This window comes from Magnolia sinica, chromosome 11 (assembly GCF_029962835.1).
Source record: "Magnolia sinica isolate HGM2019 chromosome 11, MsV1, whole genome shotgun sequence".
Taxonomy (NCBI): domain Eukaryota; kingdom Viridiplantae; phylum Streptophyta; class Magnoliopsida; order Magnoliales; family Magnoliaceae; genus Magnolia; species Magnolia sinica.
Window position 1 is genome coordinate 60047285 of NC_080583.1, and position 144179 is coordinate 60191463.

The 144179-nt window shown below is 39.6% G+C and overlaps 1 protein-coding gene across 5 annotated transcripts; it reads left to right on the top strand.

Annotated features, from left to right (window-relative positions):
• Positions 1-2344: 2344 nt before the first annotated feature.
• Positions 2345-116553, top strand: LOC131219212 (uncharacterized). 5 transcript variants are annotated; one of them, XR_009158052.1, is made up of 14 exons: positions 2345-2891; positions 11812-11880; positions 12242-12349; positions 25914-25979; positions 35307-35432; positions 36140-36193; positions 64911-65017; positions 65138-65209; positions 74580-74631; positions 75131-75747; positions 104831-105037; positions 105178-105298; positions 115786-115906; positions 116109-116553. XR_009158052.1 is itself a non-coding variant. In XM_058214227.1 (13 exons), the coding sequence occupies exons 1-13, from the start codon at positions 2454-2456 to the stop codon at positions 115852-115854; spliced, it is 2106 nt and encodes a 701-aa protein (XP_058070210.1). In that variant the 5' UTR covers positions 2345-2453; the 3' UTR covers positions 115855-115942. The 5 variants fall into 5 exon arrangements, 3 of the variants coding, with proteins under 3 accessions (XP_058070210.1, XP_058070211.1, XP_058070212.1); XR_009158053.1 differs by having other exon boundaries at positions 116141-116553; XM_058214227.1 differs by lacking the exon at positions 116109-116553 and having other exon boundaries at positions 115786-115942.
• The last annotated feature ends 27626 nt before the right edge of the window (positions 116554-144179 follow it).

Here is a 144179-nt window from a genome sequence, read left to right on the forward strand (position 1 = left end):
TTGTACAGCATGAACTAATTCTTTGTGCTCATCACCGAGACCATCGAGGATTTTGTCCGTGATTTCTTCTTCATCAAGGGAGGCACCAAGAAGAGCAAGATCATCTGCTCGAGTTTTGATAGTCTGCATAAACTCAGTGATGCTAAGGGAGCCTTTGGTGGTGTTTTTGAGTTGGTTTTTGATTTGTTTGATGCGGCCACGAGAGGGTTTTGCATAGGTATTGGCTAGATTTGTCCAGGCTTGTCTAGAGGTGGTGGCTTGAGCTATGAAAGGAATAATGGTGGGTGAAATGGAGCCAATGACAGCATTAAGAATCAGTTGGTCCTGTCGGATCCATAGAATGTAATCGGGATTTGGTCTGGTGGTATTATCTTGGATCAAGGTAGCTGGTGGACGTGGTTTGGAGCCATCAATATAGCCAAGAAGGTCATAGCCAATGAATAAGGTTTGGAACTGTAGTTTCCAAGAAAGGTAATTGGTAGAGTTGAGTTTGAGAGGGGCTTGAGCAGCAACATTGAAGCTGATGAGAGAATGGTGTGCGTCATTGGTGTTGCGAATGGTTGCAGTGTCAGACGCGGTAGCCATGAGTGCTGATGTACAAAAAAGAAAAAATGAAAGATGGATCGGTTTAGAGCTCTGATACCATAACAGATTAATGGAATTAAATTTTTTATTTCCATATACAGTTTACATCAGTTAAATACACATACGGATAACAAACATTTGTTTTGAAATCCTGAAGTATAGAGCAGTTCTAAACTGCTTCCTAACTCTAAGGAGCAATTAGTTTGAATGACTTAAAAATAGCGAGACTGAGAGTTTGTTACAATCTGTACAGCTATTTGAATAAATTCAAAATTACAATCTGTTGCAATCCGTTGAGTGATGATACCGATTAGATTATATTGGAATTTAGTTCTAGTTGAGTTCTCAATTTGAGAAGACAAATTAAGTTCAACTTCTATTAATTGGGGATAATAGGATCATTAATGATTTTTATTAATTATTTTAAAGCCTTTCCACTTCGCTAGATTAAAAATCCGGACAACTCAATTTGTTCCAAGTGTGTTCTCACTAATTTCCTCGTGGATTAACCTTAGTCTCTCCAAGTTATTACTGCATCGCAGCCTTGCACTTGAGGTTGTCATCTTTTTGGATCGAGCATCTCTTAAAAGAAACAACATATATGGATGCTCTACCTTGATTACTCTAAAAAGAATATGAATGACTATTGCATATTAATTCACCATTTCGTAAACTCACAACTGTCAAATATCATCCTGTACAAAACTTCTGTCACCTGCAAGTGCTCAATCCCCATTGTTTCATGTGATATGGCTCACTTGAGTTTTGGATATGCCTGATTTTGGAATCCTATTCTATCATTGTCTTTAAAAACAAATGGACATGGTGGATTTATTGTGGAGATCTGTGTCCCCAAACAGCCTCAGGCACAAGTTTATCTCTTCTTGGGGAAACATGCAAGCTGCTCTCTAGAATAATGGTGTCTACAGTTAAAATCTTCCTAAGGGCCATGGTCACCGAATCTGTTCATAAGGTCACAGGGACATGGATGAAGCGAAAAGAGAAACATCTGCTTGATCCAAAACTTTCGTGGCCTAGAGAAGTTTTCAACTTTAATTCTCACTATTTCCTTTGGTGTGGCCGACTTGGGCTTCGGATATGCTTCAGTTTCGGGATCATAACTAAAATAAGCTGGAAAAACGGATGGACGGAGTGGATAAAAAATACAATACGGTGGGCCCCACAGAGTATCCGAGCTCAGAAAGCGGATTGCGTGGTAACTCACTACGCTTTGCGTACTGAGTAAACTCTGTGGGGTCCACCATGATTTTTGTATTTTATCCTCTCCATCCATCCATTTTACCATATAAATTTAAGTCTTGATCCCAAAAATTAAGAATATACAATGTTCAAATGGACCACACTACAGGAAACAGTTGAATTCAACATCTACAGTTGAAAAATTCTTGTGGGCCACAGAAGTTTTGGATCAAGCTTATATTTGTGTTTTCTATTCATCCATGTCTGTATGATCTTATGAACAGGAATAAACATCACTGTGGGGCCTAGAAAGGTTTCAACAGTGGAAATCATTATCCCCATTGTTTCCCGCGGTATGATCCAATTGATCTTTGGATATGCTTCAATTTTGGGCTAAACCCCTTAAATTAAATGGAAAAACGGATGGACGGTGTGGATAGACCACGTACATTCAAGGTGGGCCCAACTGAGTTTACTAACTCAGTACGCAATCCGATCCCCCGAGCTCGCTCAGTCCCATGTTACGGGCTCACGTAACAGGTTTGTTACACGCACCCCACGGCCCCTGTTTTCGGCTTTTTAGGGCGGGAGAGTTGTGAGTACGAAAGCAACCGATTGAAAGGGGGGAGAAGAGGAAGAAGGAAAGAGTAGGCGAAGTGGTTGCGGCGATGGGTAAAAGCGACGAATCCACCAATTCTTTAAGCGCCTTGGACATCGACATCGACATGGGCTTAGATGATCCTGCACCCGCCCCAAAGCCATCCAGATTCCAGCCCAAGTTCAAACCCAAGCTCAAACCCAAAGGAGAATCCACACCGGCACCACTTCATTCTCTCACTCCCAAGAAGGAGGATGTCGATTTTCCTCCCCTCAATGTCCCCAAACAGGTCAAAGAGGAGGACGTTGACGAGAAGAAAGCAATGGACGTTGGTGTCAAAGCAGAAGTTGAAGAGAAACCAATGATGGTGGTTGACGCGAAAGAGGAACAAGATGAGGAAAACGCAATGGATGTCGATATCAATGTTGACACTGATGACGGTGATGAAGATACAGTTGTAAGAGAAATCGATGTTTTCTTCACTCCTCTACTCGATACCAGCACTCAGGTATATCCTAGTGCAACCAGATCAAGGAAGAAACTAATTTCAATAAGATTCAACGAACCAGATTGAAGTTCTAATCATGAAAGAGAAAAGAATGCAGTGACTGTAAACGGCCCATCAGTCCTCTAGTCTTATACTAGAGATCACTTTCCCCTTCAACAACTACCGTAAAGAAATAAGATCTGCTCAAAGAGAATACCATTCAACTGTATCTTATTCCATAGGCCTAAGCCTTATGTTTATACTGTATAATGAGTGCTTACGATCTTCAGCATAATCTATGAAATTTAAGAATATGATTTCTAGCTAGCCAAGTTCTCTAAAATAGGAAAAATCTTTAAATAAGAAAATCTAATAATGGATATTTCTTGACATGGAATCTTTAAAATAAGAAAGCACTTAAGTAAGAAAAATCTAAGATTACTTATTTCCTAATATAAATATATGAAAGATAAGGAAATTAGAGGTAGGCTAAAAAGGAAAGTGTACCTTTTCTTCCACACCCCCCTTGGGCAATGTACTTCTCATAGAGCTCCGGGTTGATGCGCTTGATATCATTTGCTAAGATCCACGTGTTGTCGGATCTCGGTCAGCCCTTCCACTTGACGAGAAACTTCTAATACCCTCCCTGGCATGTAGAAACTATTAGATCATCCAACACATCTTCAATGATTTCTTCAAGTTGCCGTGGCACCTTGGGTATTGGGGTAGCCTGTTCTTCTATGCTCTCCTTGACCTGATGTCCAAGATAAACTATAAGGTCTTCCACATAAAAATAGGACTGATCTTCACTTTAGGTGGAAGCTCGATTAGATATGCATTATCACTTAGCTTCTTCAAAATACGGTAAGGACCCGCCTTTTGGAGTGGAGCTTTGTATAAGAGCCTGCTGCCTTGAGTCGTATCATGACCCTATCTCCTTCTTGAAATTGTGCAAAACGTTGCGAACATGTGCATGCCCCTTGTAATTTTCATTACTAACGGCGATCTTTCGCATGACTTCCTCATGTATCTCTTTAATATGTTGTGCAAAAGCTTCAGCGTTTTGGCTCAAGCAAGCCACGATAGCAAGTGGGACTAAATCAATAGGTTCTCGAGGTCGCATACCCATTGCATTTTTGAAAGGAGAGTCCCGTCCTGGCAGTTCACAGAACTGTTATTAGTAAACTCAGCTTGTGGTAGGATGATGTCCTATGAATTGATGTGATCACCAACCTGACATCAAAGCAGATTCCTAAGATTGCTGTTGACGGCTTCAGTCCGTCCATCTGTTTGCCAATGATAACCGCTTGAGAACTTTAATTTAGTTGTTATCTTAGACCATAAGTTGTGCCAGAAGTAGCTCATAAACTTAACATCACAATCAGATACAATTGTTTTGGGAGTACCATGTAGACGAATCACCTTTTTGAAGAAAACATTGGCTATATGTAGGGCGTTTGATGCATTCTTATAAGGGCTGAAATGGCCATCTTCGAGAACCTGTCAACTACAACGTAAGTAGAGCCACATTGAGTCTTAGGCAATACCAGGATGAAATCCATTTTAATGTCTTCCCATGGAGCATTTGGCAGTTGGCACATGCAGTGGAGTATAAAGACCAGTATAGGCATATGCAGTAGAGCATATAGCTTTACATACTTAGCATAGGCAGTAGATCGATCCACATTCTATTTCCTTAAGAGGAAGTTAAATTTGTTTTTGTCAGAGTCCAATGCGACAAACTTTGTGAGGTAACTGCTTAAAGTTATGGATCAAGGACCAATGCTTCTTTATGGACGACGAAATCAAACAGTTGGCATCCTTGACTGTTTGTTTTGACAGGAAGAAGATTCCGGAAGAAGACAACTTGAATGTGTGTTTTGATGAAGACAACTGCTGAAGAAGAATCTATTAGGTAGATTGGCAACCCTAAGGAACTATCAATATGTTTAGCAGATTTTGTGGATGGTGGAGAGAATGCTTCCTTGGAGGTTGTGGTTTTGGAAATCTTTGACGTTCCTCAACCAAATTCTGTTGTGAATTCAATTCCAGGAAAATGGATAGTAATAAATGGTAAAATCTCCCTTGAGGAAGAAGCTCCATGGGTTTCAATAGTTTGCAGATCACTAGCAGGATGAAGCTCCTAGTGAGCTACGTGCAAACTGTCACTAGAGAAAAAAAAAAGGTCATGTTACAATTATCTGTCTGGATTCTTTTTCAAAATTTAATTTGGACAATGCTCCTCTGAAGGACACGTGTTTGCTGTGTTGGCAACCTTGTTAGATCTATCCTCACATGATCAATACCAGGTGGCAGGCTGATCTGGTGAACTCATTCTCCAGTCCTGTAATGACAAGATACATCATGCTTTGTTGCACGTGTCCAGAAATCTCGTGAGTCTCTCCCTTTATGTGAAGGGACCCCATTCAAATTAGTTGACATGTGGCACCCTTCTTTATATCAGGCAGAACCTCCAAAATTTCTTTTCCCTCTCAGCCCAGTCAATAGGATTCTGCCATTGAAGATCCTTGCTTGCTCCCCTAATGCAGAGGATTTGACGAGTTCCACTTGCACACTTACTTGCAGCCCCAAGCAAGCGTATCCCCTTGTATGGAAGATTACGATGCTCAACAGAAACGAGTTAGAGGACAGGTAATTCAGGCAACCATATGCAGGTTATGGAGCACCAGTCAAGGCCAACAATATGGATGAAATTGAAATTAGTTCCACTTCTCGCTAATGTATAGACAATAGACTAAATAGTTGCAGGCTTCAGATTTCTTTCTTTCAGATCCTTAATAGTCATGTTTAAAGCTCAGATTTTGGGAGGTATTTTCTTGGAGTGACCAAGTTGTGGCAAGTCTCTAGTAGCATGACATGTTCCTTGGACCTTAATGGCCAAAATTTAAATTCTGTTGAGATTTAAGAAAGATGTTAGTGGGATAGGGACATGTTAATAAACATAGGGAAAGGGTAGCGGTGTCGTTTTTGGAAGCAGAGGAAGGCTTCTATGAGTTGGTTAATTTTGTGGAAGCTAGACATGCCCATAGTTAGTAGGCAATGAATCCGTCTCTAATTGGTAAAAAAAGCAAAAGGTATGCACAGGCAGCTGAGTCTAGATTCGTCATGATTATGATCAAGGTGAGGCAAAGAAACCTAGGGGACCGTTTTGGGTTCTGGCATTTGTAGGGTTTGGCTTCTTTTCAGTTCTCTATGAAAATATTAATATTGAACTTTCGTGGGCATTGATGCTTGGATAAATAATGCAGGGGCATTTTCACACTGGCTGCGAGCGGGGTGGCCCGTGGGATGCAGGGGCACACTCGGGGTGGGCGGCTTGCAGAACCCATGTGATTTGGGACCTGTGTGAGGCGGAATCCATGTGATTTGGGGCCCACGAGGGGGGTTTGGCTGATGACCTAACCCATGGATGCGGGGCCTGGGCTATGAGATAAGGGGATTGATTCGCCACGCTCTATTAGTTTGAGCTTTTAGAGCAAGTGTTAGTTGTCCTGCATCAATAAAAGGTTATAAATCAAACGTGTCAGGCCCCTGAAGTGCAAATGATTGCATTTCAGGAATGAAGATTCACTAGCAGAACATTTTAGTTATTCCAGTCCATTTTGGGAGGAACTAGTTTGGAATGGGTGGGTGGTGTTTTAGTTAGTTGGTGCTTCTGGAGGCATAACTATGGGGGAAAATGGATTTTTTATTTTTTAATTATTTTTTTAAAACATGGATGTTTGTTTCGACCATTGCTTTGTTTTAGTTCTCTTTCACAATTAGAATGAAAAGTTATCTACGTTTCTTGTCAGTTCATGGCTCATGTGACTATAGCTTGAGTAAGGATTTCTGGTGAGAGTGTGATAGTTTTAAGCTGAAATAGAATGCCCCCTGTTGTGTTGGTCAATTGATTTTCACGAGTTGATTGACCTCCCCATGGGAGGTTGGCGCTTCACCTAGTCTCATAGTCAAGTGGATTTGATCATGTACCACCTCTATAGATTCTTGGAGTTTGCGAATTGGGAAGATTACTTCTTAGGTGCACTCCAATACGGTTTCCTAAAACCTGCTTCTAGTTATTGCTTGCTAATGTTGGAAACTGACAACAAGTTATGGGAGCCATTGCCTTTTTGGTTTGAATTAATTGGCCAGAGGAAGGATTTGCTGAAAAAATTAAAGATAGTTGGATGTCCATTGAACGGATAGTTTGGCAACAGGCTGATGCTAAGGATAAGAAATATCAAAAGCTTAATGAAAGATTGTAAGAAAGAACACTTAGTGCATCGGAGGAGGTTAAAGATGCAATCTTCAGGAGATCTACGAGCTGGACAGCGAAGAAGAATCTAGCCTCCTAATAGTGGAAGAAAGAATTATAAAAAAGATACTCTGAAGTTAGATTTACAGAGAAGTGTGTGGAAGAGAAATTAAATAGCATTGAAGATAGAGAGTGGTTTGGCTGAAGGAGGGGATAAAAGCACCTTGTTTTTCCATGGGATTGCAAATGCAACGAGGCTAAGTGAACTCTTTAACATTATGGTGGACGACAGAAGGTTGTATGATAAACAAGAAATCTGTAATGAAACAATGTCATTCCACTCTAATCTTTTACTGAATGAAAATTGGAATCAGACTTTGCTTTATATTCTCCAATTTGATTAGATTGGACGATGGAAGCCAATTTGGTCCGAACATCCTTTTGATGAGGATGTCAAGTAGGGAGAACCGAGTTTGGGGAGAGAGAGAGCTACTGAGCCTGATGGCTTTCTTCCAGATCTTTTTGGATATTGTGAAATATGATCTGATGGGTTTTCTTTATGAATTTTACTCCTGTGAGGAGCATTCAAGGAATTGGGCACATCTTTCATAGCTCTTATTTGGAGAAAAGAAGGGATATAAGAGTTAAGCGACTTTTGGCCGATCAATCTTCTGGCAAAGATTATTGCTAAAAGTCTTAGACAGGTCCTGATAGGTTTTATATCTAATTCTCATGGGGCCTTGTTTGGGCTGTAGATCATGGATGGTGCCCAAATTGCACATGAATGCATCTACTCTAAGTAAAAAGATCTTTGGCCATCATATGCAAGTTTGAGTTGGAAAGTGTTATGCATATGTTGATTGCAACTTCTTGAGCTACACATTTCAAAGAATGGGCTTTTGGGTTAGGTGGAGGCAATGGATGGCTGAGTGCAAAATGTTGTTGCAGTATTCAGTTATGGAGAATGGAACTTCTTTAGTTACACATTTCAACGAATGGGCTTTTGGGTTAGGCGGAGGCAATGGATGGCTGAGTGCAAAGCGTTGGTGCACTATTCAGTTATGGTGAATGGCTCCCTAAAAGGCCTTAATTGGGGTCTAGAGGCATTTGACAAGGTGAACCTTTATCTTCTTATTTGCTTTTCATGATTGTAGAGGCTCTTGGTAAGCTGATCAAAGAGGTAGTGGAAAGAGGTTTTAGTGGTTTCATTGTCAGTCAGAGTCTTCATGTGGCTCATCTCCAATACACTAATTATACTCCTGTTTTGTGAAGCTACAAATGAGCAGGTGGCAAATTTGAAAAAAAGGGTACTTTCTTTGAAGTTGTCTTGGGCCAGAGAATGAATTCGCTCAAAAGGAAAATGCCTGGGGTTTGGTTAAGGGAGGAAGGCTTCAGGTCTCTGGCTAACACTTTTGGATGTTAGGAAGGTTGTCGTCATTGTATGTCAGTCTTTCATTATATATGGACTAGCTAAGCAGTTATATGATCTGGTGGTAGAAGGGGTGGAGTGCAAACTCTCGACCTGGAAAGAAGCGTCTACCTCCAAGGGGATGTTTAACTCTGATCAAAACGTTTATTTCCAATTTACGTATTTACTTTATCCCCATTTTGAATATCTGAATGAGTTATCAACTGTATTGAGAAGCTCCAATGAGATTTTCTTTGGCAAGGCAGTGAAGAAGATTTTTTTTTTTAGAACCTGGGGGTTGCAAGTAGGTTTGTCTATATCAGCAGTGAGGAGGTTTGGGGATAAGGGACCTCAGTTCCATGAATAGGCTTCACCTGGCAAGTGTCTATAGAATTTTGGCTAAGAAGATAACAATTGCTGGAAGAAGTATCTACTCTCCCATCTTCGCAGTAAAGGGTGTCTGGAATTTGGAAGATAGTGAACAGTGGTCATGATGACTTGTTGAGAGGGGTGAGCTTTGAGGTTGGAGATGGTGCCAGAATAAGATTCTGGGAAGATCCGTGGAGTGGGAATTCTTTTGTTTGCTTAGGATTTCCCATTTTCCCTAGATTATAGTCTCCTTTGCTAGTTGGTTGATGTTCGGGCAATGCTTTAGCATGCCTACTGGAGGGGTTTGTTTGCTCTAACAAGCAATTAACAGGAATTCGAGGGAAGATGAGAAGATGGAATTTGTTTTTTCGTTCAATCTAATTGGAAGCATAGCTCCCTCTCTTTTAAGCAATTGGCAATGGAAATAATCCTCGTCATTTCTTTTCTAGATTCGATTTTTCGATAATTTGCTGGGGAGACTCAGATTCTGACTCCCCTTAGTTCTTGCAGAGTCTGGTTAGGTGTCCCCTAGGATGATTATGTTTGGATGTCTTGTGGTTAAAAATAAGATCCTGAACATTGATGGTTTGAGGAAAAGAAAGATGATGATCACCTTTGTGTGTATTCTTTGCCTTGATGTGGAAATTAGTTGATCACTTCTCATTTTGCTGATCAGAAGCTAACCTTGCTCTGTTACCAAGTGGAAAGAAGGAAGAAGATAAAAGATGGAGAGGAAGGAAGAAGAGAAGTGGTGCGCATAAAACAGATCACCTATATTTAAAAAAAAAAAAAAAAAAAAACAGTACATATACTACCGTAATGACATTGCAAGTGTTATTGTTCAGGGATGATAAATTGTCTATTGACAATATTACTTTTCAATAACTTTTCTTCTTGAAGTAACGAGTAAACAATCCCAAACGATGGAATGGGTTGTTGAATGAGTATTTTTCATAACCTGGATTAAGGCTGTCTAATAGATCAAATATTTATTGTTCTCCAATCTCAGCTCTATGTTTCTTATCACAACACAACTTGATGGGTAGATGGTGACTCAATTTGTTCTTCAATCATAGCTCTATGCTCATCATCACAACACAAATTGATGGCTAGATGGTGTCTCAATTCAAGTGATATTCCATCAAGAGTTGTGTGACAATCGTCCACTCTTATTATCGCCTGCTGAAAATGACCAATCCCTCTGGTCAGCTATTTCTTTTCTGAGAATAAGATGCTCCCAGATTTCATTTGCAATCTTACAATGTATGAACATCTTGTTTCAGGCTTCATTGAATAAATCAGCTATGACATACTCCTGTTGGTAAACATTCTTGCAGTCTTAGACCTCTAAATAATTTTCTCTAACAATTTTCACAGTAGTGATATGTAGACCCAGGTGTTCCACAACCCTAGGTGAGTTCCCTTTGAATTGAATATAGTACTCAATGTAGCACTTGTAATTGACAAGATGCCTTTTCTCGAACTGCAGCATTTACCCATTTAAGTAAATCACCGAAAAGAAAAGAAAAGAAAAAACTGCTACAGATACTTGCACAAGTTCAGTAATTCAGTTTTTAGTGCACACTAAATCTCTGAAGATTTCAATTGACTAGCCATAAACACTTTCTACTCACCTTTTTTTTTTTCCTCTGCGGTCACCCTCTCATTACCATATTAAAAGTACTTTCACATCGCCAACAAGTAAACATCGTGGTTGAATTAAACAACCCCAACCTCCCAGCAAACAGCCTGAAACATCAGAAAATAGTAATGAAAATCACAAAATGGTATCCTCCCAAGAAAAAAGGAGAGGTTAAATCACACTCCTGAATATTTGCAAAACCTCTTCACAAAAATGAACAAAACTCCTTCAAAAGTCAACAGATTCAACTGATTCGTTTTTTCTGGAATTCTGAATTTGTCAACTGAGATAGATCAATGCTGCAAACCTCCTCACTCCTCAGAAACCCCCCAAAATAGTACAAGCCAAAATTCCTACCATTAATTTATTTATTTATTTATTTTTTCTTTCTAGATCTAAGTAAACATCACTTGGAACTTACCAATAAATGAATATCTTCTAAAATCATCCTCTACCAGGACGGGAATTTCTTTCCTTCATGGAGACAGCTGTCTGTATTCTTCTGACATCTCCTGTATGAATTGATGACATTAGCAGTAAATAGGATTTTAGCCTCGCTTTTTACTATTGAACTGGGATTTTTATACAAGGCTATCTATAGCCATGCTTATGAATGGTATAGACATGATTAATGTACTTTCAGTTGAGTGAAATTGTTTCAACCTACCGCCCCCACCACCAAATTCTTGAATGGGAAATTGGAACTAGAAGGCACTCTTCTAGGATCCTGTAGGTGCAACTCCTTAGGGCTTTCCTTGGTGGTGAGACTCCACTATTCTGTCATTCCTTCTTTCTCCTTCTCTTTTTTCTTCATTTATTCTTGCAGCAAGGCTATTCTTTCGGGTCATTTGATTGAATTGGAAGAATTAAGGTGAAGAATAGAGCTCTCAAAATTGGTATGTGTAATACTGTACTCTCGTGATAAATTTTCAACTTAATCTACATCGCTGAGAATATCGTACTAAAAAATTCATCTTCCACAAAACCTTAGGTGAGAGTCCTAACTTCTGCTTCATTCTAGTTTTGCTCACAAATGGGAATGTAGAACGATCTTAGTTGAATTCAGTTTTATGCTGCTTCATCATTTATTTGGTGACTGAGCTAAAAGAAATGAAAGCTGAGTGACAAACTTAAAGTAATCTTAATGTCACTTGCCTCTTGATCTAAAATATCCTTGTCTGCTATTAAACTCTGTACATATGTTTTGTAGTACGTAACCCAATTTTACTTTTTGATTAGTTCTAACTGACAATTCTCCATGCAGCTATATCTTATGCAATATCCTTTTAGGCCCTGTTGGCGTCCATATGAAATCAATGAAAGATGTCAAGAGGTGCGTCTCCCATTGTTTTTGTGGTTAATGTGAATCTTCAAAATCTAATCCATTGACTTAGAACTTGGAAGAGTCAGCTAAGTTTGGCGCTACAATAACAGAAATGGCTGATACAGTCAGTAATTTGATAATTGCTTAGCTGGAAGCCTGGAACTTTAAAATATAAATGTGTTTTTAAATTGAATTGGCCAGGTCGCAGATTCTCGAGTTGAGTTTGAGCTTTTTGAATCTTGATTTTTGCATGGAAATGTGAAAAGTGTTTTCTCTATTTTCCCACTCTATGGATATGTCATATATGGATATATTGTTTTCCATGCTCCAGTTTTTAAGCTGTCCCTTGACTTAATTCTTGCTGGTCCAGGTTAGGGTACAGCCTAAACAATCAAAACTTGAAGTTGATTTGGAGATGAACGTTGATCCAGACATATATAATGAGGAGGTTCCAGAGCCTTTGAGGATGCAAAAGCAGGTTCATTTTAACTCTCTTCTCTTTTTTAACCATTGATACATGTAGTTGATGTGAATGGACCATTCCTTTTTGTGGATTTTACCCTATTGTATTTCTTCAACAAGATGTATCCAGCATTTTTCTGGTTTTGTGTGCGCTCTGAAGGCTAGGAATCTTCTTTTCTTCCATATTTTATCAACCATTAGTCATCTTTTAATTGTTTGATGAAATGACTTTCATGAATTCCAAACTGTGTAGTATACTAATGTGCAAAGATGATACTCACTAACTAGTTTATTGACTTTATATTTGTATATGTATATGTATATAGGAATTATTTTCTAGTGCAGAGGTTTTAGATGAATGATTAAAAACTTTGAAAGAATGAATGAAAAGATAAGAAGAAAAAGAAAATGAAATGGGGAAAAATGAAAAAATGCGAATGCTCTCTAACGTCTCCTCCTTATTTTATTAGAAATGTCTAATCATAAGAAAATGACGTAAATACCCTCACACATATGTACACATACCAACTTAAACAAATACACCCAAAATACCCTTACAACTCAACACTCACCCTCAAGTTGGTGCAAAAATATCTATCACACCCAACTTGCTTAAAGTTTCAAGCAATCCAGCTCTGGAAACTCCTTTAGTAAGAATGTCCACCAATTGAAGTTGTGCAGAAATGTGAGTAGAAATTAGTCCAGCCCGTAGCTTCTCCTTAATGAAATTCCGGTCCACCTCGATGTGCTTATTGCGATCATGCTGGACAGGATTGTGAGCAATACTTATGGTAGCCATATTGTCACAGTATAGACGCATTGGTGGAGTGTTGTATACCAATTTTTGTAACAGAGATCAAAGCCATAATGGCTCACAGATACCATGAGCCATGGATCTGAAATTTGCTTCTGCACTAGATCTTGCCACAATGGACTGTTTCTTACTCCTCTAGGTGACTAAGTTCCTCTTAATTAAGGAGCAATGCCCATAAGTTGATCATCTGCCAGTAACTGAATTGGCCCAATCCGCATCAGTATAGGTGTTGGAGTTCTGATTCTTATCTCACACCACTACAATGTAACCCGAGCCACAACAAACTCAGATCAACCCTAGGTATTAGAAATTCGGATCTACCACCAATGTCAAACTGTGCGCTTTCCGGAAGCACGTTCAACAAAGATAGAACAATTACAATAGACAAAATAACCAAACAATCAAGCAAGCAACCACGAAACACAAGATATTTTACGTGGAAAGCCCTTGCATGAAAAAAACCACGGCACAAAGCGACAAAGATCTACTATAATCAAAACCTTAAGAGTTTACACCCCTCACCTTCTTCGATTATAGACGAAACCAATCTTCCCTTGTGATGCGCACCTAGGAAAACCCTAACCCCTTGAGGAAATCCCTTCCCAAGCCCTTATGAGTGTTTAGAACCCTCTCACCTCGCAAAACCCTTGCCATTAGAGAGAAAACACTCGTATTAAGCAAGCCCTAATCGAAACCGGACTTAAATACCCTGATTTGCGCTAATCTACATAAACCTTCGGTTGGACCGACTGGAACCGACTCACACTCTTTGGTCGAACCAAAAACGTGCAAATCTTCACAACGTGCATGTTGAGAATCCATCCCTAATTCAGTTGGACCGATGATATACTGATCGAACCGAAGCAGGGCATCTATGCACTGGCAGATTGGCAGAATCCAAGGTATCCTACACAACAATCTCCACCTTGACTTGCATTCTGCTAAGTTACCCTGAAGACCTCATGTGCAGCCTCCACCTTGACCGTAGATCGCTCTCTACATTCTCCACCTAGAACGCAGCTCCATCCGCACCCTTGTGCAAGGATGCCCAATCTCATCAATGGTTGGAGAGATTGATCAAGCCCAAGCAATGCTTGAACTTTTCTATGGTCACCAACTTTGTCAACATGTCTGCGACATTCTCGTTCGTGTGAATCATCCGAAACAGAATCTCCTAAAGTAATGAGTTTCCATATCTTATGGAACCTCACGTCAATGTGCTTGGTTCTCTCATGATACACCTGATTCATCACTAAATGGATAGCACTTTGACTATCGCATTGCAATCGAATCGCCTCTTGCTTTGACCTGAGTTCTCTTATTGGACCTTTCAACTATAATGCCTCCTTTGACGCCTCTGTCGTAGCCATATATTCTGCCTCGTTGTAGACAACCCTATCGTAGACTGTACCTTAGATTTCCAACATACCGGGCCGCCTACTAATGTAAAAACATATCCTGTAGTGAACCTCTTGTTGTCCAGATCACTTGCATAATCCGAATCACGTAGCCTACAACTACACCTGAAGCTCCATGTCCCCCAAACATGATCCTCTTTTCTTGGATTTGCCACATATATGCTGACCACACTAACTGTTTGTGAGATATCAGGTCATCGTGTAAACCATTGCATACATGAGACTTTATTGAGAATGCTAGTGTATTGTATTTATTGTGTCCTTTTAGTGTAAGTGCAGTGCACACTTCCCTATTCCCCTGCAGTGTACTATATGCTTTATCATAATAAAATATTATGTGTTAGGGCAAGCAAGCCTAACACATTATCTCTCCCAAACTCTCCTCCTTCTCTCTCAATATTCTCATCTCTTCTTCACATTATCCTCATCAAATCTTTTTCTACTTGGTATTAGAGCAAGTTCTAGGCATTCCGCATCCAACAGGTTGAGAGGCGACACGTCACCTTGGTGACGTTAGCAGCCGTACGGCTGACGTTAGCGTTGTACGGACGCATGGGCTTTGTTTGAGCTAAAAGTTTAGGGTTTTGATAGATCTTGATTTTAGAAGATTTGTCATGATTTTTTCAGAATTTATTGGACCTCATTTCATGGTATTTTGGGCGAAATAGAGAAATTCGAAAATCGGTTCCAGATTCCGTTTTTCTTCGATCTACCTCAAATCGGTAAGCTTTTCTTCGGTTTCTTTGCTCAAGGTGGATCGAAATCTTCCTCCCAAGCTATCCATGGTGGATTCTTTACTTAAGATCAATGTTTGAGAGGTTTTTAACCTCAAATGGGCGTGCGGCTGGGCCGTTTTTCACTCGGTCAGGCCCTATTTGACTGCGTTTCATGGTATTTTGGATGATTGATATTTGTTTGAGGTTTATATCTTGTTATGTTGAAGGATTGAGTGAGATAGAGTTGTTTGAATCAATCTTTCTTGGCATAGGGGGTCTCTTGGCATAGGTTTATTTCTCTTGGACTCTATTATGGCTGACAAAGGGCTCTCATCTCTTGGCATAGGGTCTCTTGAATTCAACCCCTTGCAGATTACCTCCATTAAGTTGAATGGTGACAACTATCTTCAATGGGCACAATCTGTAAAAGTATTTTTAGGAGCCCGTGACAAGTTGTCGTATATTTTGGATGATTCCCCAAGCTCTACAGATGTTACCTACAAGTCTTGGACAAAGGAGAATTATCAAGTTATTGCATGGTTGTTGAATAACATGGATTCCTCGATTAGCTACTCAATGATGTTTTTATCCTCGGCTAAAGGCATTTGGGATACGCTTCATGATATGTTCTCGGAATCTCAGAATTTTTCATGGGTATTCCAGCTTATTCAAGAAATTGGTCGGTTTCAACAAAACTCCAGATCCTTAAAAGACTACTATTCGATGCTTCGGGGTATGTGGGATGAGTTGGATATGTATCAGCCTCTTCCTTCCAAATGTAAAGAGGATCATGAACATGCTCATAAGCAACGGGATGATACTCATATCATGCAGTTCCTCGCTGGGTTGAGTTTTGATTATCTTCACGTTCGCGATCAGGTTGTTATGCAGGATCCTCTTCCCCCATTGACGACAGTCTATGCCATGTGTCAGCGTGCTATGATATCTACTCTTCCTTCTCATTCATTTGTGCCACCCGAGCGTTCGGCACATCTTGTTGGCGATCAGTCCTCCCTTGGTCATCGGGTACCATCCTTGAGCTCAGGGCGCATTTCTGGTTTTGGTGGTCGTGGTAGAGGCCGCGATCTAGATCGCAGTCGCGGCGGCCGTAGTCTTCGTGGTCGTGGTGGACGTGGACGAGGACATGATGGTTCCCCCATTTGTTCACATTGCGGTGGAACTAATCACACTATTGATTATTGCTGGCAACTACATGGTCGTCCTACATATGCCGCTGCTTCTGTTGCTTCCACTGTTGCTTTTGAGACAGTCTTCCACCCCGACAGCTGAGCAGTCTACTTCAGGAGTCTCTTATTATTTCTCGGGCGGCATATGATGCCCTTATGCGGCTTCACATTCGGGATATTCCTGAGCCTTCTTACGCAGCTTCGGCCCAGTGAGGTACCGCCCTTCTTGCGTCATCCTCTCCTACCTCCTGGGTCATCGACTCTGGAGCTTCCTCCCATATGACTGGTAAGTTGCAATTCTTTTCTTCTTATTCTTCTTCTTCTCCCACTTAGTATGTCACCGTCGCAGATGGAACCCAATCTCCCATCTCTGGGATTGGTTTTATCCGTCTCTCTTCTTCCTTGTCTTTGTCCTCCGTATTGCATGTGCCTCGTTTTCCATTAAACTTATTGTCTGTTAGCTCTCTTACTAAATCACTCAATTGTTCCATCACCTTCTTTCCTTCTTATTGTTTGTTTCAGGACCTACAGACGAAGAGAGTGATTGGTGGGGGGCATGAGCGAGGAGGCGTTTATCTTCTCGATGATACACCTGTTGCCGCTTCTAGTACCCTTTCTCTAGATCAAGAGTCCATGACTCGGTGGCATTGCCGCTTAGGTCACCCATCCATTGCTAGATTGAGACTTTTATTTCCCTCCTTACCTATCACTAAACCATTATGCTGTGATATTTGTGAATTGTCTAAACATCGTCGTGCTACGTTTCCTCCTAGCTCTTCTGGGAGGAAATCTCAACCTTTTCTTCTGGTTCACTCGGATGTTTGGGGACCAGCTCCGGTTACCTCGACTTTTGGATTTAGATATTTTGTTACCTTTATTGATGATTATTCCCGCATGACTTGGATTTATCTTTTGAAATCTAAAAGTGAAGTGTTTGATGCATTTAAAGTGTTTTATCATGAAGTGTGCACTCAATTTCATTGTTCCATCAAATCCCTCCATTCTGATAATGGGGGAGAATACATGTCTACTGCCTTTCTGTCCTTCTTGCAGGAACGTGGTATTTTATCTAGGACGTCATGTGCTCGCACTCCTCAACAAAATGGTATTGCAGAACGAAAGAATCGTCATCTTCTTGAATTTGCTCGCACCCTTCTACTTGGTATGCATCTACCCAAACATTTTTGGGGTGATGCTCTTTTAACTGCTACTTTTCTTATTAATCGTATACCCTCACGTATTTTGTCTTATAAATCTTCATTTACTATATTGTATCCTCATGATAATCCATTTCCTCTACTACCTAAAGTTTTTGGTTGTACATGCTTTGTTCAAATTTTGGATGAGAGTAATGATAAACTTAGTCCTAGGGCGATTAAATGTGTGTTTATAGGGTATACTTGGAGTCAGAAAGGTTATAAATGCTTTGACCCATTGACTCGCAAGAAATATGTCTCTGCCGATGTCACCTTCTTTGAGGATCTTTCTTTTTTCTCCTCTCCAGGCCGATCCCTCTGTGATCCTCTTGTGCGTCAGGGGGACTATAACTCTTATCCTCTTTCCACTAGTGATCATGGGAAAACTCCTCTCCCCTCTATTCAGCATCCTGTTGGTGATATGGGTGAGCCTAAGCCTCTGCAGGTGTATCAGCGTCGAGATAAATCTTCACAAGCTCAGTCATCTACCCTTCCGCTTACTTTGGATGTTGGTTCAGGTGACTCTCCTAACTCGAGTTTAGATCTTCCCATTGCCTTGCGCAAAGGGTCACGATCTTGTACTCAACACCCCATTAGTAATTTCGTTTCATATGATCATCTTTCGCCGTCTTTTTAGTCGTTTGCAGCTTCCCTTTCATCACAGACTATTCCTAGATCTCTCTCACATGCTCTTCAGAGTCCTGATTGGATAAAGGCGATGATGGAAGAAATGTCTACTCTTGAGAAGAATCATACTTGGGATCTTGTGCCACTTCCTGTAGGCCATAAGCCTGTTGGTTGTCGATGGGTTTATACAATCAAGTTTCTTCCAGATGGCTCAATTGATCGCTATAAAGCCCGTCTTGTTGCTAAAGGTTACACCCAGACTCATGGTGTGGTTTACTTCGAGACATTTTCTCCAGTGGCTAAGCTTAATTCAATTCGTGTTGTGCTCTCCTTGGCCGTTAATTTATCATGGCTCTTGTTTCAGCTTGATGTTAAGAATGCATTTCTCCATGGGGATCTTACAGAGGAAGTTTACATGCATCAACCTCCTGGCTTTGTTGCTTCTCACAACCCTGCACTTGTATGTCGGTTGAAAAAGGCTCTTTATGGACTCAAACATTCTCCACGTGCATGGTTCGAAAAATTTAGTCAGGCTCTCTTGGAGTTTGGCTTTGTTTGTAGTCATGCTAATCATTCTCTCTTTATATGTCGTCGATCGACGGGCATCATGGTTCTCATTGTCTATGTGGATGATATTGTTTTGTCCGGTAGTGATTCTGCTGGAATGAGGGAGGTCAAAGATTTTTTGAAGACCAAGTTTGAGATCAAGGATCTTGGTCCTCTTCACTACTTCCTCGGAATTGAAGTTGCTCGCTTATCATCCAAATTGGTCTTGTCACAACGAAAATATGCACTCGATCTTCACATGGAGACCAACATGTTAGGGTGCAAGCCTGCTATCACTCCCATGGATACTTCACAGAAGCTTTGACCAGATGATGGTGCTCTCCTTACTGATCCCAAGATGTATCGACGACTTGTAGGCCGGCTTATTTACCTGACTATTACTCGCCCAGATCTCTCATTTGCAGTGGGGGTTGTTAGCCAATTCATGCAAGCTCCCTGTACTTCTCATCTTACGGCTGTTTACCGCATACTTCGGTATTTAAAATCAGCCTCAGGTCTTGGCCTCTACTTTCAGTTGCATGGTCATCTTCATCTTTCTGGCTATTCCGATGCCGATTGTGCAGGTAGTACTTTTGATCGCCGCTCTACATCCGGCTTTTGTACCTTCCTAGGTGGCAATCTTATAACCTGGAAGATCAAAAAGCAGCCAGTTGTTATCCGGTCCTCGGCTGAAGCTGAATATCGTGCTATGGCTCATGCGACATGTAAACTTGTGTGGCTTCGCAATCTTCTTGGAGAACTTGGCTATCCTCCTTCGGGTCCTATTCCTCTTCACTGTGACAATCAAGCGGCCATCCATATTACTCGTAACCCAGTTTTCCACGAGCGAACCAAGCATATTGAGGTTGACTGTCACTTTATTCGGGAGAAAGTCACTTCTAAGGAAATTGTCACTCCTTTTGTTCGATCTGGGAATCAACTTGCTGATGTTCTTACAAAATCCTTGAGTCGAGATGCTCTTCATCGTGTTCGTGACAAGTTGGGCATGATCAACATCTATGCTCCAACTTGAGGGGGAGTAATGCTAGTGTATTGTATTTATTGTGTGTCCTTTTAGTGTAAGTGCATGTGCACACTTCCCTATTCCCCTGCAGTGTACTATATGCTTTATCATAATAAAATATTATGTGTTAGGGCAAGCAAGCCTAACACATTATCTCTCCCAAACTCTCCTCCTTCTCTCTCAATATTCTCATCTCTTCTTCACATTATCCTCATCAAATCTTTTTCTACTGACTTCTCATTGCACTCGCGTACAACACCCGTGACATATCTGAAATCTCCTCTTCTGTACTTAGGCATGACCTAGTTGACAAGTTAAAGTGATCTTTTACATGTGTGCTAACCGGCTTAACACCTTCCATGTGGAACGTCTTCAACACCTTTTGCACATATCCTGTTTGAGACAGCTACAACTTTTCAGACTCTCTGTCTGTGTGTATCTCCATGCCTAGGATCTTCTTTGCAGCATCTAGATCCTTCATCTCAAACTCCTTGCTTAACAAAGACTTAAATAAGAGTATCTCCTTCTTGTCCTTTGCAGTAATTAACATATCATCAACGTAAAACATCAGTAGAATGTAGGACCCGTCTTCAAGCACCTTGTAATATACGTAATAATCGTACTCACATCTGATACACCCAATCTCCAACATGTAGGAATCAAACCGCTTGTATCACTGCCTTGGAGACTGCTTCAGGCCATACAATGACTTCTTTAGCCTACACACGTGGCCTTCCTTACCAAGTTCCTCGAATCTTTTAGGTTGCCTTGTGTAAATGACTTCCTCCAAGTTCTCATGAAGGAATGCCGTCTGCATATTGAGCTGCTCAAATTCTAAATTGGATTCTGTTACAATAGCCAATAGCACACTGATTGATGTATGTTTCATGACTGGAGAGAACTTCATTGTAATCTACTCACTCCCTTTGTGAGTACCCCTTTACTACAAGTCGTGTCTTGAATTTTTAGCCATATTTTTCTTTTAATACTTCACTCTTCTTGAACACCCACTTGCACCCTATAGCCCTCTGACCTTTTGGAAGTTCCATAAACTCCCATGTCTGATTTCTATGTAGAAATTCCATCTCCTCCGATGGCCGACATCAACTTGTCGCTATCCTTTCCAGATTTTGCCTCTTGAAAGGTGAATGGATCTCCACTCCCTGTGAACAATGCAAGAGAAACCATGTCCTCGAACCCTTATTGAACTGGGGCTCTAATGATTCTTTTCTCTCTGTTCCTAGCTATACACTCTTGGGTATCCCGCTAATCGTTTCGGTTAGTTTTTTGATCTTGTTAAATTTCACCTTCAGAAACTGGCTCAACTGGCTCCATTGGCTCCACTTGCACCAACAATTTCTTGACCTCACCATGTTTTTCCGACTTCTCGGTAGCTTCCTTGGTGGCCTCCAACATTGGTGCCTCATCAAAGATGACATTTTTGCTAATGACCACCTTTTATGAAACTGAATCCCAAAGCTTGCAACCCATAACACCTTTCTCACATCCAATAAAAATGCACTTCGTAGATTTGGGATCCAACTTTGTCCTTTGTCCACTCTGCACGTGGACGTATGCTGGACACCACAAGATCCTCATCCCCGAGTAATCGACGTCCTTGCTTGCCCAGACTTCCTTTGAAACCTTGGAGTCTAGTGCTGTAGATGTGATCGATTTACTATATATCATGCCATGTTAACCGCTTATGTCCAAAAGCTTTTAGGCAGCCCCGCATGCAACTGTATACTTCTTGCCCTCTCAAATAGAGTTCTGTTCATCCTCTCTGTCACCCCGTTCTGCTGTGGGGTCCTTGGATTTGAGAAGTGCCTTGTGATGCCTTGTTTCTTGAAGAATTTCATGTACTCCGTACCGTTATCCGACCTGAGACACTAACCTATCTCTCGGTTTGCTTCTCTACTTTCGCCTTCCATTTTTTGAACTTGACAAATACCTCAGACTTGTGCTTTAAGAAGTAGACCTAAACTTCCTCGAGTATTCGTCTATGAAGCTCACGAATTATCGTGCTCCTCCCTTAGACGGTACTATCACTGCCCCCTAGACGTCGAAATGAATATAATCGAACATCCCGCTGCTAGTATGTGTGGCAGTCTTGAACCTTACCCCGTGCACTACTTCCCATAGATGCAATGCTCACAAAAATCCAACTTGCATGCCTTAACTCCCTTTAAAAGTTTCCGTTTATGCAGTTCTATTATGCCCCTCTCGCTCATATGCCCTAATCGCTTATGCCACAGATTAATGTCATTTCTGTTGGATTCTGCATTCGAGGTGGTAGCGGCCTCACCTATAGCCGTGCTCCCAATCAACTTGTACAAATTTCCTGTCTTATACCCCTTCATTAACACCATTGCACCTTTGGTGACCTTGATTACACCGCTAGATTTGATGAACGTGCACCTGTTTGTATGTAAAGCCCCCAAGGACATTAAATTTTTCTTCAGATTTCAGACATGCCTGACATCACCTAGACTCTGTATGACTCCATCAAACATCCTTACCTTGATGGTTCCTATTCCGATGGCCTTGCATGCTGCGTCATTCCCCATTAGAACACTTCCACCATCATAGGACTTGTAAGAAACGATTCAAGTCTTATTTGAGTACATGTGATTTGAACATTCTGAATCAAGTATGACTTGTACCTAAAGAGACCGAGAGGAGGTCTCCTTCTGAGCTCTCTTCCGCTATGCTAGCCGATTCACCTGTATTCTTTTTGCCATTGCTTTCTAGGTCATCTTTCTGTTATTGGCAGTCTCTCTTGAAGTGCCTTGTTATGCCACAATAGCAGCATCTATCCTTTGCCTTCGATTTTGATCTAGACTTTTTCTTCCTGTCAGACCGAGATTGCTTCACGGATCTCCCATGTCCTTGACCCCCTTTCGCAACTGACCCTTTCGCCTGAGAGTCCTCATCGCTTGACTTCTAACTAATCTTGTTGGAAACGAGAGCCGCGATGATCTCTTTCAACTTCACCGTATTCTTCCCATACAACAAAGTAGTGGCGAGATTGTCGTATGATGTGGGAAGCGATGCTAGAAGTAGCATCGAATTGTCTTCATCATCGATCGTCACTCCGAGCCTTAACAACTCACTATATACCTTTGTAAACGAGTTCATGTGATCCATGAGATTAGATCATTCCTTCATTCGTGGCCTGAAAAGTTGTTTATTCACAGACAACTTATTAGTGAGGGACTTCACCATGTATAGATCTTTTAGTTTCTTCCACATCTCCAGGGGAGATTCCTCATCTAGAATATTGTACATGACTTCGTCCGATAGACATAGACGGATGGTGCTCATAGCCTTCTCCTCGAGCTCGCTTTAGTCTTTATTCGACATCTTCTCCGGTTTAGTCTCCAACAACGCCTTGCTTAACCCTTGTGATACTAGAATATCCTTAACCTTCCATTGTCACAAACTAAAATTGTTTTTCCCATCGATTTTTTGTGTATCGAACTTCGACCCTGATATCTTCGTTGAATTCCCGAACATCCTTAAACCTGACGCTCTGATGCAACATTGTTGGAGTTCTGGCTCTTATCTCACACCACTACGATGTGACCCCGAGCCATAACAAACTCGGATCAACCCTAGGTATTAGAAATTTGGATCTAACACCACTGTTAAACCGTGCGCTTTCCCGAAGCACGTTCAACAAAGATAAAACAATTACAATAAACAGAATAACCAAACAATCAAACAAGCAACCACAAAACACCAAATATTTTGTGGAAAACCCTTGCGGGAAAAAAAACCACGGCACAAAGCGACAAAGATCCACTATAATCAAAACCTTAAGAGTTTACACTACTCACCTTCTTCGATTACAGATGAAACCATTCTCCCCTTGTGATGCGCACCTAGGAAAACCCCAACTCCTTGAGAAAATCCCTTCCCAAGCCCTTATGAGTGTCTAGAACCCTCTCACCTCGCAAAACCTTTGGCCTTAGAGGGAAAACACTTGTATTAACTAAGCCCTAATCGAAATTGGACTTAAATACCCTGATTTGCGCTAATCTACGTAAACCTTCGGTCGGACCGAATGGAACCGACTCACACTCTTCGGTCGAACCGAAAGCGTGCAAATCTTCACAACGTGCGCACCAAGAATCCATCCCTAATTCGGTTGGACCGATGATATACCAGTCGAACTGAAACATGGCTTCTCTACACTGGCAGATTGATAGAATCCAAGGCATCCTGCACAACAATAGGCTTCAATCCTTAGGTGAGCACGTCTAGCAAACAAAATTCCTCTTCTAGGAAATGATTTCAGATATCTTAGAATCCGATGAGTTGCCTCCATGTGTGTTGTCCTTGGATTATGCATGAATTGACTAATAACACTCATTGCACAAGCAATATCTGGCCAAGTAAGGGACAAGTAAATCAGTTGGCCTACTAACCTTTGAAACTTCCCTGCATCAACTAATATTTGGCCATCCTCATCATTCAATCTATGATTTTGTTCAATTGGAGTATTTGTTGGCTTTGCTCCAAGATTACCGGTCTCTTTCAAAAGGTCTAGGATGTACTTTTTTTGAGAGATAAAAGATGCTCCGCTTTGAACATGCCACCTTTATCCGAAGAAAATACTTTAGTTTGCCCCGATCCTTAAATCTCAAATTCCTTTCCAAGGTACCTCTTGAGTTTCAGAATCTCCTCCTCATCCCTAGTTACCATTATTTCATCTACATAAACAATGAGAGCCATTGTCTTCCCTTGGGATCATCTAATGAATAAAGTATGATCTGCTTGACTTTGTGTGTTGCTAGCCCTTTTACTGCATTACTGAAGTGCTCAAACCATGCTCTATGTGACTGTTTGAGACCATTTAAGGCCTTCTTCAGCTTGCAAACCTTTCCATTGGCTTGCACCTTAGCCTTCCCCTACCCATTTGAAGGCGATTTTTAAAAGGTAGGTTTGCATAAGATTTAGGATTGGCTGCCCACCGAACATATAGAGTTCCTCTTTTACTTGCATTCTTGGAAACCAGCCATGGATGAGGCTCAAATTGGGGTTATGATTACCCCCACAATAGAAATTAAAGCATATTTGAATCGAGTTGAAGGGCCTGGAAGGTGGTCAAGAACAAGACCTAGAAGGACTTGGGTTTGAATATGAAGGGTCTTTCACCTCCCAAGGGGAAGGCCTAGATAAGTTTGTAAAGCTGCACCCAAATATCTGGGACAGTGCTATGAGGACGATGACGACATGCCCCCCCCCTTCCAAGGTTTTGAAAGGTGAGTAATATCCTTGTTCCTTACATCTTATCCTTTGTGAAATAGAATTCTCAAGAGAGCTTTTGAGTGATGAACACACATTTTGTATTTGAGGTGTCTTGAGATATCCAATCATAACGTTTGTATCTATTCCTTACTATTCATCTTCCGTTAGGAAATAAAAGAAGAAAGCATTGCGATTTATGCGGGTTTGATAATTTAGCATGATGGTAGTACAAGTAATTATGTGGAGATTTTTCGTTTTACAAATTCGTTGGATGCCTTCCTTTTTGGTATTACCTTGTAGTCAGTGCAGGCCTTTGGTGAAGTTCTTTGTTTCTACTAGAACTAGTGGTTCTATTTCCTCTTCAGCATACTTTTTCTATTGATGGGACTGCCCACGTTGCTCATTTCAAAAAGTTGTTTCTTTTATGGGCAACAGAACAGAACTCTTTTTTGATACATAAGCTAGGATCAAACCTGAGACCTCATTGTCAAAGCGAAGAATGCCTACCGTTGATCTACAATCTGGAACCCTAACAGACATAAACTGTCAGGTTTTTTTTTTTCCCCAGAACATCATATCCCCTCATGCATCATTGATGAGGATAATGGTATTAGTGACCCATATACTGTTGTCCATTATTTATTGTTGTGCTTATATTTGTGCAGAGCTTTCGGGGTCATTGGGAGGAAATGATTCATACTTTCATTTCAGTGCAATGTGGATATAAATAGTACCACTTAAAATATAAAAATTGACTTTGAAATATGACTGAATGTGTCTGTTGTGTCTGCTTTTCAAGACGTTGACATCATCCAAGGCGCCATATGTAACTAGCTATGCTGTTGGGATTCTAACAGGCGATAAGGTATTTCTCTGTCTGATTAGTTGACACTTTCCCATGTACCCAGATGCTTAGTGTATAAGTGTAACCGCCATACACAAGTGAATCCATGCTTCATACTTTATTTCCTTTGGTTTGTAGAAATACACAGTTACTGCAAATCTTGGTTGTGCCTTTATTGCATCTTGTAAGTGGTAACTTGTCTGTAAACGGAAATTCATGGTCATAAATGTCTATGCATGATTAAATTGTTGCATCCTGATTTTGTTGAAATTTGGTACCATTTTCATTTGACTGTAAAACACTCCGCTAGTATTGATGAAAATAATTTGGATGGAGGGAGGGAGGGAGAAAAGAGAAGGGAACAGAAAGGGAGGGAGGGCATCTAGTTTCTGATATGACATTCAAACTTCCTTCGATGCCACTTGTTCTTGGATGAAGTGGTAGTCAACCTCAATGTTGTCAAACTACATATGCGATCGTGTGCGATTGCATATGCGCGATCACACAATCGCATATGCGGTCGCATATATATATATATATATATATATATATATATATATATATATATATATAAATAAAAGTTTTTTTTGAAAAATTTAAAAAAATTAGAAAAATAGGGAGAAATTAAGAAAAAAATAAATAAAATATAAGAAAGTAGGGGGAGCTTTCCTAAGTTAATACATAAATGATTTTATATGCCCTTGGCCCTTGCAATACATTTAATTTAAGTAAAATAAAACCAATTACATAATGAATTAAATATTAAGTCATCATTCATCAACAATTCAACATTCTACAATATCGTCAACAAATATCAACATTCAACATTCAATAGTATAGTCAACAATCAATATCAACACACTTAGTAAGTAAACAAAATGAAGAAATTATTTATTTATTATTGATCTAATCATATACTATATACATTGATCTATTTGCCATTTTGGCTTTTGATCACCACCAGTGTTCGAAATATCAGTATCGTGCAATGTATTGCACCCTTGGGATACAAATACATATCGGTTATCGCACGGGATATATCGTTTGTATTGCATAATTTATCGCACTTTTTGGGAAACAAGGGGAAACATTGGGAAAATGGTTGAATTTTTCTATGAAACTTTAGGAATTATTAAAAAATACTTCAATATACACTTTTAAATTATAAAATCTCAAAAAAGAAGTGCACATAATAGGTTTCCTTTGCATAGGGTCCTAAGCTATGTGTTGTCAGATTGAACTAAGACAACTAACTATATTCAAATATGATGCATAATGGACAACTAATATGCCATGAAAAAACAAGGATGGACATAGTGGATTTCTCACAAACATCATGGTGGGCCCCACCACGAGCATGATAGGACCATGAGGCAGATTCAAATCTCATGTGGACCACACCACAAGAAATAGTGATTCTTGAACGGCCACCATTAAAAACTTCTTAGGGCCGCACTGAGGGTGAACCTTGACTATGGGCCCACCATGATGTATGGATTGTATCCATACCATCCATCCATTTTAAGAGATCATTTTAGAGCATGAGGCAGAGAATGATGTGAGTGGAACCCTAATTGTGGCCCCACCCATTATGTATGTGTTGTATCCACATTGTCCATCCATTTGGAGAGACCATTTTAGGGCCTGAGCCAAAGAATGAGGCCGATAAAATACTCAAGTGGACCCTACCACAGAAAACAGTGGGGACGATGACACCCACCGTTGAAACTTTAAACCAATTATGTGGGGCCCACCATGATGTTTATTTGAGATCCAACCTATTCATAAGTTCATGTAGATATGGGCGAAGGGAACACACAAATATCAACTTGATCGAAAACTTCTATGGCCCTCACAAAGTTTTTAATGGTAGGCGTTCAATTCCCATTGTTTTGTGTGGTGGGGTCCACTTGAGCTTTGGATTTGACACATTATTTGTCTCGTGTTATAAAATAATCTCTCCCAATGAATGGACGGAATGGATAAACAATACATACACAAGGGTTGCATCGTCTTGAGTGCAGAATCCAAACTCCTTAAGAGCGCGGATTAGGTGCTACTGTAGGGCCCACCATGATGATATATTGTATATCCACTCCGTCATTCAATTTTTCAACTCATTTTTGGATGTTGCCCCAAACATTAAGTACATCCAAATTTTAGGTGGACCACACCACATGAAACAGTGATGATTAAACGTCCACCATTAAAAACATATGAAGGCCCACTTTAAGTAGATCCGTCATGTTTATTTGTCATCCAACCCGTTGATAAGGTCAACCGGAAGTGAATGAAGGGAATATACAAAGATGAGCTTAACCTAAAACTTTCGTGGCCTATAAAATGCTTTTAATGATTATTCACCACTTTTTATGCTGTGGTTCATTTGAGATTGGGATTTGCTGAAGTTTTGGCCTAATGTCCTTAAATGATATGAAAAATCAGATGGATGGCATGGATAAAACATATACCTCAAGGTGGACCCCACGACCCGTTTGTAAAGTAAGCTAAGTAGTTATACCGCATATAGTGGCCTCACTGGTGTATGTGTGTGTACGTATTAACTATGGAAAGAGGATTAAAGCTCTGTGGGCCCCATCATGATGTATTTATTGTATCTATACTGACCATCCATTTGGCGAGATCATTTTAGGACATGTAACAAAAAATGAGTCATATCCAAAGGTCAAGTGGACCACATCACAAATAGCAGCAGGACAATGATTCCCATTGTTAAAACATTCGTAGGGCCCACTGTAATGTTTCTTCTCCATCCAATCTATTCATAAGGCCACACAAACATGGATCCAGAGAAAAAACAAATACCAGATTGATCGAAAACTTCTGCGACCCCTAGAAGGTTTCAATGGTAGACGTTTAATCTCCCACTACTTTCTGCGGTGTGGTCCACTTGATCTTTGGATTTGTCTTATTTTTGGTCCACTTGGAACGATATCTCGAAATGGACGAACGGTTTGGATATAACATTTACTTCATGGTAGGGCCCACAGAACTCGTCAACTCACCAGCCAGGTCGCTGGTTTGCGGTACACCACCCGATTCACTTCCATAAATGGCATTGGAAGCCATTTTCGCAGCAAAAAAGGGTTCTTGTCCTTCCGGAATCCTAAATCTCAAATCCCAAATCCCTATGATTTTGGCAAAATTTTGGCCGAAATCTCCATTTTGCAGAAAATCTCTCCCCTATTCGACGAAAAAAACAGGAAAATCGGGGTTTTTTTCGCACTTGCGGCGCACCACTACCTCTCGATCGAGTGGCCCACTAGATTCAGCTTTCATTCACGCTCACATCTTTTGTAGGTACCGAAATCCCCTCTTGCATGGATTTCCCTATTTTGTTTGGAATTTTTTTTAATTTTTTGAGAATATTGCAAACCCAACATTCTCGGCCTTTTATCGTCGGAATTCTCTCCTCAAATGGTTGTTGGCTCTATAATGTGCGATAGTATCGCTAATATTGTGGATTTCGCAAGAAAATCATGCGATATTATGCGATATATCGCACGATGCAAAAACTTCTTATTTATTTATTTATTATTTTTAAATTTCTGGGACTTTTGACAGGTTTCATCTCGTTGGCCATCGATAACGGTAATATCGGCCGATATTATCGATATTGCGAACACTAATCACCAGCATCATCGTCATTATCAGCATCATCATCCGAGTCATCTACTTCTTCAAGATACACTTCTTCTTCTTCTGTTTCTTCATCATCTGTATATATTAATACTTCATCAACATCTAGTGATGTATCTTCAGCTTGATCATTATCATCTCCTTCTTCCATCTCCTCAATCTTTCAACGGGTTGACGGTTATTACTCGCCCCTTGGCTCCCCCCCATCCTTCGCCTTCGAGTGGTACCTTCTCCAGGTATCGATTCATATGCGGCGTCTTCAACTTGTGCCCATGTCAGGTCCTCTCCAACAAATACCGTGGTCCTTCGTCTTTACGAGCCACTCGTTACATGCATCCAACTCATTTAAGCAGATCGCGTCAAAAAAACCAGGCTTTTCTTTTCTAGTTTGGAATCGTTCTCGCAATTTTTTATTGTATTAGATGAAAACTAAGTTGTTGAGCTTTTTTTGCTCAAGGCGAATCCTTTTCTTGGTATGAATCTATATGAAAGAAAGTGCATTTGACATTAGCTATTTAGGCAATTAATTTAACTTACGCCTTAGTCTTTACACAAAAAAAATTGAAGTTTACAATTACTAAACTTATTGCCTCGAACGTGCTCCAATTGCGCTCACAACCACTGACAGAACACGTGAGTCCAAGAATCCTCATAATAAGCTTCTTTAGAGCTGGATCCTTCCTGTTAAGGTCCACTCCATAGGCAGCCAACCAGTCAACTGAGAAAAACTGTTTAAGTAGGTTAGAGTCACTTTGTAGATTACATTGTAAAAAAACTATTTGTAAGACACTAAGACTGACATTCATAGTACTTACTGGATAATTTCATTGTCCTATGCCTGATGACGATATCCCTTGAGAATATCCCCTCACTCTTTGTATAGAAGTCCAGTAAAGTTGAGATCTTGTCCTGTTCTTCTCTATCTGGAATCATTCTTTCCAATACATCAATAAATCTAACTATATGCATAGTAAATGCTTTTGCTGGATCAACAGAAGTGAATAAGCAGGCTGGGTTAAGGATGTAAGCAGTCGAATATAATGGAGATGACATTTGGCTGCACCATCTTCTATTTATAATATTTATAATTGGCTTGTAATCACAGTCTCTATAGTTAAAATGGTCCATGACCTTATTTTTCGCCTTCTCCATTACATCATATATATAAACTATTACAGGCTTCTCATCCAAGTCCACCAATCGCAACATAGTGACTAAGAGCTCGGATGCTTTTAGCGCCTTTACCACTTGTGTCCAAAAGCTTTGCGAAAGGATTGTTCGTTGAACCTGTTTCCCTTCAGCCTTCTTTGACCAAGCATCACTTGTAAAATCGGTTGACAATACAAAGCTTCTAAGTTCTGATTTTTTTGCATGTAATCTTTGTAGTGTTGAAAAGGCTGTAGCGAAACGGGTGACTGCTGGACGTAGCAAGTTACCCCCAATGTGTTTTCTTATTCGATTGAAAAGAAGGGCGTGTTTGTACATAAAGACCGTGATTCTTCTAGCTCTTGCAATCACATTTATAAATAACCTACATATATATTATAACATGATCAACACAATGGGCCGCACAGGGGGTCCATAATAAACGACGTCTCTTTTCCATAAGAAGACGACTGACCATTCCATACGAGGCTGCGTTGTTTGTAATTACTTGTATAATGTATTCCTCACCTATTTCCTCAAGTATATGATCTAGTAATCTAAACAAGTATTCTCCTGTATGTGGATGGCCTGATGCATCCACGGACTTCAAGAACATTCTCCCAGCTGGAAAATTTACCAAAAAGTTAATGAGAGACCGACCAGATCTATCGGTCCATCCATCGGCTATTAGTGAATACCCATATGTTTTCCACGATTCCTTATATTCAGTTTTGAAGGATCGTGTATATTCAACTTCAGTTTTCAGGCATGTCTCCCTCACTTCATGATATGAAGGAGGTTTAAGCCCAAGTCCAAATTGACCTATAGCCTCAACCATTACTTTGAAGCTTTTTAATTTAACAGCGTTGAAAGTAATGCAGGTTTGGTAAAACCACTTAGTAATATATTGAATAGTTGTTTTCCTATCTTTTTGTTTATACCGGTTCTCTAAAGTTGTTTGAGCCGGCCCTTTGCCTCTACCCCTTTGGTTGATCACATCCTCGGGGTGTGGTCTACACCATCTATCCATGGGCCCATGCCCTCGGGCTCTTTTACTTGTGGTCTAGACCGGCCAGACATTATGTTGGTGGTGTGTGTATTGATTGTAAGTTGCTACTTGCTAGTTGCTAGTACTAAAAAGTGAGTAAGAAGTAAACTAAAAACTAAAGTAAATAAAGAGACTAGAGAGAGAGAGAGAGAGAGAGAGAGAGAGAGAGAGAGAGAGAGTTACACTTACAGTTACACTAGTAGTAGAAAGGGAGAAGAGGGAAAAGAAAAGGAGAGAGAGAGAGAGTTACACTTGCACTTGTAGTAAAAGAGGGGATTGAGAGAGAGATTTACACACAAACACAATTATAATTACAAATTTATAAAAACACAAAATTTTCACTTCTTGTCTTCACTTTTGCCTTGACCCTTGAGTCTTGAGTCTTGATTCTAGAATATCGTAGACTTGTTGTACTTATAAGTTGTAACTTGTAACTTGAGCTTGTAACTTGTAAGTATCTTGTTCTTGTAACTTGTAAGTTATGTTGTAACTTGAAACTTGTAAGTAACAAAGTAACAAACTGAAAAAAAATGTTAGAACTTAGAACTTGGAAGAAACTTAAACTGTAATAAATTAAACTTGCAACTTGTAAGGTAAGTTGAGTCTCTTGACTCTTGACTCTCTTGAATGTAAAGAAACTTTAAAAAAAGAGAGATAGAAAGAGAGAGTGGTGGATGTGTGAATATGATTATGAATTTATGATCTTTAGAACTTAGAAAAATTAGAAAGAGAGTTCAATGGATGGAGCTTGGTTGTCTTGTCTCTTGAATCTTGATTCTTGAATCTTTGTAGTTATAGTTGTTCCTTGGTTGAAACTTCAAACTTGAAAGAAATATGCATGGAGTGGAGCTTGGGGCTTGGAATTATGTAAGAGAGAGTGTAAGAGAGTAGAAAATAGAGATAGAGAGAGAGTTTGAACTTTGAGTGCAAGTAGGAGTGTTTAGAATCCCATTTTATAGACAAAAAATCAAGATTTAAAATAAAAAATAAAAAATCCCAACAGTTAGAAAACGGTCAGATTTTTTATCGTTGGCGAATATGCGATCGCATATGCAATCGCATATTCTCGCACATGTGGCTAGGGGTGTACATCGAGTCGAACTGAGTTTAGCTGGCCTTAGCTCAACTCGGCTTGGCCACTAGCTGACCCCAGCTCGAACTCGGCTTGGCTCGGCTCGGTCCTTGAGCCTGACTGGCCAGCTCGGCTCGGTTTGGTTAGCAGCTCGGGCCAGTTTGAGCCGAGTTCGAGCCAAGTTCGTGCCGAGTTCGCCAATGCAACATTTTCACAAACACATGGACTGCACCTTCAAAATCTCACCATATGTAAAACAACAACAGTGATTTCAAAGGTATTTTATCAAACACCTTCTAAGCAACATAAAAATCAAGAAAAAAAGGGTATTTGTTTCATATACATACCTTCGTTGCCACCAGCCACACTTTGTTAAGTCATTTCATCAAACACTTGGTGAGCCACATCAATATCAAAGTAACTGAGTTACCGAACTGGTTCGATTCGAGTTGGGTTTGATCCGAGTTGAGTTGAGTTGGAGCCAGCTCGAACTTGGCGCGAACTCGTTTTCGAGCTAAAAAAATCAGCTTAACTCGGCTCGAACTCAGCTTCGAACAGAGTCGAATCAAGTTTTTTCGAGTCGAGTCGAGCGAGCTAATCGAGCTAGCTCGGTTCGTGTACACCTTTATATGTGGCATATGTGATCGCATATGTGCAGAAATTGCATATGCCACTGTCGCATATGCGATTTTTGCTTCAATGTGCGCATATGCGATTGCACATGACAACACTGGTCAACCTCAATATGCTTGTTACGTTTATGATTGACTGGGTTAAAAGATGTGAATGCGATCAAGTTGTCACAAAAAAGAGTCATGGGAGAAGAGATAGAAAGCCCTAGCTTAATCGACAAGGTTTTCAACCGAAGGAGTTCATAGATGCCATGAACCATGGCTTGATACTCTGCTTCAACACTGGAGTAGGCCACAACAAATTGCTTCTTCATATTCTAGTTGGGGAGCGGCCCATAACTCCATCCTCCCCGTGGTTCTTTCCACAAAAAAGTGTCATTTGAGGTGGAGATCAATGTCTTCTTGTAGTTTTGAGCAGTAACCTCAAGTTACCTCACCATCCTCTGGCTTCACGATCTTCAAGAATCAAAACAATCCTAGAGCAAAGAAGAAAACTCAAAGGAAAAGACAAATATGAGGTCTCTTTCAAGATATTTACCCAAAAAGATATTCAAGGAATCTTTAAGAATCCAAATAATTCTATAGCAGAGAAAGAAGTAGAAGAAAAAGACAAATATTAAGTTTCTTTCAATATATTTACCCTAAAAAAAGCTAGAGACAAGAATCTTTGACTACTTTGTGTTTTTTCTACTTATTTCAATGTAGAATCACGATGGAAAAAACGGCATTTGATTTTCGAGCAACAAAAACATGTCTTTTTTCTATTTATTTTTTAATATGAAAATCCCCAACTTTCTTCTGTCTCTTAAAAGGTACCAAATAGTTCATATTTTAACAGCGGATGACCTTTAGTAAGCTTTAAAAGTAAATGGGTTAAAAAAAAAGAAAAAAAAGAAATGACATTTAAAACGAAGGTGATTGAGGGCAGGAATTTTATTGGCCCTAGTGGTTGAACAAGAGGTTGTGATCCTCTGCAGAACAAGCCCCTAAGCATAGGCACAAGGTGGGATCCCATCTCTTGTACTTCCAAGGGCTTCTGAGAAAGACTTTGAAGAGGAAACATTGGAAGTCCAATGCAGAATTCTTCGTCTTCCACATCTCTAGCAATAAACTTTTCTTCAGGAGATGCATAAGATTATCTTAAATCCTCGAGTTCCTGAAGTTTCTCCGTGAGATGATGTTTGAAATGTTCTTATCTTGTAGGACATCATAGTTATCCTTCATGCAATTCCTTTGAATCTCATATATACATACGTTCACGCATGAGTACCCCATATAGCCGGGGTTCCCCGTTTAGTTCTTTATGTTATGGGTTTAATTCTTTAGGCTATGTGAAAATCTACTTAACTGCTTGGTTTTGGTTATTGTATTATGTTGTCAACATTGTGGTATATGTTTCTAATATGTAGTTTATCTCTCATTGATATATAGATTATTGGTTGCTTAAAACAAATATTTATACATATTATGGATTCACCTTCATTAGTACTGCATTGAGGTTAACTAAAATTCGAGGTGTTATATGGTCATTAATTTATTAGTTTCTGGTGCTTGGTGCATGCACTCAAGTCTATGGTGTCCCTACCTACAATGTTAATGTACTCGATCTTTTGAATTGGTTGAAGATATGGTTCTCAGCTGAATTATTGATAAGGATATTCTGAATCCTAGGGTCTTAAAATTACACAAGTGTTTTCAGTTATGCTACTGTCACTAAAAAATATATCTTCCCAGTTCATTGCAGGTTTTATTGCTAATTTATGTAAGAGGGTTTTTCTTCTGCCTTGCAGTTATACCTGAATCCTATTCATGCAGTTGTGCAGCTTCGATCATCAATGGCATACTTGAATGCTGGCAAGTTTCGGAAGAAGTCCAATGTTATTGGGAGTTCAGAAATTACAACCAAATCTGGTGAGGTAATTAAAGAAGAATCTGCAAAACCATCAAAATTGCATGTGGGTTTCCATGGTTGTGAAGATGTTGCACCATTCGTTCAGAAGTAACTGTTTTACCATTTCCATGACTGTGATATCTTCCCAATTTTTTAGTCTCTAGTCCCTACAAAATCCTCTTTCATAAATATCCTTTCCACATTTTTTTTTTCAACGAACTTTGATCTTTATTCATTAAAAGAAAATATAATTTGGGTTCGTAAATCTGGATGCCTATAGAACCTGTACATGCCTTTTCATTTTCTTTCCCTTATTGATATGCGGAGTTTTATTCCATCTGGTAAGTAAGTTCAGATATAGCTCTGTCTACCCACCATTCTTCCCTTTTGTCTGGTCCTGGAATAGCTGAAACATACTTGGAGTCACGATTTTCACATTGAAAGTTGTCAGTGTATGTTATGATCGGACAGTCATAGAGCTACGCTTTTGACAATTTGTAAAAATTGTAAGTGCCTCGTTGATTTCGTAAGCCATAAATACTAACCCTTGTAAACCAATGAAGGTGCTTTTTAGCATGTTTCCCCCCTTGATTTTACAGTGCCTTTGAAAACTGTGACTCCTGATATTTCTGTACAAGCCATGATCATTCTGTTAGCCACTGCAAAATTGCTTCCTGTTCTCATCTGTTGTACAGGTTTCGACTTCTAATTCTACATCAATCATCTGTGCAGGGAAAGCTGGCGTCAGAAGCATCAAATGAGCTAAAGACGGAAGACATAGAGGTGGTATGAAATTGTCATACACCCAATTTGAAGTTTTAAATCAATCAAAATATTTCTTTTGTGGCATAAGGACTGCATGGTTAGAAAAATACCAAGTCTTCTATCTGGCCTGCGACCCTATGGCTCAGTGGTAGACTCACAAGAGTTTCAACATGAGGTCATGGGTTCAAGCACCCTTTGTGGTATGAGTGCATGGGCGTGTGTGAGTGCGTATGCCCAAAAAAAAATGTCTTCTATCTGTAACTTTTATTGCTGAAAATACTTCTCGTGATGAAACATAATCTGTTGATGGCACAGTGGTTTTCATGTTTGCTCTCACAGCTTAAGGTTGTTGGAACCTGAGGCTCAATGTTATTCTCAGGTTTTTAGTCCGACAAGTGGGGCCCATGGTCCAGTAGTCCAGATCATTTGTCTGTTGCATGCCACCACTTGTGGACTATGCCCTGTAGCTCACAATGCTAACCACTCGAGTTGTGGTCTACAAGTAGACTGTAGAGGAATACAGAAATGGTCCTCATCATGGTGTTTTTTTTTTTTTTTTCACGACACAGGGTGTTCCCGCCCCTTTTGAGGTGAGACTATTCCCTGCAGATACGCGCAACCACGTGTATCGGGTAATGCCGAGGAGGGGAGTCGAACCCACACCTATAGGGAGCAAACCCACAGTGCTGTAACGGCCATTACGTTACAGTAATGGTGCCAACCGTTATGCGTTACAGCCGTTACAGAAAAAATGATCCCTATCGGTCCTGTAATGATCATTACGGCCCATGTAACGGTCTGTTATGGGGCTGATACAGGTTTTTTTTTTTTTCAAAAAAAAAAGAGACCGTAACGACCGTTACGGGATATGTAACAGCTGTTATGACCTGTAGCGTAATGTAACGGTAATGGTGGTGGCCATTGTGGCCACCATTACTGTTATGGCACACCTTGGTCCACATTCAATTGAAAAAGTGCCCAATATTTGTGATTATGATCTTCCAATGGGAGAGTTTTGGGGCATGGTCCATGCAAAGTAGTATGTAGCATACCAATGGTGTGGATTATTGAACCATGCATCCCGTTATCAGAATTGAAGGCCTGAGCTTAATGTGCAAAGCTTCGAGTTGAGTATCCTATAATTCCTCTTTGAGTAATAATTTTTGTGCCATGCAATTGTGGAACAATGGAGTTGGTGGTCTCCCCTCTACCAACATCAACTAGGATGCTGCTTCTGTGCTTTTTGTTGTGTACTATGGAACTATGCCGGTTCTCGTACGTCAGCATGACTTGTTTTTTGTTTTTATTTGGTTTGTTTTGCTTAATGTGTGGAATTGATAATATCCTCATATCGAATAAGAACACTAGCCTTGTTTAGTGTTATCATTGCAGTTTTAGTTTATTTCCTCCACCTCTTGTACTTTCCATGAGGGCATGGTTACCTATGGCTTTTACTGTACTACAAGGCTATTTTACAGGGTGCACAGTTGCACAGGGATGTAGTAGGGATTCATGAGCTTTGGATTTATGTTGTCCCTATAGTTAGCAAATACCTGTATAATACACGTATTATACGTGTATTTACCTTTTTAAAGAAAAACATCTCGTAGGATGTATGCTTTGAACAATATAGTTAATTACCATATTTTTCCTTTGAGATGTATAAGACATCAAGAACACTTGATTTATGCATATTCTTATATAATACGTTGTTATGTTTGTTTGCCCTCATTAGTCAGCAGGGTCTCCCTAGAATTGTGTTGGATCATCGCCCTATTGTCCTTGAAGTTACCGAAGAAAACTGGGGCCCCAAATCCTTTTAGGTTTGAAGCAGCCTGGCTGGAAATTGAAAGGTTTGAGCAGATTGTGGTGGATTGGTGGGCCTCCTTTGAAGTTGAGGGTGTTGGATCATCGCCCTATTGTCCTTGAAGTTACCGAAGAAAACTGGGGCCCCAAATCCTTTTAGGTTTGAAGCAGCCTGGCTGGAAATTGAAAGGTTTGAGCAGATTGTGGTGGATTGGTGGGCCTCCTTTGAAGTTGAGGGATTTGTAGGATTCAAAATTTACAGAAAGCTCAAGCCGTTGAAAGAAAAGCTTAAGGACTGGAAGAGAGATGTTCTTGGTAAAAGGGAACAAGAATTTGACAGTATGGCATGCTTGACTTGTTGCAAGAAGATGGCAGACTCTCTCCCAAAGGCAATCAGAAGCAGGAGGATTTGTTGCTAGCATTAGCAAATTGGGCGAAGGAGGGGGAAATTAAGTGGCGTTAGAGATTGAGGGTGTTTTGGCTTACAACATGAGATAAAAATATCCATTTCTTCCATAGTATCGCCATTGCTAGAGCCTGAGTTAACAAGATTTTGTCTCTTTTGATTGATGGCGTTCGTACCTCGGAAAAGGAAAAGATTAGCCATGCTATTATCTCCTATTATAAGTCTTTACTTTCAGAAGAGCAATGGGTTAGACCTCGGTTGGACAACCTAGACTTTATTGGGATTTATATAAATGTTGCGTCTGATCTAGAGATGCCGTCCTCAGGAGAAGAGGTGAAAGCCCCTCCTCATGGGTCCTAAATTCATGTGTTCCACTCCCTCGTGGTCCCCAAATCACATGGGTTCCACCTCACACGAGCTACTTGCCTCACACGTGCCCCAAATCAAATGGGTTCCGGGGGCCGCCCACCCCGAGTGTGCCCCTGCATCCCACAGGCCCAGGAGAAGAGGTGAAAGCAATCTCTTAAAGGCAACTTTCTCTAATGTGCCTATTTATTTCCTTGTTCAAGTGCCCCAAGTCAGTGCTGGACAAGCTAGACAAGTTGAGAAGAAATTTCTCGTGTTAAATTCCCTTGATATGCATTGATACACTATCCTCTAACGGCTCAAGCTTTAAGAGCAAGTGGTTATTTGACATGGTATCAGAGCGGAAGGTCAAGTGTTCGAATACTGGGGTAACAAATATGCCTCTGTAATATATTCTCCAACGGGGGGCCAGGAGAATCAAGCCTGGCCTGTTTATAGTGTGAGTGTCCCTCCACCTTGCTCAGTATGTTCTCGTGCAGAGCTCCACCTGTACGTGTGAGGGAGTGTTAAAGTTCCTTGATATACATTGATACACCATCCTAACGGCTCGAGCTTTTGGAGCAAGTGGTTATTTGACACGCTGAGAAGGTGATAGTGATAAAAGGAAATTTCATCTTCTAAGGTGGGATGAGGTTTGTAAACTTGTTATTTAGGGCGGGGTTGACATTAAGCCATTGAGGGATATGAATGTGGCCCTTCTTCGGAAATGGATTTGGCGGTTTGGGGTGGAGGAAGACAGGCTTTGGAGACGAGGGATAGTAGAAAAATATGGTACCCAAGTGGGCAGTTGGTTCGTGAGGCATCATTCGCTGTATAGAGCGTTGACAGTTTGGAGAGCGATAGTGAACACCGAGCATTTGGTTAGACGAGGGATCTCCTACAAGCTTGGTAGAGGTAATCAAATTCGCTTTTGGATGGATCCTTGGTGTAATGAGCATGCGATCCAATCTCAGTTCCCAAGGATCGCTCGTCTCGCGCTGGACATATTTGTCCCGGTGGCGGAGTGCTTTTGCATAGTTGAGGGTTTGATTGTTTGGACCCTCCCTTGCTGAAGGAACTTGCTGGATGGTGATTTTGATGAGTTCATTGATCTCATGAACCTTCTCAACAATGTTAGGCCGATGATTACTGAAGAAGACTCAATGTATTGGTTGAGATATCGGTCGGGGAAGTGTATGGTAAAGTCTTTGTTTCTTTTGGTATCGGAGACCCCTTCTCAGTTTGGCCCGCCCCATCCTTTCCATTTTTGGTTCTATGGCACTCCTCCAAGGGTTGCTGTTTTCGTTTGGCTCCTTGGTAGGGGAAGAGTTCTCACGGTGGACAACTTATTGAGGAGATCGTTGGTTATTCTAAATATCTGCCTAATGTGCATGGCATATGGAGAGTTGATTAATCACCTTTTCATCCAATGCCCCCTCGCTTGCTCAATTTGGAACCACTTCTTCAATGATATGCAAATTGATTGGGTTATGCCAAAATTTGTGTTTGTTTGTTTGTTTGTTAGTATGCCTCCTTTTTTTGGGGGGGGGGGGGGGGTTGGGGGGGTGTGGACTTGGTAAATCGGGAAGGCTAAATGGCATATCATATGCTTTTAATGGGTGTTTGTTGGGTGCTTTGGCGAGTATGGAATGGGCGATGATTAGGAATAAGAATGTGTGTACAGGGGAGGTTCTAAGTAAAGTTACGAATTTAGTGTCTAGCTGGGCAGTTTATTTAAAGGCCACCATTGACGACTCTCTTTCTTGATTTTGTCGACTGGGGGTTGTATTCTTTGTCCGCTTTTGTGGCTTTTCAATAAAATTATTGTTATCTGTCAATATGATATAATATAATATAATATGTTGTCGTCATCCCACAATAGACCTGACCTTTGATTGCATACTTTCCCCCATCATATCTCCTTCTCCAGTCCAACAAATGGGGGCACTGTGGCTGTTGCCAAAAGAAAAAGAAAAAAAAGGTGAAAGGGCTTTATACTCTATCAGAGTTGGTAAATCGGGAAGGCTAAATGGCGTCTGCTTTTAATGGGTGTTTGTTGGGTGCTTTGGGGAGCACGGAAAGGGCGATGATTAGGAATGAGAATGTGTGTATAGGGGAGGTTCTGAGTAAAGAATTTAGTGTCTAGATGGGCGGTTTATGTAAAGGCCACCGTTGGCGACTCTCTTTCTTGATTTTGTCGACTGGGGGTTGTATTCTTTGTCCGCTTTTGCGGCTTTTCAATAAAAGTATTGTTCTCCCTCTCCCTCTCTCTCTCTCTATATATATATATAATATAATATAATATAATATAATATAATATAGTATGTTGTCGTCATCCTGCAATAGACCCGACCTTTGATTGCATACTCCCCCCCCTTTCCTTGTATCTCCTTCTCTAGTCCAGCAAATGGGGGCACTGTGGGTGTTGCAAAAAGAAAAAGAAAAAAAAAGGTGAAAAGGACTTTATACTATGTCAAAGTATGACGCTTGATACTCAACACTCAAATTGTGGACACAGTATATATTAACTGTTATTAAACTGTCTAAAACTTGTGAAACCCACTGTTTTAAGCCACTGTTCTAAATTCAGATTGATCGAGCAATCCTAACCACTGATTCATGGACACTTGTTTGTTCAAATAGGACCATTGGATCTTTCATTTTTAAGTGTCCAATAATGTCCACAAATTTGATAGTTAGATAGTTAGATAAGCATAATTATTTTTGGTACATTATCATCTAAGCCTTATCCCAATTACTTGGGGTTGTTTACATGAATCCTATTTCGCAATTCCACTCCATCAAGGGCCAGACCTTCAGTTAGTCATAGGTCGTCATGTCTTTTCTCACTTCCTCCATTCACATCGTTTTGGGCCTTGCTCTTGCCCTTTTAGAGCCTTCAACTAGCACCTACTCATTCCTAATCGATGCAGTTCTTGGTCTCCGCTGCACATGATCAAACCATCTAAGTCTACATTTCGTCACCTTAGTACCTATTGGGTGCTACTCCGCAGTTCCATTGAACTCGTTCATTTCTAATTTTATCCTTCCTTGTCTTGCCACTCATCAATCTCAACATCCATTTATAATTTTTGGTACGTGGTAGAAATAAACTGGAAATCACCATCCAGTGTTTGAATTACTTTTATGTCATGTATGCAATTTGTATGTGCCTGTGTATTGCTCTTCATACACTGCCAGAGTATTGAAACACTCTATGACTACAAGAGCTTAATTTATATGATACTCTAGCATAGTGTGACACTTGATACATAGGCTCTTAAAAATCAAACATGTGGAAACTATTAACTCATCTTGAACCTCCTAAACTGTGGAACTCACTGTTTCTAAGTCACAGTATGAAAATTAGACTTATTGAAAAATCCTCTGATTGATGGATGCATGTTTGTTAAAATAGGACCATTGGAGTTCTCATTTCTAACTGTCCAATAAATTTCGCAACTCCGATGATATTTTGTGACATGATATATCTAAATTGGGAATAAGTTGAATCACTTTTATGTGATGTATGCAATTTTGATGTGCCTTTGTATGGCTCATATCACTCTCCGCCAGAGTATTGGAATTTTTCTAGAAGGGAAATCTGTGAGAGGTTATGAAACCACCATTTCTTAGTGTAGTATGAAACTAGACTTGTTGAAAAATCCTGCTGATTGAAGGACACACTTGTTTGAAACAGTACCATTGGAGTTTATTCTAACTATCCAATGAATGTCCACAAATCCATGGTTAGATATCAAATAAGCATGATTTGTGGTACATAACACATATAAAATTATGCCCATAATTTGGATAGTTTAATTAGTATTAATTGTATAATATGCATGATATATTTAAGTGCTTGAGTACCACCCATCACGCCCTACTAAAGTATTAAACTTTTTCTGAATGGAAGGGCCTGCAACCTCTCTTGTGAGTTGCGACTTGCGGCTCAGTATTGAATATGTTTTGCCAATCACTGGGGCCCACATGCTGAGTGGAGAGAAGATTGGGACCGTTCATGTTGTTGAATCTATGGTACATGGGCCAAGAATCTTACACTAAACGGATGATTTCAACCATCACTTTGGAGATGAATTTAGAACATTGACAAGAGGATTTTGAATGGCTCTTATTCAACTTCAAATATCAATGTTAGGATTGTCACTGAAGTTTGATTATGGGTCAGTAGCTTATTTGTGGCAGTATCTAAAGGGGAAATTTTATAGAGCAACTATAAGACTGGCATTGCTTCATGTGACAGAATATCGGGTAGTTAAGGAACATACGTTCATCGGATCACTGTAGCTGAAATGAGGTGGTGAGATGGATGAGTGTGAAGATTAGAGCTGTTCACGAGTCGAGCTAGCTCGATTAACTCGCTCGACTCGGCTCGAGTAAGCTCGGATTGACTCGGCTTGAATGGCCGACTTGGGCTGAGTCAAGCTAATATTTTGTAGCTCGAGTTGAGTTCTAGCCGAGTTCGACTAGGGGGCATTTTAACTCGACTCAACTCGACTCGAAGCTCGAACTTGAGTTCGACTCGGCTCGATTAGTAATAACTATATTAAAAATTTTAAAGTTAAATATATATATATATATATATATATATATATATATATATATATATATATATATATATGTTAAACCCTACGGCCAACCCTACCCGCATGCCCTTTCCTTTTCTCCCTTTCCCTTTCTTCTCTTTCTCTACCCCACCCAGCCATTGCCCGCCCGCCCGACCAACAACAACAATCCACCAGACCACCACCACCAGCACGCTGCCCGCACGGCTAGCACTCCACTGGACCACCACCCACCACCTGATCTCGCCGAGCGAACCAGAGCAGCCTCGCCCAATCCCAACAGGGTGAGTGCCCACTGCCCAGATCTGTTTCTTCTGCATTTCTCCAAGAAAATGAAAGAGAATATATGCTTCTTTCTTCTTCTGCTGCTTCTTTGAGAAATCGATTTGTCTCTTTCTTTTCTCTTCCGAAAGAAAAGAAAGAAGAAACGAGGAGCAAGGAACGACAAACTTGTGAAAGATGAGCAGTGCTGAAAATAGAAATTAATTATTATTATTTTTTTTTGAAGAAGAATCGAGTTTTTCTTTTCTTGTCAGAAGGGATTTCTTTTTTATTTTCCTATAATTTTTCTCTGATGCTTATCGCCCTCCACATGCTGCCTTCAATGTCATTAATCACAATCGAAGTTCAGAACTAAAGGGATTCGCGCGAATCGCCTACTATGGTTGATTTGCACTCCCCTTCGAACACGTGGCTGTACGGTTGATTTCTGATTGGACGCGGATTAGATACTCACCAAGCTCTGTGGACCCCACCATGATGCGTGTGTTGTATCCATACTGTCCAACCATGTGTAGAGATCGTTTTATGGCATGAGGAAAAGAATGAGATATATCTAAAGTTAAAGTGGACTCACCACAGAAAACCATGGGAGCAGTCACACCCACCGTTGAAACACATGTAGTGTCCACCATGATGTATTTTTGAGATCCAAACTATTCATAAGTTAACATAGAGATAGATGAAGTGAAAACAAAAATATCAGCTTGATCGGAAACTTCTGTGACCCCTAAGAAGTTTTGAATGGTGGATGTCACTGTCCCCACAGTTTTCTATGGTGGGGTCCAGTTGAACTTTAGATCTATCTCATTCTTTTTCTCATGGCATAAAACGATCTCTCCAAATGAATGGACGGTATGGATACAACACATGCATCATGGTGGGGTCCAAATAGCTTGGTGACGTCACTTCAGTAGCGATTTGTCTACTGGCCTTGTCAGTATCTAATTCGCGCCCTGATTTCTGGAAACGGATTGGCTACTCCCCCTGCCACCAGCCTCATGGCTAGTGGTCGATGCTCTATGGGCCCCACCATGATGTATGTGTTTAATCCATTCCGTTCATCCATTTTTATAGATCATTTTAGGGATTGATCTAAAAAATGATAGGGATATAAATCTCAGGTAGACCACACCACAGGAAAACAATAGTGATTGGATATCCACAATAAAAATCCTCTTAAGGCCCAATGTACTTTTTATTTGAAATTCAATCTGTTGATTAGGTCATACAGGTCCAGATGAATGGAAAAAACAGAGATCAGATTGATCCAAAACTTTTATGGCCCCCAAAAGGTTTTTAATGGTCAACGCTCATTCAACACTGTTTCCTGTAATGTGTTCCACTTGAGATTTGGATATGCCTCAATTTTTGTCTCATACCATAAAATGATCTGGAAAAATAGATGGACGGCATGGATGAAACACATACATCATGTTGGGGCCCACAGAGCACCGATCACAGCCATTAGATGGTGGTAGGGGGAGTGGCCAATCTGTTCCCATAACTGAGGGGACGTGGATTCCGTACTGCCCCGCCCGAGCGCTGGCGCGGCTTCGTGATCCCCCGAGGTGAGTTGGATCCCTGACTGTGTGGCCCACCTTAATGAATTTGACTTATATCTAGGCCGTCCATCCATTTTGAAAACTCATTTTAAGTCCTAATCCCAAAACTGAAGAAGATCCAAATCTTAATGAACTGTAATAAAGGAAATACTTGCAATCAACCATTAAAAACTTATCGGTGGGCCACAAAAGTTTTGAATCAAGTTGATATTGGTGTGGTATCTTCGTCCAGGTCGTTGTGACCTTATCAACAGGTTGGATGGAAAAATATTCCGGTGGCCCCATGAAGTATTTAATGGTGGGGATTCAATCACAACTATTTCCTGTGACATGGTCGATCAAGATTTGTGTCTGTATCAATTTTTTTTTTTTTCCCTTAAAAGTAGCTGTCAAAATAGATTGACGTGTGTGTATGTATGTTGCCGAAGCAAATTGGCTAGTGTACCATACATCAGCTATTTAGTTGGTGTATTAAAGCAAATTGGTATGTTACCGAATGGGTTAAAGATAATTAGCACTTCTAGATAGAGACAAGTAGGAATAAGATATTTAGAAACAATTAGTAAACAAAATTTGAAACCATTATGGACAATTTATAGTTATGTATATGTACGTATCCCGGTGGATTTATTTATTAGGGGACTATTTGAGAAACTTGTGTCTTGCAGTTTATGGAGGGGCCCGATATTCTTTGTATTATATATTTATATATATGTATAAATGTCGTTGACTATTTCCTTCAACCTATAAAAGCCCTGATCTTACCTTACCCTTGTCATCTTTTGATTTTTAGATGACTACTGAAGAAAACCCAAGTACTCCTGGCCTTGGTGTGTCAATCAATTCTCCTTTTGCCATGGATGAAGAAAAATTAGAGAATAAAGTTGAAACAGCTTCAGGTTCTGTGAAAGGGAAAAAAAGATCGGCGATATGAGAATCTTTTGATGAGATCACACAACCAGATGGTTTAGTCAAGATTATATGCAAGTTTTGTAAAACTCTTTACAGCAAGCATTCTGGTTCTTTTACAACTTACTATTAGAGGCATCTGGATAAATGTGTGAAAAGACCAAGAATATTGAAGGGTGGAGTCTAGCAACTGCTTTCATTTACTATTTCTGAAGATGACGACTCTAAAGCTGCACTCTCAATGTATAAGTATGATTCGAATAAACTGAATGAGTGGTTTGCGAGGTTAGTGATAGTCAATGAGAAGCCATTCAGCATGGTAGAAAGCAAGGTTTTCATGGGATTTTGTAAATTTCTAAATCCCAGATGTGAGAAGGCCTCTCGATCTGCTGTGAAAAGAGAGTGCATGAAGATGTATGCTGTTGAGAAAGCTAACTTGAAAGCTCTCCTAGAATCCGTATCCAGAATAAGTTACTTCGGATATGTGGACGGCCTCGAATCAGAGAAAGGGATATATGTCATTGACCGCACACTTCGTTGATGCGGATTGGGAACTACAAAAGAGGATTTTAAACTTCTGCCACGTTCCCCCTCATACCGGTGTGGTATTGTCCGATTGCATTTACAACTGTCTTGTTGAGTGGGGCATTGAAAAGAAAATTTCTTCAATTACTTTAGATAATGCCTCGTCCGACTATACTTTGATTTCTTTCTTACATACTCAGTTCAAGGCTACTGGAAATTTATTCTTCGAAGGTAAAATATTTCAAGTTAGATGTTGTGCTCACATACTCAACTTGATTGTGCAAGAAGGGCTGAAAGCAATTGATTCAACGATTGCAAACATACGAGATAGCGTTAAATATATAAGGGGGTCACCTTCAAGACTGAGTACGTGGAATGATATAATCAAACGTTTGGATTTGAAACCTAAACAACAGTTGAAGTTAGATGTCTGCACTCGCTAGAATTCTACTTATAAAATGTTGGATACGGCTTTACAAGTTAAAGTTGCATTCCCTGAACTTGCGGCGCACAATAAAATGTATGCGTACGTGCCAAGTGTTGAAGACTGGAAGAAAGTTGAAGATGTTCATTAGTTTCTCAAAGTTTTTTACAACCGCACGAAGATTTTTTTAGGAAATAAGTATCCCACGGCAAATCAATTTCTTCTTGAAATTATTTTCATTATGAACGATCTAAAAAAATGTGCTGCTGATGGTCCAAAATTTTTAAAAGCGATGGCTCTAGAAATGCAGTTGAAATTTGATTAGTATTGGGCTGAATGCCACTTGTTAATGGCCATTGCAGTTGTTCTGGATCCACGATACAAGATGACAATGGTTAGATTTGTTTTCAGATCCCTTTATTCCAGTTCCGAAAGAGTTTCAGCGGAGACCGCCATTATTAATGCTGCAATTGAAGAGCTGTTTGCATCATATGTTGATAATTCGGCCGAAACATCAAGTGCAATAGGTACTTCTTAAACTGCGGACTGCGGGCGAGCGACTTCGTGACTTTGTTTTTTAGACGAAGAAGAAATGGAGATGCAGAAAATTGAATCCGAAGTGGACAAGTATCTAAAGGAACCGGTCATAAGGATACAAGATAATGATTTCGATGTTTTGCAATGGTGGAAGTCTCGAGCTTGTGAATACCTACACTTTCGTTGATGGCATGAGACATTTTATCAATTCCAATTTCGACCGTGGCATCAGAATTAACTTTTAACACTGGGAGCAGGATAGTTAGCAAGTATCGAAGCTCACTTGCCTCTAATACAGTTGAAGCACTGATATGTACGCAAGATTGGTTGCATACAGTTTGGGGCGGTACCAGTTTCGATGCTGAAGAGTATGAAGAGGACAATGGAATTGAAAACGTGGGCCAGAATGCTTGAAGGAAGGAAAGCTTAAATTTTTTTTCATGAACGGTTTTATAATTTTTGATATATTTTAACTCTTTCGAATTGATGTTGATGTTGATTGTTGAGGACAAAATATGGTTTTGTGGTATGATACTGATAGTATCTAGAGGTTTATCTCTTAGTAATGTGGCGTTAGCATATGAGACATTTAATTTGTATTTTTTAGCCAAAAATTTAATAAGTTAACATATGATGATATGAACAAGCTCGAGCTCGACTCGACTCGAACCACTAGCTCGACTCGAACTCAACTCGACAGCTTTGACAAACAAGCCAAGCTTCAATGTTGAGCTCGAGCGAGCTCGAACTCAAGTACAGCATGGACAAGCCGAGTCGAGCTTGGCCCACCTCGACTCGACTCGGCTCGATGCCCACCTCTGGCGAAGATGAGGAAGGTATAATTAGAAATGAATACATTCAAAGGAAGATGGGAGTAACACCAATATGTAAGTTGTAACAAGATGAGGGAAAGTACACTAGATGGTTTGTTCATGTGCAACGATGACCAATAACTGTGCTGGTTAAAAGGAGTGAGTTGGTGCAAGTTAAAGGCTCTAAAAAGACTAGGGGAAGGCTCAAAAGGACGTGGCTTGAGGTAGTTACAAGAAAAAAAAAAGATGATGACTTATTGAAGTTATGGCCCTCGATAGAGTAGAATGGTGGAAAAGGATTCATGTAGCTAACCCCAATTAGTTGGGATAAGGCTTAGGTGACGATGATGATAATCTAGAATATGGATGGTTCAAATCATAAGACCATCTTAGCATGTGGCCCCATTGGCTGGCGACACGTGTTGGATCCGATTCCTTGAGAAGTCATTGTGCTATGCATAAGCATATTCTATAAGGGTGGTGGGTGGGTCCCACTATGGTGTGTGTAATTTGTATGAAATCCAACTTGTCCAATAGGGTTGATCCACCATGAAAGTTGTACCCTTAAAGATGAGGCTGATCTAGCCATCTTGTGGGCCACCACATTAATTTGGAGGTTTTCAGGTGGATGCTCATTGTTTTCTAAGTTGTCGCCCCACCATGAAATTTAGACACCCCAAAATTTAGGCTGATCCAACCAAGGTGGGCCACTGTAAATTTGGAGGTTTTGGGTGGTTGTCCATTGTTTTCTATGGTGTGGCCCACTTAATGATTGTATAGGCTTGATTTTTGGAGTATCCAAACATTATGGTGCAACTTACTTATATTTGATGATTTGATTTGAACTTGTAAATTTTATATTCCATAAATTCAATATTAGGTTTGACAATTGATGCCTTTATATATATATATATATATATATATATATATATATATATATATATATATATATTGTATAGGCGTGATTTCAATATTTGGTTTGACAATTAATCTCTTTATGTATGTGTGTGTGTGTGTGCGCGCGCGCGCATGTTTGTGTGTTTGTGTGTATATGTATGTATGTGTGTGTATATATGTTTATGTATGTATTTGAATTGGTCTTGAACTTCTCAAGTAAAATCATATTACACCCAAATGAATGTCTTCGACTTTTTGGTATTTTGGCATTTTATGATTGGATTTTAACCATATTTTTTAGTGTTTACGCTGAAAAATACTCGAACTTTGCCATTCAATGTATTGTTAACATTGGTTTCCACTCGCCAGTAAGTCACCATCCAGGATTCCTATCTCGGTGGGGGAAAACTGTCTTGAGATTCTGGTGCGGTTGGAGGTTCCGGGAGAGGGTGTTTTAGGTAGCTAGTTCGTTTTAAATGGCCAGAGAGGCACTGGCTTGCCGGTTCTAGTGACGCTATGCCCACCACAGGCGATGGATCACTGTTGAGCTGTTGCTCCCATGTAGTGTCGTTCCTCCCATAGGAGGTAGGTTAGGGGACATGTAGAGTTGGGCAAAAAAGGTCCGATCCGGTGGATCCGACCCGATTAGACCTGATCCGACCCGATTCTAACCGAACCGATGGTTTGGATCGGTGCGGATCGATTTAGATATTTCAGATCCGAATGGTTTTTGGATCAGGATCAAGTCTTCGTCAATCCGGACAGATCCGGTCCGAAACCTGATCCGAAAGGATCCGATCCGATCAGATCTGACTCGATCCGGAGCCTTAGGAGGAATTTAATGGAGGATATCCAATCATTATTGGTTTCCTGTGGTGTGGTCCACCCGAGACTTTTATCCCTCTAATATTTTGTATCAAGCTTTTAAATAATCTGTAAAAATAGATGAACGGCATCGATGAAATACATATATCATGGTGGGGCCCACAGATCACCGACACCACTACTGTTTTCCGTCAGAGGCCTCACACCACACCATTCAGCTGCTGCCGTAGCCTAGGCTAGCTGGAACTAGCTAGGTACGTGGCGTGCAACGACGGGACGCGGATTGCGTACTACCCCAGCCCGTCCAACGGGCAGTTCTGTGGGTGGGCCCATCGTGACGTATCTGTAAATCCAAACCGTCTATCCCTTTTCTCAGATTATTTTAAAGCATCATAACAAAAATGAGGCAGATCCAATGATCAAATGGGGCACACCACCGATGAATCTTGCATTTAATGCAACTGACATTTAATCCTTTGTGCATTTTAATGCAACCAAGCTTATCATTTGGTGTGGTCCACTTAAACGTTGGATATTCCGCATTTTTGTGTTCATGCCTTAAAATAATATGAGAAAAGAGATTGACGGTTTGGATGTACAGATACATCACTGTGGGCCCTCTCACAGACCTCTCCGTTCGAAGCCAGAGACGGGCAGGGGTAGTACACAATCCCGTCCGCAAAGACGAGTCTGACGCTCCTCGAGCTCCGAGTTGTACGAACGGTTCAAAGGAGATCAAAGTTATATGGGCCCCACAGTGATGTATTTATTATATCTACACCGTTCATATATTTTTATAGATCATTATTCAAAAAATGAATAATATCCAAAGATCATCTGGACCACACCACAAATAGCAGCAAAGAATGATTTTCACTGTTAAACCATTCGTGTGGTCCACTTGATAGTTAGATCTGTCTTATTTTTCGTCTCAAGCCTTAAGACGAGCTTGCCAAATGGATGAACGGTTTGGATATAACACCTACCCCATGATCAGATCCACAGAACTCGCTAACATGGATACACAATTCGAATTCACCCGTGCTTGTGTGAAAAGCAAGTAAACGGTTTTGTGAGGAGCAAGTAACTTTAAAAGTTAAATAAAAATGTATACACGGAAATTGAATGTTCTTTCAGAGCCATGTGGGGCCCACCTTGATGTATATATTTCATCTAAGCCGTTTATCTATTTTGAAATATTATTTTAGTCATTGAGCACAAAAAGGAGATATATTAAAGGTTAACTTAGACCACACCATATGAAACAATTTGATTTAATTCATACTGTTCGAATCGTACCTAATTCGATCCGGCTCGGTTTTCCTGACCGAGGTGGACTTGGTTCGGGTAACTGTCAACCAAACATCGGGTCTGTTCGAATCAGGTGACCCGGATTCGGTCTTGGATCGGATTGGGTTCGGGTCTAACCATTGGAAATTCGGATAGGATCGAGTTATACCTAATCCGATCCGATCAGGACTGATGCCCAGCTCTAGGGACATGTGCTCCATTCCACCACATGTGGCCTTAGCCCAGTTGTCCTTACTTCGATCCCAACTGTTTCTTCCTAGTCACGTGGTCTCCCCTTTGGCTGGGTGATGAATGGTGCTGATCTTAGATCACTTTTCTTAGCTATCCATCCATCCACATGTTGAGACGTTAAGTAATTAAATAATGCAATTGGCCCCCCCTCCTAGTGACATGTAACAACAGCCCTTCTCCCCTCGAGCTTGTTGTTATCGAAGGCGAGATATCTCTAGTTGCCGACGTAGCTTAACCCAGCCTCGGTCGGGGGGATCTATTGCTCGAGGCCACGTGGCGAGCCGTGATTTTTCGTCGATGACCTTGGTGGTGCTCCTGTGCAAAGTCCATTCCATTCTATTAAGATGTAAGGACCCCCAATGGATCAAGGACGCTTTTATTGAGTTTGGGAAGTTGGTTGGGCTCTCTTTTGGAGATCGAGACGATGACTACGTAACGCTGTTTCAATTTGTGAAGCCATGGGAGCTATGGCGGCTCAGAAGGTAAATTAGAAATCCCCAAAAGGCTGGAGGGAGCTCATCAACCTCAAATCCTTTATCAACTACGATGTTGGTTCTATGTCTAGAAGTTCGAAGAACGGGGTGTACTAAATCGGTTATGTATCTGCAGTAACGGTCGATACGTAATGTTAACGGACGAATCCCTTACGCAATACGACGGTCGAAACGGTGACCCTCTAGTTTTTGGCTCGGATCAGCCATTATAGGGGCTGTAATAGTCGTTACCCCCCATAACGGCCGTTATTGCCCCGTAACGATCATAAGATGACTAGTGTTTTTTTATTATTTTATTTTATTTTTATAAATCTTTTTAAGTTACAAATTTTCTCATTTTTTGGCACTTTTCTCTTTTAAATTCTTTCCTAAACTATTCTATTGCAAATTCCGACCACTCTTACATTGAATTTGAGGATCAAAACAAGTTATTTCAATGATTTTGTTGAATCGAAGTTCCATGGGCCATTTTTCGAAAAATCTTCAAAAATAGGTATTTATATATATATATATATATATTTTGAATCTCTGTTGTTATGGTTGAATATGATGCGTTATTCAAATTAGAACATATGAATGTGTATTTTATAGATTATGCAAGTGGGAATAGATTGGGTGGATTACGACATATGTTTTGGTAGTCCTGGAAGGCATCTTCACGTAATGCCTCTGTGGATGTCGATGTAAAAGAAGAAGAGCTAATGAGACTCTATTGATCTGATCCTATTTAGGAAAGAATCAACTAAACAAATGTGGAGAGAAACTTCTATTAAGAAGCTGGGTAGGGCAACAACAAAGTTATTTATATATGCCAGCATACCTCCTAATGCGGCCAATTCTCATGTGGTAATTGATGTAGCAACAGAAGCAGGTGAAGCTCCCACGGCTAGGGAGATGAGGGGGAAATTGACAGATGCATAGTATGCGGATGTGAAAGCATACACGACTACCTCTAAACCCATATGGCAGGCCAATGGATGCGCGATCATGTGCAATGGTTGGACTGGCCTGACCATTTGCAACATGATCAACACTATGGTGTGTTGCCGCTTGGGAACGGTGTACCATAAGTCAATTGATGCATCTGATGAAATAAAAAATGCTATTTTTATTTTTTCCGTAATGGATAAAATGGTGGATGGGATTAGAGAGGAAAATGCGATGCAGATTGTTACAGATAATGAAGTAACATATAATGCTACAGGACACAAGTTTATGATAAAGAGACCATATATATTTTGGTCACTATGTGCTGCTCACTGTATTGATCTTATATTGAAAGTATTGAGAGTGTTAAGGAAATGGTTAAAATGGCAAGAGAAGTGGTGACATTTATTTATAATCATAAATAAGTAGTTGCAATAATGAGGATGTGTATGAAAGGAAGAGAGTTGCATAGTCTTGTGGTGGCTAGATTTGCAACTAACTTTATATATCTGGAGAGTTTGTACCAGTATAGGGGAGAGTTGAGTGAGATGTTCACTTCTCGAGATTGACTCAACACAAAACATGGGAAGAAGGCATCAGGGACACCAGTTGAGGTTGTGAAGACCATAAGGGATAATAAATATTGAAAGAAGGTCCAAAAGATCCTAAAGGTGATGGAGCCAGTAATGAGGGTACTCCGTCTTGCTGAAATTGACGAAGCACCTACTATGAGCTTGCTTTACGATGCCATGGATAAGGCAAAGCTGGCAATTCAACGTGATTGTTCAAATTGGGAGGTCCACTGGAGGATGATTGACAAGAGATGGACAAGACAACTCCATCACGAACTTCATGCGATAGATTACTATCTAAATTCTAGATACAGATATTCCAAATAATTTGTTGCGGATAATGAGGTTCATGTCGGGCTAAAGAATGTGGTAAAGAGATTAAAGCTTGACTTAGATATGCAAATAAAGGCGTTGAATGAATTGCATATATATGGAAATCGCCATGGTAGCTTTGGAGATGCTCTTGCACAACATGCAGTATCTAGGTTGTCCCCTGCCGAATGGTGGGTAAATTTCGGGGAGAGTGCGAACTGCGAAGGCTCTCCAAAAAATTGCGGTAAGAGTTTTGAGCCAGACAACATCATCCTCTAACTGCAAAAGGAACTGGAGTTGTTTTGTGCTTGTTCATTCAAAGAATAGGAATAGATCGCAAACTAGGACGTTTGATAGACTTGTCTTCATGCACTACAACATGAGGCTAAGAATGCGATAACATCATAGGAATATTACTGCAACAGCCACTGGTAACACAGACTATTGTCCAATAAACTTGGACAATATTTATGAGGAGGACGACCCACTTCTTCCTTGGTTAGAAGTAAGAGAAAAACAAATAAAAGAGGATAGTGAAGAATTGGAAGTGGATGACCCAATAATACGCATGACGTAACAAGAGAGTTGTGCAACTATGTTGGACCCATAAAGCGGGACAAATTTCATGCAAAGTCTAGCTCAGCAGAAGAGTACGAGCAGTAGTAGCAGCGAGACTGAGACGGATGATCATGGTAGTGATGGTGATGATGCACCTGATGTTGGTCCCACTTCTGGTGTTGCTCGGCACATCGACATACAATCGTCTACAGATAGCGAGGTCGATGGGCATCGACGGGGCATGCGAGGTCAGACTTATGAGTCTATTGAGTCATGATATAGACAATAGGAGGAGGCTGGCTCCAGTGGTGCATCACCAGGAGGTCTAGAACAACAGCAACAGGCTTATGGTCCTGACATTATGGATATTCTTAAGGCCAATGGGATTATAGGGAGCCTATTTCGTCACATTCCTGTTGGAGTAGTCCTCTTGATCCACATGTTGCATTTGATTACAAAGATCCATATCCAGATCCAAATCTAAGTTATTTACAACAGCCCTAGTACGGGCACTGGTAGATATCCTTACTCGGGGTTGGAGTCGTTGCCTAGATAGGATCAATCGTCCTCTTGTTTTATTAAGGTAAGTATATTTTTCTTAAAACATTATTTACATTTTAGGTAAGTATTTCTATACCCATTACCCACACATTCACCAAGCACACACTTGGCATTCCTGAACTTGTGCTTAAAATAACTCCCCTGACAACCAATCAAGTAATCCTTAATCAAGTTGCAGGGGAGTAAATCAAACACTTTTTTTGGTTTCTTTTTATATCTTGAGGATGATAGGACGAGAATTATAAGAGAGGAGATATCTCTAGCTTGTTCAAGACTTCAAAAAGAATAAAGTAAACATTGTAATTTATGTAAGTACTCACCTCACACTCCTCAAGGACATATATGTAATGTAGAATTGTAGAGTAAATTATCGAAAATAATAGCAAACACCTACACATGTGAGATATTTTGATATTAAATACATTTTAATATATCTATCATTGGTATTAGTTAGAAAATTAAATCTCTGAGTTTGCTGTCAATTCCAGGCTATCAAGTTCATAAATTCATCAAACCATCTGTTACAACTTTCTCACCAAAGAGCGGACCATTACATCATTATAAACACGTTCAAAATTATAAATGAATGCATATTTGGAATATTTAGAATTTTCTAGATTTAATGGATATTTTTTTTCGGATTTTTTAGAACAAAAAAATAAAATAAAATCAGATAGTTACAGGGGGTGTATTGGCTGTTACAGGGCCATAACGGTTGATACTGCCCGTAACTGTATCGGTAACGGTGGGCATCGTTATGCCCACCGTTACCGCAATGATACACTTTGTCGAAGAAAGGCAGAAGGGTGGTACAAGTTTCCCAATGAAGATCTTATCTTGGAATGTTTATGGCCTTGGTTTGTAGGAAGGAAAAAGCTCATGTTAAGGACATGTGTCGTAGGTGTAAGATGCATATCCTTGCTCTCCAAGAAACCAAACTTTAGTCTATTAGTCGGTCGATGATTAGTTCCCTATCGAGTGTTCTCTTAAGTAGGTTGGAGCAGTAGGAGGCATTCTTGTGGCCTGGGCAAGGAAAATGCTCTAGTCAAAGTGTTCTTTGTTTCCGTGGTTCTCAAATGCCCTTCTTCTGGCTTTAAGTGGGTTTTTTCAGCTGTTTACGACCCTCGTAAATCCTCCTTGAGGCACCTCCTTTGGGATGATTAAAATGTGATTAGAAGTAGATGGTCCTTGCTTTGGTGCCTCGAAGGGAACTTTAATGTGATTTGCTTCTCCTTTAAGAAGTCGAATGGCGACCATCCCTCCAAATGTATGAACTTATTCTCTGACTGGGTCGACATCAATGATCTTGTGGATCTCCCCCCTTTAGATGTTAAATACACCTGGTCGAATGGTCATTACCCCCTATCCTCCCTCACCTCGACAGATTCCTCGCGTCTCCCGGCTGGCTAGATTCCTTTCCTAGGGTCTCTTAGCGTGGACTTCGTCATCTAATCTTTGATCATATTCTGATCCTTTTGGACTATGTCGAGGAGAGCTGGAGCTCTAAGCCCTTTAGAATTGACCTATCATGGCTCGAATTGGAGGCTTCCCTTCCCTGATTAATAATTGGTGGTCCTCCATTTAAGGCAATTTGAACTTTGTCCTTTGTCGAAAGCTCAAGCTCTTAAAAGATAAGTTGGTTTGCTAGAGGAAAGAGTTCCTTAATGGTGTAGAGGTTGAGGCAAATAAACTCCTATTGGCCATTCAACTTTTGGATGCTAAGGAAGAATTTGGCTCGCTTTTTGATGAGGATGGATTTTTGAGAGTAGGTCTCATGGCCAATTACTGGAGCAAAGTCAAGCAAGAAGAGATCAATTGGAGGCAGAGGTCGCTTGCTCTATGGCTCAAAGAGGAAGACAAAAATACTCATTGCTTTCACTACATTGCTAGTGCGAGAGCCCGTAGTAACAAGATAAGTTGTGTTTCTATTAACGGTTCCAAAGTGGAGTACATGTAGTAGGTTTGTTCCAACTTGCATTCCTTTGAAGGTTGGATTAAACTTGAGTTGGAGAGTGGATACCCACCCATTGAAACCTTCATGGTCGTTTATGGGGCTAGCTGAGATGTGGACTAGACATCCAACCCATATATTGTGTGTCTCACTTGGATGAGGGGCCACACCAAGTTTTAGTTGTATCCGAAACTCAGGTGGGCCTCAGCAAGTGCTTTTAGATGTTTTTGGCATGATTTCACATAGTTTTAGATGGTGTGGCCCGCTATGAGTTCCGGATACGATTGATTTTTGGGATATCCCATAACCTAGAGAGGACCCACCAAATTCACGGTGTGGATGTTGGATACACATTATGGTGGGGCGCACACAGCTTGACCTCATGTGAGCTTCCCATGAGGTCGACCTCATAATACCATTTCCCTATATATATCATGTACCATTTAAAAGGTTTGGGAACATTGCTAACATCCATGTGAAGGGCCCTACATGTTTTAAATGGCACACATGGTGACCTATAGTCTATTTGAGCCATTCATTCATACATACAACTAGAAGCAATCTATGATGCAAGAATCATGCCAATGGGATGATCCTAGCCCTTTGAATGGGACCAATTTGTTACAATCTCTCATTGTTTACAAGCCATGAATCACATGGTTAGTGTCATCAAATCAAAGTGTTACTTTAGAATAATAAGAAATACAAAGCGGGATCTATCTAGTTGATGTTTGAAGATGATGATTGGACCTATTTTTGTTCTCTTCTTGGCAATCCATTTTCATGCTATTAATTGGAAGCTTAGGATCACCCGATTAGCATGTTGTTTTGCACCATGGCTAGCTCCTAGTTGTATGAATGATTGAATTGTTTGGATTGACAATAGATCACCCGGTGTGCCATTTAAAAGGTTTGGGGATGGTGTGGGGTTGTTAGTATAACCCTATAATATATGTATGTATGTATATATGTACATACACACACACACAAGAATGTCTCAAGTCCAACTGGTTGGACTATAAGTTCTGGTCCACACAATGATAACTTTCAACCTTACATGTGCGTGCTATATCTAGTCCATGCAGTATTTTGGCCGATTAATGAGAATCGTGTTGTACAAAAATTAGCCACATTCACTTATTGAGTGGACCACAGTTTTTTTTTTTTTTTTTTTTGTTGTGGCCCACCCGATGATATATGGGGCTGAATTTTGCTCTAGGTGATCCTCATGGTGGGCAAACCTATTGGAAGGGTTGGATTTCGCATAAACATAATGTTTTGAATTTATTTGCTGGGTGGACCATAACTCGTGGTCCAACCAGTTGGACTTGAAACCTTTTCTTCATGTGTGTGTGTGTGTGTGTGTGTGTGTGTGTGAGTGTGTTGTGGCCCACCCGATGATAATCAGTTTGAGATCATAGGAATAGAAGGAACCATGAACTCAAATGACATTAGAGTTAATAGGTGCTTTCGTAGGTGTGGGATATTTGAGGTGAAAGAAGCTTTGAGAAAGAAGAAAATAGGGAAGGCCCTCGGACCAGATGGTGTACCAATAGAGGTTTGGTATTGTATGGGAGATATTAGGTTATTTTGGTTGATAAAGTTGTTGAATAAGTTTGTAATATCAAAGAAAATGCCAGACAATGGAGGAAAAGTACTATGGTACCTATTAATAAGAATAAAGGAGACTTACAATGCTGCAGTAACTATTGTGGAATTAAGCTTATGAGCCATACTATGGAACTTTGGGAAGAGTGATTATGCAAAGACTAAAGCATGCGATGAATGTATTAGATAATGAGTTTTGTTTCATGCCAGAGAGGTATGCTACTGAAGCTATTTTCGTACTTCGACAAACTTCCCATCAGTGTTCAAATTGTCGGCGAAAAGTCGATAATATCGACGATATTATCGGTGTCGCCAGCCCTGCGACACCGAAAACCCCTTTTTTCGTTTCTCTCCTAGTTGTCGGCGAAATATCGGTGAAATATCGGCGATTTTTTGATATGGGCGATATTATCGAAATACGGGCGATATTATCGGGGCTGCGTGAATAAATCGGAAGAAAAATCGGAATATCGGGGCTGAAATTGTGTGAATACGTAAAAATTGGAGAAAAAAATGAGAGTGATTTACGTACCTGGTTAATCGGAAGTCGGAACAGGAGGATCTTCTCGAATCTTGATCGACAGAGTTGGTACAGATTTAGAGATTTGAAATCTCCCGCAAAACCCTTCGCATCTCATCGTCTCCCCGCAAAACCCTCTTTAGGCTTTTTTTTTTGGTTTTTCCCTCAAGCGAAAAACCCTTTCGTAGTCGCACCGGCGTTTTATAAGGTTTTCGTGGGAAATCGGTTACCGAGTACGCTCTTATCGTACCGACTAAACTCAGTTGGGCCCACCTTGGATGTATGTGGTCTATCTACACCGTCCATCTGTTTTTCCATCCACTTTAAGGGGTTGAGCCCAAAATTGAAGCAAATCCAAAGATCAAGTGGATCATACCATACGAAATGGTGGGTATAATGATTTCAACCGTTGAAACCTTTCTAGGCCCCACCATGATGTATGTACTTTATCCATTCTGTTCTTCCATTTTTACGGATCATTTTAGGGCTTTATCCCAAATTCTAGAGGGATACGAATCTCAGGTGGACCAGACCACAAGAAAATAATAATGATTGGATATCCACCATTTAAATCCTCCTAAGGCCCACTGTACTGTTTATTTGACATCCAATCTGTTAATTAGGCCATACAGACCTAGATGAAGGGAAAAAACAAAGATCAGCTTGATCCAAAACTTTTATGGCCGCCAAAAAGTTTTTAATGGTCTAAGTTCATTCAACATTGTTTCCTATAATGTGGTCCAATTGATATTAGTATATACCTCATTTTTTTTCTCATGTCATAAAATGATCTATAAAAATAGATAGACGGTATGAATGAAACACATAAATCGTGGTGGGGCCCACAGAGCACCGACCACCAGCCATCCTCCAGTGGCAGTAGCCAATCTGTTTCAGCGGATGGGCGTGCGGATCAGGTACCACCCGGTCCGTTCGGAGTTGGGTGCAGGGGGAAGATCCAAGGGCCACTGAGGGATCACCGTGATGTATGAATCTTATCCACACCATCCGTCCATCTTTTCATATCATTCTAGAATATTAGACCAAAAATAAATCATATTAAAGGCTCAAGTGGACCACACCATAGGAAGCAATGATACTAAGGACGCCCACCATTGAAACCTTCCTAGGGCCCACTGTATTTTTTTTTTTTTTACATAACCCTTTAATATGATAATATACACCTGGATGGAGAGAAAAAAACAAATATAATCTTGTTCTAAAATTTCTGTGGCCCCTAAGAATTTTTCAATGGTTTTAATTTAATTACCACAGTGTGGCCCATTTGAGATTTAGATATTATATATTTGTTGCATAATGTTTTAAAATAATATGAAGAAATGAATGAACGGTGCGGATAAATTTCATACATCACGGTGGCCTTTCAGTGGCCATCGGATCCTCCGCGCGTGGGATACAGTGATATCCCGGACTCGGATGAAAGCGGATTGCGTATTGAGTTACTTAGTACCCTCTTATGGTACTGAGTAAACTCTGTTGGGCCCACTGTGAATTCATATGGTTTATCCACACCGTCCATACATTTTTACATATCATTTTAGGGGTTGAGGCCAAAATTGAAGTATATCAAAAGCTCAAGTGGACCATGCCATAGGAAACAGTGGAAGTATTGATTTCCACTGTTAAAACCTTTTTGAGGCTCTCAATGATGTTTATTTTTCATCCAAACCGTTAATAACATCAAAATTATATGGATGAAAGGAAAACACAAATATCATCTTTATGTAAAACTTATGTAGCCATGAAGAACTTTTCAACGGTAGAATTCAATTCACACTGTTTCGGATGGTGTGTTCCACTTGAGATTTGGATATTCTTAATATATGTTTTAAAGATATAAATTTATATGATAAAACAGATGGACGGCGTTGATACCGTGCATGAATGACGGTGGGCCCCACAGAGTTTATTCAGTATGCCTAGCGTACTAAGTTACTCGGTATGCAATCCGCTTCCGAAGTGGATTGGCTGGTGTAACACAAACCAGGGCGTTGACGTCACCAAGTTCTGTGGTCCAATCATGAGGTATGAGTTATATCCAAACCGTCCTTCCACTTGGTGAGCTCTTCCTAAGTCTTGATCTGAAAAATAAGACAGATCCGAAAATCAAGTGGACCACACTGCAAAAAGCAGTGGAGGATTGAACGCCCTACCATTGATACCTTTTTGGGGTTCACATAAATTTTGATGTGGGAGAGTTTTGGTGCATGAAGCATCGGTGCTAAGGCCCATCATATAAACAGTTTGGATCACCGAATCATGGGACACCATACAATCACAAGCTAAAAGAAAAATAAAATAAAATCTGAAAATTGGACAAAAGTACAAATTCAACGGGCAAAATCAAACAGTTAAGATCAACTGGATTTATGCACTTCCATCTGTAATTTGTGTACATTAAGGAGCTCAAATGGCACTATATGTACCAGCATGGCAAATTAAGATGAGATCCAATCCATCCATCATGTGGTCCACTTGAGCTTTGGACATCCTTTTGGCCCCTATTAAATGGAAATTTATCATTTAATGCATTCTTTTTGTAATATTTTTATTACTCAATATGTAAATATGTGTATTCAGGCATGTCCTGAAGTTCCACTGAAAAATTCCACCATTTTCTCCATGTTTCCACTATTTTCCCTGCATTTCCGGTTATCGGCGATATTATCGGCGATAACGATATTATATCTTTATCTCTGCCCAGCGAAACTTGTAGCGATACCGACAACTCGAACACTGCTCCCCATTATCAACTTTGTTTAAGCCTTATCCCAACTAATTGGGATCTGTTACATGAACCCCGTTATGCTATTCCACACTATCAAGGGCCATACCTTCTGCTACACCATAAGATCGAAGAAAATGCCAGACAATGGAGGAAAAGTACTATGGTACCTATTAATAAGAATAAAGGGGACTTACAATGCTGCAGTAACTATTGTGGAATTAAGTTTATGAGCCATACTGTGGAACTTTGGGAAGAGTGATTATGCAAAGACTAAAGCATGCGATGAATGTAGTAGATAATGAGTTTTGTTTCATGCTAGAGAGGTATACTACTGAAGCTATTTTCGTACTTCGACAAACTCCCCATTATCAACTTCATTTAAGCCTTATCCCAACTAATTGGGACCGGCTACATGAACCCTGTTATGCTATTCCACACTATCAAGGGCCATACCTTCTGCTACACCCCCACCCCCACCCCCACCACCACACACACACATTTGGCACATTGCCTTTGGGTGTTGGGCCTGAATTTTTGTGGGATGCTTCCACTTCATTGTCAGTTTCTTCTTGTTTTTGGGTACGTATTAATTTGATCTTGAGGTTCATGCAGTTTTCTGCAAGTTTTCGACCAGACGCTTTCTGATCAAATGTAAAATAATCTTATAAATTTCTAAAGATGCCTCATATTCTCCATATGCTATTTCTGAGCATTTTGTAAGTTATGCCATATGTTACCATAAGATGTTTCAAAAAGAAGATATTTGCTAATCCGACCCACATGTATATACGAGTCCCTGTACATTCTTCCGTGATGCAAACAAGAGGGAGAAAGAGGAAAAGACAGGGGTAGCTACCCGAATAGGTCACGGCAGCATCCAGGTCGTGAGTTGTGCCCCAAATCAGTCTCAAAAGACCCCAAGATCAGCCCAACAGTATCAGCAGCCAAAAGAAGACTACTGCACATAGGAAGAATGGAATAAGGGCTGACATAACCGATATCCCGATGTCAGCAACCCTACTGAATTGGGACTCATGAAGCTAGTTTCTCCTATTGGAAGGTTTAGACAGCTTTAGAGCCCTCTCATTGGTCTACATCTGGACCTCACTTATACCTTAATTAGTAGTTTTTGTTGGTTATTGTATTGGTAGTTTCTTTCTTCTTGGAGTTTTATTAAGTTGTTTGTAACAACTAAGATTGAATCTGCCTTAAGGTTAGTTTCTAGGGTTTTTTAGTGGGTATTAGGGCTTTATTTTTCATAAGATTGGACTGGTTGATTTACTCTCTCTTTAAACAAAAACATGTGGACATTTTTTGGGTTTTGAGGGGGTGTTTGAGCCTAGTTATCAATTAGTGAATCCTCTAACCTCTTTGGTTTACATTTCCTGTCATTAATTATATACGTGTATAAATTTGATTGCTGGAATTTTCAGGTACAATAAATCTGTGAAGAACATGGGAACTTCTCTAATTGCTAGAAATTGCATTTTGTATGATTGGATTTGGGTTTGGAAAGGTGGATTATTGATATATTTGCTATATTTTGAGGCATTTCCTGGAAATTCTTATACTTACAGCAAAGAACTCACATTATTATGGTACAAATTGAAATCAACTTATCTAATATTGTGGAATTGCATTAAATTCAATTGGGTCCTTTAAAACCCTAGATTACCCTGCCTTAGTTTGGTACATAAATTTCCTCTCCGGAAGTGAAAAGATTTGATACATAAAAAGAATTTATTGTCTAGTCTGATCCTGAACCTAACTAGTCTGGGTTGAAAATTCAGTGGAACTTGTTTATTTAAGACCATGGTCTTGTTGCCTTGAACTGTTCACAATATGAATATAGTAACACCCCCACCCCCCGGGCAAAAAAAAAAAAAACACAGGTTTAATAACATCTAGTCCCATTTATCCTGCTAATTTTGCATGTACACGAATATTTTCATGGAACTTTTCCTTTGATACCACCCCCCCATATTTTCTTTTGGTACTACCATCTCCTATTCATTCTAATATACATGCATCATCCTGTTGAGGTCAAGGTAACACCACTGTTTTAAATATCGACGATATCGGCCAATATATCCCACGATATATCTTGTATCCCACCAGTGCGATACGAAACGCACAAGCAGTGCGATATATCCCACATGTTCGATTTAGTGAGCATTTTCGAATTTTGATGCTCTTATTTTCTGTAAATCATGTTAAATTAGTGTCAAATTGTTATAAATTCATGATTTTTCATGTTCTGCGTGAGAAATAATTGATTGGGAGCTTTAATTTTGAGATTTGGAGGAGATGGGCCAAGTTGTGAAAAATTGAAAAAAAAATCAAAATTTCCCAATTTCTCGCAAATTGTTTGCAATCTTTGTGTTCAAACATCACATCAAACATGTCTGTAATCGAATTTAGTGATTGTTCTTTTTCTTTTGAATGTATTGTTGCTTGTGTTTCCACATGTCTTTTTACATTTATAAATTATATGAATAGACATTAAATATACTTGCATGAATTCAGTTAGACAACGCATAGATTAGGACCCCGTAGAAAGAAAACCTATTATGTGTACTTGTTTTTTCGTAATGTTTTGATTTAGAAGTGTGTATTGATGTCTTTTTTAACAATCCCCAAAGTTTCATCTAAAAATTCAACCAATTTCCCAATGTTTCCCCATGTTTCCAGCAACAGCGATACATTACACGATACAACCGATATATCCCATGCGATAACCGATACGTATCCGTATCCCAAGAATGCGATACGTAACGTGATACCGATATTTCGAACACTGGGTAACACTAAAGAAGGTGGTATCTCTTTTTATTTATCTGTGTTGTATTGTCATGGTAATGTTCTCTGTTGATTTCCCTATTCTTTTTCTCAGTCTCCTGTTCGTGTAACATTTCCTTCTGTTCTGTTACTCCAAAGAGTATATGTTCTTAGATTTGTTCTTCTTATAACTGTCATCTCTTTACAAAATATAGATTCTATCTTACTGGTTGCTTGAAATGCTTTTCAGTCATGGCTTCCACTTGAATATCATGCTATCGACAGCTCTATTTCAAGCCGATATCGACTAAACATGGTTGCGGAAGAAAGTCGTCATTTACAATTTTCCATGAGCTTGTATGGTTTATTTTTGTGATTTATATGCCTTTTAGATGCTTAATCTGTAACTTACTATGAGCTTTCAAGAATTGATTATATTATTTGGCTTCTCTCAAATCTTGTCGTTGTTGCCTGTAGGTATAATTATGGGAACTCTATATGTCCAGGAACGTCTAATAACATCAGGAGATCAAAAGGCCCTCCAAGAAGGTATCAAGTTATTTAGTTATGGCCTGATGGTTCTAATCGGTCAAATGTATATGGAATGGGTCTAAGGTACACATTGCATATGTGTATGATGATCCAAAGTGCGTATTCACTATTCATTGATAAAAAAAACATAGTGACCCGAAATGCATATTCATAGACCAAAAATCACATTGACTGGACAATCCTAAACCTTTCAAGTGTTTTGCAAAACTCACATGAAAGTTTTTTTTTTTTTTTTACAACATCTTTTTCATAATTAGGATCTTTAAATCACGTGATTTTGGTCGATGACACATTTATGGAGCCTTATGATGAATTCATTGTTGAATCATTGTACAGATGCCACGTGTATAGTATGAACTTGGATTTTGTCCTCCTAGGTGGATTGGATCGGCTTTTTCTCGAATAACTTGTCTACCTTTGTATTCCTTGGAAAATCATGGCCACTTTGCATGCAGTCAATTAAGTGCAATTTTCTGAATTATATTAGCCATATCTCCACCAAGAACAAATTATTCTGCTTGTTTAGCAAGATGAATTGAAAATCAGGGAAACACGTTGAATGATGCTTCATTCCCTGAACATGGACGTTGCAATGTCTTAATTGACTACTACGATGCTTGAAAGTAAGGATTGATCTCAGACTGATGGTGAACTGCAAAGGTAGGTAGAGAATGAATGTGGTGAAGGGAAGATGAGTGTGGAGTAAGTGAATAATATGGTTTTTATCATCATTCTATTTGGTATAAAAGAACGTAATGCAACACATCATCATTTATGCCTTATCCTCACTAATTGGGGTCGGGTACATAAGTCTTGTTCCGCTATCCCACCCTATCAAGGGCCGTAACATCATTTATACAATTGATATCAAGTCTTTTCTTCCTGCCTCCACCCATGTCCTTTTGGGTCTACTCATTGCCTTTTAGAACCTTCAACTTGCACCAACTCACTCCTAGCCTACGCAGTTCTTGGTCTCCTTGCATATGACCATACCATCTAAGTCTACTTTCCCTAATCTTATTACGTATTAGTGCTACTCCTAAGCTCCCTCGAATGCATTCTTTTCTAATTCTACCTTTCCTCGTATTGCCACTTATCCATCTCAATGTCATCATTTCAGCTACACTTTGTCCTATGAATATGTTGTTCCTTAAATACCCAACATTCTATCCCATAAAGCATGGCCGGTCTTGTAGCTTTCCTATATAATTTACCCTTTAGTTTGAGTGATACTCAACGATCACATAAAACTCCAAAGGCAGATCTCCATTTCCACTCACCTAGCTTGAATTCTTCTCAATTTCCACTTACATTAATTATCGACCCAGTATCGAAAGTCATCATTTTGGGAAACTTCTTGGTCAACAATCTTAAATAATTCCTTGTTTCCACCCCTATTGTTACTAAAATGCTTTACATAAAACTCTTTTTTTGTTCGACTAAGTTTAAATCCTTCAAATTCTAAATCATCCTTCCCTTAATCTATCTTCGTGTTTACATGTTCCCTCTTCTAGTTAATCGAAACTATTTCATATGAAAACTACACACCAAGGGATTTCTTCCACAAAATGCCTCGTTAGCTCTTCCACAACCCATGCGAAAAGGTATGGGCTTAATGCCAAACCTTGGTGCAAGCCTATAGTAATTGGGAACTCATTTGTCCAATAGTGGTGCTCACGTTTATCATAGCTCCCCCATACATATCCTTAATCGTGTCAATATACCCTCTTGAAGCCCCTTTCCTGAAACACATAAGATTAACTCTATAGGTACCCTATCAGATGTTTTCTCTAAGTCAATAAAGACAATGTGGAGATCCTTCCTCCTTTCCCTATTCCCCTTCATCAGTTGTCTTAGCGTCTGTTTGATAAAACTTATTTTTAGCACTTGCCACTGAAAGTTGGTATTTTCAATGTATTTTCCCTGATTCAAGGCGTTAGGTAAATCCACATAATTAAGTGCTTAATTTTGATTTTCACTGATTTTTTTTCCAGCTCCCTTCCCTTTACTTACAACTAAACGTGGAATGCGGTAAGTGATTTTGCTTTAAAAATTTTTGGTCACTTTTGACGAAAATATCCCTATTAATTCAAAATGACAGTATTGCCCTTCCTCTTCTCAAAAGAAGGGTTGGGCTCGTATGTCTCTCTTTCCCCATCTTCTCCAGGGTTTTTGCTGTTCGTCTCTCTCTCTCTCCATCTTCTTTAAATCCCTGCCCGTACATGTCTCTCTCACTCCATTTTTTTTTTCTTAATTTTCTTTCTTTCTTCCTCAGCTTTTGGTTGTGATTGTATGTTTTTCTTTTATATTCTGCGGGGTTTTTTGATATGGGAGATGGGGATTTGTGATCTTGTAGATGGGGGTTTTTGATATGGGATATTGACAGATTGGGATTTCAAGTGACACCTTTTTTGCATATGGAAAGCACGGTCGATGGATGGGTGGGCCGGTGGGATGTTACGTGGTAGTGATGGAGGGTACTGGTCGCATTCTCTGATCCTGGTGGGATTTTGATTGTATATGCAAGCCCAACGACTCTTTGCCTCTCGATTCTTCTTTTTATATAGGGTTTCTGTGTTTAATATGAATTTCATTATGTTTTTTTGTTTTTTGTTGTTTTTTTTTTTTTGAACTTGGGTTTGTGGATGGTATGTAAAGATGGAGATTCTCTTCTTGTGGTTGAATGAATCTGTAATTTTTGTGATGAAGAAAAGAAGTATGGGGTTTTCGCAACTGTTGTGCATATAAACGTGCCACTAAGCTGGTGTCTTGAAAATCTGGCATAACACCTAATTCTCCTGTGATTTTAGCCCTTTTACACAAATCCTGATTTTCCATCTTTCCTATTTTGTTGGTGAAGACCCTTTCTTGAAGGAAAAGATTCACGAGAATCAACTTTGGCATGTCTCTTTTCTCCCATTAATTAATCTCAGCCATCCAGTCTCTAGCCTTCAAATGCATACTAAAAGACATTGAGATGTAGGTTAAGATGAAACTGATGGATGGTCCATATCTACTTGGGAAGTTCCATTGGTTTGATGGCTAACGGATGTGATTTCTGGGTTGTAACTCCTCCAAAGCTAGGGCCCTGAATGGATGGTTCTTGGATCTCATGAATATAACTACTTGGTTATGGTCAAATGGTCTGATAAAAAAAATACTTATAGAGGCCTCCACATGTGTTGTATGATAGGGCCCACCGGCATTAACATCAAATATACTAGGGCCCATTGATCAACTTTAATGAAGAAAGGAAAGTACATTTCTCCTTTTCAAATGCTTGTGTCCATTGAAGGATGAAGGGGTGATTTGAGGAACATGTAAGCAGAATTACTACATTCATCATGTGGGCCCACAATGAACATACCCTGGCTTAGAACTAGTCCAATCCCCTCATTAGGTGGGCCACAATTTTGCGATGAGTAATTGCAATTTGTCCTTTTTTCATGATTGCTTGTCCACCCGATAAGTGGACCTTGCCTAATTTTCCATAAAAGGCACGTTCATAGTGAGCCCTAGTTGATGAGTGGCCCAGTCCTTGCACTCGTGTGCCATAGTCGCACATGTGCTGAAGGCCACAAGCTCAATCTCTCCAAGGAAATGGGCCCACCCATCCTGGCGCAAAACAAGTTTCTTGCATTGCAGCCCATATGAGAGTGCAGTGCTTGGATGTGTAGGCCATTGCCTATCTAAAACCAAGCAAATCGTGTATGGATACTTATCAACTCATTATCTAGGTCCAAAATGGGTGTGGCCACTTTATGGGCCACAAGACTACGTGGCCGAAGCCCATCCAAATTCCTGAAATGAACCACCCAACAAAGATCATGAAACGGGCTGCTTCACACTGTTTATTTAACCTTAATGCCTATACGTAGATCAATCCAGATATTAGTTGTTTTTCGCTCACAATATGGCCCACATATCTGGGTAGTCTTAATTGGCATGGCACACCTATTAGATATTTGAGCCATCATTAGATATCTGACCTAGAGCTCACATGTGCGTCCAATTGACTTTCAATCTCTCCTCACCCGTGATTCACAATTGAACTTCTTAAAATAGTGATGGTTAAAACTTATAAATTGAGTGACATTCTCTTGTTGGAATGCACAAGAGGAAAGTATTAGAATTTTATTGGAATGCGCATAGTTTTGCCAAATTTGTTGGCATGGCAATAACAGGTTTCATCTCATACTCTACAAAAGATAGAAATTGAGACAATATGGGCAAATATGACAAATTGCCAATTTTCAGACATTTGTGGTTTGTGTTTACCAAACAAGTATTTGTGAAAAAAGTGCTTAATTTTTAGACATTAGGATTTTTGCAGACAAATTACTGAACATATTTTTTAGTACTTATAAGTACTAAAATTTAGCACTGTGTTCAACACTTAAATTAATTTCAGAGCTTATTTTTCAGTTTATCAAGCAACACCTTAGTAGGAAAATAACTTCAGTGATAGACCTCCTTGCTATGAAACCAAAGTGTTTTTTTAATAAATTCGTTTTATGCCTTAGTCTTTACTCAATCTCTCTCCTAAAGTTTCATAGTATGGCTCATAAATTTAATCCCGCGGTAGTTAGTGAAGCTTTGTATATTTCCTTTATTCTTATAAGTAGGTACCACGGTACTTTTCCTCAATTCATCTGCCATTTCTTTGATATTACATTCTTGTTGAACAACTTTGTCAACCAAAATAACCTCGTATCTCCCATGCACTTCCAAACCTTTATTGGTATATCATTCGGTCCAAGAGCCCTTCTATATTCATATTTTTCAAATCTTCTTTCACTTTACATATCCTAATCCTACAATAGTATTTACGGTTTCCAATGTCATTTGAGTTTATGGTTCCTTATATCCTTATGCTTTCAGAATGTTTGTCATTTAACAAGTTCTAAGAATAGCTTCTCTATCTTTCATTGGTCTTGTTGTCCTTGACTAGTACCCTCTAATCATTGTTCTTAATTCATCTAACATGATCTAATCCCCCGCCCTTCTTGATGAGGACATCCGAGCACCATATCAGAGGAGGAGAGCCGAGCCAGTCTCCTTATGGCTAGATGACCATTACATGAAGCCCACTTGGCCCAATTCACATTCCTAGCCATGTTGAAGACCCCACAGGCATGTTCGTGCATCTTAGAAGACCCCACACTGGGAAGATGCATGTGGGCTGCATATAGGAGCTTGATGGATACATTAGACCATTGGATTGGGTGGATACGATGATTGAACAGTTGGATCATCATCATCGGACATCTTGATCGTGGACCCCCATGGGCCACGAAATAGTTTAGTTGTTTAGATTGTTTACATGCTTCGTTATTTTTGGTATACCTTATATTTTTGTTGAGATTAGGTAGTTGGGAACAACTTTTAATTTACTAAGCGTCTTTATGTTGACAATCTTATTTGAGAGCGTCTTTTTATAAAAGGTCTTTTTTGAAATATGGGTGTGTGAAGCCCTAATGCTATTATTTTGAAATATGGGTGTGTGAAGCCCTAATGGCATTATTTTGGAAAAAAAAAAAAAAAAACTGTGTTTTCTCTTCTTCATGATATTTGAAGAATACTCCATGTGATTTGGAGCTTGAGTGTAGTGTGATTCTATTCCCCATTCAACGGAGGTGCGAGGCTTCCATTTATCATCTTCATTCTCTCTTTCTTTCTATATAAAAGAGGTATTTTTCCAAAAACTTCATCTCTCTTCTTCCCTTTCTATCTAAGACCATCCAAATCATCTTTTTCTTCAACTTTTTATCATCTAATTTCAACGCGAAATCAACCATTGAAGACCCAAAAACCCTAGCCAATGACCCACATGTGCAAGCCCCTAGGCTAACTATATGGACAACTGCTCAATCCTTTTGATTTCCCCTTGCTTCCCCCATCAAAACCCCTTGATTCCCCATCCATAACCCTACCCTAAACCCTAGATCCCCAATTTCCTATTTTTTCAAATTTCTAAAAATCCTAATTCCAAAATTCCCAATTCCCATGAACCCTAATTTTTAAAATTTTAGATTTTCTCCTTCCTAACCCTAATCATAAAACCTACAAATATGTCCCTTGAGTATGGAACGTGCCTATGCTAAATTGGAAGTTCTATCCTTCCATTGAGTCTAGTTTTAATTGATTTATGTGATTTCTTAGCATGCGGGCATGTGATTTAGGTTAAATTAGATTTTATTTCCTATTTTTTACTCTTAATTACATAGTAGGTTAGCGTCTTTTGTTAATTGAATTACTTTATAGACTCTTTCATAATCTCTATGCCGCATGCTAGCATTATTTCATGTCATGTGTCCTGCATCACTTCCTCTCTCTTATTTTTGCAGGTGCGAAGACATCTTTCTCACCTTCTCGTCCCTAATCTATTGTAAAGATCATCATAAGCCTTTAGTTTGGCCTCATTACTTTCTTTGTTAATCCTTTGTTATTTCTATATTTTTCAAAATTTTCATTGTTTTTAGTCCCCTGTGGCCTCGGTACTCTTTCAAACATGAACTTTTCTCTTTTATTGCTTTTTCTTTATCATCATTCGACCACCAAGTTTCCTTATACGTGTGGGTTTTCCTTCTAGATACTCATAAAACATATTTTTCCCCTTTCATTATACACTTAGCCATCTCATTCCACACACATTTACTTCTTAGACATTCCACCTTCCTTCTTCCATCAATTTATTACTAAATACCATTGTTTTCTCTCCTTTTAAATTCCACTACTTCGTTGTTGGACACCTATTGATTTTACTCACGCATCTCTTAATGCAAACATCCTTAACTCTCTTAATGCAAACATCCATAACCATTAACCTATGTCGTGCAATCAAACTCTCTCCTAGTATAACCTTGCAGTCATTACGTATCGATCATTCCGTCTTCTTATGTAGAAAGAGATATTTTAGATCTAGCTTGTATATGATCTGCTTTTGAAAGTTATTAAATGTTCATCCTCTTTTTAAGACATGTCTACTATATCTAGATTGTATGCCATAGCGAAATCAAGGATAGCATCCCTATCTCCTTTCTTCTCTCAAAACCATAGCTTCCATGTACCCTCTCATATCCCTTGCTCTCTTTTGCAACATGACCATTTAGGTATCCACCCACAAATGTTGTCTATGCATTCAGAGTTGCTTGCATTAGTCCATCACAACCTCCCAGAAATGTTTCTTGATTCTATCCTCTAACTCTATGTGTGGTGCTTGTGCACTAATAACATTGATTATCTCCCCTTCCAACACAAGGTTTTTTTAATAAAATCCTATTACTTACTCTCTTGACATTTACAACTCTATCCTTTAAATCTTTATCTACCACTATCCCAACACCCATTTCCATTATTGTCCTTTCCTATATACCTAACTTTATATCTATTAGTTTCTCTAGTTTTGGCCCCTTCTCCACTTGGTCTCCTAAACGCAAGCTATACTAACTCTCCTTCATTTTATCATATCTACAAACTCCATGCTCTTACCTATTGATGTTCCTATATTGCATGTCGCAAGATGAATCCTATTCTCCAGGACTAGCTTCTTTACTCGCGCGCATCCAAAATGGCATGGGAACCCTTTCCTACTTCTGATAGCAACCAGGAATTGTTGCTGTGTGTTGCTTCCAGGAGATGCACTAGTCAACCCTTGCCTAGTTCTCACTGCACTGGACTTCCGATGCACCACATTGCATACAGGGAATGCCCTAACATGTGTTTGGAATATTGTATTGTCCAGATACATGATGGTAGTTTTTGAAAAAGTTCAAAGCTGACTGCCAACTTGACACAACCCTCCTCCTTTATCTGGGCTTAGGACCGGCAATGTGGACAGGGAACTCCTACGGTGCGATCTAATAGACTATTACATGGGTTGATTACTGTCATGCGCTATCTAATAGTCTTTTACATAGTTCATTACAATCAATGAGTTGACTACAATGGATGACATAGGTAATGCAATGCGTACGTGACAAAAGTGGTCCTAAATTCTCTTGCTACTTAATCCAATCATAATGGTGAAAATATTCTTGAAAAATAAAATAAAATGTAAAATGGATCATGTCAGTTCTTGTTCCGCTTGATTCCGATGTAATTGGAAGCAGTAAGCTTGCTGTGACTTGACTGTGTAATGTTTTTGTTTCTTATAAATTCCACGAGTGCATGTTTGTTTTTGCATGGTTAATGGATGATCTGATATTTAAACGCATTTATGAGATCATGACACAGCTGTGATTGGATGGCTAGAACTTTCTTTTTGGTCTCTGAATCTTGTTGTTGAGCAGTTTCCAGATATCTATTCAACAAGAACTATGTTTTACTGATATATATACATACATATATATATATATATATATATATATATATATATATATATATATATATATATATATATATGAGGAAAAAATGTTACTCCTGTGGAGCAAATACACAGGCCTACTCAAACATGTAAGAACACATATAAGCTTCAAGTGCTAGACATCTGACAGTGGCTGCATCAGATTGTTGAAATTCTAGGATTCTATATTCAAAGTATATTTGAAATGCCATGACTTGTGGTTAGATCAAGAGTTTAGGTGAGAAAATTTGGGAGTGGATGTTTTGAAAAGCTGGGGTTGCAGTTCCTATTGTTTATGTGTGTCCTCTGTGGAATGGGAAAGCTAATGAAGTCGTAGTCATGAACCTTCAAAAGGGATGAGCCCAGAATTAGTCCTTAGGCAATGGAAATGTTCTGGTCTTACAGAGATTCATAGGTCAGATGCCTGTGATCAGTAAATGCAATGTCATTATTGGAGAGCTCATGAATGGTGTGTAATGGTTAGACGTTTGCGTTGATGACCTTTGGTAAAGGTTCTAGAGTATTCAAGCATTTCTAGGCTTGGCAATGGCTTAGTGACGATTCGTATGCAAGACCTTTTTCCTTATTCAGTTGAAATTCTATTAAGAATTTATTCAAATTAATTGATTCTTATGATTCATCTGTCAACTTTATCTATAAATCAAAAAGCAAATATGCTACTTTTCTCTACCATTTATCACGTGCAAGTTCTGCTTGTCAGGTCTAAATCAGTAGAGTTTGCTTCTTGAATTATCATATAATGCCAAAAAAAAAAAAAAAAAAAAAAAAAAAAAACCGACAACAACAAAAAGAATTATCTTATAATGTTGGTTCTAGTTGTGTACTTTTTTCCCCAATCTCTCCTACTTGTAATAGTGTTTATCTGATCATACCGCTGTCTAACTTTCATATGACATTTTATGTGGTTTATCTTATTTTCAACCATCTCCCAAGCAAATTGACAACACTCATACTGCCCTGGTTTCAGTATAGAAATTGAAGGTGCCATGTATTTTGCAACAGGTTCTTGCTTAAATTACCATTGGAAGAACGGTTCAAGAGGTGGCTTTCTGAGGTCTGTAATTACTTATTCCATAAGTTGCATCTTACGATTATGATAACACTGATCAGTTGATATATTTATGGGATGTTTTTTGTTTTCTTTTCCATTTACATGATCAGCTGATTAATTTAGAATTTTTTTTTTTATAATTTTTTTAAAAAATTGGTTAGCATGTTAGTACAGACACCCCACCGTTAGCCACACCCCACTTGGGAATCGATAACAAGACCTCAGTGCTGTTGATAGAGTACTTTTCCAACTATGTGTACACACGTACACATTCTTTGCTGGTGTTGTTTCTTTGGTTCTTAGATAGAATAGAACAAATGTCTGGGCTACTGATGAAGTGATTTTATTTTCCCTGTTAGTTCTCTTATTTACTGGTTTACATTGAACCAATACATGGTTGGACTTCTTTCTACCTAGTCAAATTTTTTTTTTTTTTTTTCTGTTTCTGTTAAGCTTGAACTAGTTTATCACTGTATTTTTGTTGAATGTTTTCTCTTCATAGGGGCCTCACGTGCATCGCTTTGCTGCGCTTGTGCATCTTGCTCCTGAAAACTCTGTGGAAGATGTTCTGAAGGTTCTTCAGCAGCATGCAGACCTAGTACAGGGGTTGTGGGTTTCGAAAAGCTCATTGCGATGCGAAGGTGTCAATGCTCTAGCCAGAGATTACATTCTTCTCTTATTTAGCAAGAAGAAATTCATCCACCGGGACCAGTTAAAGGCATTGAAAGTTCCCAGCGACATTATGAAAGATATCCTGACATCATTGGCTGTTGAAAGATCTCTCTTTAGTGATTGGAAATTCAAGGAGCCTGAAGATTGCTTATTTATGAAGGCTCATCCAGATATTGTGGAGGTGCAGAAGAAAGCATGGTCAAGTCGTGAAAAGAATATCTCAGAGGCTATTCATGGGGTTGGAAGAAAAGGTACGGCAACAGTGCCAAGGAATCCTCTGAATCCAGGTATTGGTGGTAGGGGTGCTGCTTCCAGTAATATTGATCAGAGAGCAAAAGGCAGTCTAGACGGAATGCAGAGCTCTAGGACGACCACTATGTCTGATGAAACTCGAGAAGCTCTTCCTAAGGCACTTCTGGAACTTTTTCATGTTCATAAAGTTTGCAGGTGATGCTTATAGCTCTTTCTATTTTCACTTATTTGGGCACCTTTAGTAGCTAGAGCATATTTTCAGTTTCGGTAATTACAAGCTGATAAGCAGTTAATCCACCTGTGATTCCTATGGATTTTATTTGTGCATCTGTTTGTGCTCCATATTTTACATATTATATGGGGAACCTATTTGTAAACGACCAGCTCATGTAAAGAAAAGACAGGTAAACCTTGTCTCAACTTTTTTTTACATGTTGCGGCTGCATAATTTGAGTTATCATGTAGCTTAACATATGCAGTTTGCGCTTATTGCACGAATCACCTAGGTGCCACTTCAGCTCTAGATCAGATTTCAGACTCATGCTCTTGCTGCCACTCCCACTCCCTAGATGTTTGCGGTTGCTCACATTATGAAATAAACACTTCCCAGATCCCGTACCCGAATATGTTGATGTTTCTCTTAATGCTTTGTGCAAGTATAAGTGTGTAAATCATAACTATAGACGTTCTTATTATCGACATGAGAATCAGAAATAAGTGCAGGTGTATCAGCTGAGTCAACGTGATACAGTTTGTTAACTTATTGTCCACCACTTATTCTTCTCTTGTTTTGTAGATCCTTAATGACAGAGTAAGATGGGAAAAAGGTAACACAACAATTCAATTGTTTAGTAAGAGCACTCATTGATAGCAGATTAGGAGGAAAAGATGGAACATGAAGAACATTATCTAATTTTAAAGACAAATTGAGCCAACAAGATCACTTTCCAAACACTTTGGAATAGGACATGTCAATGAGTTTTATGCTATTTGAGAAGTTACAGTATGAAAGGAAGTTATCCTCCTTGCCTGTAATATGATCCATGGCATCGGAGTCAATGATCCAAGACATGAAGATTGGAGTAAGACTTTGGGACATGTTTCGTAGAGATGCTTGGCTGACCCTGTACTTGCAGAAAGTTGAGCACAAAGACTGGCTACTTTTTGATGAATCTTATTATTAATGCTCTAGGCACCAGAAACTTAATTTGTGTCAGTACACTCCCCTTCAATCTCTGCATTATCAGCAGCAGTCTTGGGATTTGGGCAAAGAGGGCGAAGATCATAATACTAATTGCGAGTGTGATGGGGCGGACAACAAGGAGAGGATACAAACTTGTCCTTGTTACTGTTTCTCGAGTTTCTCGAGGAGGAATGTGGCTGCCCTTTTTCTCCTTGGATGATTCAGGCCCGGCTACAAGGGCTGATCGCTCTGAGAGAGAACCTTGAATGCCAGAACATGTACAATGGCTCGCTTCTCCTCTAATATAGTTATATACTGCCCCTAGGGAAGGTAAAGAATTACTTCTAAACATGGATTGAAATATCCATATTGTATTGGCTGATATAGGTCTATCATATTGGCATTGGCAGGATACGATACATGATATGGGGCTGTATCGTCTAAAGAAAATGGTCCATATCAGCTGATGTGGGGCGTATTAGCATTGACACATGATACAATCACAAAGGCCAGAATTTGAATTTTTTTCCTTTTTGTACCAAAATTTCTCAATTTTTTCTTCTTTTGTCATTTAAACCATGGAGGAACCTTAGAAAGTCTGTTAGACTACATCTAGGTCTGTTTTGCTGATCGTAACAAAAGGTTTGAATTGGACTAGACGAATCAAAGTGGAATGGATCGTTATGGGAAAATCACGAAAGGGTAAACCATCAATGTTTTTTTGTTTGAATATTCTTTTTGTTGTAATTCCATGTAATGGGCCCTAATTCACCAAATCTGCCTGATTTATGTTCAGTTTATGGCTAATTTTGTTCTTTGAACAAGTCAAGCGAACAAACCATTTTCTTATCATAGAAAGGCCAGATACACCATTATATACTTGTTCCAAATATAAAAAGATTGATCCTTGAATATCTCATTGTTTCCCGTTTTCCTTATATTTGTACTTGATTCTCTGGCTTTTTTTTTTTAAAAATTATTTAAATTAATTTTATTTTACTGATACAAGCCAATGCAGGTTGATACCGATACGGGATGCTTGTATTTTGTCATTTTTTCTGCCAGGCCAATATGATCTACCCTTAGAACCATGCTTCTAAGGACTTGAAAACACTGTGATTCGGAATCCGGATGAAGTCCTGCTTGGAACTTGAGTATTACTTCTTTGTTTCAACTATTTATGAAGTTCTCTAGGAGTAGGAACGGCTGAAATACAATCTGGAATTCCCTGAATTCTAATGACATTAGTGATCTAGTTTCTCCCATTTCAGGTGAAGAGTTGCATAGTATTCTTCTAAGGAGGATTTTCCTTGCTGCATGTTTATGATTTCCCAATACAACTGATAAGTGCGGGCCAAATCATCACGTTGGAAATATGTGCTAGCAACCATATACCACATTTCCTTGGCAATCTTGAGAAATGACAATCCACTACTAATACTTAGTTGCATAGGGTGGAGCGCATCATAGTCAGATTCTCACTTTTCCAATCATCATCAAGGTATTCAAAATCGGTTACGTAATGGCCGTTACGTGACGGTAACGGTCATAACCGTTATGCGTTACAGGGTCGAAACGGCCGTTACAGAAAAAACAGGTCGTAACGGTCCTGTAACAATTTTTTTTTCAAAAAAATAAAAAAATAAAAAAGGGCCGTAACGGCCGATACGGGGGCCGTAATGGCCGTTACGGCCTGTATCATAATGGTAATGGTGGTGGCCGTTATCGTTTTGGAACACCTTTATCATCATAAGATAAGTCATTTGCTTTTAGGTCTTTATTGCCGGTTATGTAGCCCAACTTCTGATTGCCAATAACCATTCTGGTTGAATGTGACCATGCCAAGTAGTTTTTCCCATCTAGTTTCATCATCATAATTACTAATTCGGAATGATGATCTCGACTTTTGGACTACATAGTCACTTATATCTTTTGATCATCCATTCCAACACTCCCCCATATACAAAACTCAAGGAAGATGACACATACAACTAATACATGACTTATCAACCAAAAATATTGGAATCCTACAAAGCCATAGTGACTTGGATGAGGTACATAGCATTGGGTAGCAAACACAACTATTGCACGACTCATCAACCAAAAATATTGTAATCCTACAAAGCCATGGGGAATCCTACTGCACGGCTTGGATGAAGTACATAGCAACAGGCAGCAAGCCGGGGCTCAAGAGGCTTCATTGGAGAGCACTATCAAGAGAGAAGGGGGTTTATGGAGCCCTTGAAGACGCCAACTGCATTGTTTAGGCATGCTAGAGGGTCTAGATGGTCCAGTGGTGCTAGCTTTGCTCATTAGTGGGTCTGGCTGCACTGGTTGGATCCATTTGTGGGTCTGGCTGCAGTTGGAAGAAGCAATGTTCGCAATATCAATATTATTGGCCAATATTATCGTTATCATTGGCTAGTGACATGAAACCCGTCGAAAAACCCTCGAATTCTTTAAAAAAAAGATTTCTATGTATCGTGAGATACATTGCATGATATTGCATGATTTTTTATGACATTATAGATATTACCTGTGGATTTATCCCTTTATCTACAAATTTTGTTCCAGACTCACGGATCTACTGTAGATTCTGTCACAAACTCACAGGTCTATTGTAGCCAACATCCATTTAAACAATAATTTCAACAATAAAAGGGCAGACAATGTCAGGCTTACATAATTACCGAAAAATTCGAAAAAACAGGGGAAAAACTTTCAATTCATAGGGGATTTTGGTACCTGTAGAAGAATGCGTAATCAGAAGTAGAATTTGGTAGGTCACTCGATCGATCCACAATGGTGCGCTGTAAGTTCCACAAAATCTCGATTTTCCTTTTTTGTTTTTCTTCGAATAGATGCTAGATTCAAATTGTAAAGGAGATTTCGGCAAGAAATTTGCAAAAACCCCTAGAGATTTGGGTTTGATTAAGGGATTTTGGGGATTCTTTGAGAGATTTTAGGGTTCTGGTCCTTCCGGAACCCTTTTTTTGTTTCGAAAATGGCTTTGAAAGCCTTTTACAGACGCGGGTTGTGTCACGTTAGCTCGAGACGGACGGTCCTGTCATGGGCTTTGTGGGGTCCACCTTGTTGTATATGTTTTATCCAATCTGTCCATTCATTCTGGAAGATCATTTTAGGGCATGTGTCCAAAAATGAGACATTTTTAAGGCTCAAGTGGACCATAACACAAGAAGCAGTGGAGATTGAACGCTTACCATTGATAACTTTTTGGTAGGGACAAACATTTTGGATCAAGCCGATTTTTATTTTTTCACCTTCTTTTAGGTATATGTGACCCTATGAATAGGTTGGATGGCCAAATAAACATCACGATGGGCCCTACGACGTTTTGAAAGGATTAGATGGCAAATAACTCAATCACCATTGTTTAATGTGTTGTGGTCTACTTGAGCCTTCAATCTGCCTCTTTTTTAGGATCATGCCCTAAAATGACTTGTCAAAATGGATGGACGACGTGGATAAAACATATATACTATATGGTGGGCCCCATACAACCCCTGATAGGTTCGTCTGTCTCTTGCTAGGTATGGGCGGAGCCCAACTTGGGTGAGACCCTGGAACCTGCAATGTGGGTGGGACCCCTGACCGTAGGGGCCCACCTCGATGTACGAATTGTATATTCATGTCTCTTATATTTTTTCAGCTTATTTTAGGCCATGGTCCCAGAAATGAATAAGATAAAAGTTTCAGGTGGACCACACTACAGGAAACAATGGTTAATGACCATTGAAAACCTTTTGTGGGCTGCAAAAGTTTTACATCAAGATGATATTTGTTTTTGTATTTCATCTAGATCTGTATGACCTTATCAATAGGTTGGATGGTCAATAAACATCACGGTGGACGCCAGGAAGCTTTTAATGGTGGAAGTTCAATGACCACTGTGTCCTGTGGTGTGGTCCACTTGAAATATTTGTTGGCTTCATTTTTGGGACCATGTCCTAAAATAATATGGAGAAACAAATGGACTATGTGGATATACAATGCATACATTGAGGTGGGCCCTATTGTCAGGGTCTCACCCAAGTTGCACTCCGGAATTTGCCCAATCAACGCCCCTTTTTTAGGGGGCATATTAGGTGTGTTATTACATGGTATTTACCCTTACCATGGGCCCACCTCGATGATTTGGTTACATTCACCCCGTCCATCCATTTTTCCAGACCATTTTAGGATGGGGTCCTAAAAATTATGCAGATCCAAATCTCAAGTGGACCACACCACATGAAAGAGTGGTGATTGAGTGTCTCACCATTAAAAGTTCCAAAGGGCCCATCGTAAGGTTTTCATATTGTTTATTTGCAATCCAACCTGTTGATAATGTCAACAAGATCTGGATTAAGGGAAAATACAAAGATCATCTTGATCCCAAACTTCTATTGCCCATAAAAAGTTTTTAATGGTCATTCATCATTGTTTCTATTGGTATGGTCCACTTGAGATTTGAATCTTCTTAAGGTTTGGGATCATGCCCTAAAATGAGATGGGAAAATAGATAGTTGGCTTGGATATACAAAAACTACATCAAGGTGGACCTCACATGTTCGAGTAACGCTCACTAAGGTGTTATCCGAGTGGACCACACCACAAGAAACAATGGTGTGATTGAACGCCCAGTCGCCCACCATTAAAAACTTCCGTGGGCCCACTTTAAGTAAATCGATAATGTTTATTTTCCATCCAACCCGTTGCTAAGGTCAAACAAACTTGAATGTAGGTAATGTATAAAGATCAGCTTGATCTAAAAATTTTGTGGGTCCACCGGAATTTTTCGCCATCCAACTTTTTGGTAAGGTCACAAAGACCTGGATGAAGAGACCACACAAATATCAGCTTGATCCAAAGCTTTTGTGGCCCATGAAGATGATGATTATGAGCCGTTGCGTAACTCTGTGGGTCTAGGCCATAGCCAGTCACATCATTGATAGGTATGTTTTTTAAATTCTATTATATCTTTTGCTTTTGAATGCATTGGTTGTGTTTTCATACATGTCTTGATACATTTGTAGATGTTATGCATCATATTTGAATATAGTTGCCTTAGTTCAATCAGACAACGCATAACTTAGGATCCTATACGAAGGAAACCTATTATGTGCACTTCTTTTTTGAGATTTTATGATTTAAAAGTGTGTATTAAGGTCTTTTTTAATAATCATTGAAGTTTCATTGAAAAATTCAACCATTTCCCCAACGTTTCCCCATGTTTTCCAAAAAGTGCAATAAATTACACAATACAAATGATATATCCTGTGCAATAACCGATATGTATCTGTACGTGATGCCGATATTTCGGACACTGGGAAGCAGGTACAACTGTACCTTGAAGAAAAAACAAAGAGAAGAAAGAGAACTAGGGTTTTAATACCCTAGCTCTAACACCATGAAGAAGACAGAAAGAAGAAGAAATAGAAGTTTTGGAGGAGACGAGAAACAGGGATTAGGATTAGTGATCTCTCTCTACATTTATTAAGAGAACCATAATTATGTAAAAGAAAAGGACTTGGGAGCACCAAATACGCACACACACACACCCCCACAATAAGGTTTTAATACCCTAGCTCTAACACCATGAAGAAGACAAAGAAGAAGAAATAGAAGTTTTGGAGGAGACGAGAAACAGGGATTAGGATTAGTGATCTCTCTCTACATTTATTAAGAGAACCATAATTATGTAAAAGAAAAGGACTTGGGAGCACCAAACACGCACACACACACACCCCCACAATAAAGGACGTACATCATACAACATGACCACTATAATATATGTAATATATGTATACTAACACTCAAATCTCCTACATGGTAACAAACAGGGTTACTAACAATGTACAGTTTTGTGCAGTAGGGGCTGATGACAATATACATTACTAGATTTCTAACTGGGATTCCACCGAAGTTCTTTATGGGCTCTTAAAAATGCATTCAAGAGATAAAATTTGCAAGGCATGCTCGTCATTACTGATCAACCATGAGAGGAACCGACATAATATTCCTTATGGAACTTGGATAGTTTCATCGCATATCATTTGTAGTTTGATTCACAAAGCAATGTATTTCACTTGAATGCCTATCTGGAAGTTCAAGCCATGAATGATACAGGGTGGGGTTGCATTATCTTGCTGCTGCTCTTTGCATTTAACAAAAACAGCAGAAACTGAAATTATCAATCAGATGCAATTGCTTCGACATTTATTTCAAGAAGATATGGAAGGATCGTACTGTGGTTTGGTGCATTGACTTGAAAGTTTACACCTATGTAGTTCTTAAGCCAATCTAAATCACATGTTTTCATGTGCCATTGCGTTTTATACTATGATATGATCATGTAACAACTGTTCATTTTTGTTTTTTCCACCTCTCCAAATTCCAAGTTGCATCCATATAACCGATAGAAAAAAGGTTGCATCCAAACCCCAGCTTCCATTTTCCTAAAGAAGATCAAGTGTATTTGTTCATTGTCAGATGAAATGCCATGTTTTGAATGTACTGCTTTGACTCTCAAAGTTCCTTTTAGTACCTAATTCTCAGGATAGATGGTTATTCAATTGTTCAAGAACTATAGTATATTTCATAACGATGATATCATGCATACACATAAACACAATGGTAGCCATAACTTTGCTTTCCAAGGTGTAGTTGGTGCAAAATATGTAATACATAGAGCAATAACGCGAGCAAGTGAAGTTGTAGGATCCTTCTAACTAGGTGCCACTTTCTGCTTGAATCGCCCTTCGAACTCTTGCTCGTGCTACTACTTCCTAGCTTTTTGTACTTCATAGCATAGTGAAGTGGACACTTCGGCACTTCCCCATTCCTGCACCCAGACATGTTGGTCTCAGGGATCCATATACGTGGAGGATGGTGAAAGATATTCCAAGAAGAAAGGCGACTTTAGTGGCAATCCAAGAGTCAAAGCTAGATAGCATCAATGACAAGTGGTTTTGGAGATTTGGGTACTCATCTTTCGGTGAAGGGCTCATCAGGTTGTGTTATTATGACTTGGACTCTAATTAGGCCCTTGGCTTCCTTTATGGTTTTTGTTATTTTTAGGATTTATTTGATGGTTGAGATTGATAATAAGTCTTTTAGTTTCCTTATTTTAGATGATAGGCTATTTTATAAGTGTGTGGCATAGTTGTAATTATTTTGATATTTTATTATAAAAGCATCGGGGGGGGGGGTTGACGTCCAACCCTAGTGGAGAACATTGAGAAGAAAAAAAGAGAAGCTTTCTTGTATGAATGTATTTTTTCCTCTTTGCTGTTAGGGCTTGTGAGAAACCCTCCCTTCCAATTGAATTGTGGAAGGGTAGAGGCTTGTTTGGTGGTGGATTCCTCAAGTTGCATTCTTCCTCTTACTCTTCTCTAACAAGGTATTCCTCTTCTTCTCTTTCCCTCATTTTCCTTCCCTTACAACCTTTTTAAACCTGTCAAAACCCTAACCCGATCCATCTCTTTTCTTCTTTCTCCCTACCCATCCACGTGTGGACCTGCACGCACGCGCACACACACAAACACGTGCGTCCATACGGCCTTCACGTGTGGGCCCCGTTTCGTATCCTTTCCCTCCTTGATCCTCTTCCAACCCTAAATCATGCCTATACCCTTTAATCCCTCGAACCTTGATTCCCAAATCTCAAGCCGTGAACCTAAAACTGTTACGAAAATTTGCATTTTTGTAAAACCTTTCCCAAACTGGAATTTTATTCGAGTCATTATCTATTCACGTGGTTATTGCACTACCCACGCTACATTGGAAGTCCCTACTTTCAAGTGGGCCACTCTTGAATTATTTTATATTTTCGTGCACCACGTATGTGATAACCTAGGACCTGTGTTACAAATCTGAATTTTTGAATCTATTATGTGGATATGTTTGATTTTACATGTTGATTGCTGAAATTCATGCGTAATTGATCTCTCATCTTGCATCCTAAGTTAGTTTCCATTGTCCTACATCAAATTTGGTATCAAAGCCTATGTTTAGCATATGGCAGGTGTTCGACAAAATTCCTATACCCATTATAGTGCATATTGATCGCATACAGCTTGCTGAATTTTTTGCTTGGGTATTTTCAAAGTCATATATTGCTGGAATTTTCAGATTTAATGACTTTAAGACAGTTGTTGAATTTTTAGTTTTAGCCTTATTAGAATCATTCTAGGGCTATCTATAGGGTTTAAGGTACTAAGGGTCATCATACGCAGTGTTTGAGTTACGGCGAGAAATCGATAATATCGCCGATATTATCGGTGTCGCCAGACCTGTGATACCGAAACCCCAATATTTCGTTTCTCTTCTAGATGTTGCCGATATTTTCGATATTATCGGCGATATTTTCGGATCACTAGCCAAATCAGCCAACTCCCCTATAGATTTCGATAAAATAGGCAAAACAAATGCCGTGTTTTCAGCGACATTAGGCGACGACCCTCTTATTCGGAAAAAAATATAGAAAAAGAAGAAGAAGAAGAAGAAGAAGAAGAAGCTCTCTTACCTTTTTATTCAAGATCTACCTAAGGAGTGGCCTTCGGCTGAATTTGGTTGTCCAATCGTGGTCAACAGCGCTGGATCTTTCACAAGAACGAAAAACCTAAAATCCCCTTTTTCCTTCGAATGGAATAGCTTTGAAAGGAAACTGGATTCTACCTAGGCTTACGGGGATTTGAAAAAAAAAATCGGAATTTGGGGAGAGATTTTTGGGAGCTTTAACAGAAAACCCATCGAAATCGCCGTGGTCGGGGTCGGTTTATCAAAAAAAGGGAAGTGGAATGGGTGGTGTACACACAGTAGCTATATAGCTGCTGTAGGTACGTGGTGTGCGCAGACGAGCACTAACGCTCCTCGAGCTCCGAGTTGTACAAACGGTTCAAAGGAGATTACAGTTACGTGGGCCCCACAGTGATGTATTTATTATATCTACACCGTTCATCTATTTTTAGAGATTATTTTAGGGCATTATCCAGAAAATGAATCATATCCAAAGATCATGTGGACCACACCACAAATAGTAGTGGAGATAATGATTTTCACCATTAAACAATTCGTTGGGCCACCATAACGTTCTGTAGGCCTCACCATGATGTATGTATTGTATCCTTACCGTCCATCTATTTTTCGAGACAATTTTAGAGTATGAGATAAAAAATGAGGTATATCCCAATCTCAAGTGGACCACATTATAGGAATAACGTAGACCATTAAAAACCTTTTGGGACCTATAAAAGTATTGGATCAAGCTAATATTTGATTTTTGCCCTCATCTAGGTCTGTATGACGTAATCATACAGATTGAATATCAAATAAATAGTACAGTGGGCCATAGGAGGATTTTAACGGTGGATATCCAATCATTATTGTTTTCATGTGGTGTGGTTTATTAGAGATTTGGATCTGACTCATTCTTTATCTTGTACACTAAAATGATATCTTCCAATGGTTGGACGGTGTGGATACGAAACATAAACCATGGTGGGCCAGATAACAGCTACACGTCACTACGGTGGCAAGTCTTGCCGCTCAACCTGTCGTAGCTAAGCCGCGTCCCTACCGACTCGAGTACATATGTGTTTGCGTACTGAGTAAATTATGTGGGGTCCACCATGATTTACATATTTTATCCACTCTGTCCATCCATTTTAACAAATAATTTGAGGGCTTTAGCCCAAAAACCAATTATATCCAAATCTCAAGTGGACCTCACCACGGAAACAGCGTGAATTGAAATTATAACGTCTAAAATTCCATGAGGCCTAAGAAAATCTGGATCAATATATTATTTGTGTTTTTCCTTCATCCATGTCTTTGTGACCTTATGGACAGGTTAGATGACAAATAAACATCACTGTAGGCCCTACCAAGGTTTCAACTGTGAAAATCATTATTACCAATGTTTCATGTGGTGTGGTCCACTTGAGCTTTGGACATGCTTCAAATTTCGAAACAACTATTAAAATGAGCTGAAAAAATGGATGGCCAGCGTGGATAACCCGCGCACATTCATAGTGGGCCACAGTACTACTCTCAACGGCCACGAGATCTGAACAATGATTACGAGTCACCTTGTCATTCTATTTAGGGATGAAATGTGGCCATAAATGTGTATTTTTTTTAAATGCATTTACTTTTGCATGTCTTAATTATTATAAGCTTACATTTGTATTACATAAACTCATTTTGGTTATTATTTGAGTGATTTCTTACGACAACGCGTGCCTTTTGGCCCCCATTAAATGGAAACTTCTTATTTAATGCATTCTTTTTGTAATTTTTTCATTTCTAAATATGTAAATATGTGTATTTAGACATGTCATGAAGTTTCACTAAAAAATTCCACCATTTTCTCCATGTTTCCCCCTTTTTCCCTGCATTTCCAGTTATTGGCTATATTATCGGCGATAATGATATTATATCTTTATCTCTGGCCAGCGAAACTTGTAGCAATACCGACAACTCGAACACTGATCATACGTAAAATACATTTGTGTCATATAGCATTAAATTTAGCGTCGTCAAATCTGATTTTTGTACCACATTCATTATATAGTACACATTCAGCTAGGTTGTCTCTCATTAGGGTCATTTAGTATATGTAAATGCGAATAGGTCGTGGTTTTGGTCTATTCCCCACCATGAACCCGGATCAGATTGTCGAGGCTCTCGAAAAGGTTTGCCGTTGTTTGACAGCCATTGAGACGCATAATGGGACCATTGCCATGCAATTAACTCCTAGCAACCAGTGTATCACGTGGCTAGAGGTTACCTCTCATGGTACCCCCGTCACCAGGGAAGACCGCCAGTCTCAGGCAAGAGAGACAGTGGATGAAGACCCAATTGAGCAGGGTCCAATCCTAGTAGAACCAATTAGGGGTTGTAATAAGAACTTTGGTCAGGGAATAGGCCATGTAGGACCGCGTGCCCACACGCCTCATAGAGAGATGGGGGTTCGTTACGACCCTGAGGAAAGAGTTATAAAGAGCGGCAAAGTCGATGCTCCCAGTTTTGAAGGTCACTTGAACCTGAAGCATTTTCTTGACTGGCTAGTTGACATGGACTACTTCTTTAAGTGGCATGACATGTTAGATCACTGTCAAGCGAGGTTCGCTAAGATGAAGTTGACAGGTCGAGCCAAGTTGTTTTAGACCAATACAGAGCGGAAGACGGAGCGGTGTGGAGATGAACCCATTGAATAATGGGTTGAGATGAAAGAACTTAAAGAAACATACGTCCCACTCTCCTATCATGATTGCCTTTTGGATCAGTGGCAGTCCTTGAGACAAGGGTCGATGCTTGTATTGGATTACATCAAGAGATTCGAGGAGTACATGATGCGATGTGACGTCGATGAGTCTTCTACTGTGACCCTGTCTTGCTTTAGGATGGGCCTGCGCCCTGAGATTAGGCGTGAGCTCATCCCTCATGATGTTGGTACATAAGAGGAGGCTTACTTTAGGGTAGAGGAGCTTGAACGATACCTAGTGCAATCGACCATGAAGCGGTTAGGGTCTCGTGATTTTAGTAGCAGGGTTGTTTCTAAGGGAGCCAAACCTAACCCTAGGAGTCAGACCAAAGCGCCAACTGGTGCTCCCACCTATAACAGAGATGTTAAAGGTAAGGATCTAGTTAGCACTACTTCGAAGGGAAGTGAGTATATATAATGTTACCATTGCAATGGTTATGGTCACCTCACAAAGGAATGCCTGAACAAAAAAAGAGGTAAAGCTCTTATGATAGATGAGGCATATGAGGATGCTGAGGACAATTGCGACGTAGAGGAACATGAGCATGATATTGGTATTAGTGATGAGGAGTTTGATGAGCATGAGACCCATACTCTCACAGTAGTTAGATGCGCCTTTGCCCAAGCTAAAGAAAATGATGATTGGTATAGGAACACGATTTTTTACACTTACACCAAGTGTGGAGAAAAGAATTGTAAAGTGATCGTGGACAATGACAGCTATGCCAATGTGCTCTCTACTAGCACCTGGAGTCAGCTGGGGTTGAAAGTCGAGTCTTAACCTCAGCCCTACGGAGTGTCGTGGGTTGACAAGTCCTCCATTCCGGTCTCACAATGATGTTGTCCCCATCCAGTTTGGGTCATATAAGGATTCGTTGTGGTGTGATGTGGTTCCCATGGATGTCGACCACATCATCTTGGGTAGGCCCTGGTTATTTGACTTGGACGTTACAATATTCAATTGCTTGAATATTTGTATATTCATGTTTGAGGGCAAGAAAATTAGATTGAGTCCTCTTTCATCCAAGAGTATATCAGAAAAGAAGGAGACCACCAAGAAGGGTGATCCTGGAACTTCGAGGAAGTCCAAAACTAAGTCTCTTCACATCATTAATGCAAAAGAATTTGAAAGAGAGACTAAGGAGGATTCAGAGGTGTATGCCCTCGGCACTAGAGAGGCTACCCCCCAGGTTGGTGTAGAGTTGCCTAGTGAGGTGATTTCGGTGATGGATGAGTTCAGTGATGTCTTTTCTGACGACTTTTCGGATGAGCTGCCACCTATGAGAGACATCTATCATGCCATTGATCTTATCCCTAGGTTGACTCTCCCAAACCTTCCTCATTACAGAATGAACCTCACGGAGCATGCATAACTCAAGAAGCAAGTTGATGAGCTTCTTAGGAAAAGGGTTCATTCAGGAGAGCATGAGTCCATGTGCCGTGCCTGCCCTTCTGACGCCCAAGAAGGATGGCACGTGGCGTATGTGTGTGGATAACAGAGGCATAAACAACATTATCAGTAAGTACTGGTTCCCTATACCATGTCTTGATAATATGTTCATCATGATGGCCAACGCCACAATTTTCTCCAATATAAACCTCAAAAGTGGGTATTACCGGATCTATATTCGCCCAGGTGATGAGTGAAAAATGGTCTTCAATACGAAGGATGTGCTGTATGAGTGGCTAGTCATGCCTTTTGGGCTGACCAATGGCCCAAGTACATTTATGCAGGTCATGACACAGGTGTTGAGACCCTTCATAAGGAAGTTCCTAGTCGTATACTTTGACGACATCCATATTTATACCATGACTAGGCAACAACACCTCCATCATTTGAGGCAAGTGTGTGAGATCCTTAGGGCAGTGAAGTTATATGCTAACCTCAAGAAGTGTTCATTTTTGTCTAGTAGTGTCATTTTTTAAGGTTTTATCGTGTCATCAGAGGGCATGTCTGTGGATCCAGAGAAAGTCAAGGCCATAGTCAATTGGCCTGAGCCGTATAATATTCATGATGTGCGTAGCTTTAATGGCTTAGCCACCTTTTATAGACGGTTCATTAGAGGGTTTAGTTCCATCATAGCTCCCATTATCGATTACATTAAAAAAGGAGATTTCCTATGGACTAAAGCAGCCTTTAGGGTGTTTAAGGAGATTAAGGTCAAGATGACTGAAGCTCCTGTCATGCGACTTCCAGATATTTTAAAGGTTTTTGAGGTTGCTTGGGATGTGTCTGGTGTAGGTATAGGTGGAGTGCTTAGTTAGGAAGGGTACCCCGTCTCTTTCTTTAGTGAAAAATTGAATGAAGCGAAGCAAAAGTATTCTACCTATGATAAGGAATTCTATGTTGTAGTGCAGTACTTGCGCCATTGGCGACATTATCTATTATCGTAGGAGTTTGTCTTATTATCTGACCATGAGGCTCTGTGCTATTTCAACTCACAAAAGAAGTTGAACCCAAGGCATGCCAAGTGGCTTCAATTTCTCCAGGAGTACACTTTTGTGTTCAAGCACAAGGCCAGGGTTGGGAATAAACCTGCCGATGCGTTGTGTTACTCCAATCCATGAGCATCGATTGGGTTTGAGTGTTTAAATGAAGATTATCCTAGTTGCCCAGATTTTGGAGAGGTGTATGTATCGTTGTTAGATAGTTAGTCTACGGGTAGTAGTGAGTTTGTCCTGGTCAGTGAGTTCTTGTTTAGAGGTGATAGATTGTGTATACCCTGTACGCTCCTCTGTGACTTTCTTGTCTGGGAGCTCATGCTGGAGGGATAGTTGGTCATTTTGGGCGTGACAAGACTATTGCCCTTGTAGAGGAGCGCTTTTATTGGCCAAGTCTCAAGCGAGAAGTGGCTAACATTATAAGGCAATGTAGGACTTGTCAATTGGTACAGCAGAGGAAGCAGAACACCGGTTTATATACACCTTTGTTAGTCCCCCAGGCCCCCTGGGTTGATATTAGCATGGATTTCGTGCTTGAGCTCCTCAAGACGATTAAAAAGCACGATTCCATTTTTGTAATTGTGGACCATTTTTCAAAGATGGCTCACTTTCTTGCATGTTCTAAAACGTCTGATGCCAATAACGTGGATAAAATATTCTTTGGGGAGGGAGTTCGTCTGCATGGTTTGCAAAAGACCATTGTATCAAATCGAGATGTGTGGTTTACGAGTTATTTTTGGAAAACTCTATGGCACATGATGATAACTAAGTTGCAATTCATAATGAGAACCAACTTGCAGTTCTCTTCGGCATACCATCCTCAGAATGATGGTCAGATGGAGGTTGTTAATTGAAGCTTAGGGAATTTGATACGATGTATGGTGGTAGACTATATTAGGACCTGGGATGCGGTTTTGTCCGTAGCCGAGTTTGCATACAACAATTCCATCAGTAGGTCCACAGGAATGCGTCCATTCGAGATAGTATTTGGGTACAAGCCTAGAACGCTTATAAATCTCATACCCATGTCCGTTTCATATAGGCCATCTGAGTCTGCAGAAGCATCTGCACAGCATATTCATGACTTTCATAGTGATATCAAGAAGCGCATTAATGCTAGTAATCAACATTGTAAAATCTATGCAGATTCATATCGTAGGACTGTCATGGTCCGCATAAGGCCCAGACGATTCCCACAGAGAACTGTGAGGAAATTGCATGTTCGCAGTGCAGGTCCATATAAAATTTTGACAAGAGTGGGGCCTTAATGCGCATGTGGTAGATCTTCCACCTAACATGGGCATTAGTGCAATATTCAACGTGGAGGACATTGTGCCTTGTGATGGACCCACACATCCATCTTCTAGCCCTCCCGCAAACCTTTCTCCTATCATAGATGATGGTGCCCTTGACCCCATCCCCATCCTATGACCTTTACCGGACTTTACTTCCCACCCATTGCCTCTTCCATCATTACTTGGTCGGAAAGAAGTGATTGAGAATGTTCTGGACTACCAAGCGGTCTCTACCCACCATGGAGGGTATCAGAAATACCTTGTGAAGTGGAAGAACATGCTAGAGTCAGACAACATCTGAATTACTGAGGCAAAGTTCCAATGCATTGATCTCGACCTTTTCAAGCATTACCATAGCTTTACTTCGCTAATGGTGAATTCTTCTTAGCCGGAGAGAATTGATGGGGACATTAGAGGACCTACTCGGGTGTACCAGAGACAGAAGCGACCACCTACATCAGCGCAACTCTCTTTGTGGATGGGAGATGAGTTCCAGAAGGCCTCCGCCGGGCCATTTTGAAGACCCCACATGCATTGGATGTGCGTTAGGAAGACCCAACTTTGGGATGATGCACGTGCTATTTATTAGATCGTTTTAGTCACAGAGTTTTTATTTTGTGTCGATTCGACTGTTGCATCTTGTCGATTAGGCTATCGGGCCATTAGATCTTCTATATCTGGACCCCTTGGATTCTAATCAAGCCATCGACTTCCATTATGTGTTTTTTTTTTTTCTTAGGATTTATTTGACGGTTGAGATTGATAATAAGTGTTTTAGTTTTCTTATTTTGGATGATGGGCAATTTCATAAGTATGTAGCATAGTTGTAATTATCTTGATATTTTATTATAAAAGCATCAAGCATGGGGGGGTGGGGGCGCTTGTGTCAATGTATTTTTTCCTCTTTGTTTTTAGGGTTTGTGAGAAACCCTCCCTTCCAATTAAATTGTCGAAGGGTAGAGGCTTGTTTGGTAGTGGATTTTTCAAGGTGCATTCTTTCTTATTCTATTATCCAACAAGGTATTCCTTTTCTTCTCTTTGCCTCCTCATTTCCCTTCCCTTACAACCTTTCTAAACCCATCATAACCCTAACCCAATCCATCCATTTTCTTCTTTATCCCTACCCATGCACGTGTGGACCCGCCAGCACACACGCACGCATGCACACACACACACGCATGTGCATTTGTACAGATTTCACGTGTGGGCCCCATTTCGTATCCTTTCCCTCCTTGATCCTTTTTTAACCCTACATCATCCTTATACCCTTTAATCCCCAGAACCCCGATTCCCAAATCTCAAGCTGTGAACCTAAAACCCTAACAGAAATCTGAATTTTTATAAAACCTTTCTCAAACCAGAATTTTATTTGAATCATTATCTATTCACGTGGTTGTTGCACTACCCACGCTAGATTGGAAGTCCCTACTCCTAAGTAGGCCACTCTCGAATTATTTTATATTTTCGTGTACCCCATATGTGATAACATAGGACCTATATGTTACAAATCTAAATTTCCGAATCTATTATGTGGATATGTTTGATTTTACATGTTGATTGCTGAAATTCATGTGTAATTGATCTCTCATCTTGCATCCTAGGTTAGTTTCCATCGTCTTGCATTAGTTGGACCCCACACATCAGGATGAATTAATTCAAAAGAAACAGAGTTACGATTATCCAATTTAGGTACATAGCTAGAGCTAGTGAGTTTGGCCAATTGATAGGCTTCACATTTTATTCAAGAAACATCCAAGAAGTGTTGTCTTCGGCAATAGAGGCAGATTCACCAGGTTCAAAGTAGTACAAGCCTCACAGGTCATGTTTCCCGCCAATCGTCGCCCGAATCTTGATGTCCTAAAACACAATGGGATTGATAAAAGGTGATGAATCAGTTTAAGTATTTTGTTTGTCGACTAACGGAAAGTAAACTAAGAGGGAATTTAGCGATGTAAAGAATGGAGGGAAGACCAATGTTTGTTCTAAGAGGGCTATTCCCTTTGCTAAAGATAGTGGAGAATGATCCATCGGCTAGAGATACAAGAGAGCAATGAGCCGAGGTATCTAAGGATGATAGAAGGTTCAAGTTACCTGTCATATGATCAGTGGCACTTGAGTTAATCACCCAAGTGATGAACCAGAGAATGCAGTTATGGTGGTACCTGAATTGGCAAGAGAGGTGGAGGCAGTGGATGGAGAGTCTGTCACAATGATCTTGGCAAGAAATTTCTCAAAGTCTGCATAGGGAAAGCATGACGGAATCACTTGTTCTTGACTGATGTTTGCTAATTGAAGGGGGGCATGATGGGCTTATGGACCTCCATTTTTCCGAAAAAGATCCTATCACTTGTCAACGGTATGATTAGTTTTCTTGCAGTAAATACAGAAACGTTCCTGGCCATATGACTGTCTGTTGTTATCATTTTGAGGAGACTTGACCACGACCTCTTCCTCTTGTTCAGCCACCATGCCATGGCGGTTATCCACCACGTTTGTGACTGCCCATGTTAGAAAGAGAAGCGGTACTCTCTCCAGAGTGAGAACAGGTGGTGGATGATGGAGGAGGTGATACACATAACACCCTAAGCGAACACATCAGACAGAGACGGAACCCACTTACTTCCAAGAAGCTGGGCCTTGACAGGTTCCAACTATGGCCAGATGGTGGCAAGGAACAATGCTACATAAATATCTACTCTTTGACATTATTGCTACGCAATGTCCTGTGTGAATGGATGGTGAAGCTTTCATTCATCACACAGACCTCAAAATCTAGCGAAATGTTCCCTCATTAGATTGTTTGAAACGCCTTAAATGTGTCATATATACATTGGATATTCGTTTCATTTTTGTACAATTGTTGGAGGGTATCCCAAATTTCTTTAGCGTTATCACCATATATCATGTTATAGTAGACAATTTTCTCCATACCATGGAAGAGCCAACTCATCACTTGACAATTGTCTTCTTTCCATTGTGAATGTCTCTAAATCTTCTCCCAGACTACTTCCTGTCATGTGCCTCAGAAAAATTTGACAGATTGAGCCTGGGGCAAGTAATTTTTGACCCATCTAGCTTAACTGGCGAGATTTGTCGAGTGTCGGTTTTGGTGTCTGATTTAGACTCCATTATGAATTGAATATTTAAACCGAAGAAGCAATGATGCAAACTTGAATGGATGCACTGTCACATGGATGATGAAAGAGGCCCATAATAAGCAAGCTATATACATAGGAGGACAACAACACATCAAACACATGAACCACAATATGACCCAACCGGTCGAGAAGGACAATACTGCAGTGAGTGAGAGATGACAATGGTCCACAACAAGTGATGACTTGACTGGTGATGAATGGACAATAACCAATCCATAGCAATCATCGGATGAACGGACAACTACCAATCAACAACAATCACCAATAACCATCGATTAATGCTCTCTAATGACCCAAAGTGAATGGCCCATATCAAGTGACAAAACGAACTAGCAACAGCAATCGAACTAGCATGCTGATCATGTTCTTCAATTCTCAAGTGTGTTCGAAGGTGGGCCACTATTCGATCAAGGCAGATCACAAACACTAGGGATCACTAGTGTTTGTGATCTGCATTGGTTCGTATCTAACTCATATTGGTGTTGATATAACCATTTTTTAAAAAACTATGCTGATTCGGTCCCATATCGTGTATGGTATCAAGTTGGTATGGATACAATACTGTTGTATCAGCCGATATAATATAGATATTGAAAACTTGGCATTACATCTGTTACAGTACAATATTTTTTTGGCGTGGGCCGCTATGACCCCATAACGCAAAACAGCCTAGACCGTTACCATTATGTAACGACAGTTACAATTGCTACGTAACCGTTTTTGAATGCGATGGTTTCTATTGCACATTGATAAACCATCCAAGTCTACTTTTCATCATCTTATTACCTATTACTACTACTCCTAAGTTCCTTGGATGCGTTCATTTCTAACTCCATCCTTGTATTGCCACTTATCCATCTCAACATCCTCATTTCAACTTCTCTATCCTATGAAGATGTTGTTCCTTGCTTGCTCAAAATGTTTTCCATAAAGCATGGCTAGTCTTATAGCTAAAACTGTCCCATAAAGCAGATGATGCAGGACATGAAATTCAAGTATGATGTGCAAGATTTTCAGGCTTTAGATCACACTAGTTCAGAAACAATTACACAAAATTCCATATCCCACACAAAAGTTCAAACATTCAATCAAGGGGAATCTTATGCGGATCCAGGCCTACACATTCTAGAGCCGGATCAATCAAAATTATAAACCAAACAAGAACCAAAGGAGGGTAAATTCATTCACACATGCACAAAAATAATTCCCCAAATCCAAGGGATTTAGAAATTTCACTTCGGGGAACTCTAAGGTTGAAGAAAGGGCATAAAATTGGGGATTTGAGTAATTTAGGATTAGGTTTAAGGATTTTGGGTGAAAGAGTGAAAGAGAGGAGAGAGACGAACTAGAGAAGTACCAGCCCGCACATGTGGACAACAACGATGGCCCAGACGCACGTGCGTGTGATCCTGGCCGCACGTGTGTCGGACCCACTATTCAGAAAAAGGCCACCTTAGCCCTGGTTGGCCAGGGATGGACTCCAAAACCCCCAAATCTCAGCTTGATCCGATGCATGGTTTGTGCGTGGTGCTCCACCGAAGTTTCAGCTCTCCTGCAGGGCTAGATTCTGGAAGTCTGCTGTAGAGAGAAAAACGGCTACAATAGAGGGTGGATTTGAAGCGTAGATGATTGTGGGAGGAGAAATATGGATGGAAGAAGGTGTGGGCGAATCGGGATAGGTGTGACTTCGCACCACGGTAGTCGGCCCTTCGAAGAAGGGAGGGTTTCGCACCCAATTGAATCTCCACAACTCAGGAATTTAGAGGAGCAGAAAAGCACAACAATTTTATTAATCTTTATTGAGAAAAAAAAGACTACAAGGGGTGCCTATTTATAATAAACCCTATACCCCAAAACTTGCGCCATGTGTGCAACCTATTACTTGTAGACGAAGTAATAAAAAATAACAACTAATCAAAGCAATCTAAACCTTCCATGATATTCCTAATAACAATAATAAGCAAAAGCCAAAGTACTAGATTAATTAGAATAATGAGCCACGATCATGAGAACCCATCGTGGGATTCACATGACTATTGGGTCCACTCCAATGAACCAAAATGCAGTCCTCTAACCAGTGTTTGAGTTGTCGACGAAATGTCGATATTATCGCCGATAATATCGGTGTCGTTGGCCCAGCGACATCGAAACCCCATTTTTTCGTTTCTCTTCGGATTATCGACGAAATATCGGCGATATCGGCGAAATATCGGAGATATCGGCAAAAATCTCGGATTATCGCCGACCAAAAATCCAATAAATAGGTAAGAAAACCCCTTTGTCAAAAAATCAGAAAAAATATCAGAACGGGGAAGATCTCTTACTTGTTGATTGGAAGTCGGAGCTCGAAAGAATGCCGATCGACAACGCCAGATTTACAGGTAAGAAAATCCTCCTTTCTTCGGCAACAATCCACTTCCAAAAACCCCCTTTCTTCGGCCGCATTTTCTCTTCGACGAGATTTTAGGTTTTGTTTTCAAAAAAAAAAAAGAAAAGAAAAGAAAGGAAGATATGTTGCGTGAGTCCGACTAGCGTAAAGCACTGGATGCGGTTTCGCTAGTGACGCTGACAGGTGTTGGTCGTAAGTGTTGTGTGGGCCCACCATGATCTATGTGTTTTATCACACCGTCCATTCATTTTCACACGTCGTTTTAATATTTATTCTTAAAAATGAGATTGATTAGAATCTCAGGTGGACCACACCATGGAAAAACAGTAATGATTGAACGTCTATCATTAAAAACCTCTTAGGCCCACTGTAACGTTTATTTGACATCTAACCTGTGGATCAGGTCACACGGCATGTCGATTAGGTCATATGGACCTGGATGAAGGCAAAAAACAAATATCAGCTTGATCCAAAACTGTTGTAGCTCCAGGAAGTTTTTAATGGTGCGAGTTCAATCAACGCTGTGTGGTCTACTTGAGATTTTGATCCACTTCAGTTTTGGGATCTTACCATAAAATTATCTGTAAAATGAATTAGACGGCATGGATGATACACATATCATGTTTGAGGTCCATAGAGCACCGACCACTAGCCATTCGCTAGTCGTACGGATCCGTTTGAGGCAGCGGATTGCGTACGTGAGTAGGTCGTGTGGGTTGGAACCTGAGTAGACTCGGTGAGGTCCACCGTGATTTATTTATTTTATCCACTCCGTCCATACATTTTAATAGATAATTGTAAGCCTAGAGGGAAAAAAAATTGAGGCATATCCAATGTTCAAATGGACCACACCACAAGAAATAGTTGAATTGAATGTCTACCGTTGAAAAATACTTGGGAGGGCCACGGAAGTTTTGGATAAAGCTTATATTTGTGTTTTCCCTTCATCCATGTCTGTATGATCTTATGAACATGTTGGATTAAAAATAAACATCACTGTGAGGCCTAGAAAGGTTTCAACAGTGGAAATCATTATCCCCACTATTTACAGTGGTGATCTACTTAATCTTTGGATATGAATCAATTTTGGGCTCAACCCCTTAAATTAGATGGAAAAACGGATGGACGGCGTGGATATACCACATACACTCAAGGTGGGCCCAAATGAGTGGTAAATTATGTTTAAACAGTGTTCACTGAATCTCCACTATTTTCTCTGGTGTGGCTACCCTGAGTTTTGGATCCACATGATTTTTTGTCTGATGTCCTAAAATGATCTAAAAAAATGGATGGACGAGGTGGATTTTTTAAAAAACAATATGATGGGCCCCACGTAGCATCCCAGTACAGGAAGGAAATGCTTGTCGGGAACGCGGATTAGCTGTTGACAGGTTTAGTAGGGAGACTCGCTACCAAGTTGACGTCACCAAGTTCTGTAGGCCCCACCATGATGAATGTGTTGTATCCTCACTGTCCATCTATTTTTGTAGACCATTTTAGGGTATGAGACCAAAAACGAGGCATATCCCAATCTCAAGTGGACCACATTACAGGAAACAGTGTTGAATGAACACAGACCATTAAAAACTTTTTGGGCCCATAAAAGTATCGGATCAAGCTAATATTTGATTTTTCCCCTCATCTAGGTCTGTATGACCTAATCATACAGATTGGATGTCAAATAAACAGTACAGTGGGCCTTAGTAGGATTTTAATGGTGGATATCCAATCATTATTGTTTTCATGCGGTGTGGTCTATTAGAGATTTGGATCTGACTCATTCTTTATCTCGTAAACTAAAATGATATCCTCGAATGGTTGGACGGTGTGGATACGAAGCATAAACTATGGTGGGGCCACATAACCGCTCGACGTCACTTCAGCGGCAAGTCTCGCTGCTCAACCCGTCATAGCTAATCCGCATCCCTACGGACACGGGTACGTACGTGTCGTGTGAGGACACTAATTGTGCACTGAGTAAATTATGTGCGGTCCACCATGATTTACATATTTTATCCACTCTGTCCATCCATTTTACTAGATAATTTGAGGGCTTTAGCCCAAAAACTAAGTATATCTAAATCTCAAGTGGACCTCACCACGGGAAACAGTGTGAATTGAAATTATACCGTCTAAAATTCCATGAGGCCAAAGAAGTTCTGGATCAATCTGTTATTTGTGTTTTTCCTTCATCCATGTCTTTGTGATCTTATGAACGGGTTGGATGACAAATAAACATCACTGTAGGCCCTATTAAGGTTTCAACTGTGGAAATCATTATTACCACTGTTTCATATGGTGTGGTCCACTTGAGCTTTGGACATGCTTCAAATTTCGAAACAACCATTAAAATGAGCTGAAAAAATGGATGGACGATGTGGATAACCCACGCACATTCATGGTGTGCCCAACATGTTGGGCAACAGTACTACTCTCGACTGCCACTGGATCCGGACAATGATTACGAGCCACTTCGTCATTCTATGTGAGGATGAAATATGGCCAAAAATTTATATATATATATATATTTAATTCATTTACTTTTGCATGTCTTCATTGTTATAAGCTTGCATTTGTATTATATAAACTCATTTTGGTTACTATTTGAGTAATTGCTAACGACAACGCATGCCTTTTGGCCCCCATTAAATGGAAACTTCTTATTTAATGCATTCTTTTTGCAATTTTTTCATTCCTGAATATGTAAATATGTGTATTTAGGCATGTCCTGAAGTTTCACTGAAAAATTCCTTCATTTTCTCCGTGTTTCCCCCTTTTTCCCTGCATTTCCGGTTATCAGGGATATTATCGGCGATAACGATATTATATCTTTATCTCCGGCCAGCGAAACTTGTAGTGATACCGACAACTCGAACACTGCCTATGACCCAAAATTAAGAATGATGAGGAAACCGTGACCACACTTCCCTAATGAGTTAGGAATGCTGAAAATTGTGCCATTGAAAGTCCAACAAAAGTCGTTCCATATTTTCTTTCACACATTTGTGTAAGACAAATTTAGTACACCTTGTCATTGGTACCATAGGTTTCTACTATCATTACTAAATCATGTTTGGGAAAATTTGGAGACTTGTGTAAAGTAGGTCTTGAACATTTTATCCAGGTTTGCGATTTGAGACTATTGAAATTAGTAACTTTTGGTAAATGCTGAGCATCTCAATATATTGAGATATTTCCCTGTACTACCTGAGACTCAAATGTTTACTCAATTACAAAATGTTTCAAGCAGAACAAATATCATCAACAATTTTCATCAAATCAGGTTAAAATGCACTTTGCGTGGAGTTCCAAGGCTTTCATTGTTGTTGTTTTTTCCTTTTCTTTTTCTCTCTTTTCCTTTCTTTTTTCTTTCTTTTTTATTTTTTTGCATAAACATGAATGCAATTTATTACATCATCAGTGTTGTTGTCGTCATCATTGTCATATCCTTGTGCTAGTTATTTTAAGCCTAGCTTGACAAACCCTTAATTGCTGATTTTGTCTATTTAAGGCGCTATCCTCGGCAAGTGAAAAACCTTTTGATATACTTTCTCACCACCTCTATCCAATTCCTTTGACACCCAACTCTCATCCTTTTTTTATGCTCTTCAACCGTAGTGAAGGTCCCCCTCATTGGAGTAGTCTTTGGTCTTCGTTGTACTTGACCAAACCATCTCAATTTGCTCTCCATCATGTTATCTCTTATTGTGACCACTCTTGGATTGCTGTGGGTGATTTGGTTGTTAATTTTATCCTTCCTCTTACCGAAATTACCAATGCATGTGGTTTGTAGGTGATTGCGTGCATTTGCAGGGAATAGTCTCGCCTTAAAAGGGGCAGGGACACTCTGACATCAGCTAAAAAAAATAAAAATCCTTCCTAGTCTGCTTGACTGCTTCCATCTTAGCATTCTAATCTCTGCAACAGTCAAATCTCCTTTGCTCATGTTGTCTTTGATTGTTCAACATTGACTATGAATTGCAGCCTATCTAATGACTTACTACCTTCAAAATTTTCCATTAGGGCTTATTTGGATTGGTGGAAAAACAAAAGGTGGAAAGAGCATTTCTCAGGAAACAACGTTTTTGGGTTATTGTGAGAAATGAAAGTTCATTTTCCTTGACTTTTTTTCAACAAGATTTTCTTGGAAAAATTTCCTTTTCAAATCTGTTGTTTGGAAAACATGAATTTTTTTTATATGAAAATTTTGCTTGAAAACAAAAGGTGACACATGTGTGACGTTAAAGATGGATTGTGACATGTGTTGCACTTCCGCATGTGACACATTGGCACATGTTTTATTGTCACATGTGTCACATGTGGCACATTGGCACATGTGCTGCTTGAAGACAGACAATGGTGTTAATGCCTCAGTTTTGTCAATGACGTGATCTAGGGTGTTTTGAGTCGGTTGAGTGTCCATAGGAAGACATTAAAGACTGAAGACTCGAAGACTTGAAGACTTGAAGCACCATTGTCAAAGACAATAGGTAAATCATGAGGTGCCTTGGTAAACCTAGCCCCAGACCACTTTATATTTCCAAACAACCTACCTCTAGATGATTCTCTTAATAAGAAAACATTTAGACTCATCTACCCAAGCCTTAGGCTCTTAATGAATATGATTAGTTAGGCTTTTAAGAGGTGCAAAGTTATTGTAAAGCAAACAGCCCAAACAACGACTTTTGATAGGAGTTCGATCCTATCAGTAGGCTGTCGATGGGACTCGATCGATCGAAGCTCCAACGCTCGATTGATCAAACATGGCCAAAAATGTCCAACAAGCTAATTGTTTAATTTATGGAATTTCTTGTTCCTATCAAATGGGCGTTCAATCGATCGAAGGCATTGCTTGATTGATCAAAGGTGTCGTTTTCTACCCATTTTTTGACCGTTGCAAATGGATTTCTTTATAAAGGGCATTCGGACCCTGGCTTTTTATGGGTTTTTGGTGCAAGTAGAGCCTAGGTGGTTCCCCACTCAATATCCCTCTCCTAGACTCCAAACCAAAGAGTTCCATGTCATCTTCTATGTGATTAACCACTCTAATGAGCATTTCAAGCTTCATTATGAAGATGTACATGGACTCGTCCATTTTCTAAAGATTAGACACCAAATCTATAGGTATATCTTTATATATATCCTCTAGAATACCCATCTAGGTGAATCCCTACAAGGAATCAACTAAAACCATTAGTTGTAGGAGAGTCTATCACATCCTCCCATTGCCTTGGTCACCTCATTGGAGCATCAAATGCAAGGCGATTGATCGTAGGAGCTGAAGCATCCACATCAACGATCGTGGGAGCAATTGAGAAACTAATTGAATCACGGGAGAGCATCGATCAAACATATCAAGCAAGACCCGTAAATGGTGCTCAATTCGACAAGGTTGTCAATTTCGAGTCTATATACTCTTTCCTTGTATATGATTGAGTATAGAGTTTGTGACCTGAACTCGATAGGTCCCTGTGCAAGACCGTCTCCAACGGGAGTATACGTAGGTTCTTGTGTAGGACCGCCACTGGGTATGGGTGCCTACGTGTTAGTATCCATGGGAGCCTCCGATGGGATTATACATAGGTCCTTGGATTAGGACCATAGTGGTTGTTGGTTAGCCGATAAAAAACTAAGTTTTCGCGAGAGCTACCAACATAGGTGAAAACGTGTGCCACCAACATGGGTGAGCACTTGTAGGTCTTTGTGTAGGACCATCACCGGCACATGTGTATACATGGTCCAGCAATATGGGTGTGTACGTGTGTAAGTTCTTGTATATGAAGAATGAAAGAACCAAAGAGGAATGTGAGAGAGATGGGAAAAAAATGTGAGAGATGGTTTGGAGAATGAGAGAGAGAACGTCTCTTATCTTATTCAATATATATGTAGTTTTTTTTCCTTTATTACATCATAATATCCCACTTTATACAATATTTGCAAATAAGCCCACTAATATCATATTTACATAAATGACCCTACTAACTTAATATTTCACTAGTATAGGCTTCTAGCAGGAGTGTACGCTTGTAAAGGTTAGAGGTGAACCTGATTTAAAACCTCCGAGATAATGAAATCCGGTACACTCGAGGAGAGTGTGTTCGCTGGGAGTGGAGGAGGCAATTAGCTGAACCACCATAAATCATTGTGTTTGTGATTGTTAATGTTAGCAATTCTATGAATTATATGAATGCTTGAATTGGATTGTATGCTAGGTACTTAACTTGTTAGCACACACAAAATCACTATCTCTAATACTTAAACTAGTTGCTTAATTAGTTGCATTAATTGTATTCAATTAGAATTGAACCCTTATGTCTTAATTATTTATAATTGGTATGTTAGTTAATTAGGCAAATAATGTTTTAAGTGGTCTTATTCACCCCCCTCTAGGACTTAGCCGTAATTCTAAGCTCTGCTAAGCTTCCGCGTGCCATGTTAGACAATCCACGCAATTTCAAATGGCACATTTTGCAAGTGTTTCGCATTGGCACAAGTTGCACAAGTAGGCGGTTGAAGATGGATGGTGGCACATGTAGCATATTGGCATGTGGGGAGCTTTAAGACAGATAGTGGCACATTTGTGCATATGGGGTGCTTGAGATGGTCAGTGGCATGTGTTACACATGTCACACATGGGCACATGCAGCATACATCGAGCACTTGACAAAGGAGGTTTGTACATGTGGCACATTAGCACGTGGATTGCATGAAGATGAAGGCAACGCATGTTGCACATGTGGCACAGTGGGGCATGTGACATATTGACACATGGAGCACTTCGATGGGCGGTGGCACATGTTGCATGCGAGGAGTACTTGAAGATGATGGTCTCCATGGCAAATTGGGATGGGTGGCACATTAGTGGCACATGTTATGCATGTGACACAATGGCGCATCTATGGTGATTAAGATGGATGATGGCACACGTTGCACATGTGGGACATTGGCACACCTTACATTTATGGTGCATTAAGATGGATGGTAGCACACATTGCACATCTGTCACATTGCATGTGTGAGACGGTTGCACGTGGGGCATTTGATGATATTCAATGGCACATTGGCACATGTGAGATGGACGGTTGCACATGTGGGGCATTTGGTGAAATGGAAACCGCATTCCCAGGAAATTTACAAAAACAAAGTCCTTAATTTATATTTCAGCAAATCCAAACAGGCCCTAAGTTTCAGTGGCATACGGTGATGACTTAGCACTCTAGAGACATATTTCCACTTTGTCCACCTGCTTCTGATTCAGTTGGAAACATCCTCATTATCACCTCCATTTTGGACAATAGAGCTGAGGAAATGAAACAAATCTTTTTGACTCTTTTGGCCATAAAATTTTAAGTAAAGCCTTGCCTCTATTACTATTCCTTTTACAGTTGCATTCCAATACTTGGTCTTTATTTCACTAATTTTTAGGCCTCTAGACTCTAGATCTACCTCCAAACCTCCAAATTTTTACATATATGAAATCTATTTCTAGTTGTGTGATGCTGTTATAGAAGCTAATGTGGCACGTATATTGTGTACTGGCAGCTTGCAACTGATTTCCCAAGGTTTACGGGATATGGCAGTTTCCAAATCTATTCATCCGAAAGCAGATCCTAGAGTAGCTGTAACTGCAGCCCATGGTGCCAATGCCCCACTACCTGAGCTCCAGTCTGTTATAAGTAAAGTTGCTATTAATATTCATGGTGTCTACGTTTTGAAGTCGCTGGGCATTCCAACGATCGATCCACTGAGGTTACTTGAATTCATTACCGCCACTATGCACATTTAATCATCCTTTACATTAAACTGTGATGGCGGAACCCAATTAGTTGCAAAAAAGGCTAATTTAATGATGATGATTACATTTAACTGTGTTATTTTTTCTTGAACAGGAATGTTGTCATTAATCTTTTCATGGGCAAGGAACCCAATGGAAGGCTGAAGAAAGCAGATATTGTTGAAGCTGCTAGAATCAAACTTAAAAGGGAAATTTCTCCATCTGAATATAATCAGGTCAGGGAGGAAAATGATTTAGTTTTTTTGTAACTTCGACGATTTTCCTACAGCACCATTTTTTTAAAAATATAGAATCCAGTTTTATAAAGTGCCAGCTGGCACACTATAATGTTCTGCATGGTTTATGCTTGTAGAAGTGTGTGGCCACTGCGTTGATTCAGCATAAACACTATGATTGAGCAGTAGGAAGTTTTGGAAGGATCTGAAATATAACCCTCCTGAGTCTGTTAACAATTTCCTCTCAACTATTAGATCGTAAATTAAATTCTCATGGTATTGTCCCATGGGAGTTCTCTGTGTGAACTAGGTCCTTGCATGCTACTTGATAAAGACTTGAAAAGAACCTTGAAGCATGGGAATTGTATTTTCCTTTTTCTTTTTTGTTGAATGAATGGGAATGAATGCAAAGGTATCATACTTATGGTCTTCTCGACTCCATTTAGGAAGATTTTGTAAATATTCCCACGCTTATATGTAGAGGTCTATCCAAATGACTTACATAGATCACAAGAATATCCTGATAGTACATAGAAATTACAAGCGTACGCTCATGTAATTACACCACTATTTCTTAACACTCACCATACTATATTCGCGGAAGGCTAAACGCTTAGTTTGCTACATACGGCCGAACCTAAACTTCTGTTTGAGGGATAGATGTCCATACATCGATACGGTATGTATGGATTCTTGAGAAGAGAGGAGCCGTGGATCCCACAAGTGAATAGGAATTTGGGTCTACATTGCATCTCACCTAAATCGCCCCAGGAAATCGGTTGCTGGTGGAATGAAAAGTCAAGTGTTAAAATCATAGCCACAGAATACGACCCTAATCAAAATGCACACATTTGCCTCATATACTATGGGGATGGTGAGAAGAGTATCTCTTTATATCCCAAAGGTGCTATAATTAGAGATATCATTATTTTTGGTACATAAGTTCCCATATCTGAGTCTCCCACTCGTTAGATGAGCTGGTGGAGACAATGTAGTCTGTGTGAGTGATCTAGAGTTCAAACCCTGGCAGTGTTACCTTTCAAAAAAAACACTTCCCATATCTGATGAGCTGCCAATCATGGTGAAGAGAGACATTTACATCTAAAATGTGTTGCTTCAACACCTCTAGCGCTTAGTTAAATTGGCGGTCATTCTAGCTATTATGCATATAATCGGGGTGTACAAACGGCTATGTAACGGTAATGATGTGGGCCATTATGCACTTTGGGGTTGTGGCAGCCCGTGGTAAAGATTTCAGACCATAACAGTCTGTTATGACCATGCATAACGACATAGGCTGTTATGTGTATACAAGTCCTCTTTTCGAGCTTGTTTTTCATATTTCCCAAAATTTCCTTCTCTTTTTGACTTCTTTGCTTCTTGAGACTACTTTTTAACCCATTTTCGGCTAGATTTGTGTAATTTTTGAAGATAAAAACTCAAGATTTAAGCCATTTTTGAAGAATCGAAGATTTGAGGTTGAATTTGGGAAAAAATAGAAGAAAAAGGGTAAATTTTCTTCTTCTTCTTCTGTTTTTTTTTTTTTTTTTTTCAATTTAATATTATATTGCCAAATCAACCAAATCTTGCTAGATTTGTGTTCGATTTGTCCATGTTTGTATAAAATTTCGTTTATTTTTGTATTTTTGCTGGTTTTTATATAATTTCCATCAATTTCTTTTTTTTTTTTGTAGAATATATGGCGTGTAGATTGTTCAAATACACATGTGGAGTTTAGATCTACACATGCATGTACTAAATCATTGTTTTTCATCTCTTTTTTCTTCTTTCTTCTTCTTCTTCTTCTTCTTATATATATATATATATATAATTTTTATAATTTTTTTCGTATTTTTGGTAATTTTAGGTCATTTTATGGGATGAGTAATGATAGATTTTCATTGCATAGTTCATAAATTAATTTTATGGACCTATACTCTGCTTTTTTATAGTAAAATGGTTATATAAATATAAATATATAATTGATGCATCATTAGATTCATGCTCACATAATCTATTTTTTATTGAATAATTGATATTAGATATTTACAATAATTAGCATAGTTTTTAAAGTCAGTCTAAGCCTCTTAGGTTAATAATATCATTAGGTAGCCCGAGACCACATTCTTACCAAAGAAGGCTCGTTGCAATATCATAAACATGTTCAAAACAAAAAAGGCATGTATATTTGGAATTCTCTCATTTTCTGAAAATTTCTAGTATTTTAAAGGCCATAACCTAATGGTCCAACAGCTGGCCATTGCCATTGTTGAAACCCTTCCATGTAATGTAGGGCTAGTGATGACAATTTGGAGAGGTGTTTTAGCACAAATATCAATCCATTGCTAAGAGGAAGGAACAAACATGTCCTGAATTTGCCTTGAAGCGGCTTTCTCACCAATTAAATGATAGTCAAGCTCTTTTTATGTCATTGAAAGACTGGATTTCTCACCTTATATGTGGCTCTAAGATTATCACAACAAGAACAAAAGGCCATAGTTGTTAGGTTAAGATTCTCTCTTTAGTGGAGGATTTGTTAACTACCAGTCATTATGGACACTCATCCTTGGATCACGAGGATACAATTATGCCTTGGATATCTTTTTGTGGTTTAGAATAATAGAATGAAATGATAGTGTATTATCTTGATAAGATTCTTTCATTGGATAAGTATATTGTCTTGATAAGATTCTTTTCTAAGATAAGGGATCTTTTATGGATGGGTGTTTTAACGTGGTTAAGTTTGCATGATATCCTAGATGATAAAGAATCTTAGAAATTCCATCGTTGTTTCATAAAACACTCTGTCGGGTCATTGGAAAGCATAGCTATGCTCCATGTCATTTTGCTCCTTGCATAAAACGTCTAAAGCGACCTCTTGTGAATATCGTCATGATTCCTCGTGGATATGGACTGTGATTAACATGGATGCTAATCTTTGATCTTCTCCATTGTCTTTAGGAGTGCACGGGATGTGTTTCACAGTCTTAGTGTGTTGAGGGATGTGGTAATGGTATGACTATCTATCTCCTATGAACATCGATACACTTGTGGTTTCTCGTAGATGATACCGTCAAATGGCCTCATCATTATATTTCACTTTTTACAAGAGCAAGGGGAGTTCGCCTTAGTGGCATGTTTTAATCTAATCACTGTTGAATGTATATTCCTTTGTGTAAATGGAAGTGGAAGTTTCCTCGCAGTAATGCTGAAGGGAGCACTAAAAATATAAAGTGCCTGCATTGGTGGGCGAGATTGGGTGTCTTATGCAATGGGAGAAAAGAAAGCCATACCATAACTGACCAGTTTTGGATCACTAGTATGAGGATTATCGTGGTTTATAGGCTCTGTGATCCACATTGTGTATATGCGGATGCTATATTCTGTAAAAAGACAGAAATTGGGATTATCTTTCTTTATTGCTGATACTTTCAGATAACATGTTTTGTGCATATCATACATGGTGATCCTGATTCATGGTTTTTGTATGGTCTTGGACATTGATATCATTTTGGATTAGAAGGTTCATTGATGAACTTTGAGTTTTCTTATGAATGGTTTAAATCCTCTTGATATCTTGCTACTAGATGCAGTCTTGACTGGACGTGTATTCTTAAGCGTTTATCCTGAGCATTATTGGCTTTAGGGCGAGTGGGAGATGTTGTTATTGTGTGCCTTGAAAAACAAATGCTAACTATGATCATCGATCCAGATGGCCACCTATGTTTGGGTATATAGTGTGAATGTCATAATTAATGTGTGAGAAACTTCAATGTTTCTGATCATGTGGGTTACAGAGGGATTCCTTTGGTTGCCCTAGGGTAAGATGAGTTTAGACACAGTAGTCACCGGGTAAGGGAGAGTTTCTATTCATGGATCTCAATATCCTAGATATTCATGACCACTTTAGCTGGATTGGCTAACCCGTGATCATATTTTGTGGTCATCCTGTGTGTTGGTAACCAACAACGACTTTGGATGGACAGTCTCCACCATCGTGCTATTGGTGCCTTTCCCTACCCACATGGGAGTGTGAGTGTTCACTATGCTTGAAGATCCTAGTGTTTAAGTTTGATTGGATACTTGCATTTGAGGATAGCATCAAGTCTCTAATCTTAGAGGCCCATCAATTTTGCATTGGGTTGACTTGATCATGTACTTGCTTTAACTAATCCTTAGATATGCGGACATATGAGAGTTTGAAGATCCTAGTGTTGTGTGCTTTTGCTCATCTTATGAGGTGACATTTGTGATTGACATATTGTGGTTAGGTGCATTGTTCGAATTATCCCCGATATTATCTCTATCTCAAGCTCAGTGATATTGATAACAATGGTAGTGATACCAATAAGACTGGCAGTATCAGAAATTCTAGGTATCGGCAATGTATCGCTAAGCATCGCCAATGTACCAATACAGCCAATATATCACCAATGTTTCCAACTATGTAAATTCTAGGTGTTGCTTATATCGCCAATGTATCGATATCTCCAATGTATCATCAATATTTTCGACTATGTAAATTCTAGGTGTCTCTTGTATCGTGAGTGTATCGACGATATTTCAATAATATCGCCAATGTATCGATATCCCAAAAAAATTGTTTATTAAAAAAACCTCCATTTTAAATTTTTATGGGCATGGTTGTATGCAGTAATTAATTGTCGACAATATTATCATCAATGCAACATGGGTGATATCGAGACCAAATTCTTTCGTCTCCTTTTCAATTGTCAACGATTTCTCACCGAAATATATTGTGTTGTCGATATTCTGAAATACTGATGGATATTTGGACGGAAGGTAGGATGGATAGATGGGATGGTTGGGCTGATTTCTTACAACAACACATGCTTTTAAGCCCCCTATTAAATGGAAACTTATTATGTATGCATTCTTTTTGCAATTTCTTTTTATTCCTAAACATGCAAATATGTGTACTTTAGCATCTCTTGAAGTTTTACTAAAAATTTCCACCATTTTCTCACGTTTCCTTGCATTTGCAGTTATCAATGATATTGATATTGTTTCCGTATCCTCGACTAGCGAAACTTGTAGCGATACCGATACTTCGAACACTGGTTAGGCATGTCACGCCCCGAAGACCCGAGTTATGGCACATGACTTGTACACCATGTGTACTAAAACCATTCCTTCATACCGTTTTCTAGAGGGTTAATTAAAATGTACACTAAGTTTCCGAACTCAAACCTTTAGCAAAACATCTTACATTCATTTATTTCAATCGCATACACATATATCCAGCATCACGATCATTTATGGGCATTCAATCCACATATTGGTAACATTCACAAAAGTTAAGCATGGTACCACAACCCACCCATTGGGGGCTCTATTAAACCATTACTAACAAAAGCTTTAATTATTTATAACTTTGAGTTACTCAACTTAAAATTTGCTCAAAGATATAATTAAACGAATAACATGAGTTCAACTATATACGTTAGTAATTTAACATATTCAACTCGTCTTCATCAAGATAGGGCCATAGCCCTTGTGAATCGTCCACTGGTTGACTTTCCTTCCCTAAAACTTGAGCAGCTGTTTCATCGTCCACTAAATCTGTATGGTTTTTTCATCAATAAAACATCAACTGGCCAGGCCCAATGAGTGAACCCATCAAGGTTCATGCACATCATAATTAAAATAGAAATGCATGAATGTCATGAGATGCATGGATGTGTGAATGCATCAAGTGAGTTGATTAGTCCACTTGCTTGATTTGGATCCCATCAACCCGCATCTCTCCCTTTTTGGGGTAGGCTTCCACCATCTTGGTAGGCTTTCACATATTGTGGGCATCCAGGGATGGTCCCCTAGGTCACCCGATACTATTAGTACCTATAGGTCATCCAGGGAGTGTTTCCAGGTATTCAGAGTAGTTATGTGATGCATGACATGGATGTATAAGAATGATTAATGCATTATGTTCACAATTGTCACATATATAGTAGTATATGTCATTTTAATTTTAAGCAAACAAGCATTCAACACAAGGAATCACAATCAACAAAAACAATCAGATGACTAATTTAATCACAATAAAGAGAAAACATGTTGGGATCACTCACCTGAAATCTGGTGATGTGGATTCCGAAATCTTACCTCGAGATCAATCAATTAACAATTACATAATAACATAGCTCAATTAGCTCCCTATTTACATCTTTTTAACTTATTTGATCAATTCACCTCTGGTTAATAAATTCTCAATTCGGACAGCCCACATGTAGAATTCAATTGTTAGATTCTGAATTCTTTTAGATTGCATACTTATAATTAGTCATCTTATCATGTGGGGTCTACTTAATCAACCAAGCGCTTTTATCATCCTGTTATTTTTAAATGATTCACTGATCACATAGGACAGATCTAAGCCATCCATTGACATCACAAAATCTCATATTAGAATGGGTCAATAGATTGCTTAGATCTAGACCATTTATGTTTCCAAAAAAACTTATTCAAAGTATAATAGGCATGATCCTAACCTTTCACTCTTATGGCCCCATCAACGGTCAAATCCACCCACTCTCTGGATAACAATTTAGATCTATTCCAGAATGAGCATACGTAGTGGGGATTTGATCTGATTTATCCGATCACCACTTTAGAATGTAAGGTATAAATGATTCTTATGGTTAAATATAATAAAAATGGCCCATCCACTGATCAAATTAATATGAAATGCAATTAAATCTTTTCCTAAAATACTATTGCCCAAATCTATAATTATAAATCATCTCTTTGTTAAACATTTTCTACGCACCTATACAATGATGGTGAACTTACATGTTTAAGCCCTCGTATCCCTTTTTTAAAGAAGATTTTTCTAGATAAGTTATTATTATTGCTCTAGGATTTGATCCTCCTACCTCACTTGCAATCGGGAGTCGCAGTAGCAAGAGTCGATCCCTCGACCTCTCTCTCAACTCAAAGTCTCTACCAACTCAATTATTGACTCGTTTCATTTCTTAATTAAAAATAAAAATATTTAACTATTTATTTTAGTTCTAAGTGCACTAAAATTCAGGGTCGTTACACGCATGCATTAGGATGCAATTAAGACCCACTCTTCTAACATGGGTCTCACTATTTCACTCGAGAACTCTTTAGTGGCTTGGATCTAGGTAATTAAACCATCCATCAAGTGGTTTTCAAGTTAGGCTTGACACTTAAAAGCTTTTAGATATTTTTTGGAATGTTTTTAACTATTGATCTTTTGTTTTGACTATTAAAAATGGTTTTATCAGACTTGATGGATATCTAATGGTTAAGGTCCATCTCTTAGGCTAGCACAAGATTATGGCCAACGGTAGATGCCACTAGTAATGAAAGGATTTTGGTCAATTTTGGTATGTATATGAGTAGTGTTATAGACTTTTGATGATGTAGGGCATACTGAAGCAAAGTTACCTGGATCATGGGTTGCTTTGGGTATGTGGTATCGGGAATACGTACACGGTATGCCACATCCTCCAAAATGTGGTATCCCATGGGTAGGATCATGTGTGTGTCACTCCATACACTGTGTTTGCAATATAGTTTTACATATGAAACCATATTGTCATTTATGTATGAAATTATGGTTGTCATGATTCTATACTAGGCATGTTGAGTGTGATATTATAACTAAAAAAACAAAAATATAATCTCTGCATTGTAAATGTGAATTTGTATTTATCAATAGTAAGAATTTAGAATCATAATTTCAGGTTGCTAAAAGTATTGATCTGTATCGCAAATGACCCATAATTTGGATCACACGATCTGGAACAAAAAACATAGGGGGTTTCGTGTTTTAGGAAAGTGTTCTGAAATTTGTCATGGTGAGAAGTATCATAACAAGTACATCCCTCTGAAACCCCATATCTAGATAGATCCTATCTGAAGGAGAGTAACCGAGAGCTTGAACACCCCCACCCGGCATCTAGAGTAAGAGAAGAAGAGAGGGGACATCTCTATCCACCACCACATGGTTGATGTGTGGGGTCCACCCTGTGGACAATCATCCCTATAGTAGGTGTGTTAAGCTCTATGCTCCTCATCTCTTTGTTAGTATAGATTGGGGAGAGATCTCCTACATTAGAGAATCGGCATCGGCAATCATTAGACGATCAATTGGACACAAACTTGAGGCAACATCTTAGCCGTAGATTTTTTGTTTTCAGAATTTGATTATACCTACATGAGGATACTCAAAATTTGGAATTTTTTTTAAAAGTTTACGTTTCAAGTATTTCAAAATCGCCAACAAGTGGGGATCGCTATTTGGTGATTCAGACCATTTCTGTAATGGGTCCAACCAGGGGTCGAGTATGACAAGAAATTCTCTAATGGTCTGATGGGCCCACACAAAGGCTCGGAATATGTAGAACAACCTCCCGCAGAAAATCCCAGCTAATGATGCTCATTTGATAAAGTAAGTGCATTTGAAATGCTAAGAATGTCCCTTTTACTTCAGCTCATTGGATGGAAGATGGCTGCGGCTGAGCTCCGTAATCTTGGCATTTATTCTCTGGTGCTTAGACTTGGGAAAGAATTATTACCGTTGGGGTTAGTGTCGAGCCAGTACAGATTCTTTAAGAGATAGCAGGACTGACTCGTAATGAACCCTTTACAGAACTCCCTTTTGCTTATTAACAGTTCAAATTTACATATTCCACACAGAAGTTATCTGTACATGCTATTATCATCAATTTCTTTAAGATTTTATGTTTCTCCCTCCCAATTGTGTAAAATGCTGAGCATGGTAACTACAATTTCATTCATTTATCTTGCCTCTCCTTTCCTTTTATACCAGTCTGATGCAGGACATGAAAATTTAAATTTGCTATGCAAGATTTTAGGCTTTATATCATACTAGTTTAGAAACAATCACACAAAATTTCACATCCCACATAAAGTAGAGCATTCAACAAGGGGAATTTATGCGGGTCCAGGCCTACACATGCTAGGGATGGATCAATTAACGTTACAGACCAAACAATGCTCAAAGCAGAGTAAATTCATCCACACATGCACAGAAATATTTTTCCAATCCAAGGGATTCACAGGTTTCAATTCGGGGAACCCTAGGATTGAAGAAAAGGGCATAAAAATTGGGGATTTAGGATAATCTAGGGTTAGGGTTAGGGAAATCAGGTAAGAGGGGAGTGAAAGAGAGGAGAGAGTGAACCTGAAGCCAACCTGCGTGTGTGGACGGCAGGCCAAGCCTGACGCACGTGCGCTGATGGCTGGTCGCACGTGCGTGGGGCCCACGAACCCAAAAACTCCCTCCTTGGGGCTGGTCAGCCAGGGTTGGGCTACGAACTCAAGTTTCAACTTGATCTGACGTCGAGTCTGTGCGTGGTGCTCCGTCGAAGTTTTAGCCCTCCTGCAGGGCCAGATTCCAGAAATCTGCTTTAGAGAATGAATGACTGCAAAATAATAATGGATTTGCAGGTGGGATGATTGTAGGAGAAGAAGAATATGAATGATAAGAGATGGGGGCGATTTGAGAGGGGTGTGGCTTTGCACCACGGTAGTTAGCCCTTCAAAGAAAGGAGGGCTTTGCACCCAATTGGATTTCCACAACTTAGAGGATTAGAGAAGTAGGAAAATGCTGAATTTTATTCATAATATTCAATGAAAAAAAACTTACAAGGGGTTGCCTATTTATAAGAAAAACCTATACTTTAAAAGCCGCGCCATGTGCGCACCTATTGCTTAGAGACGAAGTAATAAAAAATAACAACTAATCAAAGTAATCTAAACCGTCCATGATATTCCTAAGAACAATAATAAGCAAAACTCAAAGTACTAGATCATCTAGAGTAGCGGGCCATGATCATGAGATTCAATGGTGGGATCCACATGACGATCGGGTCTACTCCAAGGAACCAAAACATAGTCTTCTAACTAGGAGGCCTTCCCTGGACGTCGTCATTGATCTAGATCGATGGTGGGGCCCTCCTCCTTGCGTACGTGCGTAGGGTGGGCGTGCATGTGCGCATGATGTCCCCATCACAGTCTGTTCTTATTGCTTAAGCTCTTATAACATACCCACATAGACATCCAACATGATGCTTTTGAACAAATGAATTTTCAGTTATTTGGGTTTTGAGCATGTAGCTTGGTGGCATACAGCCTGCATTTCCAACATTGAAGTCTCATGTTTGAGCTATTATTTTTTCTTTTTCTTTCTTTTTTGGAAGGTTATTTGGAACTAACCTTCATGTAAGCTGTTGGAATCAATATCCTGCGAATGCTGCATTACTCTGTCTGTGGGCTATATACTACAGGCTGGGGCTCCAATAGCTGGGTCCAGACTGTGCAAATGATAAATTTTGTATTGGTGGTTGGCATGAGATTCGCAGTTCAAAAATAGGACCTTGGACCATTTTAGGCCAACAATCGGCACTCTTTACTACGGATGACCTTTGGGGTTTCCTGTTTTCAATTATATTTTGTCATTTATTATGCAGGTCATGGCTGAACTCTGTATTTCTAGAGGTGGTGCATGGGTGCTGAAAAGTGGTGATGGGAAGCCATGATGATGTTCATCGTATGGCATCTCAAACTGACAATCAATTGATTCTTTTCCCGGTAAGTAATCATAGTCAAGCAGTGCAGTTGTTTTCACAGTTTTTAGCAACTTAGCATACATATGAGAATCCATTATGCTGCATCTGCACAATTGTACTTTTGCTTGTGGATGTACAGTTACACACATGACACGCAAAGTGCACCTGCATGTGCGTGCTCTATATTTCAATAACAATAAAAAAAAAATTTCTTTCTTTGTCAGCAATTTTCAAAGGGGACGTGCATCTTTTCCAGTTCCACAGGAATACTACACACGTGAAGTCATTGCAGCAGCCACAAGCTGCTCAATTAGGTGATCTTTCTTTTCAGCCTTCTGGAGATTCTTGATAACAATGTTAGTTGGGCAAGGCTCAATTGAATTTCTAGACTGGGAATCTCATATTCCCAGTATTGTTTAGCTTTTGTTATGCTTTGTTGATGAGGAATGGAAATGCTGTGAACCAATAAAATCGTCTGCTGTCCTGCCGCAGTTGGTAGAGGGTATATAGTTTCCATCGGCTCAATGTATTGGATAATTGTACATATGTATTCCTTGGATGGTTTTCCACCTTGGTTGGATTTTTGAAATGAGTTCCCTGCCTGCATTTGAAACTCTAATTTATTCAAGCGTTTAATGATTGTGGATAATATATCTTTGAATTTTTTTACCCCTTTGTTTATTAGATGATGAGACATTTGACTTGTAAAGGCCACAGATGGTGAGCAATCTTGTTGGCAGAGATTCTGCTGTTGCTGGTGGAATTGGTGGGTGGGTCCCAGATTATTAGAATTTTCTATTAGCAAATCAACCCATCGGTCTGGATTCGGCTAGAACAGATTTCATTGAGACTTAATTTAAACTCTATTTGGTCATTGGGGGGGGGGCGCGGGGGGTGGGGGGCTGCTCGCTGGGTTTGACATTACTTGAAAGAACTCGTCTCAGCTCATCATCACCCAAAATGAAACTCAACTTGCCAAGGCTCAAAAAGTAGAGCTAGGCATTGAGCCGAGTTGGACCGAGTTAGGGCTGACTCGACTCGATCCGGTTTTGAAATAGCCCTGACCTGAACTCGATTTGACTAGATACTGAGTTCAGCATGCTGGACTCGATGTGAGTTCGGTCTGGTCTGGACTAATCCGGGCTGAGTCTGATCCGGTTAGAAGTACTAATTCGGGTCAAGTTGGCACCGAGTCAGATTGAGAGATGAGGCAGGGAGGGAGTGGAGAGGAGAGAGGAGGGTGATGGTGATGGGTGGTTGCTAGGCTTGGAAGAGGAGGATGAGGGAGGGAGAGAGAGAGAGGTTGGGATTGGGTTGGGGTAGGGTTAGAGAGCTGGGTCGAGTCGGGTTTTGGATCGAGTTTCGGGTCAAGTTATTGGGTAACCCCAACTCGACTTGGTTTGAGTTCGGATTGGGCGAAGCTTACATGTTTCGGGCTGACTCATCCATTCGGTTCGGGTCGAGTTAGATTGGAACGAGTCGGATGAATCAAGTTAGCCCAATTGAGTCATCCCATGCCCACCTCTATCAAAAAGTATATATTTGAAAAATCTCGGGTCGTTAATTGCAAAGGATTTCCCTCTTCGGAATAACTGAAAAAAAGAAAAAGAAAAGAAGACTCGGAATTCTTATGTCATAGAGGCAGGGTTCATTCAAGATCTGAGCAATAGTTTAGATGGTGCAATTTATCACCTATCATTTGGCCACGCAACTGGTATACCAAACTCGACGACTGATATTGGAGCCTGTCAACGGTGGGCATAGTCTGGGTTGAGGTCAACCTGAACCCAGGACATTTGTATTTGGATCTAACATTTATTGGTGGACCAAGCCTATGAGCTTTGAAAGTTGGACCACTGCAGGCTTGGTGGGGAAATCTTTCCGGTCAGGACCATTAATTTGTCAGGCCTGATAATTAGTCCTAACCCCAGCTAGCAAGCTTAAAATTTAGAACGAAGCCTTAATAAGATTCTATGCTGCACCCCTTGAAACTACGTGGGCTTAATTTTCAGTCTGATCCAAAACTCAGTGGGCCATAACAAAGAGAGATGCAAATTAAGGAAGGAAAATATTTAATTTTGCCATGGCCCACCAGAGTTTTGTATTGGGCTGAAAGGTGGGCTATGAGGTTTTAAGGGGTGCCGCATCACATTGACCGTTCAGATGTTCAGATTCTGTGCCTAAGACATGTGCAAATGTGCCCACGGGTGCTCACGTAAGAAGGTGTGCAGGTGAGCATTCCTCTCTCTCTCTCTCTCTCTCTCTCTGTGTGGGAAATGGAGGTCGAGTTGTGTGGGCCCCACCGTGATGTGTGTCGAACATCAACACCGTGCATTTGATGAGTCTCCTTTAGGTTATGGGATATCCCAAAATCAGCCATATACGGAACTCAGGTGGGCCATACCATCTAAAACTATGTGAAGACATGCCTAAAGCATATAAAAGCACTTGATGGGGTCCACCTGAGTCTTGGATGCGGCTGAAACTTGGTCTGACCCCTCATCCAAATGGGACACATATAGTGGATAGGCTGGATTTGTGAACCACATCTCGGAGGGCCAATAAATGATTATGAATTTTTTAATAGGGGCGTAACCCTCTCAATTGTTGTATGTGGTGTGGCCCACCCAAGTCATAGATTGACTTGATTTTTAAGCCCGTGGCCTACCATGGAATGGTGCATTTGACTAATGGGGTAGATGTTCTTGCACATCACGGTGGGGCCCACACAGCTCGACCTTATGGGAAGTTCCCATGAGGTCTACCTTATAGTACCATTTCCATTATATATATATATATATATATATATATATATGGAAAAGGTTTTATACGGTCCAGCTCATGGGAACTCCCCATGATGTCGAGCTGTGTGGGCTACACCATGATGTATGTCGAACATCTACCCCATCAGTCAGATGCACCATTCCATAGAGGTCCTAGGGCTTAAAAATCAAGTCAATCCGTGACTTGTGTGGGCCACACCACATACAAAAGTTGAGAGAGGTTACCCTCCATTAAAACATTCATAATCATTTTTTGGGCCTACAGAGATGTGGTTCACAAATCCGGCCCATCCATTATGTGTCCTACTTGGATGAGGGGTCAGACCAAGTTTCAGACACATCCAAATTTCAGGTGGGCTCCACCAAGTGCTTTTATATGTTTTAGGCATGTCTTCACATGATTTTAGATGGTATGGCACATCGGAGTTCTATATACGACTGATTTTTGGCATATCCCATTATTTAAAGGGGACCCATTAAATGCATGGTGTTGATGGTTGACATATATCATGGTGCCCACACAGCTTGACCTCATGGGGAGTTCCCATGAGCTCGACCATATAGAACCTTCCCCCCCCCCCCCCCCCCCCCCCCCCACACACACACACACAAAATCAATCTTGATCGCAAAATGAGAGATCATATCATTTTCAAAAACTAAAAATTTGTGGGAATAAAAACAGACTTTGATCACAAAACAACGGATCAAATCATTTTTGAAAAAAAAATGGAAATAAAGATTGACTTTGATCATGACCCATGGGATCCTGAATGAAGACAAAAGGACAGGTTGATTCCCTTAAAAAATGTCAAAAAATTAAATAAAAGGTCGAATAAAAACTGCTCAACAACACCTCACCTTTAGATCAGATAGATCCTTAAAAAAATAAAATGGCCAAGAAGAAAAACCTTCAAAAGTATTTTGCAATAAAATCCCACGGAACCTTGTTATACTAGTGGAGGCTTTTTTATTTTTAAAAAAAGTCAAAATTTTATTGGGTATTCTTCAATACTCCCTGATGGATACTGCCGCAACATCAATAATTGGTTTTAGACTCTTTTGAATTCTTGATCTTTTTCAAAATCATAAATGGAATATATGACTACTAGCTTGAACTTTTAGTGTAAATCCAATCGTCTTGAAATGCAAATTGTGCATATCCAGGTTAGGTCAACCATACTTAAAACCTGTGAAAAAGTTTATTACAATTTAAGTGTCAAGATTGAAAAAACGAGTACCCAAAGAATAACCCCAATGACCCTAGTCCTGAACACCTATCAACTTATTGCATGTGCAAGTCAATGACTCATTTCAATGATCGGTCTTATAGGTCATCCTAAGGGATAGTACAACATCAAGAACTACTTTTCTAGATCAAAGTGTGTTAGGGAATTTTATTAAGGCTATAGAAAATGTAGGGGCACTAATCACCAAAAATTCAAACTTGCAAACAAAACCAATGCAAAATGCCGAGCACGATGCAAAATGGTTATAACTTTGAGGCCCGTAATGTGCAGAAAGCACATGAATGAATCACAACAATTTCCTCACCCCTTGGAAGACACTTGGATTACTCTTTAACCTAACAATTGTGGATGTCAAATCGTGCCCACGAGTGCCTTCTCAGGCTTTCATTGTGTATTTGTGACTTAGGATATTATATATTTGTGACTTGGGATATTATATATTTGACTTGGAGTCGCCACTAGCTAATTACTCAAATTTTCACAGTCGGCTAGACCCTGTAAAAACCATAATAGAAGGAATCATGGGAGATTCCTTGTCTTAAAATTACTCCTAATCTATGAGTGAAAATTCTGGGTTAGAGACCATAGTAACAAAGAGGGAAGGTGGTAGGCACTCTCCTTGCCCGTACAAGTGTAACGTCTCTACTTCATATGACAGAACGAAGTATCATGGATTGGGTTAGTTCTTGTGTGTAAAGTGATGCAAATGTGTGTGGAATGCAGTGTGGGGATGGGATGCCTACTGCCAGTGATGGACCAGGTCAAACAAGTCTATTTGGACCCACTTAGAGAAGTGGTCAAAGCTTAGTTGATTCGTGTTTTTATGGGCAATCTGGTATACAGGTGAGCCGAAGAGCATACACTTGCACCAACTAGATGAACAAGTGGGTTGGGAGTGGAGATGATGATGCACGATGTTAATGCAATTATGAGTGAAGTTGATCAGAGTTGGATAAGTGGTTGGACAGACTTGTCGTAAGGATAGACTTGAGCGGCTTGAATCGATCTTTCAAGTTGTTGAGGCGACTAAAAGTTAGGCTTGGCTAGGCTAACCTAGGTTAGGTCTCCTCTCTTAACACTCTTCTCTCCTTAGTGGATGGATTGGCTAGACCCCACTCTCCTTCTCTTCTTCTCTTCTTAAGGGAAGATGGGTGAATAAGAGACGTAAAAAGAAGATGATGTGAAATGAGGAGGGGTATTTATAGTGTTTTTGGGTGGCATTTAATAATTACCGGGAAGTCTAAGGGTAAAAAGGGCTCTAAGGGTTGGGAATGGATGTTGGAATGAGAGTGCCACGTGGTGCAATGTGGATGGTTGGATCGAATTGCAATGGATATAATTTTGACCAAAAGTTGGGGTAAAATGGTCATTCCACTCCAGGCGGTTTGCCCAATGCATGCTTGGCTTGATCATGCCCCCACCTAATCTGCAATAAAATATTGTGGGAATCCATGTGATGGGCGGCGCACGGTCACATGGATGGGCCTCAATTTTTGTAGGATCAACCAGTGGGGTGGTATTTCCCCTTTGGTCTACTTAATTTTGCTTGATTGTGGTCCTAAATGTTAATGGGTCTAGGCTTGGGCTAAAACTAGGCTTAGACTTGGGTTTGGAATTTGGATTGATTTTGGATAGAATTTAAGGTTCTTACAATGATCTGATAAGCTTGTCGGCCCGAGGTGGGGGGTCTATAACAAGCTTTTTAGCAAATGACACTCTAGTTAGAATAGACAAGACCACATCTATGTCTAACTAGGGTGGTGTCCACTTGCTTTGGCATTCAACTACCCGCAACATTTGTCAAAGAGGAGCATTTGTAGACACCTCACACATAATAAGAGAGAGTACTTCTAGAACTTCAGAAAAAAAAATGTCTAGTTAACTGATAGAAACATTACAAATCATCAGACAAAAAAATTATCGGGACCTCCTAGAAACGACCAACAGTCCCAATCGTCAAAATTAGAACCAAACAAATAAAATCATGGCTGATCATGTAGAGCCTTTAGATCTCTAAGCACCACTATACATGAAAAGTTACACAAAAAAAGACAACAAACCGGTGGTCATAAAATGATTGCCGGTTCAAAAGGCATTTTCAATATGAAAATTATTACACTTATCACTTAATAAGTGCATAAAGTGAATAATACATTGCCCCTCAACTGACAATCATAAAAGGACCGTTGCTTTAGTCTATATATAGGGATAAATGCATTTGACCTAAAGGATAGAGGGGAAGATTTATAGGAAGAAAATAGATAAATAGTTCTGAGCAATAATAAGCCTGGAGAGAGTGTGGAGAGGTAGAGGGAGGTTTCAGAGAGTCTGAAAAACATTAGTTACACCGGGAAGTAGCCTAATACAAGAGAGAAATAAGAGAAAAAATAGTCAACAAAAGAAGCCATTGAAGACCAATGTGGGGTTGAAATCGGGGATATCCTACCATCCATTTTACAGAAAAGAGTGTCTAATCTTCTGTTTTCCTTCTCATATCTTATTCATATTTGCATTCTACTTCACACATTCCTTTTGCGTTTGCAACATTTATTGTTTTCTTTTCTTTTCTTTATAACCTGCTGCAAGCTCATAGGTTCCATAAAGCAGAGCCAGGTATATTATCGCTATAATTATATTGAGTCTCCGAAAATCCTTAAATCTTGAAAAGTAGAGACTTCACATAGTGTGGCAGAAAAGGGTGATTAACCCATTCCTTTTTCATTACCGAGTCGATTACTTAGAATCTATGTTTGTAGACCTCATTGTAGAGTCACTTAGTTTCGGGAATCTTATGATTCCCCAACCCCCCTTAACGATTCTATTGTTTCTATACGATTATAGATTTCAAGTTTCATTGTCTAGCGGAGACTTCTACTATATAACATTTTTACTCAAGTCAACATTACACCTCACCTAAGCATGTAATGAAAAGCCAAGCAGCCAAAAAGAGCGTCAAGAAGAAAATGGACTCGGCTACATGCGATGCCTGTAAGGGTGAGCATCCATAAGTCTGTACTTTGGTATGGGAGGAGAAGGGTGCCTAAACCCTTCCTTCTACATCATTAAGGCCCTTAACTAGGATCAATGGTTTCAGACTAGTCACAGGAATCACTCAAGTTGGAGAGTCTTTGATTCCTCTAACTCTTGTATCTATGATATTTAACCAACTATAGGTATTGAAATCATTGGTTGGTGTCAATTCCAAGTCAAACTATACCATCACAAGTCAACACCATGGCTATAGCAATCCATAAACATGTATCTGCATAGGCCCAATACTTTTTAAATCAGACTCTCTATGAGAAAACAAGGGTGCAAGGTGTCCTAAACAACTAATAATGAATAGTTAAGCTCGATAAGCAAATTTTAAGGGACTTGAATATACGTGAATGATAATTAATTTTTATGAACATAGCACACCACATGCTAGGAAAATAATATTCAGGCTATTCAATACTTGAGTCAGATGATCGACCCCACCGATCCATCAATTCCCACTACCTAAAAGCATCCAATAAACATGAGCATGCACTAATTGTTGTGTTAGTGCACACTTACAAGCTTGGGGTCTCAGAATGTACAACAAGGTTATCACGTCAATGCACACCCAGGGTAGAGAGCTAACGGCTTTTCATAGTGAATACATAACATACACCATAATCATATGCTTGACCATAGGATACATACTTCTCCTGTCTTGTCCACTCTCTTGCATTGAGTCTTACATCCATGGATGGTCACAAAGATACTTTCCAATGTTTGTAAGGACATAATGCAACTCGAACCACATTCATGGGATTAAACATGCTATGGCCACAAGTGACCCGACAAACATTGCGACATACATAATAAGGATCTAACCTATCAAAACCATTAGATCGGGCTTCTCACTATATGATCTAAACTGTTTGGTATAAAGATCACATCATCGTTAGCTTACACGTCAAGTTTCAACCCAATCTTATTTCAAACGAATTAGATTCGTCCAAAATAAGATTACAATCTAAATCTAATCCAAGACAGATTCAGACAATCAATGTTAAATTTACTTTATTCATTTTCTTCATCACGTTGAGTTATGCCTCCATGTGAAATTTGAGATTGAACAGACATCTAATAAGTAAGATATGACCCGATTAAGTTTAAACACATTACAACTGTCTAAATTATGCAATATCCATCTAAATAATCAATTGGGTGTCCACATATTATACTGTCCAATATTGGATCATCCATTCATAAAACATGTAACTTTGGGCAAGCCTATAGCCACATGATAAATGGAAACCAACATTCAACAGTTGAGATCGCACAATTATGAGGGCACATTCACAAAGTATGGACCACATAGTACCACAAGGGGCTCTGAACATGTGTTACAACCACCGACCAATTGTGGTTGGGCCACACACAACCCACACGTGTGGGCATCTAATCGAATCCCACCATAAAGTGAGTCTTTAACACATATTTCATAATATACAATCATAATCAAAGGAGGATATATTAGGTTTAATTTTTTTTAAATTAGAAAGTACCTAAAATCCTAAAAATCTAAATTTGAAATATTTTATTTCCATGAAATTTTAAATTTTTCAAAAATTGAAAATTCATTGTAAAATGGAAAGAGGGAAGAAAGAGGGAAAATGAGAGAGAGGAGGTGATGTCCTTCCTCTTCCTCCCACTGCCGTATGCACACAAGTGCCTCTCTCCTTGAGCTCATTTTCTAAAACAAACCCCATCAGACTGATGTGAGCATGAGCCTCGCTTTGCCTATTATCTCTCTAATTTGAGACAGGTGATGCAAATGGTTTTTTGTCATCTTTCCAAACCTCATATGGACATGCTTCCATCCATAAGTGTCCACAATGCATATTTAATATTTGAGATTCAAATTGCCAAGTCTACATCATTATATTATGGTTCGAGTAATTTAAGCTATCTAGGATACTAGATAAGATGAGATATAACAAAAAAATAAAAATTCTAAAACTTATAACTGGAGAAGAGTTTTAAAATGATCGTCTCTTATTAACCATGCAAATTAAGAAATTTAAGCATCTAATAAATACAAGCCAACCATGAATACTCATCTATAAACCAAGATAAAACACTTCATTTAAGATTTATGGATTAAATCAACCCTTATATATCCAAACGATCATGCTTTTTGTTTTTGCTATCAGCAAACCGGTAAAACTTAAAACTGAAAGATCTCTCAATCTGTACACCCAATTAGCTTAAATTTTAAATATCGGTTCCTCATTTCATGTAAAATGAATTGTATAATCAGCAAGTTGAATAGGCGCATCCATCTACATGATCAAAATTCAAAATTGGTGATAATCTAAAAACATGACTACTCTGATAGCACTCAAAAGGAATTTATTACAAAATATGGTAGAGTTTAAAGGTTTTTTTTTTTAAATTAAAAATTAATTTTGAAAAGACCCATCTCTAGATCAACCCATGTTTTTCAAAAGAAAAAAATAATCAAAATCTACCTTCTAATCATACCTAAAATAGATTTGTTGATCATTGTCATTGCTGATATCCCAATATAAGGAATTGCTCTCATATTTTTCCAAGATGAGGAGAGTCGAGAACTTCCATCTGATAGTAAGGGCTAAATCAAATCAAAGTCTTTCATACATGGACCCTACACTGACATGTGTGGATGTATGGGCGTGAGAATTGATGCACATGACCCATCACTTTCGCTCCCTCACACTATTTTCTCTCACTTTTCTTTGTGTTAGAATTGACGTTATACATTTCAAATAGTTTGGGCCTACTTGTTATGGGCCTGGGCCTATTTTTCTTTTAGTAAAATCATAGTGAGGTTCACTCAAACCCCTGGAACACCCACTTCTTTCTTTCTTTCTATATTTCTCTCTTAATCTCATCGTCACGTTGCTCAAGATCAACAGTTTCATGGTATCAAAGAGGTGATACTTTTCCTTCCCACGATCATCATCTTCCTCACTCCTACCAACAACATGTTGTTTTGATCGACTACCAAGACTCTTGACATTTACAATCTACATGAATTAGTTGGGTTTGGGAGAACGCCATTATTGCCATAAAGAGATTATTTACTTCTTCTCATAGATTAGTTCTACGGCCATCCTTAGTGTGTTTGAGCTATGAACGAAATAGTTGGGTTCTCATAGTTTCTTTATCTTGTGTCACAAATATAATCAATTTAACGTCGATGGACCCTTGCATTGTTATTTAACATGATCTTGAGATCCTCATTTCGTCTAAATGTTATAATCACTGCCCATTCTTTTGTCTAGCTGTAGTGATGTTGCATTGCTTATGGTGCTCCAATCCAACATATCTTTATATCAATTGCATGTATCGATCGCATCTGGTGGGCCATTATGGGTCTTACATTGATTTGTGGTATGAGGTGCTAGGCATCGTTCTATCTTATTGTGCTCATAACCCCGTCCCATAAGAAGAGTGATGGTGATGTGACTGATTCTTGTTGGGATTGATTAGTTGGGCCCATCTTCATCTTGGCAATTCAATTAAAAGCCCCACCTTTACTTGATATTTAGTTAGATATACATGCTAATGTGAGTACATTTTGTAACCAATTGCAATTCCAACTCAAACGCATCATGTTCCTCATTTAATTAGGTCCAATTATATCCAATAGAAAGAGTCCATAGTGATAATCCTAGAGTATTTGCAATTGGACATTGCCTTAAAAAAATCCCTGCCTTCGAAACCATATGATAAAAGTACTGAGTCATAGGTTAACCATATTGGGCATGGTCTGGATCTAATAGTATATGTCTCAAAATCATGAAGCATTCGATTTATGAGACAATGAGGGTGCCGTTCCAAATACGGATAAGGTCAAAGTTTCTTGATCGAAATAGAAAATCGATTCAAGAAATCTGATAAAGTTAAAGTGGGTTTCTTTCTGAATAAACCAACACACTCATCTTATGGTGAAAAGTGAAATACTCAGGAAGACATTGTAGAGTAGATCGAAGTAGTATCTAAGATAAACTCTTTAAGCGTAGAAATAAAGGATGACTAATTAATTCACTTGGTTATGTATAATTTACCTCCTCAATTTAGTACATTCTAAGTGAACTATAATACCTTAAAGGATAAGTGGACGTTGGACAAACTGATTTCTTAATGCATCTAAGAAGAGGAAAGACTTAAAACATTAGGCAATGGACAAGTTATTAACCTTGTAACCTCAAATATGGACATAATGGGAAAAAGAGAAGAAAATATGGTTCTAAAAAAAGATCTTTAGGTTTTATAGTTGACAATTAACTTAAAAATTGGTCGAGCAATAAGCGGGCTAAAAAGGATAACTACTTATTTCATAAGAAGTCGAGCCATCAAAAGAACTATATAAAGTATAAGTAGTGGCTTGAAAAGGAAGGATAATAATTCTATCTTGGTTTTTTTTTTTTAATCCAATCTAACTGATGTATCAGTAGATTCTTGATGGGTAGATTCTTGTATAACTACTCATATACGTACTTTCTGCAGGACTTGCTAGACCCAACAACCAACTGATGCCGAACGATCATTATATGTATGCAATGACGTTGACGCGGAAGCAGTTGAAGTCTTTAGGCGTAGGTTGGAGTTTGGTCATACATTGGATCTAGTAGATATATTTTTTGTGCTATCTATTAGGCGTAATCTAGTTTTTATTTCTCGTTTAGACAAATTTGGTTATTTGTTTAAATTTAAGAATAAAAAGTTTAGTATTTGCATTGATTCAAATATTGTTGGCACTAGATCTATGGTGAACAACTTATACCAATTTGATTTAAATGCATTAAATGTCTACAATGCAATTGCTTTGCATGAAAATAAAGTAGGATTTAAGAAAATACTAGATTATGAAATTTTATCTATGTTGTGGCATAGGCGATTGGGCCACATTTTTCATGAAAGATTGAAAATGTTGGTGAGGAAAGAAATTCTTTATTCGCTAAACTTCTCTAATTATAAAGTATGCACATATTGTATTAAGAATAAACAGACCAAAATCATGAAGGAAAGTGTAATAAAGAGCGTAAGACTCTTAAAAGTTATACATATAGATATTTGTTGTCCATTCCTTACACCATCTTAGAGTTTACACAAATGTTTTATCACTTTTATAGATGGCTACTCTCGTTGTAGGTACATTTATAGTATAGATGAAAAGTCAGATACACTAGATGTTTTTTAAATCTATAAAATCGAAGTTGAAAATCAACTTGATAAGCATATTAAAGTTGTTAGGTCTAATCATGGTGGTGAATATTATGACAAATATGACAAATTATGTCGCAATCTAAAACATTTCACTAGGTACCTAAAAGATTGTATCATTGTTGCCTAATACACCATGCCTGGAACTCAAGAACATAATTGTGTAGCTGAAAGGCACAATCGTTTTCTAATGGACATGGTGCATAGTATGATACATAATTCAACATTGCCAGAATCGTTTTAGAGTGATGAGATTAAAACCATAATTCATATCCTTGACAGGGTCCTTTGTAAGGCTTTAAGAAAAACTCATTTAGAGTTGTGGAATGAGAGAAAACCAAGTCACAGATAACTTCACGTTTGGAGATGTCTTACTGAGGCCAAAGCATATAACCCGTATGAAAGAAAGCTCGATCTAAGAATCATAAGTTGTTTCTTTATACGATATTTGAAGATGTCAAAATGTTATCTATTTTATTGTTATTTTCACTCCATTACGATTATTGAAACTAGAAATACCATATTTATTGAGAATACTGAAAATATTGGGAGAGTGAATATTAGCAAATTTATATTCGAGGAAGAGCAGACTGACTCCAGTGGTGGTCATTTCATACTACACGGTATATAATTTGCAGTTAATCTTGTAATCATCGCAGACCACTACGCCTATACAACCCATTGAAGAAGGAAATCAAAATCAAACTCTAGAGGGTGAGTCATTGAGAAGATCACAATGAGAGAGGAGACTTGCGGTTCTAGATGATTATATCGTGTACTTGTAGGATCATGACTTTAATATATGAGTGGAAAATGATCATCAATCCTTTATACAAGCTAAATAAAATGTCGACTGCTCTTGGTGGATTGATGCAATGAAGGATGAATTGAAATTCATAAAGGATAATAAAGTTTGAAATCTTATTGAATTATCCTAAGGAATAAAGTCGATTGGTTGTAAATAAGTGTTTAAAACCAAACAAAAATCTGAGGATAATATCAAAAGTTATAAAGCTAGACTTATTTCTAAGGGTTTCAGCCAATATGAATGCATTAATTTTAAAGAAACATTCTCATTAGTATCTAAGAAAGAATCATTTAGGATCGTAATGGCCCTTACAGTTTATATGGATTTAGAGTTTCACCAAATGGATATAAAGATTATGTTTCTCAATGGAGATCTAAATGAGAACGTATACATGTTGCAACCGGAATGTTTTACAGTCCATGGCTCAGAACATATGGTTTGCAAACTTAAGAATTCATTTATGGGTTGAAACAGGCATCGCGACAGTGGTTCCTAAAGTTTTATGAGGTGATTTCCTCATATAATTTTGTATAGAACTTTGCAAATGAGTGTATCTACATTAAGATCAGCGAGTAAATTTGTTATGTTGGTTTTGTATGTTGATGACATTCTATTAGCTAGCAGTGATATTAGGATGATGTGAGATACTAAGAAATTTTCATCTCAAAGATTTGAGATGAAAGATCTCGATGACACCTCTTTTATCATCAATATTGAGATACGTTGTGACAGATCATGTGAACTCCTTAGCTTGTCACAAAGTGCCCATATTAATAGGGCACTCGATATGTACGACATGCAAAATTGTGCTATTGTACAATCTCCTATTATAAATGGTGATAAATTTGTCTAATTCCAGTGTTAGAAAAATGATTTGAAAAAGAATTGTCTGAAGGATTATTCGTACCGGTTAGTAGTAGAGAGTATCATGTATGCTCAAGCCTGTATGCGACGAAATTTTGCTTTTGTAGTTGAAATGTTAGGTAGGTATCTCTCCAATTCGGGAATATAACATTGAATCGTTGCAAAGAAGGTGTCGCGTTACTTATAAATATCAATGGACTTCGGACTCACATATAAAAGATATTACCATTTGGAGTTGGTTGAATCTTCAAACGTATATTATGTTGGTTACGTTGATTTAAGAAGTCCACCTCAAGCTATATTTCATGATGGTTGATGGGGCTATATCTTGGAAGAACATGAAACAATTGACGACAGCCTCATTTACTATAAAAGTCGAGTTTATTGCTTATCATGAAGCATCAAATTAGGCACTATAGTTTTAACATTTCTTTTCATGTTTGTGGGTAATGGAGCAAATCCCGAAATCATTGAGAATCCTTTGTGATAACTCAGTTACGATTTCCTTCTCAAGCAACAACAATCATTCATCAAAGTCAAAGCATATTGACATTAAGTATCTTGTTGTGAAGAAAAGAATACAAAATCATCTAGTGTCTGTGGAGTTCATTGACACTAAGCAAATGATTGTGGATCTGCTCACTAAAGGGCTTTCATCACGCTACTTCAAGAGCATGTGGCATCCATGGGAGTTGTTGATCGCACATATGTATTAGGTTAGTGAGAGTTGAGTGTGATACATTTTTCATATACATGTATAGAGATCTCATTTATAAAGTTTTGATGATTCTGACATAAAGTTAATTTCTACTTGGTTTTAAGTATGCACAATTTGCTTTGAATAAACATAATTAAAGTCTTGTCTCGCTGAAAACATTTAAAAGCTTCTATACCTCTTGAGGATATATGCACACATGATCAAATTGTGTGTGAAATTCTTATACCACACTTCTCTGTCTTTGATTTATGTCGGTAAGGCTGGTAGTATTTGTGATCATGCTTAGTCTCATTTTACAAAGATTAAATATTGTGATGACTACCATGATCCATTATTAGTAGTCTTGATGCACCAAATTATACAAGCGTTGCTTATATTATCCGACAATTGCATGGCTAATCAATGGGAGGTTTTCTTCAAAATCATAAAACATATTTTCAAAATAAACCTTAGACATTGATCAATGTGACTCAAATGGGAGAATGTAAGAATTCTATACTGTGGGCTTAATTAATCAATGGTTAGAATCTTCCTAAGGGTTGGATATTATTACCAAGTATACTGGTGGGCTTCATTAAAGTTGTGATTAGCCTAAATTCTTGTAGGGGTAGTATGCTTCAACTATGTTTCACGCACACCGTCCTGATTTAACTAGGAATGTTAAAATTGTGTGAAGCCTCTATGGAGAAGAGTTGCGATGGGTTTCAAACTCTCCTACTCTAAAAACTATTTCAATTCGGCCGGATCCCCAAACCTATACACATTTGAAGTTGTTTTCCCATTCCAGTTCTTCTTTAAGGGTGCAAGGTATGGAAGAGTCAAGTCATTGACCTCAAGCAATGACCCTTCAATTAGGTACAGTTTACATTATTATATCCGGTCCTTTCAATTTCATATTAAGGTTTTACACAACGTTGAACGTTTCATCTCCATGATCATGATTATTTGTTTTGATTCTCTTTCTAGAATTAAATAATCCGTAAAAAAAAAAAAAAGATTTGCAAAGCAGAGAACATACCTTAGTACAAGCATAGAAGGATGCCTAACCTTTCATTTTCTCTCATAGAGGCCTTTACTTAGGATCCTGGGACGTAGATAATTGCAAGAGTCACTTGAGTCGTGTCTTCAATTTTATGACCCATTGCAGGCCTACAGTGCTTAGTTGATCATAGATTCTGAAATTATCGGTAAATATCAACTCCAAGTATAAATCATACCAATTTTTAGTTAATATCACTCCAACATATAAGCTAAAGTGAGGAAAAGCCCACCGTTAGCTGGCGTGAGAGATAAAGCTCAGGTGAGCCACACAATGTAGATATACACACTTTAGGCCTGATTGTACATTGCTCTCTCTATTGTTTAGCACCACCGTATAATAGAATGGTTCTTGGCACGTATCACATGGGGACAATCAACACATGGTTTGGTTTTCACGTACAAATTTTTGAGTGGTCTACACAGGCCTGATATATGGCAACACGATGCACTCTAACATATGGCAACACGATGCATTGGAATGCATTGGATAATTCCCCAATTCTAAATATTATCTATTAAGTAATGCTCACTTTGGAAACAAAGTTCAATTGATCTAGACTGTTCATTAGGTCTAGCACGTTTTAGGGGCTACCTTGAAAACATCACACTGATTTAACAAATATGAACCGTGTGATCAATACCTTGAATATGAACGGTTAAGAATAATTGAACCCAAATCAAGAAATCAAGAATAGATTGCTTATACTTAAAAATGAATTGTTGGGATCCATCATGGATTGCCTATTTTTCCAAAGAATGTTTTTTTTTATTTTTTTATTTTTATTTAAGAAAACTGTAACCATCCCATCCGTTGCATGGAAAAAAGATGGCTATAGAGCATAAAGCCAAATCAAGGATGGATTGGATCATTTGATCAGTGAAATTTTTATATGGTATCTATGAAATATATTCTCTACTTAATGGATGGTTCAGATTAATCAATTGGGCTATCTAAGTGTTCCAACAGAACTGGGAGCACCATAACTTATGATGGTTTGGGAGCACTAGAGAGTTTTTCTTATTTAATTATTTGATAAACTGTCAGAGTCAAGTAATGACTTGTCGAGTCTACCCGACCGGTTGAACATCAAGTCCACCGCATTGAATTTATTCACGTTGCCATGCATAAGGATTTTTGTGCTGTCTAGTCTGTTTCTTTCTTGAGGAATGCCCAACCATTTTTATTTTTCTGGCAAAAAATAAAGCTAACGTCATCGTTAGGTGAGGTATACATGCGTAAGATGTAAGATGTAGGCAACTGGTCAATAGCCATCAACCGTCCATTTTTGTGTGCACATGTGGCCCACTTAATGCACGGCGCTTTCCCTGCCTGATTTTATGGCGTGGACTAAGACATGCGGCGTGGGACCAGTCGAATGGCCGTGATTTCTTGTGCCTGTGTCATGCGGGGGCGTTGATCTGCGTAGGTGCTGCAGGTAAAGGGAGGGAAAGATGTTTAGACTTCCGTGGCCTCACGTGAATCCCGCAACTCATTGTGGATAGAAAGCGAATTGCCTGGTAACCTGGAAGGAAGCGGATTGCGTGGTGTGCTACACACCACTGACTTCCGCGGTGTGTTGACGTAACTAAGTTCGGTTAGCCCCCCACCTTGAGGTATGTGTTATATTCCCGACGTCCATCAATTTTGCGACATCGACCTAGCCCGAAAAATGGGCCCAAAAATGAGGCAGTTCCAAAGCTCAAGCAGACCACATCACGGAAACTAGCGGGGACATGATATCCACCATTGAAACCTTCCCAAGGCCTACCATGATGTTTATTCGTTTTCTAGCCTGCTTGTAAGGTCACTCAGATCTGGATGAAAGGGAAGATGTTAGGGATTTGTGCTGTGAAATCACATAGATCTAGATTTAGGATAGCAATCCAAAGGCAACAAACAATCATAAGAGAATACAGAGATTTAACGTGGAAAACCCTTGAGCGAAGAAACCATGGCACAAAGTGACAGAAATCCACTGTGAAATAGAAATTACAAAGAGAAAGGACTTACTTGATTCGAACAATCTCGAATCTCACCCTTGTTACACCCTTTGATAACCCTAGAACCCTTTTAAAAATCCTTAAAAAACTTCAGGAAGCCTTAGAATACTTTAGAATAGCCCTATGAACTCCTATTTATAGTTTAGGAAACTTCACTTACGCATATTTTTAAAACCGCCTCAAATTTACGCAGTCCGCACAAAATCCGTGCAAAATCTCCGTAACCCTCGACTAGTCGAGCCAGGGCTTTGACTGGTCAAAGGACCCCTTCGACCGGTCGAGCCTGATCCTCGACTAGTCGAGCGGCCCGGACAACAGAAACATGTGCTCGCTGGACTTTGAGTCGAGCAGCTCCCTCGACCGGTCGAGCCTGGCCCTCGACAGGTCGAGCAACCCCAAAAAATCAGATTGAAGGCTTCTGACAACAATCTCCACCAAGTCTTCAATCTTCAACCGTGTAGCTCCTTGATCTCTTCTCTTATCTCTTCATCGCATCATAGCTTCAATCAACGCTTCTCGTGCACACTCCGTCCTTCTTTTACGCCATCACCAAGCCTTGAGAAGTTGTACAGAACTTGAACTTCTTTGTAGGAACGACCTTGGTGAGCATGTCTGCTGGATTTATGCTAGTGTGAATCTTTTCCAGTGTTACGCCTCCTTTCTCAAGCAATTATCAGATAAAGTGGTGATGAACATCAATGTGTTTAGTATGTGAGTGATAAACAGAATTTTTAGCCAAATTTATAGCGCTCTCGCTATCATAGTTAACCAGCACGGCCTCCTGTTGAAGTCTCAACTGATTTATCATGCCTCTGAGTTAAACACCTTTAAACGCTTCCGTCACTGCCATATATTCTACTTTGGTCGTGGAAAGAGCCATCATGGACTGAAGCTTCGACATCCAACTGATTGCTCCACCTGCTAGTACAAACAAGTATCTTGAAGTAGACTTTCTGGAATCCACATTACATGCGTAGTCCACATACCCTACCAACTTTATCCCTGTTTTCTCAAAAGTTAAGATGTAGTCTTTCATACCTCGAATGTATTGAAATAACTATTTCACTGCTTTTCATTATTGCTTCTCGGGGTTTGACATGTATCTGCTTACAACACCAACTGCTTGTGAAATATCTGGTCTTGTACAAACTATGACATACATTAAACTGCCAACCGCATTTGAATAAGGGACATGAGACATAACTTGCTTTTCTTCATTTGATTTAGGATATTGTTCTGAGGAAAACTTGAAGTGAGCCGCGTAAGGAACGCTCACCGGCTTTGCTTGGTCCATCCTATTCTTGATCAACACATTTTCAAAGTATTCTTCTTGTGATAACCAAAGCCTACTCTTCTTCCAATCTCTATGAATATCTATGCTGAGAACCCTTTTTATAGCCCTCAAATCTTTCATCTCGAATATCCCTGATAAATGATCTTCAGTACATTGATTTTAGACATATCATGTCAGGCGATCAACATATCATCAACATACAATACTAGAATGATGAATTTTTTATAACTCAGTGTCTTGTAATAGAAACAATGATCGTATTCACTCCGAGTAAATTTCTGACTCAACATGAAAGAATCAAATTTTTTATACCATTACCTAAGCGACTGTTTCAGGCCGTCCAATGACCTCATTAACCTGTAAATCTTTTTCTTTATCTATTTAACTTCGTAGCCCTCTAGTTGCTTCATATAGATCTACTATTCCAACTCCCCGTGCAGGAATGCAATCTTAATATCCATCTGTTCTAGCTCAAGATTGTATTACGCAACCAGCGCTAACACGAATTTGATAGATACCTGCTTAACTACCGGCGCGAATATCTCTATGAAGTCGATTCCTTCTCTCCGAGCATACTCTTTCACTTCCAACCTTGCTTTGTATCTATTCTATTTTCTTTTGAATAACCACTCGCATCCGATCGTTTTTCGGCCCACCGGAAGCTTCACTAACTCCCATGTGTGATTTTTTTGCAACGAGTTCATCTCATTGTCCGTAACCGCTTTCCACTTTTCTGCATCAGGTTCATCAAGAGCCTCTTGAATAGTAGACAGGTCTCTCTTGTCTGTAATGAGGGCATATGTAATATTAGAGTCGTCCCTGTATCTTATCGGTAACATGTGATCATGCAGTGAGTTCCTTCTCACAGGTGGCTACTCCACCTGATCCTGTGCCTCTGTCTGCGCATCTGTCTCTGCCTGAGTATCATCTGTGTCAATCTGGACATTTACGATGAACCTTTCTAGTTCCTCTTGCTCCTCTTAGTCATTCTTGCTGAATAAAGAGCTTTTATAGAATATGATGTCACGGTTAGTGATGACCTTGCGTGTAACTTTGTCGAATAACTTGTAATATTTCACACCAATACCATAGCCAATAAAGATGTACTTCTTGGCTCTATGGTATAGCTTATCTCTCTTAACTGACAGTATATGAGAGTAAACCTCACAACCAAATATGCGTAGATCTGAGTAGTATTTTCTGACCACTCCATACTTCTTCTGGGATTTTACATTCAATTGCCGTTGAAGGATACCAGTTCACCAAATAACAAGTCGTGTTAACGGCCTTTGTCCATAGTTCCTTGCCCAACACGGCATTACTTAACATGCATCTGGACCTCTCTAGGAGAGTCCGATTCATTTACTCAGCCACACTATTTTGCTTGGGCATATGACGCACTATGTTGTGCTTGATGATCCCTTCATCCTTGCAATAATCATTAAACTTAGTGGAAGTAAATTCTCTACCATTGTCAGTCCTTAAAACCTTTATTTTTCACCCTAACTGTTTTTCCACTATTGCCTTCCATTGTTTGAATATGATAAAAACTTTGGATTTACATTTTATGAAGTAAACCTAATCTTTCCTGGAGTAGTCATCAATAAATGAAACAAACTATGATGACCCGCCAATGGAAACTTCTGGCGACGGCCCCCATATGTCAGAGTGCACATAATCAAGCACTCCCTTACATACATGTTTTCCAGATTTAAAAAACAATCTAGATTGTTTACCATATATACAATACTCGTATATATCTAAATCAGAATTTTTAAAAGCTGAAATCAAATAACAATCAGAAAGTACCTTTATGCCCCGCTCGCTCATGTGGCCCAGACGAGCATGCCTAATACGTAGAGATGTGGAATCTGCAATAGCTGCTGCCGCTCCACCTACTAAAGCGCTCTTAATCAACCTGTAAAGGTTTTTGTACCATTGTGCTCTCATAACCACGAGTGCCCATTTTGAAACTTTAAGGACAGTATCAATACCGGTGAACTTGCACCCTATAGCCTCGAGTGCACCGAGAGAAATCAGACTTTTCTTCATATCAGGAACGTGCCTGACATCAGTCAGGGTATACTCCATCCCATCAAACATCTTGATGCTCACCGTACCAATAGCCATAACATTCCAGGCATTTTCATTGCCCATAAAAACCTGTCCACCATCACATTCTTTGTAACTAGCAAACCAACTTCGATGAGGAGTCATGTGATAAGATACTCCTGTGTTAAGTAACCATTCATCTTTATGATTGTTGTGTAAGTGAACAATTATGGAAACAGATAAAACATTACCATCACTTATTTCTTCATCAGATATGACAACATTGGCCTCCTTCGAAGAAACCGCTGAATTTTCTTTCTTCACTTTTAGATTTCTACAATCCTTCTTCATGTGTCAAGACAGCCCATAGTTCCAATACTTTAATTTTCCTTTGCCCTTGCCCTTGGATTTGGATCTAGGTCTTGAAGATCCTGTACCTCTCTCAGAATCTCTGCCTCTCGTAATCAGTGCATCGGAAGATGTCTTCATATCACCATTTAGCTTTCTCATAGCCTTCCCTTGAAGGGATGAGATAATGGTGTTGAAACTTAGGGTTTTATTTGCAGTGCACATTGTGTCTCTGAATGACTCATATGATGCATGAAGAGAATTCAATAATATACATGCTTGTTTCTCATCTTTGACCACTTCTTCCATATCCAACAATTTACACATCAATTTATTAAAGTTGCTGATGTGGGCTTCTAGATCTCCACCATCTTCTATCTTGAAGGTATAACACTAAAGCTTCAAGTGTAGGCAATTTTCAGAGGACTTTTTGGCATAAATGTTCTCTAACTTCGCCCACAAACTAGCCACAGTTTTCTCCCTCAAAACATTATAGAGAACCTCATCTGTGAGACATAAATGGATAGAGGCTAAAGCTTTACTATCAAGGTTTTTCCATTTTTCATCTTTCATGGTAGATTTCTGCTCCTCAAAGCCTTAATCTTGCCTTGCTTGGTTAATAGGCTAATCATCTTAATATTCCATAACTCAAAAGTATTTTTGCCTGAGTACTTCTCAATATCAAACTTGCTGTTTCCCATTATTACTAATCTTGCAGATTCAGATCTGTGCCCTAACGATTGCTCTGATACCACTTGTTGGGGATTTGTGCTACGAAATCACATAGATCTAGATCTAGGATAGCAATCCAAGAGCAACAAGTAATCACAAGAGAAAACAAAGATTTAACGTGAAAAACCCTTAAGGGAAAAAATCACAGAACAAAGTGACAAAAATCCACTATGAAATAAAAATTATAAAGAGAGAGGACTTCCTCGATTCGAACAACCTCGAATCTCACCCTTACTAGACCCTTTGATAACCCTAGAACCCTTTTAGAAACCCTTAGAAAACCTTTATGAAGCCTTAAAATACTTTAGAATAGCCCTAGGGACTCCTATTTATAGTTTAGGAAACTCCACTTACGCACCTTTTTAAAATTGCCTCAAATTTACGCAGTCCACGCAAAATTTGTGTAACCATCGACTAGTCGAGCCAGGGCTTCGACTGGTCGAGCTAGACCCTCGACTGGTCAAGCGGCCCGGACACCCAAAAGCTACGCTCGCTAGACTTCGAGTCGAGTGGGCCTCGAATAGTTGAGCGGATCCTCGACCCGTCAAGCCAGGCCCTCGACTGGTCGAGCGGCCCAGAACATTGAAGACATCAATGTCTGACAACAGAAGAAACAAATATTAGCTTGATCCAAAACTTTTATGCTTCTTGAGAAGTATTCCATTAATAGGTGTTCAATACCTTCTACTTTCTACGGTGTGGTCTACTTATGCTTTGGATTTGCTTTATTTTAGGGCAATTTTTGGGGCCATGCCCTAAAATTCTCTCAAAATAAATGCATAGTGTGGGTATAACACTATGTCATGGTGGGCCCCAAAACTTGGTGATGTTAATACACCCTGAAAGTTCGCTTAAGCCGTAGAGATCCAATCTGGTGGAATTTAGTTGAGATATGTGCCTCTGCTATTAAAGGCAGGGCCAATTGAATGCTTATTTGGCCAGACAACTTTCTAACATGCTTTGCATGGATCACTTCATCTCTTAGGCATCATGTGGCCTAAATCCCACTAAGGGGATATGAGTCACTAGGCAATCAATGTCCATGACGATGGATGGATGTGAACTGGGTATTGCCCTGCATATGCCAACACCAATATTAGCCATGATGCAGCAGTATCTATTTGGATTGTTTGGACTACATGTGGCTAAGGATAGATGAGTATGCACTTGACCAAATAACTTTAAATCATGCTTTGTGTGGATTCCATTTCTGACAGTAGCTTGCCTTTTAATTAAATCCTACCATGTTCTTACAAGAAAGGCAATACTATATTTAGTACTAATGAAAAAATATTGTAGAGTGGCACTAATTTACAGTTATCAAGACCATACAATTAGAGCTGGACTTTGAGCGGAAGCGAGTAGAGCTTGAATTCAGCTCAGCCTGGTTCACTCCAACTTGAATTTAGCTCAGCTCAGTCCTTGAACCTAGTGGCCAGCTTAGCTCAGTCTGGTTAGCAGCCCCGGCCAACTCGAGCCAAGTTTGAACTCGAGCTTTCGAGTTAAGTTCGAGTTTGAGCTTTCAAGCCAAGTTCGAGTTTGTATATAAAATATAATCTGTTGATGTAAAAATCTGGTTAGCCCTCCTAGATTAATGAACCCGCGCAGAGAATAGATAAGGAAGACCCTAGCTCGTATAGGGGACCCTCTGATGCCAAGTCAGAAAGGGAATCTAGGTCTTAGTCGAAAGGAGAACTTTAAGTCGAATATTGTGCATACCTTCCACCATTGGGGATACTCTTATTTATAGGCGGTGAAAGGTGGTGGCATGGAGGGCATCTCCCTGTTTTGGTAGGGATAAAATATAATAGGATTCGAACTCCTTGCTTGGTGGGAGGATCTTTCTAGATTCGTGGCTAGAATCCTGGATAGAGTTGTATTGGGGTCAATTTCCTAGATCTTCAGCTGAGATCGTGGACAAACCAGATAGGGGTCAGGTTGGATCCCATGGGGGCCGGGTCTTGTCGACCTGAGGTGATCCAACCTAGTTCACGCGATTGAGGTTAGGGCATATCCGTTAGAGGACGGGTCTTGCCGACTTGAGGTGAGGAGCTCGTTTCTTTCATATCATGGTTAGTCAACGTTTATCCTGACCTTATGACAAGAGGTCGAGCTCGGCTTTTGCCTACGCTTGGTCAAAGAGATGAGGGTTAGATCATTGGGTCACACCTGCTGCTGTTTGAAGTGTTGACATGGCCTGCAGATAGTTAGTCAGTCCATTTTTCCTATAACAGTATGCCCCCTACTTTCTAGTTCACATAGCGGACTTGATAAGTATATTGAATTTTAGGCAGGTCAGACTGAAGGTGGGAACGAGCTTGAGATCGGATTGGTGAACTTTATCGTTGAGTAGGTCGAGAGGTCGAGAAGGTAGATCACTTCCTTTGTTATTACGAATGATGGGAAGGTGGCCAACGCAGGGCTCGAAATGAAGTTAGTGATGATAGCATTTTTGGCTCAGATAAAGAGATGGCGTCATTTGATTGCTAAGCGTACGGCCCAGCGCCAGCTGGCTGTGGGCTAGTGCTTGAGATCGTTCTCGGGTTAAGAGCCTGCCACGTGGTCCTCAGGGATGACAGTGACATTGAACGTTGCGGCTCCTTGTGCGGAGGCATTGATTGCAGGCCATAAATGTGTTGGTCTGGGCATGACTATAAAGGGGGGAGGAGCACCTAGAGCCCTTCACTTCCCTCTTTTCTCTTACTCTCCACCAGACTCGGCGATTTCTGTTAAGTCGGAAATCCTTTTTATTTCCCTCTTTCCGGCGATTTTCCCTTTTCTGGCATGTTTTTCCTCTTTTCGGCCTGTTTTTTCCTTTTTTATTTGGCCGGGATTTCAGACTGGTCTAGATTTAGGTTGATGTCGGGGGCTTTCCACAATGATTCATATGATTCCCTTATGGACAATCTAGCAAATATGCCTATTCCTTCCTCTTCGGACTTGGGATGAAGAGGTGGAGTTTTAGGGATTGAGCAAGGAGGGAGTTTGGCTAGGGCTAGGGGGTCTTTTCGCTGAAGCTAGAGAGGTTGACACCTATGGATCTACTGTGATGGAGGCTGACCTATCTCGAGTGAGGGGGGGTTATCAAATCCCCGATTCGATGGTACTCAAAGTTCCTAAATTGGGGGAGGTACTGGGCCAACCTCACGTGGGTGAGTTAGCCATCTATGTCGTAGCTCTGTAGTGTGGTCTTCACTTACCCCTGCATCCTACGGTTCAAAGAGTCCTTGCGGTTGTAAGGTTGGCCTAGGGTCATTGATCCTAAATGCCTAGAGGACATTGATCGAGACTTGCGTTCTTTGGCAATAGCTTGGCTTTCCAGAGCTGTCTGTAGCTGAATTTTTGTATTTTTATAAAGTGAAGGTTAACCACATGAACTTAGGGTGGTATTACTTTTCTTCCTGGGCCAATGAAGGTCAGGCTCTCATCACCAGCAACCCTTCGTCTAATAAAGGGTGAAAAGACAAGTGGTACTTCATGTCCGAGGAGTGGACAGATTTGACGATTAGTGTCCCCACTGAGTTCACGATTCTAGGTCGCTCTACTCCTGACGTTGGGGTTCCGCCCATGAGGCGGAGCGCAGTGGGTCAACTTCCGAGTTAGGCCCTTTGGCGAAGCTTGTCGGGTAGGCTTCTCGCTATGTGGATGAGAAGGAGAATGTCGCTTTATCCGCCCTACATCTAATGGATGTGCTGCATGAGGCAACCATTTCTCTCCTGAAGGTATGTCTCTGGACGGTCCTTTAAATTTTATTTGCGTAGTATTAATTTTGTTTTCATTTTCAGGTGGCTCCCACTCTTGTTAACCCAGCTGATTTTCAAGGAAGTCGGCTTTGGTTATGAGAAGTTGGAGGCTGACCTCTAAGCGATGACCTTCGAACTCAAGGTCGTGGCGAGTTCTAAGGATGTCGCCATGGCCCAGTCTGAGGCTCTACAAGGAGCCCTGCAGGTGCTCGGGGAGGACCGGAGGATCTTGAGGACTCAGTTGGATGAGGCCCTCCTGGAGAGCGCCTCGAGGAAGTCCACACTGGAGGACTTGAAAGCTGAGAAGTTGAGGTTGGAGGCTGCTCTTTTGGAGGCGGTCTCCAAGTCGATGGAGGCTTTAGCTCGAGTGGATAAAGTTGAAGCTTCTATCCCCGGCATCAGGTCTGCTGCGGTAGAAGCTTTTAAGGCTTCCAAGGAGCGAACCGAGGAGCTTGAGGATTATTTTAATTTGGGTTTTACTTGGTGTGAGGAGTTGGTCAAGCTAAGGCATCTAAGCATAAATCTGGATGGTTTGGTTGAGGATGCTGCTGAGACTCTTGCTCCTGCCAAAGTTTCTGCTCCTATCGAAGTTCCTGCATCTACTGGGCTTAGGGCTGGGGATGTTCCCTGAGGGGTGGCTTTAGCATCTTTTTTTTGTGTGTACTTACTTCTGTACTCCATTAATCATATTAATGAAAAACTTTTTGTTGCAATGATTGCTTGTGCAAAATTCCTAAGTATGTTGGTTGATTTGACATATCATTAATGGTTGGGTCGGCCGTTTTCAGGTCGCGTTGTTGTAGTAATGATAGTTGGAGGTCTAACCTCCCTTTTACGGGTTCCCTGACTAGTCAGGGACTGCTTCTCCCTTTTATCAAAGGGGTATCCCTTGTATTAGTTGACTTGATTGTTGGTTCGAAGTCTTCCTTAAAGGCTGGACTGTAAATGAGGGCGTTAGTAGATTTTGTAGGTCGAGCACTAGTAGAGAGGAATGTAGTGCAAAACTCCCTTGACTTGGGATTTGTATTGTAACTTCTTAAAGTAGTATGTAGATTTTGACATCGTAGATTCAATGTAGTAGAAAAAAGTAGACTTTGAGCTCAAGCTCAGTCGATCACACATGATAGATCTTTAGTTGCTCGACGTTTCATGGGTATGGTAGGGGTCGTTCCTCCATGTCCTTGAGTTGGTATGTTCCTGGTCGGCTCGAGCTTGTCACTGCGTAGGGGCCTTCCTAGTTTGGACCTAGGGTTCCTGAACCAATCTCCTTGGTATTCTGAAAGGTCCTGCGGTGGACTAAGTCCCCAGCTCGGAATCTCCTCACATTTACTCTAGAGTTGTAGAAACGTGCAACTTGCTGTTGCTGAGCTGCAACTCTAAGTTGGGCTTGATCCCTTTTTTCTATGACTAGGTCCAGGTCTAACGTCATCTGCTCAGTGTTCTACTATTTGTCGTAGGAGTGGGTCTAAGTAGTTGGGAGTCTAATCTTGACTGGGATGATGGCTTCGGCGCTGAAGGCTAGGAAAAAAAGGGTTTCTCCCATGGCTGTTTGAGTAATAGTTCAGTATGCCCAGATGACGAGGGGGTGTTCTTTTACCCAAGGCTCCTTTGGCTTTTTTAAGTTTTATTCGGAGATGACCATTGATGATCTAATTGACTGCCTAGACCTGTCTATTAGCCTGGGGGTGCTGAGGTGATGCGTAGACATTTCGGATTCCAAGGTTTTCACATGTCTCGGAATCAGTTGTTGTCGAACTATCTCTCGTTGTCCGAGATGATCATGTGTGGGATTTTGTACCAGCATATGATGCATTTCCAGATGAAGTCGATAACCTTTTATTTGGTATTCTTGGCTAGGGGCTCGGCCTCGGCCCATTTAGTGAAACAGTTAACTGCGAAGACTGTAAATTTGGTCTGCCCCTTGCCAGTTGGTAAGGGCTAATGATGTGGATCCCCCATCGAGCAAAGGGCCACGGTCTAGTCATAGGGGTTAGCTGCTTGAGGGGTTGACGAGGTATCATCACAAATTGCTGGCACTTGTCGCATTTCTGGGTATATTGCCTAGCGTTTATCTGGATGGTTGGCCAGAAATATCCCTGTCAGATAACTTTATGAGCGAGGGCTTGACTGCCGGAGTGGTTACCACATATGCGTTCGTGCGTTTCTCTTAGAACGTATTTGGCTTCATCAAGTTAGAGGCATCTGAGGTAAGGGAGGGAGTATCATTTTTTGTACAAAATGTCTTCAACCATAGTGTACGGAGCTTCCTTGGATCGAAGTCTTCGTGCTTCCAGTCGATCTTCTGGTAGTTTTCCTTCTTTTAGATAGTCGATTATCGGGTCCATCTAAGTCAGTCCTGAATTTACTGGAAGGACTGTGCTCAAGTCAGTCTCACTGATGCTTAGCTCAGTTAGGAATT

Excerpts from the sequence above, each read along its gene's own strand:
- LOC131219212 (XM_058214227.1), top strand. The coding sequence starts at position 2,454 with ATGGGTAAAAGCGACGAATCCACCAATTCTTTAAGCGCCTTGGACATC. Across the intron at positions 2,892-11,811 it reads TACTCGATACCAGCACTCAG|CTATATCTTATGCAATATCC; the intron begins GTATATCCTAGT and ends TTCTCCATGCAG. Across the intron at positions 74,632-75,130 it reads TCAAGAGGTGGCTTTCTGAG|GGGCCTCACGTGCATCGCTT; the intron begins GTCTGTAATTAC and ends TTCTCTTCATAG.